This window comes from Drosophila subobscura, chromosome E (genome assembly GCF_008121235.1).
Source record: "Drosophila subobscura isolate 14011-0131.10 chromosome E, UCBerk_Dsub_1.0, whole genome shotgun sequence".
NCBI classification, from domain to species: Eukaryota; Metazoa; Arthropoda; class Insecta; order Diptera; family Drosophilidae; genus Drosophila; species Drosophila subobscura.
In genome coordinates, this window is record NC_048531.1 from 3,922,970 (window position 1) to 4,044,865 (window position 121,896).

At 45.0% G+C, this 121,896-nt stretch overlaps 12 protein-coding genes and 12 non-coding genes across 24 annotated transcripts; 13 read left to right on the top strand and 11 right to left on the bottom strand.

The window, feature by feature from the left end:
* Positions 1–23,383: 23,383 nt before the first annotated feature.
* Positions 23,384–28,707, bottom strand: LOC117890578 (toll-like receptor 7). Its single transcript, XM_034795515.1, has one exon. It carries the CDS (start codon positions 28,428–28,430, stop codon positions 24,084–24,086), a length of 4,347 nt encoding a protein of 1,448 aa, XP_034651406.1. The 5' UTR covers positions 28,431–28,707; the 3' UTR covers positions 23,384–24,083.
* A 10,438-nt stretch (positions 28,708–39,145) lies between these two features.
* Positions 39,146–39,678, bottom strand: LOC117890245 (general odorant-binding protein 56h). Its single transcript, XM_034794992.1, has 2 exons — positions 39,592–39,678; positions 39,146–39,527 (listed from the first exon to the last, which is right to left on the bottom strand). Exons 1-2 carry the CDS (start codon positions 39,643–39,645, stop codon positions 39,177–39,179), a joined length of 405 nt encoding a protein of 134 aa, XP_034650883.1. The 5' UTR covers positions 39,646–39,678; the 3' UTR covers positions 39,146–39,176.
* A 12,938-nt stretch (positions 39,679–52,616) lies between these two features.
* Trnak-cuu lies at positions 52,617–52,689 on the bottom strand. Its single transcript has one exon. It is a non-coding gene; the product is annotated as a tRNA-Lys (tRNA).
* An 18,927-nt stretch (positions 52,690–71,616) lies between these two features.
* On the top strand, positions 71,617–72,156 carry LOC117891464 (general odorant-binding protein 56h-like). The gene is made up of 2 exons (XM_034796947.1): positions 71,617–71,719; positions 71,778–72,156. The coding sequence occupies exons 1-2, from the start codon at positions 71,666–71,668 to the stop codon at positions 72,123–72,125; spliced, it is 402 nt and encodes a 133-aa protein (XP_034652838.1). The 5' UTR covers positions 71,617–71,665; the 3' UTR covers positions 72,126–72,156.
* A 337-nt stretch (positions 72,157–72,493) lies between these two features.
* On the top strand, positions 72,494–73,136 carry LOC117891462. Its single transcript, XM_034796945.1, has one exon. The coding sequence runs from the start codon at positions 72,529–72,531 to the stop codon at positions 72,940–72,942; it is 414 nt and encodes a 137-aa protein (XP_034652836.1). The 5' UTR covers positions 72,494–72,528; the 3' UTR covers positions 72,943–73,136.
* Positions 73,137–74,114: 978 nt separating this feature from the next.
* Positions 74,115–74,641, top strand: LOC117891463 (general odorant-binding protein 56h). The gene is made up of 2 exons (XM_034796946.1): positions 74,115–74,211; positions 74,271–74,641. The coding sequence occupies exons 1-2, from the start codon at positions 74,155–74,157 to the stop codon at positions 74,616–74,618; spliced, it is 405 nt and encodes a 134-aa protein (XP_034652837.1). The 5' UTR covers positions 74,115–74,154; the 3' UTR covers positions 74,619–74,641.
* An 8,732-nt stretch (positions 74,642–83,373) lies between these two features.
* LOC117890603 (odorant receptor 56a-like) lies at positions 83,374–84,993 on the top strand. The gene is made up of 6 exons (XM_034795542.1): positions 83,374–83,689; positions 83,744–84,174; positions 84,238–84,453; positions 84,517–84,618; positions 84,686–84,838; positions 84,901–84,993. Exons 1-6 carry the CDS (start codon positions 83,389–83,391, stop codon positions 84,949–84,951), a joined length of 1,254 nt encoding a protein of 417 aa, XP_034651433.1. The 5' UTR covers positions 83,374–83,388; the 3' UTR covers positions 84,952–84,993.
* Positions 84,994–85,538: 545 nt separating this feature from the next.
* Positions 85,539–86,036, top strand: LOC117892574 (odorant receptor 56a-like). The gene is made up of 2 exons (XM_034798902.1): positions 85,539–85,839; positions 85,900–86,036. Exons 1-2 carry the CDS (start codon positions 85,539–85,541, stop codon positions 86,034–86,036), a joined length of 438 nt encoding a protein of 145 aa, XP_034654793.1.
* A 5,511-nt stretch (positions 86,037–91,547) lies between these two features.
* On the bottom strand, positions 91,548–91,619 carry Trnae-uuc. The gene has a single exon. It is a non-coding gene; the product is annotated as a tRNA-Glu (tRNA).
* A 344-nt stretch (positions 91,620–91,963) lies between these two features.
* Positions 91,964–92,035, top strand: Trnae-cuc. The gene has a single exon. It is a non-coding gene; the product is annotated as a tRNA-Glu (tRNA).
* An 833-nt stretch (positions 92,036–92,868) lies between these two features.
* Positions 92,869–92,940, bottom strand: Trnae-uuc. Its single transcript has one exon. It is a non-coding gene; the product is annotated as a tRNA-Glu (tRNA).
* A 189-nt stretch (positions 92,941–93,129) lies between these two features.
* On the bottom strand, positions 93,130–93,201 carry Trnae-cuc. Its single transcript has one exon. It is a non-coding gene; the product is annotated as a tRNA-Glu (tRNA).
* Positions 93,202–93,516: 315 nt separating this feature from the next.
* Positions 93,517–93,588, top strand: Trnae-cuc. The gene has a single exon. It is a non-coding gene; the product is annotated as a tRNA-Glu (tRNA).
* A 623-nt stretch (positions 93,589–94,211) lies between these two features.
* Trnae-uuc lies at positions 94,212–94,283 on the top strand. Its single transcript has one exon. It is a non-coding gene; the product is annotated as a tRNA-Glu (tRNA).
* Positions 94,284–95,049: 766 nt separating this feature from the next.
* Positions 95,050–95,121, bottom strand: Trnae-cuc. The gene has a single exon. It is a non-coding gene; the product is annotated as a tRNA-Glu (tRNA).
* A 238-nt stretch (positions 95,122–95,359) lies between these two features.
* Trnae-uuc lies at positions 95,360–95,431 on the top strand. The gene has a single exon. It is a non-coding gene; the product is annotated as a tRNA-Glu (tRNA).
* A 277-nt stretch (positions 95,432–95,708) lies between these two features.
* Positions 95,709–95,780, bottom strand: Trnam-cau. Its single transcript has one exon. It is a non-coding gene; the product is annotated as a tRNA-Met (tRNA).
* A 232-nt stretch (positions 95,781–96,012) lies between these two features.
* On the top strand, positions 96,013–96,084 carry Trnam-cau. The gene has a single exon. It is a non-coding gene; the product is annotated as a tRNA-Met (tRNA).
* Positions 96,085–98,843: 2,759 nt separating this feature from the next.
* On the bottom strand, positions 98,844–98,917 carry Trnai-aau. Its single transcript has one exon. It is a non-coding gene; the product is annotated as a tRNA-Ile (tRNA).
* A 915-nt stretch (positions 98,918–99,832) lies between these two features.
* LOC117890150 (general odorant-binding protein 56d) lies at positions 99,833–100,409 on the bottom strand. Its single transcript, XM_034794840.1, has 2 exons — positions 100,302–100,409; positions 99,833–100,233 (listed from the first exon to the last, which is right to left on the bottom strand). The coding sequence occupies exons 1-2, from the start codon at positions 100,350–100,352 to the stop codon at positions 99,892–99,894; spliced, it is 393 nt and encodes a 130-aa protein (XP_034650731.1). The 5' UTR covers positions 100,353–100,409; the 3' UTR covers positions 99,833–99,891.
* An 8,788-nt stretch (positions 100,410–109,197) lies between these two features.
* LOC117890935 (general odorant-binding protein 56d-like) lies at positions 109,198–109,825 on the top strand. The gene is made up of 2 exons (XM_034796069.1): positions 109,198–109,297; positions 109,362–109,825. The coding sequence occupies exons 1-2, from the start codon at positions 109,250–109,252 to the stop codon at positions 109,707–109,709; spliced, it is 396 nt and encodes a 131-aa protein (XP_034651960.1). The 5' UTR covers positions 109,198–109,249; the 3' UTR covers positions 109,710–109,825.
* Positions 109,826–111,946: 2,121 nt separating this feature from the next.
* Positions 111,947–112,713, top strand: LOC117892597. The gene is made up of 2 exons (XM_034798935.1): positions 111,947–112,019; positions 112,075–112,713. Exons 1-2 carry the CDS (start codon positions 111,951–111,953, stop codon positions 112,711–112,713), a joined length of 708 nt encoding a protein of 235 aa, XP_034654826.1. The 5' UTR covers positions 111,947–111,950.
* Positions 112,714–113,641: 928 nt separating this feature from the next.
* LOC117890932 (general odorant-binding protein 56a) lies at positions 113,642–114,322 on the top strand. Its single transcript, XM_034796067.1, has 2 exons — positions 113,642–113,869; positions 113,932–114,322. Exons 1-2 carry the CDS (start codon positions 113,807–113,809, stop codon positions 114,283–114,285), a joined length of 417 nt encoding a protein of 138 aa, XP_034651958.1. The 5' UTR covers positions 113,642–113,806; the 3' UTR covers positions 114,286–114,322.
* A 552-nt stretch (positions 114,323–114,874) lies between these two features.
* LOC117890933 (general odorant-binding protein 56a) lies at positions 114,875–115,406 on the bottom strand. The gene is made up of 2 exons (XM_034796068.1): positions 115,299–115,406; positions 114,875–115,235 (listed from the first exon to the last, which is right to left on the bottom strand). The coding sequence occupies exons 1-2, from the start codon at positions 115,356–115,358 to the stop codon at positions 114,882–114,884; spliced, it is 414 nt and encodes a 137-aa protein (XP_034651959.1). The 5' UTR covers positions 115,359–115,406; the 3' UTR covers positions 114,875–114,881.
* Between the last annotated feature and the right edge of the window lie 6,490 nt (positions 115,407–121,896).

The window sequence follows — 121,896 nt, forward strand, 5'->3', positions numbered from 1 at the left end:
TTAACAGGTGCGCGGGTGCGTTTCCAATCGATCTCATTTCCAATACGCGCCGTACTCCAACGATATCGCAATTAAAATGTCATTAATTTTGGTGTTTTGACTGCCAGAACCACCAAACTGTTGCCCAATAACCAGGCGTGTGTTCCCATAGGTCTCTCCCTTTGGTGCTCTTTCATGGATACCTGTAGCTTACGGCTGTTACTTTTAACTGCCGCCCGTTAGGCCAAACAGTTATGGCGCTCTCGGTAGTCGGTAGTAGTAGTTGGCCATTAGAGTGACACACAACGCAGTGGGCAGTGGGGGAGCCACAACTTGTCATTAGACAAATTCAATTTTATGCTGGGATGGCAACGGCACCGGCAACAAAACCCACTGACGACCACAACATTTTTCGGCTGGGTGCTGTGCTGTGCCATACAAATTCTATTTAATTTGCCCTCGTCCACGTCCTGGCGTTGTCCCTGTCTATGTAACCCCATACCCATAATGGTGGAACTCCACCTAATGTGCACATTGGCACGTTCACTTTGTTGACACAACTGTACAACGCATGGTGTGGGTGTGGGTGTGGGTGCGGGGGCGGGACACGGCCACAGTGTATGGTGAAGTTTATTTCGAGTGGAATCGCCGCTTTTGCCATATCTCAGAGGACATTACAATGCAGATACACGCGGTGAAGTGAGTGAGTAGAAGGATGCTCGGCACTGGCAATGGCAATGGGCATGGAGTCGACTCGAGGTGGTTTTTGCATGGCGACGACTTTTGGCCAATTGGGAGAGGCATGCGAGTGTATGGAAAGTCACCGAACAGTGGGCCAAAAACAGTGGAAATTTAACCAACTGAGTTCACTATTAACAAAGCTTAATGCAAAGCAAAGACGAGTCTAAAAAACTTAACTCAAAACGTAATCAATTCTAGAATTGGCTGCCAAAGTTTCCATTATTATTTCCACTGTACCGCCTGTCATGTTTCGGAGTGTTGCTCCAGCTGATGGCTGTCTGAATGTCTGACTGCGGCCACGGGTGGGGCGCGCGCGTCTCCTTTTTGCTTCAGTTAGTGGCATTGTCACGACTTCTTAATGTCTTTTTATCAAAGGCGAGTCGCGGTCCCGAACCCAAGAACCCAGCAACCCGGTACCGAAGAACGAGCAGCACCCAGACCGTGTACAAGTCAGGCAGCGAGGCACTGCCAGCGTTGCGTATACGTGATGGGGTTATTATTGTTGCTGTTGCCTTTGACTTTGTCATTGTAGTTGTTCTTGTTGTTTGTCCTGCTGCTGTTGTGTGCGTGTGTGTGCCTCGGTTGTGTTCGATATGTTTATATTTGTTGCGCGGTTACGCATGTGACTGTCTCTCTGTCTGTCTCTCTGTCTGCCTGTGTGTACCTTGTACCCACACAATCGCATACACGAATACAAGCACATTATTACGACTTCATAATGTGTGTGTGTGTGCTGTGAGTGGGAGTGGAAACGGGGCGTATAAGTGTGTGGCCCGTGTGCCTCATGTGTGTGTGTGATAAGCGTGTTCGTATCAAACGACATTTGGCGAAAATTTTATGGCGCATACCCAAAAATTGTTGAAGCCCCTTTCGAAAGTTGGAAGCTCGAACCCACAACCCACTCTACCGATGCCCCGCCCTGTCACAGCCCTACCCTACCCCAGACCCTGTCCTACTCCATGTCATCTCGTCCCGTTTCGTGTATCTTCTTTTTATTATGCGATTTGTTCAACTTCATTTTATTGCAAAAGCACACACAGACACACACCCGTTGTGAATGTCTGTGTATTGGTGTATTTAAAATTTGATGGCAAACATTTTTATGCACAATCGATCGAAAGGTTTTCATTACATTTTAATGAAATGGCAGCAGCTAGCCAGCTCCTCACTGTGCAAGTCCTTTGCCAAATTGTCAGGTAGAAAGAAGCAAAGACCGACAGATAACACCAAAAAGTGCACACATAAAACAACCATATGGAGTTTTCAAAGTTGATTTCGGTAGCTCATTAGATATTTAAGCGTAGAAGACAAAATGAAACTTGGGACAGCATAATTAATGCACTGAGGCAGATTCCCCCAGGATGCAACTTGAATTCCAAAATCCCAGAAAAACAACGTGCCACACACTCGTATAGCTTACAAATTCAGGGACATCCCCAATCCATTTTGAGATACTTTGCCATTCCCCCAAAGCTGCACTTAAACATTGAGTAAATGCACCATAGAAAAATCATTTTGCAATGCACAAATTCTACATACATATGTACATATATGTATACGCATGTAATCAGCACACACATATGTACAATAAATATGCATGTAACACATAAAGCTGACACACATTTTATGTGCTCAAAATTCTATGTAGTATATGTGCCGGAGCTGCTTCCAAGGACTGCTGCTCTGCCAGTTTCTATAAATGTCACGTACGTCAGTTTGTCATTTGCGTAAAGGCAAAAATCTGCTCAGTGCTCTCTACTGACGCTGATGCAATTCCAGCGACTGCACTTGAGTACTTGGAAATAAAAAGCCGGGCAGAGAGAAAGCCGCACTGCCACATTTCATGCATTTTCCCTATGAGTATAATGCATTCACACAGCCAGCAACAACCTTTTAAACACATCAAATTGCGCTCAGACTAATTAACATTTTATATAACGCCTCTCCCGCTGTGTGTTGTGGCGAAAATTCATAACAATTTTGTCAGAAACTGCTGAAATATTAAATACATTTTCGTGGCAGCCTCAGACATTTAGCTGCATATCTAAATGGGGATATCTTTTCCTGTTCTCTGGCTGTAGTGATTTCCTTGCCATTCTGGCATCCTTGTTGCTCGTTTATCAAATTTCAAAGTTCATTACACACCTTTAGGCCTACGGCTTATGCGCTTGTTGATGCGAGGCATTAAACTGCCTATAAGCGGCGATGTCGCCGCTTCAATTGTCAATTATGTTAAACAAAGTTATTAAATTACGAAAAAATAAGGCAGCCAACCAGCCAGCCATTCAGGCGGCAGATTCAAGGCGAATGAGATTACACACACGCAGCGGGATCCAGGTTGCAAATCAATAAGCTGTGTACGGGGGGCAGGCTCAGGTGTCGGCGGAATAGGGAGCGGTTTTCACCGAAATTGCATGCTGAAAATTTCCATTTAGCATAAAAGTCGCGCTATTAACGGGGGGGAGGAATGGGCCCGAGACACAACACCAGAAATTGCGCCACTCGGCACACTACACACTTAAATATGCAGGAAGAGGAAGCGGAGACTGGGAACCCAGGACCCAGTAGACGCTTTTTAATGTACCTCGGCGGCGGCGACGTTCGTACAAAGAATGTCTGCCCATGCCATAGACATCATAAAAATTCGTTAAAAAATAAAACACAAAGCAGCAACACCATCAGGCGGCCAGGGAGACCCCGCCAACGACTTCCGTAAGCTTAAGCTGGGTCTACCCCGCACCATCTACATTTTCATCTACATTTGCGTCTGTACAGTGGCCACGTTTACCGGCGTTTCGCATTACGCATACGCCACCGTTTCGGTTCGGTTTCAACAGGAAGCTCACATTGTTTTCGCCATATTTACTCGAGCCTGGGGGCTGGGAACGGCACCAAGACCAAGGACGGAACCGGGCCTCGCTCTTGCCGGTGGCCCGGTGGCTGTTTTTGTGCCAGGCGCCATAAGTAACAAATTTTATAAATTATTTAAATTTTTATTCATGCAACGCTGTAAAGTTAAGCCCGCTGACAGTCAGCTAGTTGGGCGACGCGGGCAATGCCACAAAGCACAATTTTCTTTTACGCTTTATTTTCATAATTTTCCTGGCTGTTTCTGCAGCGCTATCTTTATGTTTTTCCACCCTGCATTCCTTTTGTTTGGGCCTTTTGTGACCTTGACTTTTTGGCTTTTAAATATTGATAACGACCTTTGATCTGAGCCAAAGTAGAAGCTTTGACAACCTGAAACTCACTCCCAACGCCTGCTCTTTGTCTCCTTGTTCCTGTGTATTTATGCAAATGCAGGAAAAAGTTATGCCTAATAAAATCCAGCGTCCGGGCAAATGTTTTTTTTGGTTTTTTTTGTATAACAATGCAATACTTTTGCTCTCATATTTTCGCATGATTTATAAGGAGAAGGACAGGGCGGAAACGGAGGCAGAGACAGAGTCGGAGGAAGAGACAGAGTCCCAGGCAGACCCAAAGTCAGAGGCAATAAAAAAGAATGTCGCAACTTTATGAGCCCCGGCAAATGGCCATAAAATGTCAGGGCACATATGAGAAAATATAAATAAATCGAACGATTATTGACAATTATAATGATAAATGGCTGCGTACTCAAAAGTCATAAAAAAAAGAATGCGAGCATCTCTGGCCAAGTGTATTAGCCAAGTGGGTAAGTGGAACTTTCAGTCGGGTCAGTGAAGTCGAGTGGGTGCAGGAAGCAATCCATAAAAGTGGCAAAGGAAACCGAGATATCTTCAAACCAAAGATTCATTTAGATTCGAGCAAATTCAGTGTTCTACTTACTCAGCCTCGTTTGAGCAAACATTTCCCATCTAATTATCAATTTAGTGCAATTTGTTTCGTTCTCGGAGGCATCTGCATATTTCTGAGGCGCTTTCTGCCTGCCTTAATTGGTTCTCATAATTCCCGGCTGCACTGCTCTTTTACTCGCTGTCTGTCTCTCGCTTTTGTCCGTCTGTTCTGAGTGTGTGTGCTTTTGCTTTTAAACTATTAAAAAGTTGAGTTGTCTGCCGCAGATAAAGACAGAGAGCAAAAGCCCCAGCAGAACGAGCTGCTGCTTAATGGTTAGGCAAAGAGACCAGAGATGATCTACTCTGGAAATGCTGTTCCTTCTGTTCGTCTCTCTGTCTGTCGTGGCTGCACATAGTCTGTCAATGAATTAAATGTTTAATTTACTAGTCATAATGGAGCTTGTTTCTGTGTATTGTGTGTGTCGTTAATGGTCCGCCAAGAAACTTAAACACAAGACAAATGGCTGGTTCAAAGTGTTGCTGGCATTATAAGCAGTGGGATAGTTGAAGTGCCGCTCTTTAATTAAGCTAAACTCAGTAATTACAGCTAGTTATTAGCATTAAGTTATTCCAATTTAGAGCATAACATTCGGCAGTATAGTAGGTGCCAGTTCGGCACCAAAGCTCTGCATAAAATCGCATTTATCAAACTTTTATGCCGACAGTTACAACTTTAAAAGTTCTCCCATATGCCACACGCAGACGTTTTAATAAACTTATTATTTTTCTGCCAACTTTTTTTCTAGGCTATTTTTTTATATTTTTGCTTGGTTTTTGTGCTGCTTCCTTTTTTTCTCCGCTAAATACATATGTATGTAGATATTTCTTGCTGGTTTTGGTTTATGGCCAGCTTAATTGCAATGTTTTTCAACACTGGTTAACCGTAAATATATGAAATATTTATGGCAAAAATAAATAAAAGAGAAACAGAACGCATGCTGCCCATTTTGGTAGATTGTACAATAATTTAAATCAATTGCTGAGAAGTGCAATTAGCAGCAAAAGATAAAAATAAATTAAAGGCCTCTGCGCGACAAACAAATGGGGCAGCAAAATCCAGCTTGATATATCTACCCCATATACTATGTACATATACATATAATATATGAATGTTTTTTTAATGGCTCTTTTCCCATAAATTATGGCGCATTTACTTTAGAGCTAGAGAGAAAAAAAAGCTGCACCGAGGCCAAAACGCTCGAACAGTCGATAAATGGATTGCGGTCGAGCCCTGCTCTGAAATCCTTTAATTTCAACCGAGCCCGTGCCCAGAGTCCGTGCAGCAGCCGCAAAGTCAAAGGCACATTTCAAATGTCGAAGGCAAATACGCCATCGGTTGGGAAAAAAGTGCAAAAAAAGAAGAACAGAAATGGGCCACAGAAGGCATTAAAATGCATGTGTGTAGTCTGGAAGAACTGGGCAAAAATATGGCCAAAGCAAATTGCTGACTGCGCCAGAGCTGAAAACTTAACAGGAATGGGTAGAGCGATACGGAGGGTAACGACCAGGGCATACCCAGCAATGCAAAGTGCATCTGGGAGGCAAATTTTGTTGGGTAAAAATTGTGCGGAAATTAGCAGAAAATCTGCACGAAAGTTCATTCCATCTAACTTGCAGGTTTGAGTATTTCTTTTGGGAAAATCTTCAGTTTAATTGATCTGATTTCAGCTGCCTATCGTTTCTGTGGCCTAGCATGCCCCTCTGTCCGCTGCAGCATCTCCTTTCAGTCTGGGCCCTTGGCCAACTTGGCTGCTTCTTTTTAAATAAAGAGCAGCACAGCGCAAATATTATCGAATGGAATATAATTTATGTGCTCCATTTGCAGTCGGCAGTCGGCAGTCGACAGTCCGCCACTCGCACACATATGCTGCCTAGCACTCCAGTCCATGCCACGCCACTCCACTCTAACCATACTTCGGCCTCCGCCAGTCCAATTTCCCCTCCGCTAGTCGCATTTAGGAGAACTTTTGCATATGCGAGATCCTATGGCTGGCCAGAGTTTGGGTTTAGGTTTGTTTGGCGATTCCCAAGTCGCATTTTTGGGGAATTTCTCTGCCGTTTCGTTTCATCTTTTTTGGCAAGGTTGCGCCTCCGATCCATAAATATCCGTAAACCCTTTGCTAGAGTTTGCCCTCCTCCCTGCCGCGTCTCTTGTGGCGGCTATGCTTTCCGTAGTATTTGCCAAATTAAATCGTTAAATGCTTGTTAAAAAGTTCGACTTGCCGCTGCCGAGTGTTTGGCTGTATCCCATGTCCGCAGCCATATCGGTATCTGTATCTGTATCTGTATCTGCATCAGCATTCGGATCTTTGAACCGTTTCTGGGTAACTCGCCGAAGCTTATGATTTATGCCAGCGAATGTTTTGTAGTTTTTTATTTGGGCACACAGGTTGCCTGGCTGACTGGCACGTAAATAAGGCAATGGCTAAATGGCCAAAACGACCAAAAGGGTTGCGTTCTGGCTCTTTGTTTCCTCTCCTTTTTTTAATGTTTATTCCCATACGTTGCCCGTTTGCCCGGAGGGCCATTAAACAATAAATTAAACGAAAGAGAAATTAAACTAAAGTCTCGGATTAGTCATCGATGATTGCGAGTTCGCATGGGAATGCAAAAAAGGAGAACCCAAAAGTTGCACAGAACTTTTCAGCAGATGGGAGCCTTCCTTTTGGCTTCAAAAAAGATAAATGAATGTGCAGATGTACAGTTTCCCATTTTTACTTTATAGTTAGCATAAATCTACTTTTACTTTCCCAGCATTTTCCATCTCATTATCGTAACAAGCGATCCGTTTATAATGGACTTTTACTAAAAACTCCAGAATTGCCCATAGATCAAGTGGGTACACGCCTCCGCCTGGTACCCGGCCGACTAACGATGAATGATCGGCCATAACTAATAATTGTTGAGTAGCTAATTGCTCCACCTGCATATTTAATTGTTAGTCGAACCAAACATGACATCTATCATCTGTTGCCCTGTCTATCCCTTGTCCCCTGTCTGCCGTTGCTCCTCGATTAATACATCAAGATGCATGCGCGGAGGAGGGGAACCTGCACATCTCCCTTTTTGGAAGGGAAACACGAAATGCTGTCACAATAAATTTAAATAAATTGTTGACAAACGCCAATAAACATAAATTTTTGGATGTGCAGCAAAGCAAAGCAAAACTACGTCCCGGAGGAGGAGTAGGGGAATGCAGACGCAGAGTGGAAGTGGGAGACGACTGACGACTGGCGACTGGAGTACCGGAAACCGCAATGTCAATCAAAATCGAGAAAACACAGATGCCCAAAAGGCGACTCTTGGGCGCTGGGGAGAGAGAGAGCGGCCTGCCTGATGGAGCACACGTGTGGCGCTAATTAGAAGAGTCGCGAGGCAGCTTTTTGTGTATGCAAATGTGATACGTAATAACTCAATTAGATGTTGCAATACCCCAGAGCCCCCGAGCACTTTTGATTGCTGCTCAATGCGGGCAACTGGCACATTGACCGAAGCCCGAACTGCGCTGCTCACATGGCTGGCTGGCTGGCTGGCTGGCTGGCTGGCTGGCTGGAGTGGCTCTCTCGTACCCTCTGTGGAGGGTTTTCAGTTTTATTGATGTCCCGTGGCTTTGTGGCGGACAATTGTCGTCATCGTCATCGACATCGTCGTCACTTAATTGTAAGTGAAACTACGCTTTCTATGGCGCACTCCACAGCGACGGGGCCACTCTACGCTCTTCATGTGCTCGCTGTGTGTTTCGCTGTGTGTTCTCTGGGTTCCCTGTGTGCTCCCTGTGCTCCATATGTGTTCTCTGGGTTCCATATGTGTTCCCTGTGATTCCCTGTGCCGCTCTGTGTGCTGTTCCATGTCTCTTTGAGAGGTCAACAACCAGAGCGACGACGACCACCACTCGACAAGCCAAGTGCCGTCTCTGCACATGACTCTGTGTCGCTGTCCGTCCCTCTCTGTGTTTGTATCTATGCATCCCCTTTGAGTGCCGTTGCTGCTGACAAAATAGAGCACAATTTAATTGATACATTTGCATTTCATTATATTGTAATGGTGAATGCATTGCGTTTGCATCTGCCACTCCACTCCAGCAATTGCTGATTGGAACACATTTATGGGCACTTCAGAATTGGCCAGCTTCTGTTGGAAGTAATCAATGCGCTGCTCGTAATTATCAATCAAAGGTGTGCAAGTGTGTGTGTATGCGTGCGTGTCGAATTTGTTCATTTAACTCAAGCCTTCGGCATAGGCACGGCCCAGCTTTAAAGTTGAAACGCAGCTGGAGTTGGTGCTGAAAGCGGTGTTCCACGAGGCTGTAAGCGGTGTGCTGTTCTGATCGGTCAGATCAGCTCTCTATAACCGAACCCAACTGCAGCCAACACTCACATGACTAAGCCATCGATCGCGGAGTGTCTCCCCTTGCCCGTCGTTAAGTTGGAGGTTTCCATTGCGGATCACCTTGCTGTACTCCATTTTTGCATGTGAATTCCAATAAGTTTGAGAGCCGAACTGCAAGCTGTTTAGCATAGATATGAGCTCAGACGCAGGCAGAACATGGTGCACGCTCCATGAACTGCAGCTCCATGGGCTGATGCATATCTGGATACGAGTACGAGTCTGTCCGTCTGTCAGTGTGTATCTCCTGTGTGTGTTCCACTAAATTGTTTGTTGGGTGTGGCGCAAAAATGAACGACAAAAGTGTTTCGTTCGTGTTGTGTTGTGCCCAATGCTGCTCTCGTTGTTGCTGGTATGTATTGTTGTTGTTGTTTGTCACTGTTGTAGTTCAATTTATGACGCTTGTAGCGCTTGTTCCGCTTGACTTTTGCGCAGGCGTTGAAAGCCCAAAACAACGGCGCAAACATTTCTGATTGAATGGATGGAGTTTGCCTGCTCTCCCATTTGTTGCTCCATTCTCTGCTGCTCTCTGCTGTTTGGCTTTTGATTCGATTTCGTGTTAATTTCTTTCCAACACAACACAATAGATACGTCACAGTCCAGGTCACCGTCACACGGTCCCAGTTATGTTTTTTGGTTTGTTTACAATTCCATTTAGTGTCTGACAAGTTGGGTCTATGCGATCTGTTTTGGGCATGGACAAGTTGTACGATCGATTTGATATGTTTGCATGGGGCTTTGAGGGGAAATTGATATGTCAAATACTCGTACACGGAACACTCCGTGATATGCCATGAGGAAGTTGTTTCACTCTCGAAATGTATTCCAATTCACACTGCCAGACAATTCAATTACGAGCCGATGGTGAGATACTTTTACTTTGAATTTTCCAAGACTCTTTCTCTCGATAGCTGATTGCATTAACAGAGATTCGTTGACCTGCTTTCCCGACACGTAGCTTTTATGCTTTTCCCACACTGCTTTAACCGAGTGTTTAGAGTCTTCTTAGATGAGTTTAACAATTCAAACTCGTACGTATGAGTGCCAAAATGCCTGGCCATTCCCACCAACCTTCTTCAATGGCACATCGATTACATTTTGATTGTTTTCCAATCCCATTTCACACATATTCGAGTGATGCAATTGAGCCAATTCCCAGGCAGCCGTCAATCGACTTCAATTGTCATAATCACACCCACAACGAGCAGCGTGCTCCATGCACTCGGAGCTCTCTATCTGTTGGATCGCTTGTTCGGATCACTTCGGCTAATCACAGACACCGCCGCCGCCGCAGCCGCCGCGTCCATTGTTCTGACAAGGCGCTAAGCAGCCGCGCGACAGCTCAGCGATTATCTTCAACAAATAATTACTTTGTGTTGTTTTCCGCCACGGTGTAACCTTGAAATTAAATATAATTATGAAGCAGCCAGCAGCAGTCACATTCCCATTGAATGATATTTCATATGCCCGTAGTTACTCCTCCCGCACCCCCTGCCGTTCTGCTAGCCAAGACGTGCTACAAATGAAAAATTATTTAAGACGCCGGCACACGCACACTTCAAAACCAAAATAAGAAGCATTCGAGCGCCGAATCAATAAAACCAAGCAGCCAGGGCCCTGCCCACGGATTTGAGTCTCTTTTCCTCCTTTTATTTTATTTCCCTCTTTTTGTTGTACTTTTTGCCCTGGCAATTATAATTAACTTTGCGGCAAGTTTTTGATTTTTCTTTAGTGTTCTTCTCCGCTCTTTTCTTTCGCTCTGCTTACGCCTCTTTCGGAGTCGCTCTCTGCTCTCTCTCTGCACCTTTTTTGGACCGCTCCAGGGGCTGATAACTTTGTTCGCACCTGATCGCGTTACTCCCAGATCGGGTTTTTGGTTTACACGAATATCTACATGTATTTGTGTGTATCTTTCAGCAGAGTCGCGTCGAGTCGTTGCCCGTGCGTGTGGATCATTAAGTGAAGCCACAGATTCCAGCTCAGACCGAGACTGAGACTCAGGCCTCAGATTCCGTTTTGACTGCGGTTGCGCACACGCGGCTAATTCATTAGGGCCTTGGTATCCACATCCATCCAGTCCGAGTTCTGACGGTTCTGAAGGCAAGGCCAACCATTTCTCATGTGTCCGCCAGACAATGGGAACTTTCATTTGTTTGCCGGGTTTTTACTTTTCATCCTACAACTGAAAGTACTTGCGAGCCGCCCAAATGAGTTCAACTTAAGTTAATAGGCCGGCTCTAATGGCTAAATGAATGTTCGGCAGAGTGAAGCCAAAGGCAGGGGAGAACAGTCAAAGTAATTGGATTTCCAGCTGCAGATCGATAACAAGTTTTCCGTTGAGGGATTAGCTTGGATGTTGTTCAGCAGACCTAGCTCTTAAATCTGGGCCTAATAAAAATTGTTTGGGGCCTCCAAAAGGATTTTACCTTTAAAATTCACAATGTCCAATGGTCGCTGTTTTTATGACAGTCCTGCCAAAAAAATAAAAGGGGAAAAAGCTACAAAATGACACAAAAGAGAACGGAAAACAGCGTCACAAAAACGAAACAAAAAGGAAGACAAAACCGGAGGCAAGCGGAAAAGCAGGGAGCAACCGGGCGATGGAGTGGAAGTGGAAATGGAAATGAAACTGTGAAGGAAAAATTCAAATCACAAACTCTGTATTTATTTGCGAAGCGTAAATGATTACCACTTAAAATGTGCTCGACTGCCACCTAAAAACCAATTGTTGGAAAAAGCACAACCCAAAATACAGATGAGGAGAGAGTGGGGCCGGGGAGAAGTATGCTGGGTGGCGCCACACAGTTGGTGAAGGAGTAAAGTAAAAGGACCAAAGGCAACATATGTTTTTTATGCCTGAGCTGTCTGAGTGGATACGGGCAGGAGCGGCACGTTGAAGGAGAGAGAGAGAGAAAACTGCGGGACAGCTGCCAGAGCTTGTTAGGAGTCACCCAACCACCCAGCCAAAAGGGGGAGGACAGACACTAAGGTATATGGGAATTTATAAACGATTGGTTTGATATATGTGTGTGTGTGTGCTGTAGAGGTTAGATGGGACACGGAAATTAGAGGAAATATAGAAACACAGCAGCGACAGGACAGTGGCAACAGCGAAAAAGAGTTCCCCCAAAGAGAATAAAGTCCAGTTGAATCTCAGCCTGAAAAGGGATGTCATATCTAAGTACACATCTCCCCGATATACTCTATTCCTGTACCCTCTATAGAGTAAGTACGCCGGCGACTAGGGAAATTTCAGCAGCTCGGAATTTTCATATTTCGCCATTGTCACCATAACTTCTTGTGCACTTTAAGTCGCCGCATAAGTGAAAGAGAGAGTGAGGGAGCAGCTAAAGAGAGAGATAGCTAGACGGAGAGTGAGGGAAAACTGAGAGATGAAGAGAGAGGCAGAGAAACACTGAGCCAGAGACACGCAGACACAATACAAATATGTTAATGTCTTTGCAAGACACAGAGCGACACGTATTGGTTTCACGCTGCCATCGTTAGATCGTACACACACAAACACACGCAGATACACATAAGCATTTCTATGAGTGAGTTATTCCATGGGGTGGTGCGCTGGCTGGCTGGTTGGGGGCTAACAACAAATGGGCGGCCTGTGCCGGCGTCGCCTTCTTCCTGCCTTTTTATGGTCGTCACGGACCGCCCGCTGCTGCTGCCTGGCAGAAAGGATTGGGTGAGGGGGGGTCGTTCCACCCACCCACATTGGTGCACGCCCCGCTCGCACATTATTTTGCCACTTCTTCAGCTGAATTTGAATTAGATTTGTGCAGCGTCTGGCAGCGCGCGCGTCTTTGGCAGCGTGTAAAATAATATATTTATTTTTATTTGCCCCTTACAAATACACCAACACAGGGGGGGGAAACCGCCCCCGTCCTCGGAAAGGGGCAACAGCGCGTCCGAGACCCAGGGCACACAAAAGTGTTTTGTTTTCCTTTCAATTTGTATTTTTATTCTTTTCATTTGTATTATTTTTGTGTGCTCATGAATAAAAAAGGAGTAGGAAGCGACGGCGTCGGCGTCGGCATCGTTGAGCGACAGCGATAGATGGCCCCAAAAATTGTATAGCTTAGCCCTTTTGTTGCCCCAAAGAAAAGTTAACAAATTTTCGCATGAATATTTCGCCCTCGATGTTGCTTCGGGGGGATGACCGGAGGAGCGACGACGACGACACTCAGGCCCAGGATCTTGCCCAACCCATGTTTCGGGCATGTTGACATTGTTTGCTGCTGACAGCAAAGTTTTTTTTGAGGAATTTGCTTTTAATGGACAGCCCCAGACATCGACTGGGACTGCGACTCCGACTCTGACGCTGACGACGGGCGTGAACTTGCCATTTAAATAAAGCGGCGGCAACGGAAGTCTATTGATTTTCTTACGCTTCGGTCTGACCGCGCACGGACTTGGCTTAAAGGCCAGTCAGACAGTCAGCCAGGCATCCCAGCTTTAATCAAAATATTTAGTTAAATGGCAGGCAGCAGAAATTACTTCATCAACGCTAACAACGCTCCAGCCGGCGGCTCTTCAAAGGCGGCTTTGAAGACAAATCCGGAGCAGTGCGGAGCGTCGGCGGTAGTTCAAAGTTCTTAGAGGCGGCAACTTTCCAATTTTCACTGTGTTACCTAATTTTAATTGTCATGCCACCTGATGGCCGGCCAATGATGAGGCATCAAATGCAGTATCAGCCTCAGCCTCATCCTCATCCTCAGTCAGAGTCTCAGTCGCAGTCTCCTCCGCTACCTGTACACAAATCTAAGCATAGATTCAGAGCAGAGCCAGAGCCTCTTCTTCGTCTTGGCCATTGTTTGTTTTGCTGTTTTTTGTGACCTTTGTGAATGCCCCTGCCTGCTGCCGAACTACTTACGACCCAACGATTTCCTCTCTAGACCGCCCTCCTTCCTTTCCTTTTCTTTCTGCTGCGCTTTTGTGGTTTGTCGCTTACAATTCCCGTCTAATTCCCGGAATTTAATTGCCTTTTTTCTTGTGTGTCGTGTTGGCTGAGCTACCAGAAAATTGCATTTGCCTGCCAGCGGAGAGCTCTTTGGCAAATGGCCCGCAGCGTTTTTGTTTGGTTTCGATTTGAATGGCGGGTTTTACGGCCGATCAGCCGAACAATGGACACGGAAATTGCAAAAGAAATTATGGGAAAATGTTACATCTTCTCAAGGATTTTCAGTTGCAGTTGCAGTTGCAGTTTGTGGTTTGGGCGGGATTTATGGAGCAAAAGAAAGACCAAAACGAATGCCATTTTGCTCATGTGGTAAATCTTTCGAGTAAACAAAATTCTCGGCCTGAATTGTAGGTGTATTGTTGGTGTAAACTAAAGCAAGTTTTTCTCCACAATTTAACTGCTTTAATTTGGTTGAAAGAACTATTATGCAGAGTATCCTTTGGCAGCAGTTCCTTGCCCTTGCTTTGCCCCCAAGTCAGCGGTGCATGCAACCAAAAGCGAGTCGTAAAACTCGGGTTCACCTTTTTTTTTAGTTGCTTGCAACCTGCCTGGGCCTATACATATCAACACCATCGAGTGAGAGAGAGGGGGGTGCCTAGAGCAGGGTAAAGGTTGCTATTAGCAGTACATTTCATACATTTTGTAGTGCACATAAAATGCTCCGTTTGGCTGGCGCTGCGGCTGTTTGTGTAAACTGTTGACAGGCAGCGCCACGGAGGAGTGGAGCGGAGACAGGCACGGGGGACTGTGACTGGGACTGCTAAGCAAATGAGCTGCAGTCGTAAAAAAGACAATTGAGCTCATATATTCTACACGTTTGGCTGCGTTGACAGATCGTAAAAACGCCGTCGATGCCAAAGACTCCCACATAAATATCAAGATCCAGAGCGAGAGCGTGAGGCGTCGTAAAAAAACGCCAACAGATAGCAGACACTAGACACCAGAGACAACCAGAAACGGAGACCAGGGACCCTGGAAAAGGGGCAAAATATCATAGAAAAGACCAAAAATTGATTAATCTCATTAATAAAATGCCAACCTGCATGGTCTCGTGCAATCAACGAGCTCGGGCCTGGGTCGGTTCCCCCAGCTAAGACAATAATAAAAAACGCAATCGTAAAATATTAGAACATTAGGACAGTGCAGCCACACACTTAATGCATTTTTATGGGCAAGCTTTGGCTTAATTTCCACCACGAAGGGGGTTCAACTGTCAACTGGGCATAAATTTCAATGAAAACCCAAAACCCAAACCCGAAACTCAGGCATAATTTTCATAATTTTTTTGTTTTCCTTTCCAGACCGTTTTTTATTGCGCAATCGTTAATTAAAAATTTCAATACTTACCAAAATGTTTACTCATTACGAGAGAGAGAGGTCTTATCAGTGCGTTGAAATCATTATCATCATCATAATAATATTCCAACTTTGACTCACAAATGAGGCAGCGGCAGAGAGACGACTCTGCTGGGGCAGGTGTAGCCCATCGATGGGTGAACAAAATTGTGTCTTGCAACTGAGATAAATAAGCGAATATACTGCAGAATTAGATATGTGCGTAGATAGTAGCTAAAACGACAACAAAAAGCGCGCTTCGTTTGCGGATCAAGGTGAAGCAGTGATTTAATTAATCGAAGCTGTCCGGCAAATCAAAATCAAATCATTTGGAATACCTTAACCATAGGTTATGCGGGCTGGAGAGATATACACTGCTGATATAAATATATTTGGGTTGGGGCATATTAATTGTGCCTCATTGTTAGAGGTCTGCCAGTCAAGGCCGCTGGGAAATGAACCAAACATTCCACAGAAAGGGAAAGGAGCGAGCGCAAAGAAGATAATTTGACAGTAACAAGGGACTGGGACGACCAAACCTTCTCAACAAAAGATGAAAATTACAGATTGGTTCTTCTCTAAACCATAAGAACTTTAGTCATTTCCCTTTTGGCCCACTCTTCAAAAGGCGATAAAACTTCACTAATAACTGCGTTCATATTTTTAGTATTTGAAACTTTCCCAGCAGCCGCAGCTGGGCCAATGGCTTGGCTTTCATTGGGGCTTAGTCAACCTCTATTATTAGCCACGACAAACAATGAACCAAAGCCGCAACTTTGTAGGCTCATCTCTCGCCCATTAAGAGCCCATAACCCATCGGCCTGCTGTATCATAGCCAGTGTCTGTGTGGCTATCTGCCATATCAATCAATGGTCAATGGTCGATTCTTTGACTTGGCCCCTAGATCGCTTATCGGCAGCTTAATAAATTTCTCCGTGGGGGAGTCTCACTCACAGATATTTTGATTCTGTGACTGGCATTTGATTTTAAACGGTTTTGGCTACGCGTTTTTCACATTTGACATATAATTTTTGTTGGTTGAAATCAAAACCCGAGAGGGACAGACAGACAGGCAGGCTGGCAGCGTTTTTTGGTAAAGTTAATTTGTTGTTTGAGTTATGCTGCGATTAAATCTCTCTCCAAGTCTGTCTCTCTCTTGGAAACATGTTTCACTGGCGGATCTGTCATATCGCTCAATCGATTTGATACTCCACGATGGTTGAAACTGACAGGCGAACAGGCAGGCACATTCAGCGAGTTCTTGGCCACCACCTCCCCCGAGTATGCCAAAGGCAAGTTCATGCTCCACTTTTTATGAGGCTCATAAAGTTAGTTCAGAGGGCCATATAAACATTTATGGGCTTTATTTAAATAAAAATAAGCATAGTTAAACGAATATTTCGGCTGTTGGATTTGTGGCAGGTTGCATGCAAAATTAGCTTCGGGCCCGGCCCCGGGCTCTCTCTCTCTCTCTCCGCTTATAAAAACTAATTATGTGGTTATGGGTTTATGCATTTTTAATACAAACAAAACACAATGTCTGCCCAGTGGGGGGTGTGGGCCGCTGGTACCCGCGAAGGTATCCAAAGTGGCACATAAAATGTTTTGATTAGAGGAGACACGTTTTGGCTTGCCTCATAAATGGTTTTATCGGTTCATAAAATGTATTAATAAATATCTAAGCGGCACATAACGGGGCAGGCACTACAGCTACTCGACCTTTGAGGGAACTCGGCAAACGGAAATCGAATCAAAGTTTTACACAAAATGAGGGTCCGTGCGGGAAGGGTTGTGCCCAGTCCCAGTTTTGGGCTCGGCAAATTAACACTTTATAAAGTGCAGCCCCAGGGCCAGGGACAAACAAAATCCGAAAAAAATAAGCAAGCAGTTGCTGGGGTAGGCTATGGGAAGGGTAAAAGTTCTGCTGCATGCAAATAGGCTGCCCCGAAATTTGAGTAAGCAAAAAGCAAATGAAGTGGAAACGAGCTGAGGAACAACGAGAAACTGAAGAACTGCCCCACACCCCAACACCCGAAAAATGTTAATTACTTCCTTGTTTATTTAAAATGAGCGCAGAGAGAGAGTGATCTGGGGAGAGGAGAGAGCTGGAGTGCACGTGTGTGTTTGCATGTTTGGGTACGCCCTAGGCAGTCCCAGAGATGGGTCTCATTATTCGGGCTAGAGATGTTTTTGTAGTTTTGACAGGGGTATGAAAATCCTCAGAGATGCCTCCTCCCGATTCCTACCATGTTATCCATGCTTAACCTCTTGCAGCTCGTATTGATTACACTCGATTACTTAAGCACTTGAGTAGTTACTCTCCAGAGTCTCGTCTCTCTCTCTCTCTCTCTCTCTGTTGGCTTCCTCCTTTCTGTTTTCTCACTTGCCTTTGCTTCCGCTCTCTGCTCTCTGCTCAGCTTTACCCTTTGTCAGAGGCGGCATGTAAGTCCATCATTAAACTTTAGCTAAAGTCAAACAAAATTAAGAAAGCTGTGCTGCAGCCAGACACAGTCCCTGCCCTGGCCCCTGCGCCAGCTTTCTTTCACTTCCTTTTGCACACAATGCTCGGGGCTCCTTGGAGAACAGAGCGAACCGAGTAAAAGCGAATTAAAAGAGCACACGCACATGCACATGGAAGAGGTAGAGGATTGGAGTGCCCGATAAACATGTAAATAGAAAAGGAAACAAGTTCAAATTCCGACCTGAAGATACCCAGTTAATGGCAATGGATCCATGACACAAATTTAATCGGCAGGCGCATGAAAAAACTCACAGGATAAGTTCTATTTTTTCTTAAAGGAAATATGCAAGTAGGGTAAATATAGGGTTTCCCTTTGCCTGTTACGAGTTGTAGCATGCAGCAGGATGAAAGAAACCTAAAGGAACTGGAGCACTGGCAGCTTAGTGTTGAAGTCTTTAAGGCAGCAGGCAGGAGTGTGGCTGGCTGGCTGGATGACGCTCTGACTCTGTGACTCCCTCCCTGCCTGCTAGCTGGTTGGCTTGTCCAACTGACTGCTGGCTGACTGGCACCCAAAGTCCACTTGGACTTGGCCGGAGCGTGTGTGTGCGGTCAGTGGTGAAGATTATCGATCGTTGATTTTTTCTCTTTTCAATTGAATTGTCTTCCATCTTATTGGTCGTGACCGAGTCGTAGCTTTTTATGCCCTGCCCTTCCCCTCTCCTCTGCCAGTGTCCTTAATATCCTGTGCTGCCTGTGCTCTTCCCAGTGTGCGTGTGTCGCTCTCCTTCTTGACTTTGCTTTGTCTGCGTTTTTGCCCGCCTCCTGTGTGTGCACTGCACATTCTCTCTTCTCTCTGCAGGGTCTTGGGGGGAGCAAATTCAACACTCGCTGAGGACATTTAATAAGCAAAAGGACATGTTTGGGTGCTCGTCCTCGTCGCCGTCTGGACATTGCGTGCAAGGTCTCCATCAACCGAAGCAGCCGGCTCATTAAACCTGTTTCTGGTGTTGTGTTTTTTCTGTCTTTTTTCGGTTTGTATGTGTCCCAGGCCCAATGACAGAGCACATCCATGTGGAGCTGCCCTGCAGCCCTGACTTTAAAGCTTTCCAAAGGAGTTTATTGATTTTTTGCCATCGCCTTCGGGTTGGGGTTGGGGTTCGAGCTGGGCTAAGGGTTCCTTTGGGGGCGCAGGACCCGAGATACTAAAGCAAGATAAATAGTAGTTTCGGCTATGTTTCATAATTAGGGATTCCCACATAAAACAGCGCCACAATCCAACTGAAAAACCCTTTGCAGGGGGGAAATCCAACACTGGAAAAACAATTAAAAAAGGTAACCCAAAACGGGCAACCAGAAACGGAACTGGGGCGCACAAGGACTGGGCCATAATTTGTAATTGCTTGAACCCCACTGCGAAGAGGGGTAGCACGAAGAGACGGAGGGGGCAGCGGGGAGTGCAGGCAGCAAGACCGTCGGACGGCGGTGACACGAGTGTAACAGTTTTTTATTGTTGCCGTTAAAAACAACAAACAGAAAATTAAAACACATGTGCACAAACAAAGGAGACACAAAAACCAGCGAAAACCAGGCAGAAACAACACACAGATGCAGACACAGACACAGACACAACAAGCCGCGACATACATATGCAAACTGTGTATCTGTGTGTCGCTTCTTTAGGGTATTTTCTTTTTTTGGTGGAGTACCTCATAAATGAACCCCGAAAGCCAAAGCAAATAATTACGACGAGGAGGGGCAAACCTCAACACAGCAGCAAGCAGCGACAAGGAGACGCACCAACCAGAAGGACACCGACCCTGCACAGTGCCCCCTGTCCTGAAATGTAGTCCTTCATTGCTGTTCATGCTGAATGCGACGCTGTACAAGCCCTGACAATGGACGTGAAATTATGACAAACACACACAGAGTTATACAGCCATAAATGTGTGTGGTGTGGAGTGGTTTTGAGAGGAGGAGCACTCGGAGCACATCCTTCCAGCTGCTGGAGTAATACGTGTGGCCACATTATAAAGCTCATTAGAAATACAGAGAGGCTAAGCAGGAGGATTTGGCAACTACTTGCACAACATAAAGTCGAATACATAGAGCCAACTACAGCGAATTAACTTGAGCAACTGGCTGGAATTTGTTGGCTCTTGCTCGAATTGTTTGCTAACATTTGAGGAATATTCTCCATTCAGCCCACGCAGCAGCCTCTCCGCCAATCATTGACTGTCCCCAAAAATTGATTTTCACAAAAAGTAAAAGTGAAAACAGAAAGACAAAAATAACAATAAAAACTCAAGGAGAAAGCAAAAGAGACACTTTGATTTGCAAGCTGTCAAAATGAACTTATCACCTTTGTGTCGTTGTTTATCGGCTACAGAATGAAAATTGTTATTTATATACACGGATACGTATACCTAAATGTGTATATATTGTAGCATGTACATTGGAAAAAACCTGACCAAGCGTTTCATCTCCATTTTTCCCGTTGCCCGCACAGATTTATTTGCCTATTTCTGTGCGCTCTGGCGAAGAAGAACGTGACGAAAAACGCTTTTCTTTCACTCTCCTATGTATGACACAATAATAGCAATAGCAATATACACATACATACAAACACATATATATTATTCCGTGTACATTTTGTTGTGTTCCATTCGACTGAAGTCTGACACAGAGCGTGGTCCACATTTGATGCGAGCCAACTTTTCGTCGAGTATTTTTTTGGTTCGCCCGGCAAAAGCAAATATTTTGCTGAACCTTTTTTATTACATTTAAATAATTTGATTGCAAGTGCTGACATCGAGGCCCAAGTAAGGGTCCGGCTACGGGTCGGGTACGGGTCCGACTAAAGCATTTAAACTTGCCCCTCAACAGGGGCCGCCTTTTATTGGGTAACAGTTTTCAATTCAATTTAATTCACTTTGAGCTTTCGGCTCTTCCCTCCTTCACCTATGTATCTACCCCCGAGCAGTGTGTGTGGGCGACTGATACTTTTTTATTTAATTTTTTTCCTGCACTCTCTTTTATTTCTTGCAGCATAAAAATTTATTATCATAATAAGCGAGCCGAGTCCAGCACACACAAACTCCCATACGCACACAGACGCGTTTTCTGCCATATATCCTATATTTATTTTTTTTGCGCCCCCGCCCCTATATTTATGTACATACGTGAAGGGCGGGCAGCCACCCTCGGAATGTTTTTATGTTTGTTTTTTGTTTTTGTTACGCTTTTGATGGAAATTCGATATTTGCAACACGTATTGAATTCTGATCAGTTTTTTGCGCCGAAAGTGTAATATGGAATATCTTCCCGTAGCTTTTTCTTGTTCCCTTACAATATTGATTTAAAGTGCTGGGCTAGCTAATTTTCCTTAATGTATTGATTTTGAGGCAAGCAGAAAAATCCACCCCAGTGTAGGCAGTGGCTCAACACCAGATGCGTATCTCTGCAAACAATTAAGCAATTGTTAAATGAAATTTCAAACAAAAATTCCTCAACTAGGGCTTGCTCCCCCAGATTGGTTACGATTTCACTCAGTCTTTGGTTCCCTCTGTTGCAGTGGCAGTGCCAGTCAGTAGCAGCGCTTGTCTGGAGCATTTTGTATCTGTGAGACGCTTTTTGGAGCACAGCTCCACGCCCTTCAATGGTTGAGGGCGAAGGGTTCCATGTGGGTCCATGTGCTGGCACTCTTTCTTTGTGGCGTTTGTAATTCTATTAGTTACAACTTGTACGAACAGTGTGAAGGAGGAGTGCGCTGTGGCAACCTCAATGAAAGTAAATTAAAAAACTTTGCCAGTTGTTGATCTGAATCGGGCTGGGAGCTTCGGAATAGAGTTTCGATGGCGCTGAAGGGGCAACCAACAAAACCGTTCAATCGTTTCCACTTTTTTTCCACTCTCTCTCACTCTGCGGATGTTAACCCAAAATCAATTGCAACTGATGTGAGAAACGCTTTTAAGACTGAGCCCGTTGCTCTGCTGTTTTGTACTTACATCTAGGCTCGGGCCAATGTGGCACTTGGCACTTGAGTTCCGACTTGACTTGGCATAAATATAAATGCCAAAAACCATCACTGGAAATCCACATTCACGCCGAGTCTAGGTAAATGTTGGAGTGTGTCTTGTGTGTGTTGCTGTTACCCTTCAATTGGATACCAGACATCATTTAACCAGACACAAAAAACACGACAGACGCGCACAGCCACCATAATGGAGTGGAGGCGCTCATAGACAGTTCAGCCGGAATGGATGGATGGATGGATGGATGGTTGCCCCTGCAACGCGATGCGCATTTGTATTTCAGTTTATATACACACAAACACACACATACACACACATACATGTATACATATGTGTATATGTTATTGTATAGAAACAAAAACAAAAATGATTTATCACTCCGTGTCGGCTTGTATCTGAGCTACGTTTGCTCGGTTGACTTTGACAGGCCGCCGCCGACCAACGACCGCCGTCTCTCCCCTCGCCCCCTCCGACAATGCGTGAGGATTACAAAACAGCAACTCATGTGCATGATGAATTAAATTAGCAAAAAGAGAACCCATTCCCCATATTCCAGCACACTCGTTGGTGCCATAGCAAAAGTCAAAGAGATTTGTTTTAAAAAAGTTGTTTCATTTCATTTTGCATTGTTCGCTGGCGAAACGGAAAAATATCTTTGTTTTGTTCGTACATAGATTTAGATTTATGTATGTATATATAGTATATATATAAATAGTTATTATTCACAAAAATTGAATTATCCAAAGGGTATTACATTATTCATAGAGCGCCCATCATCTTGGAGAACTAAAACTACAACTTAACGCGGTTTAGATGTTTATATATTACAAAATAATAAAAATAAATAACAGTTTTGGGGGCCTTTTCATACTGGTACAAGTGTTTGGTCCTGCCAAGGACTTTCCTCTCTCTCTCTCTCTCTCTCTCTTTCTTCTGGCGTTAGTTTTCAACTGATTTTTGTTGTTTGACTTAACTAATGACGAGTCGGCGAGTTTTGCAAATTGGAAATAAATGCTTCATAGATTCATACTTATGATTTAGGCAGTTTACTCGGTTAATATACATATATCGTATATGGTATATCGTATGTGTATATGTTATATGTATAAAGAGAGAGAGCGCAAACCTCATGCAGTTTTGCTAATATCAGTTTTACTTTACACAGTCACGCACATTTATATATTCACTGAATAATACATCGATACTATTTATGTATGCATCTCTATGTATTGTATGTATGTTTAGTCGTTAGTTTGCATTACAATTTATCGTTAGTTTTGGTAAGCGTAGTGTTTAAAATGAGCTTGTGTCTGTCTGCCTGTAGTTAACCCACTCGAGATTCATGTGTCCTTTTTTGCTTTGCTAGCTAAGTAATTATGAATGCTTTATACACATGTCGAACCGAACCGAACACCTCACAACGATCTCATCTGCTGGAGGCTCTGCATCCCTTCAGACTACTCCTCTGACTGTGTGCACTCGAATGTGGTTACTGAAATTATCGCTAGATACGTTTACGTTTACGTTTATGCATCGTGAGTGTTGTCTATGTATTTACGAGTATATTCTATTGGTATTTAAATAACTATGAATGCTGTTTATGGTATAGTGGAGAGATATATTTACAAAATGCATACGCCCAGATAGATACTCAATCATGCACTCTCTCTTTTTGGCAAAAGTTCAGGCTGAGTGCATGAATCTCTGTGTGCCACGGATGCCAAATAGTTCGGGGTCCACAACTGATTAAAACCATATTAAAAAGTTATCCCAGCAACTCTCCAGAGCCATTCTCAGCGCTAAGCAAATGAAAGACCAGTCGGGAGGAGGAGGAGTGTGTTTGGGGGGAAAACTTTCTTTTGCTGTGGCAAAACTTTGAAAACTTTGAAATGGCATTGTGCTAACATAGTTTTCCCCTCACACACACACCACACTCTGCACTCTGCACTGCCTCCACTTCGCTCCTCTTCTAAATGCATTTGTATCTTGTATCTGCGTCTTGTTGCTGTACGTATCTGTGCGCTTTGTGTGCCTGTCTGTATCTCGTATGTTTGTTTTAGTGCATCTAAAATGACTTTTACACTGGATAAACAAAGTATTTGTAGGCGCTTCCTGCTGCTTGTGTGTGTCTTTTGGGGGGTAGGGGAGGGGTTTGTGGCTGGGGTCCAACATTAAAATCTCTGCATAGTTTCTACTTCCTCAGCTCCTCCTTCATCTGCTGCTCATGCTCATGCTCCCCCTCGCTCTAATCTCTTAGCTTAACTCGCACATATTTTAGTAATTAAAATTATGCACAGGAACCAGTCCCTAAAGAAATCACTGTCACATTCTGTATGCTCTTACTGCAACCCCCAGCTGCCTCTCTAGACGAGATACGCCTGGACATGTGGACCTTGCTGCTGCCCAGATCCGACTGTCTGTTGTTGTTGTTGCTGCTGCTGGGCTGGGGCCTTGCCACTGGGTCCCAGCGTGGCCACATGACCCACTGAGTTGGGGCCAGACGACTGCAAGGCCTGCTGCTGCTGCTGCTGCTGCTGCTGCTGTTGCTTGGGGCGCCAGGTCTGTGCCCTGGGGGTGCCCTCCAACGAGACAACGGGGCCGGCGGGCATCATCAGCATGTGCTGCTCGTTGTCCAGCGTCGAGTAGTCCGAGTCGATGCTGGAGTAAATGTGCTCGGAGGGCGGACGCATGCCATGGTGCTGGTAGTACTGGGCATGCAAGTGGTGGCCATGTGGGGCGGCAGACGCCCCAGAGCCAGTGCCAGAGACAGCTCCATGATGATCTCCGCGTCGCTGTGGCCTCGGACTGGGTGTGGCTGTGGTGGCCGTGGAATAGTTCTGCTCGGCTGGAGCTGTGGCTGCACTGGGGGCGCCACCCTCGGCCGGGCCGCAGTAGGCGGGCGGCGGAGCCTGACGATACAGCAGACCTGGGCTGGCTGGTTGCTTCACCCGCTCGTGGTTGTGGTCCAGCGTGTAGTTGTTTCCGCGATAGGTGGGATAGTCGACGGGCAGGGCGTAGCGCAGCTTCTCCCAGAAGTGACGATCCGAACGCCGGATGCGATGCACGGCTGAAGTCTTCAGATACGGCAGCAGCTCGATGTCGCTCTCCGCCTCAAAGGCCACCTCCGGCTCCTCGATGATCACCAGCTTCTGTGGCCGTCCCCTCAGCGCGTCGTGCACCGAGCGGCGTAGTTCGCAGCGCGACCATTCCGTCTGCAGGAAGTTGCGGGTCAGCAGGATCACCACACGACGCGAGACACGAGTCGCCTCCAGCAGCTGGTAGTGGGTGGCATCGTGGGCGAGATCGCGATGCTGCAGGCACACACGCAACGGTGGACGTCCCGTCTCGAGCTCGGAGGCCAGATGCTGGCATACAAACTCCGAATCCTTGGCCGAGTGCAGGAGCACGGCATCGTAGAGCTTCTCGGACTCCTCGCAGCGTGGACCAAACACTCGAACGCCGTAGTGAGCGAACAGCCAGATGCGCAGCGACTCTCGAAAGATGAAGACAATGATGAAGACGACCAGGAGGAAGACCAGCGCCAAGGCAGCGGCCAGTAGGGGAATGTACGACTGGGGAATGCCGTGCTGCAGCATCGATCCACCGGAGTAGTAGTCCGTGCAGGCGGCACCCGTTGAATTAAAGTCCAGCTCTCGCTTCTGCAGCGATCCCTCGGACGAGGAGGAGCTGACATCGTTGGATCCAGCGTCGTAGCCAGGCGTGTTGGGCGTCGCCATGCAGTAAATGTCCTGCGCGTCCTGCACAATCAGCGCATTCTCCGCCACGTAGGAGGTGAGGGCCTGCAGGAACTGGCAGCGACAGCTCCACTGGTTGCGTCCCAGCGATATGGATCGGAGCCGCCTGCCAAAGTGTGTGGCATGCAGCTGCCAAATGGGCAGCGTGACCAGCCGATTGCCATCGATGCGGAGCAGCTCCAGCGAAATCAGCGGCGACAGTGTGGCATTCTCAATGGTGGCCAGGAGATTGTTCTGCAGGTAGAGCTCCCGCAGCGCGGAGAGCTGCTCGAACTCGTAGCCGTGGAGTGTCTGGAGTCGATTGTCCGCCAGCTGAAGGATCTGCAGCGAGGCGAGGCTGGCGAAAGTGCGATTCTGGATGGCTGCCACCTGGCTGCCGTTCACGTACAGCGCCTTGAGGTTCTTCCTGCCGATGAAGGCGTGATTCTTGAGCACAGGAAAGTTGTTGCCATCCAAATACACAATGCTCGAGTCCATGGGCACGCGGCGTGGCAGCTCCATGGTCTGCTGTCCGCCACAATCCACCACATTGGTGGACCAAATCTGATCGTGGTAGCAGGTGCAGTTGTGGGGGCAGGTCATCTCGCAGTCGCAGGCATCAAAGTCGCAGCAGTGGCACAGCGCAAAGCAGTGCGACTCGTAGCGGCAGAGGAAATCCTGCGGCTGCAGGGCAGTCAACGGACGAACTGCAGCTCCACGAGCATGCGGCATCACGCACTCAATGTTGGGCATGTCCATGACGCGTGGATGCTGCCGCGTGGTGAGATTATTGATACGCTGCAGCCAGTCCATGGTGCAGTCACACTCGAAGGGATTGCCACCCAAATAGAACTCGGGCAGTGGCTTGGGTGCCACCACGGGCGCCACTCGAAGCTGCTGCAGCTGCAGCTTAGTCAGCTGATTCGCATAGAGATCGACGCGAGCGAGATTGGCCTTGTCCACGAAGGCATTGGCCAGCACATTGCCAATCAGATTGTTGTTGATGAACAGCAGCTCGATGGTGTTCGGTATGGACATGGGACCAATCTCCGTGATGCGATTGTGCGAGGCGTCAAGGGTCTTCACCCGAATCTCCTCCTGCAGCTTGTAGTAGTTGCCCAGCGCCTCGATGTAGTTGCCATGAATGTCCAGCCACTTGAGGTTCGACGGGATGAAGGCGTAGTCGAACCACACCAAATGATTCTCCGACAGATTCAGCCACAGCAGCGACACCAGTGTGGCAAACACCCCGTTGATGTCCGATAGGAAATTCCTGTCCAGCCTTATGGCCTCCAGCTCAAAGTTCTTGTCAAAGGAGCCCCGCTCGATGCTCTGGATGCGATTCTTGGCGAGATTCAGCACACTTAGCCGTGGCAGATCCTGGAACATGCCCACGGTGATGTTGCCAATCTGATTGTCAATCAGTCGCAGTCCCGTCAGCTGGTGCAGGCTCTTGAAGCTCTGATTGTCGAACGTCCGGATCTGGTTCTCGCCCAGATCGAGGGTTCGCAGCATGGCCAAGTCCTGCAGGGCGCGCGGCACTTCGTTCAGCTGATTGGAGCTGAGGTCCAGCTCTTTGAGGTCCGAGCAGTTCTTGAACACCGCCTGATCCACCACGCTGATGAGATTGTTGTTCAGGGTGAGCTTTGAGAGCACATAGAGGCCATTGAAGAGCTTATCGTCCAGCGTGTGGAGCCGGTTCTCGGCCAGGTTCAATGTGTGCAGATTGTACAGCGGCAGGAAGGCGTTGTCCTCGATGTGTCCAATGGAATTGTTGCGCAGATTGAGGATCTGCAGAAAGTACAGCTCCTTGAAGGTGCGATAGTCGATACGGGTGAGTGCATTGTGCGCCAGATTGAGCACAATGAGGCGAATCAGACCCGCGAATGTCGTATTGTCCACGTGATTGGAGGTCAGCTGATTGCCCGACAGATCCACCACCAGCAGCTGCTCCAGCCGATGGAACAGCCCCTTGGGCAGCTCGTACAGTTCGTTGTGCTGCAGATGAATCTCGCGCAGCTCCTTGGAGCCGGCAAACAGACCCTCGGGCAGCGTTTCCAGATGATTGTTGCTCAGGTTTACGATACGCAGCGAGGCGAGCCCGGCCAGCGCCTCACCCGACAGCTCCGATATGTTGTTGTGCTGCAGATTGAGGTGCTGCAGCCGTCGCAGCCGCGAGATGCCCCAACTCTCTGTGATGGAGCGCAGCTCGTTGTGGCTGGCGTCCAGCAGCTGCAACTCGCTGCCACCGCTGCAGTTCATGTCCGCAAAGCCCAGCTGCTCGGCGGTGCGGATGCGATTGCGGGTCAGATTCAGGGACTGCAGATTGCCTACGGGGCAGAGGAAGCCGGCGGGCAGGGCCCTCAGGTTGTTGTCGCTCATGTCCAGCTCCGTGAGCTGCTTCAGGCCGTTGAGCGAGTCCGGATAGAGCTCCAGCGCCCTGGCCGGACCCCATTCGGCATTGTGGCTGCTCAGCCGCAGCGTCTTGAGCGTGCCCAAGCCCTCGAAGGCATTGTTGGGCAGCTGCAGCAGCTTGCACGCCTCCAGGCGCAGCGTCTCCAGTGTCTGCAGTCGGGCGAACACCGCCACCGGCAGTGTCGACTCGAAGAGGTAGACATCGCTGCACTGAATCGTCAGCTGGCTGCTGCCATCGGCTCCCTGCAGATCCAGTCCCGGCTGGCGCTCGATCATTCGCAGCGCACAGTGCACGGAGCTGGTGCCGTTGTATGTCCACGAGCACTGGTTGCCCGGTCCGCTGTGTGCGGGCGCGGCTGGCACGGATTCGGCAGCGGATGCGGGCGGCACGGCGGCCGACAGCAGCGTGGAGTAGTCGCCCGAGAGCGAGACGGCGGCAGAGCCAGTGCCTCCGCCCAGCATGGCGCTGGCAGAGTTGTCGCTCGCCTCCTTGGGCACCAGAGCTGCCAGGCTGACGCTCACCAGGAGCAGCAGCAGCAACAGCAGCGATGGGAACTCCATTCCGGCTGCTCTTCTGGCTCTTATTCTTTGGGAGACAGAACCTCTGAGATGTTCTCGGGATTAGTTTGCGTTTTTCTCTGGTTCTCACACGCGAATTGACATTTTAATGGGTGGTTTTGTGGGGGGGATTTGCTTGGTTTTCTCTGCTGTTTCACTTGTTTCACCTTTCCACTATTCGCACATTTCTCTGGTATGTATTTTTTGGGTATTTTCTATTCGTTTTCGTGTATTCTTATTGAATTTTTCAATTTCTCTCACTGGCACTGGCTCTTAAATGCTGTTTCTCATTTTTGTATGTATTTTTTTATTCGAATTAAATTGAATTGAATTTTGGGCGTTTGGCCTCACACACTACACCACGTCCCGTACGTTTTCGTTTGACGACGCGCGGCAGCAACCGCGCAGTTCTAAAGTTCAGGAAGCGCGTGTAACGACCTTGCCTCGGCGAGAATTTGGACATGAATGAACATGTTCATTTCTAGCATAGACTTTTCTACACTTGAAACCATTGCTTGAAAGACCTGAGTAAACCGAAAAAGAGCGACAGAGCGACAGAGAGCCGAGTGGCAAACGAAAAGAGTCCCAGCGCAGCCGAGAGAGGCTTCGAAACGAGTGGAATTTCGTACCAAAAACGAGTGGTGGTTGCAACGCATGTGCCTCGTGCTTGCTTCGGCTCTGCATTTCGCTCACTCTCTTGCGCTCTCTCGCTGTTTTTAGTTACATTTGCAGCCGCTGCGTGTCCAGCTGGCGCTAGTGTGCCATCGCAAAGAGAGCGATTGAGTGTAAAAAGTTTGAGCATGGTGAGTGGAAATTCTCTTTGATTTCTCATGAGAATGTAAACATTTGCCAAACGCAAATGGAAATTCCGTATTATAAATGAAAATAAAATGGATTTATAGCAGTAAATAATTATTGGACAAACAAATAATCAAATATTGAAAGAGTTGCAATCCCAAATGAAACTTCAAACGATTAAATAGAATTTTAAATGGTTTTTCTTTCTATTAATTCATGAAAAGCCCAGTTTTCTCCTAAAGGTGCATAATCATAAATCTGACGACATTTTATTTACATATATATTTTTCAACATTTTTTAATTAAAATACAACATTGAAATTATTTACCCATAAACGTAGTCGAGACGAACACCCACTTTTGAGCCGCAAAATGAACGGTAGTTCCTCTCTTCTCTGGCAATCTCACTCTCCCTCTCGCTCTCTCATTCATTCATTTCAACCCAACCATACATTCATCCATCCATCCATCCATTTGGGTCTGTTATTGTTACTATTAACTCACACACGCGCCACCATCACCATCACCCAACAGCCATCGGCAAACGCCGCTTGCATATCCGTCAGATACTTTCCCATCGCGCTGCATCTTCTAATTGCCGCGCAGCTGCAGCTGCAAATGGAACTGGAACTGGAGATACTCGCATAGCCGCCACGCCATGCGATTTTGTCAACGCCAAAAGATGTTTAACACATTGCCAGAGGCTCTTCCTACTCCGACTCCCCGACTGCCGACTCACCCTCGCAGTACGCACTTGGAGATACATTTTGAATGCAGTTGAAAGTGCACGAGTGCTGGCGCTATTTTTAGTGTGCGATTGTTTAGACAAGCGCAAAGCCGTGACTGTTTATACTTAGGATAGCCCCGTGGCGTTGTGTGTGTGTGGGGCCGGGGCCGGGGCAGGGCCAAGGCCGCCTGCCGAACTCATCGTGTGTCGAGTGTCGAATGAATCACTTGCCACCTTTCGGAGTTTTCTACGCAAAATGTAATATTTATAAATGTTTCCCTTTGCCATAAAACATTCCTCAAACAAAACTTTTGTTTTGTGCAAAGAACTTTCTTTAATGCATTTATTATTCATAAGAACTTTTTCATTACGAGTAGAACGGGCCCAAAGCAAGGGACACACACATGGCCGAAAGACGCAAGTCTGAGTCCTGCTGCTGCTGCTCCTGCTGCTGCCAACAAATCTTCAAAGACACAGTTAATAGTGTCCAAGGCAGCAGGAGCTCTACCCAGACCCAGTCTCTGTGCCCAGCTCTGGTCCCAGTTCCATGACCAACCTCCCATCCATGGCCAGGGAGCTGGGAGAGCTTGGCATTGTTTTATTTTGGCTGCTGCTGCTGCTGGTGCTGTTGAGGTGTCGGAAACTTGTTCAACTTGTTTTCCCACTCAGCGTAGTGTGTGTCTGTGTGGCAGATATTCAACCACAGTTGAATACACTCGTGGATACGTGAATGTGCGAACGGAGCAAGTGCAATCGTCAACGTGTGTGTGTTAAGTCACTTCTCTGAGTCTCTGCTGGAGGACACTTTTGTTTTCAGAATTTTCAGAATTTTATGCAGCACATTTCATGCAGGAAACTGCATATTTTCTTTTATTTATTAGAAAATTGGCTGAAACTTTACTTTAAAACTGATACCAGCAATATGTGAAATGAAATTTCAACAATTAAAACAAGAATAAAGATTATGGAATTGCTGTACAAAATTATATTTCAATACATTATTATGCCTCAACGATTGATTCACATACACAACTTCGATACAGATAAGAACAAGTTCTATAACGTATTGTGTGCTCAGCTCTTATCGGCCACCCGAAGAGCGCACCATTGAACGCGTATCTCTGGAGGATTAGTGTCTCCATGCAGGCCAGAGGTTATCCCTCAAATATCTCTCAATTTCTGACATCGCTGGGCTCTATCGTTTCTACGTCTAAAGTGCACATTTATGGCATTCAAATGTGCATTAAATTGCGCGATAAATTGTTGGATGATTGTTATGAGCGGAACCGATGATGTATGCATAAATAATTAGAGAGAGCGCAGCCAGAAAATGAGTTGGCAAAGTTTAATTACCAAAGTGCCCCACTGCCCCCGCCCCTGTGGCATTGCCATTGGCATTTGCAACAAATTTTTCGATTAGTGCTAGAACTTGGAGCAAGAGGACAGGGCACAAGGGACGGAGCTGGAGCCGATTCCCACCCATGCCATTGTTCAATAGTCCATTGCCGGCCCCATTTTTCGTTATCCGTCCGGGCTCCATTCACTCGAAAGGGGAATACGTCATGAGGGTCCAAAGAGATGGCGCCCGCCTCGGTGTGGACTGGGAGCTGTGGAACTGGCAAACAAATTGTGCAAATGGCAAAATGCTGGCAAAAGGCCGGCCACAGAGACGGCGGTATAAAATATTCGGGTTGGACACAGGATTTCTGACCAAAAATTGAACTAAAAACAAATTTTTAGTGCCAGTCAGGAGCAGGAGCAGCAGCAGCTGAAATTGACAGACGGGGCCGCCAGGAATGTGTCGGGGTAGGGTGTCGGGAATGGCAATGCCGATTCCCATTTCGATCCGAGCCTTTTCCGGACATTGGAGCTCCGCTCTGGAGCCGCTTTATTTCACAAGCTGCACGCCATTTTCGGCACCAAATTGATGGAGATGCGGACAAAAGGACTCTGCTCTTTTGACTACTTTTTGGACTATTCACGGTTTTCGTTTCAAAAACAAACTCATCCTGATTGATGAAATTTATCAAACAGCAAACTACGTATTCAAATATTGATCAGATTGCCATGACAAACGCAGCCGGTGGGGAAAAACAAACACACTTTGAGCAACAAAGTAATCGGATCAATGATGGGCACATGCTGGGTCGTGGATTCGGAATTGGAGTGCCTCACGAGTGCTCCTGTTGCTAGAATTTATAACTACAAACATAAAGGAACTTTCGATAAGTGTAGAATAAGTCCAAGTCCGAGCGGATTCAAGGATATCTTTGGTGTATCAATGGTGCAGCGATTTGTGCTCCTCCCAGTCTCTGCTCCCACTGCCACTGCCACTGCACTTGTTTTTTCTTCTGGTTGCTGCTGCTCCCATGTTGCACTTTGCACAGCCGAGCAGGCAGCATAATCGCATGCAATTATGCCCCGCACACAATCACAACAGCAGCCTCGGACTCGGCCAGAGAGGATGAGCAGCAACAGAGCAGCAGAAAGAAGTTGGCCAAACCCGCCGATCAACTCGGCTGGAAGTGACTGAGGATGCCGATGTGCATGTGGATGGGGCAGCCATGAGGCAAGACTCTGTTCATCCAATCGAGGGGCAAACAATGCAGGCGAGTTGCACTTTTTGCTGCCTTCGTTTTTGTTTGTTGCACAATCTTCTCTAACTGTGTTGAGCCTGCCACCGCCTGCCTGCCTGCCTGCCTGCCAGGGAAGTTCTTTGGCCATGGGAGTGGGTCCCTGCCTGAGCCATTTTCCTGTTGATTTTTGCCTCGTCCTTGCGTGATTTTTGAGGCGCACACGCTGGCCGTACAATATTTTGCTCCGGTTGTGTATCCTGGCGTCCCTTGCTCCCTCGACTGACTGAAATTGGATGCAAAGAAGCGCGCCTCGTGTGCAGTTTTGATCTATTGATTCTTGTTCCCACTGCCTTGCCTTGTGCCTGGGCTTTGCCTTTTGCCTTTTCCAATCCTCTGCCAGGCCTAGTACCAGAACCAGAACCAGTAGCTGCCGTAAACAAATATTGCATTTTGCATTTTCCAATTAAACTGGAACAAGCTGGACGCAAATCGAAGGCAGTCCTTGGAGTCTACGGAGAGACAATTCACCCCATTCCTGGACCGAATGTTGGACGTGTTTCAAAGTGTTTGAAAACACCTTCGATTGGAAGTGAATGCTGAAAATGCACAGATCGAATGCAGCTGACATAAACGAGCGACATAAAGTTAGCTGCATTAAATTGTGGCAGCTCGTTTATCGCACTCAATGATTAAGAGACCCCCCTACAAAGAAAAGTCATTCATGGAAAGCGAGGCTTTCCGGGAAAGCAGCCAACAGCAGCCGTCACAAAGTACGACCAAGAGTATAACTACGAGTAGTAATTCCGAGAAGGCCTTAGCTATGCCATTCACTGGGCAGTGAAAATAATAGCAATTACATACGAAAAGGCCAATAAAAACCCAGCAACTAGATGGAAGTACGAGCTGAGCGCAGGAACTGGAGCGGTAGCTCTGGCGCACCTGAAACGTATTTATGGCACTTTAAAAACCCTCCAAAAAATAATTCCTAGACTCTCGAGTGCGTGTGTGTTCCCCCTGTAATCAAGCAGAGTAGCTGGAGAGAGTGTGCCTTCAATTTGGACACGTGCAGGCCTCGAGATGGAACTTTTGGGACTTGGAAGTTTTCAGTCTAGTGGCTGGCCGCATTCCCAGGAACTGTTACAAGGCGTCACTAAACTGGTTTACGGTAAATACTCTTCCCCCCAACACCTTTGATTCCCGTGTACAATAAATAACACTACTCGGAATTGTACAGACAATTGTTCTCTCGTATAATTGGTAGGAGAAATGCCGGGCACGTAGCTGGCTCGTTAATTCGAAGAACTCAAAAATCATATTGCAAGAAGATTCCCTCCATTCCCCTCTCAAAACCCGAGACAATTAAAATATATATTTATTTTGTGTCTGTTATTTTTGTGTCAGTTGTTCGTTGGACGCCACACGTAACCTTGGCTGCATTTTAATCATCATCGGCCGAGTGTCTCCGTTGGTCAGGCTGAGTTCTTTGACGACTGCACGTGCTGCTCGGGCTCGGGCTTGGCCACATCAATCAAAAATAATTTATTTGAGAGCAAAGCCAGGGCCTCTAGCTAGAGCTTGGCCATCTAAGATATGGCCAAAGCGTCTCACGTATCTGACTGCAGGTAATACGAGAGAGAGAGAGAATACGATTTCCAGCTGCACTTTGTGGCTGGCTTCCCTTTATTCATATTCAAAGCTTGTGTTTTATAATTTACGAGCTCGATTTGAGCTGGAAAAGTGTCCGCAACTAATTGATTTATGGCTGGAGAGTGTGCGGTCATGCCCTGACTTCTGCTGAATCTTTTCTAAATGTAATTCGAATACAATTTCTGGAACTTCCAAATACCAAAATCAAAATCGTTGACCTGCACCCTTGGGGGAAATCTTTTGCTCTGTTGTGCTGGGGATTGTCACGACCACAAAGATAGGGCTTAGGGCTTGTCAGTCTTATCGCCAGAGTCATACCCATATGCCATGAATGTCACGAAAGGGTTCAGCTCAGTTCCAACTGAGCCGACAATCTCCTAAGTCCTTTATCTTGCGGTGAAATGATGCCAGCTGAATGCCATTCATTGTTCCAGTTTTTGGCGCAGTATTTACCAAATATTTATGCCAAATGTCGCGCATATAGTCCAGTAATTAGACAGTCAAATAGTTGAATAAAGTCGACCTAGAGAAAATCTATAGCTATAGGACCATCCAACCCCCGTGAGCTGACAAAAGATGTTCGGCCATTAAATTTGTCACCCGCGGCTAAGCTAAATGTCAAATAGTACTCACGGCCAGTGCTGGCACTTGGACAGCAATAGGGACAGGGATGTGCGTATGGGAGAGACACTAACTCACACACTCTGGGAGAACAATAACAGCATCAATTTGACACGTACAGGCGCTAATGATGGGAATGACCAGCCAACTGAACGATCGAATCCGCTGGGGTGGAGGCTTCGAGATGCCCTCCTGCCTGGCGAGGAGACCCACAGACCGCTCAACATGCCCACAAATTGAACCAGCCAGGCTTAGTCCCTTCAGGAACTTTGACATCCTGTCGAGCAGCAGCACCCCTGCCCAATTCCACGCCAGGCCACTTTCCAAAGCCAGAACTCTGGTCTCTGGTCTCTGGTTCAGTTCTGTTCTGTCAGTTCCTGCTGCTGCTGGTTTGAGTTGACATTCTGAGAGTCGACGACTGCCAATTTAATTCCCATTGACAAAATGCACAATTGCCGGACACCATGCCGTCGTTGCCCACACACCGATTCCCATTCCCATTCCCGAAGCCCATTCCCAATTTCCCTTTTGTTGCGAATGTAACCGTTCTTGTAATTGTGATTTCTGGCAGTGACAGGCAGCCCTCCTGCGCGGACACTTGCTATTAATTATTTTAGAAAATTGCTTGTAATAACAATAAATTTATGCAATCCAACCAGCGCTTCCTTGGGGTTTGTTTTGTGTCGCAAAACTGTTCCAACTGTTCGATTTTCATTCGAATTTCCCATTCAAATATTTGCTTGGCCATGGCCAAGGCCATCGGGGCACAAACGTTACTTGTCGAAATCAAATGCAATCAATGCAAATGTTTGCATTGGGCTCTTGGCTGTCTGACACGCAGGGGATTTCCCGTGACTCAACCCCGACCACTTTCCATTTTGACGCATATCGATTTAATAAATTTGCGTGCCGCCCCGGCGACAATTTGATTGACAAGTAGAGCTCGTCGACGTTCCAATTCCTCCACCCCAAAGGCCGTCAGTTAGTCAATTTAGCTGTTGGTTAGCCAGGTTTTTTCCCCATTTGTTTTGCTTATTTAACGTTTGTTCAGAGCCAACACGGAGCTGGTCGAGTGATACACATGACTGCGACTGAAATGGCATGGGAAATTGGTTGGGTTTTGGTTCTGGCTTTCTGTTTTTTAAGCCAATTTTGCTAGTTGAGCGATTACTAGAAAATTGCTAGAAATATACGGAAAATATTCCAGGGAGAATTTCACACTTTAAATTCTCAAGGCAATTTTCGGATTTATGCTGGGCTGATCATTGGGGGCATGTTTAGGTAATTCCTTCGATTCCCATGGCTACAACCGAAGACCGTTACATACGTTGGTCGCTGCCACAACCTTAAATTAAATTCATAAATCAAATGCCACCGCGATCGAAGACCCATGGACAGCAAATTGTTAACATCCGGGTAATTTGAATAAAAGTTCTACGTTTCAGCGTTGTTTCCCCGTGTTTTCTTGGTGTTCCATTCTGGTTGCTTGATAGGTGAGAGATGGAAATAGACAATTAAAATTAGAATTCAGCAGCACACACACTAAAATATATACCTATATTTAGGCGCGCTTAATTATGAGCATAATGAAGGTATTGAAAAGGCGTTGACATGCAACCGATAATTAAATTCGGAACAAAGGAGCGCGGGAGAGCCGGCAGATCGGTTCCCACATCATAAGGATTTAGCAATAAAAACACTTTGGATATGTAAATGCAGCGGGTATGAGGAAAATGCCCTCCCGGGACCCAGGGTTGCGCTCCGGGACCCTCGATCTGATCGTCATTGTGTCGTGTCGCGTCGTGTCTGTGCATCTTGAGCGGGGACTGCCACTGGCACTGGCACTCGCACTCGCACGGTGCCGTTAGATTTGCCGAGCGGGGAAACGTGTACCCGCACATAATGTGGAATAAAAACCCCGAAACTAAAGTGTCAAACGTTGCACCAACTACAGCCACTGTCGCTGCCACTGTCCCCTCCCCTGTCACTGCCAATAATTCCTCCTCCGACTGCCCATCCCCTCGGGCTCTGGCATTTGCTTTCTAATTTGGGCACACGCTCAGAGGAAACAACAAAAGGGCCACCAAGGGGGAAACGGCATTTCCGTTTTTCACACAAGCATTCGAAAGCAATTTTTCAAAATTGAAATTCATTTCATAGACTCGAGACTCGAGAGACCAGCAACCGCGACAGCCAGTTCCATTATTCCTCCATCTATTCCTGCTATCACACATTCTGGTATCTGTGACAACGGATCGGCGAATAAGATCGTTTGGTTAAGATAATACGGGGAGAGACGACAGGGGAACGAGGGCCAGGGAGCGTGGAACGGCAGCCCCGAGCAAGTGTTGATCAAAGCCATACCCCTGGGGTGACAATTGTGTGGCTGGAGGGCGGGTGGCTAGCATGAAACTTATCTTTGAATTAGTTCTAGTTCGGAGTCTGCCCAAAGTCCGATCTATCAAAGTTCTCGCATCAAATAAAGGACACGCAACCCTCCCAAGTCGAAACCATATTGATGGAAGCAGAAACAAGAACTGCGTTGCCAATATTTTTGTGTCCAGAGCAGGCCCATCCGTTAGCCATTGCCTGAGTCATTCAGCAGCCGTTTGTGAGTCACCGCCGCCCATCGACGTTCAACCCTTTGGCTTGGGCACACGGCTAACTATCAAAGACTCAGTCCAGTGTGGCAGCATCGGTGGATAAAGCGGCAGCATGGGTGGAAAGTGCGGCACAATATCCCCATTGAAAAGCAGCCTGCTCCACCCCACACTCCCAGGGCCCTTGGTCCCCTTGGCAACCTCAAACAATGAACTCATAACTCAAGTGACACTTTTTAACTTGACTGCATTTCATCATGTGGCACATGAGCGCTTCTTCGTCTTCGTCTTCGTCTTGGTTTTGGTCTGGGTTTGGGTCTTCGCTTGGTTTTGTTCTGCTTCTTTTTGTGCTTCTTGGGTCTCTTTTTGTTTTGTCCAACAATATTCAAATTGAGTTTTCCAGTGCAACTGCCTTGTCTGCCACTGGCTCTGCCTCTAGCTCCAACTCCCAGCTCCATTTCCGTCTGCGACTGTAGTCATCCATCGTTGAGAAAGTTTTTTTGTGTTGTTGCCCTGGGTATTTGTTAGTTGATAAAAGGCCAGGCCATTATATGCATGGCCGGGCTGCACAATTTGAAGTGGGTACAAAAATTTGTATGCATGCGGCTGCCATGACAACGGCACCGCCCCAGCCCCAGCCCCAGCCCAACTACGATCTAACTCTGTCTTCAGCTTCATCTCCTGCTCCATCTTCAGCCTCATCACCAACTCCTTCTGCAACTTCAGCCTCATCACCATCTCCACAGCCATCTCCGACTTCGACCTTTCAATTCAAACAAGCAGCAAAAGATTCTTTTTTCAAATTGTCATTGCCTTGACTTGGCCTGGGCTTGGGCTTGGGCTTGTCTCGAATTGGTTTGGTTTCGGTTTCGGCTTGGTCCTTCGACGAATTTCTTGGTTTACAACATTTTTTGTTGTCTCACTGTCGCTGGGGCTTGTCAACCTGCTGCCCTGTGTGGCAGTCTCACACCCAATCCAGCAGATCCAAGAACCTCCATCGTAGCCCCATCCTTTTGTCGTCGGGCAACCCCAAGTGCAAGTGCATTGAACCCCCGTTTTGCCTACATCCATTGCAGGCTGGCGGCGTTGATTTATGTAACATCTTCTATGGTTACATCGTCTCCCCATCCACCCTTCAGCCATCTCACCCGTCCGCCGCTTGTTGCCATTAAGCGCAGCTCATATGTTACCCAGGGAGAGCGCAAGAGTATCTCACACGTGAAATAATTTATTAGCGGTAATTGGTGTCACAGTGTTCCGAAGAAAATGAAAGGAAAGGAAAGGAAAGGATTGGCCCCGCTCGCATTTTTGGGTTCTCTGTGTTCTCCGTGTTCTCCGTTCTCTCTCTGCTCTGTCCTCTTCTTGCACTGCCTTTAATTATCTTGATTTTAAACTTATTAAAATTGACAAATGATTTTCGTAGACAAGCGCTGCGTTGTCTCTTAGGAAACAGCCTGTCAATGGCTGCTTCCCAGAAACCCAGCCCAGCCAAAGAGACTTGATAAATCGTGGAATGTGGCAACGAGAATTGAACCATTGTACCCCCCGCATTCTGTATTCCTCTTTGGAGTTGTGGGATTGTTTTGAGTAGGGTTTTGGGCTAGGTTCGGGACGGTCCCCGAGGTCATGTACCGATGGGGAGTGCCGATAGGCTGTCCATGTGTGATCTTTTGTTCTCCTGGAATTATTATTAAATCATGGATACGCTTTTTTCCTGCTTTACTGCAACTTCAAATTGAATTTTATTCTTTAAACGAATTTCTATTTCGCTGGACCAAGCTTAATGATGTCCTGGCATGGCCTTGTGCTCCTTCAGGCACATGGTGACCTTGAACGCCGTGTCACAGTCATTGGTGCCCTTGATGTCCTTGCAGGCATTCACACCCGAGGTGATCTCATCCATCTTGTCCTTGATCTGTGGCACATTCTTCAGTGTATCCAGCAGCGCCTGCGCATTGAACTGCCCATTGACGAGGTGGCCCTGCTTCTCCATCAGACACTTGGTGTAGCATTTGAGATTCTCCTTGGGCGTGCCCTGCATGCCGCTGGCCATAAAGTCCTTGAGGTCCGCCTCGGTAACCTGGGTCGTCTGCATGCACTGCTGCATGATCGCCCGAAAGTCCGCATCACACTACATCGGGAGGGAGAGGAAAGTTTTTCACAAGTTCTAGACGGGCAGGAGGACATTGTCATACCTGAACCACAGCCAAAAACATTGCCAGTGCAGCACAGAACAGAGTTGACTTCATATTTTCGATTTGGTTTTAGTGGATTTAGTTGAGCACCGAAACTGTTGGAGTTCTGTGGGGCAGTTGGTGGCTTTTATACCGGCTCCCCAAAGCACGTCCAGTGCTTTGCACAATTAAAGCAAATTAAACTTTTTGCGAGATAGCAGGGACGGAATTTGATTACGCACAATGTACACAATTATTGCACAATAGAATCTACCCCCTACCATTTTTGATTGTAATTATACTGCGATTATCAGTTCGCATTTGCCCACTGGGGACGGGGGCCCAACACAAAGTTAGTCACAATTAGTCACTGGCCAAAAAACAAATCAATTATACATTTACTGTTGGCCTTTGTTTGGGCCACAATTGATTCGCCTGCCAATTCGAGATGACCAATTTACAACACATTCGACGCAGGCCTTTTAATGTCGCATAATCGGGAAAATATTTTGTCAGCGTTGGCGGCTGTTTTGAATATTTTGTCAAATTATCAATTCGCTGGCAACTCAATTTGGGTCATACAAAAAAGAGTCAGAGTCTATTATTTGTGTGCTGTGTCTTTATTTTCAGTGTAAAGTGGAAAATAAAAGCTAAAATTAGTTCCAGCAGGCAACAAAAAATCGATGGAATCGCAGGCTGTTCATTTTGAGCCAGTCGCCGTTTCCGATTTGCGTGCAGATTCATCATGTGATAAAAACACTTACATAGCACTCCGGTTAGTATTCGAAACATCAATTGTATAATTCACATGAAGAATATAGAAGTTAGAATTACTTTTAGATTTTACAACTATTTTTTGAAGTATTATTTGTATTTAGAATTTGGAATCTTGGTATCTATTAATGTATTAATTAATTTACTTTGATCATTGTGTTTGTGCTTTTGTGATGTTTATTGATTTTTATTGATTTTTACTTCTATAAATTTGATTTATTCGTTATATTCACTTGCGGACATGTGCAAATCCACACAGAACAGATTGCACAAGTCCGCTGTGGACTATCCATAACAATTAAACATACGTCCATGATACCATACAACAGAGAGAGACACACACACACTTGGACTGGGTTTTACGAACAAATATAAAATATACTCCTCCTAGCTTGCATAATTCCTATCAATTCAAATTCAAATCAATAGACAAACAATAAGCTAGGGAGTTCGCAGGGCCAACTGCCATTTACAGGTCTGAGGCAGAAGCCCATGTTGACAGGAGAAATAATTTATGCCTTTGTTATAAAATGCGCACCTGCCTCAGTCCTAGAGCCAGCCACGCCCACATAGCCTATGGCACTGCCTCTGCCTGTAAGTTGGCCAAAGGAGATGCGAGAAAAGAGACTCCGCAATCAGAGTGGGGGCCAGGTCGAGGCGAAGTGGTTGACAAAAGGCTAAAGCCGAAACCGAGACCCCGGCTGGATGGCTGCTGCTACTACTTGTCATTAGTCAGGGGCGAAGGATAAGCAAAGGACATGGCCATAAAAAGGGCAATGCGAGAGAGGGACTAGAAGGGAAACGGACCTACAGACGGGCACAAGGTGTGTCCTGTGAATGAATTGCTGAGTAACCAATAATGAAGTAAAACTGTTGGATTCCTGAATGTGTCATTGTGGAGGCGGTAACAGAAAGAGATGGACAGACGGAGAGAGCAGAGCCACTGGCAGGACGACTGCCGGACACAATTCACTGTCAGTTGCATTGTTGTGACCTGATTTACATGCTCCAGCCAGCGCCGGGCTTCCCATCTATAGCCACAGCAACAGTCTCCAGCTACAACTACAGTCTTCAGCTACAGCTACAGCATCGTCTCCAGTTGAATTTATATTAGAAATGGCACAAGTCCCCCTCTGTGGACTTTTATAGATTACAATGGTCACCGCACAAAAGCGATAGATGCAGGAGAGACCCACACTCCCCGCTGCCGACTGCCGGCTGCCGGCTGCCGATGGCGCCAGACGACTCCCGATGACAGGACGAAACAAAGGCCAACGTTAATGAGCCAAAAGAATGGCGCGAGACCCGTAACAAACGTGGCCAACTAAAGAGCGGGCCAAATTGTAAGAAAGCAGAACTGTGTCACAATGTTTTGACACACACACAGGACAGGGCAGGGCAAGGCAGCGCCAGGATGCAGAGCAGGACAAAATGGGAAATAGCAGAGAGAAATGGAAATGGAAAAGCAAGCGGACAAAGGAACAGCGGCAGCAAGACACAGGACACAGAACACGGGACAACTGGCAGACGCTGTAGCTAGTTAAGCAGCCAAAGACAAAGTTGATAAAATTAGATTTGTATGGTAAATAGTTTGTGGGATGGCAGGCAGGATAGGGTAGGATGGGCAGGCAGGGCAGGCTCTTCCTGCTGCTAGGGGCAAAGTTTAATAAATGTATAAAATTAATTAGCCAGTTGAATGTTCATTAACAGCTGGCAGCAGCAACAGAAAACAACTGACAACTCTGTTCGGCAGTCTCCTGCTGTCTGTGCTGCTGGCTCTTAAGCTTTAAGGCCAAAACAGCTTTAAGCCCTGTCGGCGTACCTTTGATGGGCATGGGGATGGCTCTCGGCCAGCCAGGGCAGCTGTCAAGTTGCCTCAATTAATTCTCAGCAGTCAGTCAATGAAATTTTCTCGTTTCTCCCTCTGACCTGCCACTTTCACACCTCCCGCCATGCTGCGACTCCGACTCGACCGCCCGCTGAGCTCCTGCCCAGGGAAAAAGAGAAAAACGCACAAGAATGAAAAGTGAAAACCCCCCCCAAAAAATGGAATTTTAACCTATCCCAAATTGCAGGCCAAGCCACCACATGAGTTCTTTGTTTTTGGTTTGGCTGCAACTTGCGTTTTACGCTCTGTGGCAATTGACCACAAAAGGAGCGGCCGGGAGAGCCCAAGGGGAGAGATGGCATTGAGGCTACAAAATCTAAATTATATTTCGGACATTGTGGTAAAATAATTGGATTTCGAGGAACACAAGGAGGAGGGGGGTTACATGTTTGAATCACAGGAAACACGGCAACGGAATCAATTCTGAATTTTAATGTGTTGGCCAGTGGATGGATGTTGGAACCGCGAGCTGTTAGGATGTGGTTTTTGTGTAAAGCCATGTCCATTTTAAAGCTATTTTGATTGATTGCAATATTTGCTGATGTTTAGTAAACAAACATTGACTCATTTCTGGCTGAACTTTAAGGACTAAACAGATCCAAACAGACAATTTTACAAGGAATCTTTTGTGTCTGGCAGCAAGGAAACAGCATCCAAGTGTAATTTACACTCGTCTCGATTTTTGGACAGCTATAATTGGAATTGGGATTCAGGGCCATGTCAATGCCATGCACTCAAACCCAAAACCAAAGCCGATGAAGAGAAAAAATTCAAAATGCGAACGCACAGAGAGTTATTGAAATTAAACATCAAGTGTCACGGCCAGGCACTGGCACGGGCAGGGCGGAGGCCAATTCGCAGTCTTCACATGCAGAGGAGAGGAAGTTTTCGGCAGAGGCAAGGAAAGAATGGATGCCTGACAAGTGGCAAAAGAGCAAGGAATTTGAATTTGCGTGGCAGTTTTCGTCTTTTTTTTTCTTCTGGCAAAAATAAAGTCGAAGCAGACGCAGTCGAAGACAATTGCCCGAGCAAATGAAATCAGGCACAAGGCTGAGAGTGTTGGGGGGAACTCCAAATACGAGCATGCCTGCCACACACAAGTACAATTTACATGCGTACGTGTGGCAGAGACTGCAAATGGGATGGGACTGGGGCAGGGGCAGAGACTCTGTGACATGTCCTTAGGATATTTGTATGCGAACAGGGCAAAATGCTGAGCTCTGAAATCGATATGCGGGCGTTGCGCGCGCCTCACAAGGAAGTTGCAGCTGAAGGAGAGCGGGCGGGTCGTCCATCTCCAACTCTCCTTATCCATCTGCCTCTCTTGAGCCGCATCTCTTCGACTGGCAGTTGACAGCCATGTGCAGCGGCGCAATGAAATGAAAAATGGTGAGAAGGAGACCCAGACGAAGACCTTTGCCGGCAGCTACAAACTCCCATGCGGAGTGTAAGGACCCGCGGCGACAGCAATGGCCCGCTGACAGGGCCCCTTCCACGACTGCTTATGCATGTGGGAGATAGGGATGTGTGGGGGAGAACTGATATATGATATTAGTTTGATCTATTGTGATTTCTTTCAGGGCTGCCAAACGCTCTAAGGTTGTTGGATAATAATAATAAAACTAGCAGAGTAGCATTGGAATATTATCAGTTCTATTTAACTCTTCCCTGCATAAACTCAGAGCTATAGCGATGGACATACCTTCTAGAATACCAAGGGAATACGGCCGCAAGTAAGTTCATAATACAACCAAAATTGTTATGATATTGCACAGCATCGATAAATCATTTCTAAATGAGTTCATAGGCACACAAGTGAATTGTCCAGAAAGAGAGTGTCGTAACAGTTGTTTCATCTTGAACCACCTAATAATGGATTTTCACAGTGCATTTCCGATGCCGCCTTTGCATCAATTCCAATAAGAAAAACATGATTTTGCAATTTTCCACTGCAACACTTGGGAATTCCGTGGGGGTGGGGTGGGGGGTACAGGGGAGTGCTCTGTGCTGAAAGTTCTCGCGGAGTGGCCTGCCCTTGTGCTCATCCCTGGTACAGAGTCTGCATCGAGCTGATTATATCTGGCACTGTGTTGCTTGATTTGTTTTGCACACATTACCGATTGATTGTCTACGCCACGTAGTGCTCTGCAGCAGCAGCAGCAGCTCTCTGCGACTCTGCCTCCCGCATACGAGTATGACTTGCAACGGCAGGCGGCAGTACCCAGTCGCCATCTCGTTTCTCGTTTCCCGCTTCCCTTTGTTATGCTGGTGCGTCATTCGCTTCTTTTTGATTGTGCAACTTTGATAAGCAATTTTGAGCGTTGCCTTTGTCCTCCATCCCCAGGAACAGAGAGACACACAGGCCTTGTGCGTGTGTCACCAACACGCAGATGGGATGCCAATGCCAGTGCCGATGCCGCTGTCGTTGCTGGGGCGCATTGCGATGCCCATGCCAGGACATCCCCTCAGATAACCATCAAATTAAGGCCAGCCCGAGCCCGAGCCCGAAATCAATGCAGATACTAGTGCTGGTCCCTGGCCTCGGGATATCTTGGCCTAAAAGAATCTTCATCTGCACACACTAATCTCGATCTATTCTCTTCTGTTTTTGAGGAGCCTAATTGCCTGGCTGTTAGTCCGTTTGGGCCCGTAACAGGTGCAAAATGGTTATGAAGCACAGACCTGCATTCAACTCGAAGGAGAAATGCAAATGAAAAAACCTTAAAACATGCCCAGCATAACCCCCGTACTTGCAGCTCGAGTTACATGGCCTGTAAAAGATGTTGTCTTTCTTTATTGGAAGCGGGAACGAGACCCTTCCCTTGCCCATATTTTATTGTAATTTTGGTTGTACTCGGACGGTAGCAAATTGGTTACAAAACACAGCTGTCGACCCTTACGTGGGCTATAAAGTAGAAGACAAAAGGGTTTTCCCAGTCAAAAAACAAAAACCGAACAAAAAACACATTAGAAACGTGTGCCGGAGCCAACAGAGACGTGGGGAGGGATGGATACTCGTGTGGCCGTTCAATACTGCGGTCGGGAATACCCCAAAAACTCATTGGAATTCCATGGCTCAAATACCTTGGCATATGTGTGGTCAAATTAAAAAGGGTTCGCAGGATATCTACGGTAGAAAAGAGTTTACAAAAATACCAAATAATATTTACAAATTGAAGTTCCACAAAAGTTCCAATGAAGTTCCACAACTATTTCAGTTTTCCCTGGCTGTCTATCGTTGCAGCAACTATTCAGCATATATTCACATTTATATCAAAAACATTCCTTTGATTCCGTTTCACTTCAAGATATTTGTTGCATTCCATTCGGAATTATTTGAATCATTTCTTTGGAGTAAATTGCAGCTGATCCCCCCAGCCTCTCTCCCCTTTCCATATCGCTTTCAACTTCAAGTCTTCTTTGCAAAACAAAACCCAAATATAAATATGCACCATCAAGATGCTGAATACTGTTGTTAAAATTCAACGAACAACTCTATTGAGAGACCCTGTTGCTCTTGGATTTTATTTAAACATCTGTGAGTCTGTCATCGTCAGAGCGAAAACAAAACAAAAAACCGATCGAGCCGCAGAAAGAAATGTCTGTACTTGGATACATTTGTATATTCATCCAGCGGTTCGTTCCTCAGGCTCATGCGTGCCCCGTTTCCCTCCATGGGTCATCGTCTCCTGTTCCACAGTTTGCTCTGGAGCTGATTGCGAATTGCAAATCGATGTGGATGGAATAAAGGTAAAACGTAAAACGTAAAAACTGCACGGTAGGAAATTTGAATAAAATGCAATAAGACAAACACACATGCATGATAATTTCAACCGGGCCAAGCTAAACAACAATGCATCATCGTATCCCCTATCCCTTGGCACTCGACTGTCGGCTGTCGGCACTTTGGGTTACGTTACCCTTCCTGAATGTGGATACAACTCGTACAAATTTATACAGTTGTGTGTTGTGTTTATATGTTGAAAGTGTATGCAAAATATCCAGCAACGCAGCTCGTGCGTGTAAGCTCGTGATGATGATACACTAAAAACTACACTGCTAAAAGCTAAACAACCAAACCACAAAATACATCAAAATGATGCGGTTGCAAACTGATGCAGAAACAAGTTCTGAAGTCCCCAACGCGTCGGGCAGTCAGAGTCAGTGCCTGAGCACGGTACAATGAACCAATGTCGAAGTGGTTGACTGTTCAAGTGGTTGCCGAGCTTCGGTTCGGGTGCAAAAAGTTAGACAAATGCGTATGAGATTAGTGCAGAAGCGCAATGGGAATATACCCCAGGCGGAGTTTTCCGATTTGTTGGGGCGTAAAAAATATAAAGCGGGGAGTCCAGATAACTTTAAATTTAAAGCTGAGATCAATTATAATTAAATGTAGGATATTCCTAGAGATTTACACTGTTTCTGCCCTAATAAAACACCTCATCCAGCTGGAAACCCCAAGTCCACTCAGTCCAGCCACTTAAAGACCTTTTTGGGGGCCTGGCAATGAACTGGCGAATGCAACTGTCTGACCTTCCTGGTCTGTACATTGTGCATAGACGGATAATTTATAACTTATGCGTGGCAGTGCCAACCCCCGAAACATTTTGCATGCTACAATGACGGGAGACATAGACAGATGCACAGACAATGATTAGGGCCACACACAAACCTATTATTAACATGGAAATCGTTGCTCCCTGTGCCCTGTCCGTGTCCATTCGGTTGGACAATTGCAATTGCTTGGCAGTAATTCTCAATTTAATTATAGTAATACACACACACACACTCACACACAGAACGGGAGGACTGTGGGCTGGAGGAGAGCCACGTCTAAGTGCAGATTTGAGCGCATTTGCACTTGGGCCATGTTTTATGGATTTTGCTTTGAGAGCGCCGAGAGATCTGAGGGACTGCCACACAGACTGTGCGTAAATCAAATGCAAATGTCGAGTGTCCGTAGTGTCCCAGAGCCCCTGTCCCTGTCCCTGTGTTTGTCCGCTTGTCTGCAGCCATATTAATTATGCGAAAAGGCAGGAGAGTCCACTTGTGGTGCTTTTCCCTTGCTTCGGCTCCTGCTGGTTGGGATCTATATATATCTGACTTTGGCATTAGTTTCAGACTGGTCAACTTTTAGTTCTCATTTTCGCACGTAGCCCGTTTGCCGATGGCCGAACATATCGGGTTCAGCAATCAAGGTGTGGGCCCAGGCTGCCAGTGAAGGAAAATTATGCTCACGTAGGGAGTACGTGCTGTTGATTTGATGGTCAGTTAATTATTATATTTTTTGTGTTTATAGAGTTGCGGCAATGGCTATGGTGTTGTTTTGAGTCAGGCCAGAAACAGAAACAGCAACAGATAGAGAGAGAAAACATAAGCAAAGTGCTCTGGCCAAATGTCTGATCTTGTGGCTAGGCATGTAGAGATTGCGGCCGTGCATGCTGGGTTATGAAGTGTCTCAGTCTCAGCTACGTAAAGGTGACTGCGAATGACTAGCTGGTAAACTTGATATCTTGATAGGTGTGAGGAGCAGACAGGCTCTGGCATCTTTAAATACATGCACTTTAGAGATATTCCATTTTAATCATACCAAAAGCCGTTTAGTGAAGGTTTTTAGTGTGTGTGCAGCTAATGTACCCTTAACCTGCACATTTAAGTGCAGCAAAGCAATTTTTGTCTTATGATTAGAAAAGTTTTGGATCAGGTTTAATGTTAATTTTCGTTGGCAAAGTCCAAATCCCTTCGTCAATGTTATTCCCATTGAGCAGCAGATTGATGCCGCCAAATTTGTTTGATAAGACAGGAGCGGATCACACGGGGTTCAGCGGTGATGCTGTTGGGCCCGTTTGAACGGGTTTAAAGAAGGTTCTATTTCTGACATTAAATTAATGCTGTTTAAGCTTTACTCTAATTTTGTTCTACACATTTTCATACACATTTGTTTCCCTTTACTTTTAAAGTCCGCTACAGTGCCCGCATCGTGCTGTAATCAGCCGAAACGGGTGAGTGAGATGAAGTTGGTCTGGCCAATGCCAATATTAATCAATTCTATATGGAGCGCAGCGCAGCAGCTCGGGCGAATCTAGTGGGACCACAAGCCATCCGCGACTGGTTATCCTCTGCAGCAGCAGCAAGTCGAAACTCATTTCGTGTTGCGACTTTTGATTATGATGATTATTACGCGTAATCGCCGCTACATGTGCTACATGCAGCGCCAAGGTATCCCCGCACACACCGCACACATCTCCACCTCCACTATCGGATCCGCGCCCTGAAGCTTATTGATGAGGTACGAAGCTGGCATAGCCCCCTGGCCGAATCGAAAGAGCCTGGGACACCTGTGTGTATATTATTATTACACATCGGACATGGCCAAGAGAATAGGGCAAGAGCAAGGGCAAGGGCAGGGGCAATGGGAATTGGAATTCGAATGGACAGGGGCAGGGGCAATGGGCAATGGGCAGACGAATTTAAGCGAGTTACTCGTACACACGATGACGCTGTAAGTGAGCACTAATGTGGGTCCAGGGTATACAACAGACGCGGTCAAGTAATTAGAATCTTTACTGGTAGTAACTCTGGAAGATGGCTCTAAAAAAAAGACCATAAGGATAGGTCCATTGTTTCTGATATAGAAGTGTATAATTAGAGACAGTTCTCATATGAAGTGCTGGAACTACATTCGCATGATCGCGGCTGTTGCTGTTGCTGTTTCTGTTGCATCTTACATACAAGCTTGTAAGCAGACGACTCGCTCGCTGGCTGGGCTGACGTAACAACAAGTTAACAAGATAATGACAGTAGCGGCAGCGGCGGCGGCTCCTCACCGGACGAGCCAGACCCAGCCCCAGCCCAATCCCGACCCCGCCCCGTCCCAACATAGTCATCGTGGTCGTGGTCGTGGTCTTGTTCCTTCCCTCTCTATCGCGTCCCGCTCTGTTATTTAGTCGGAGGTAGGTGTGGATATCGTATCCGTATATACCTTTTTGTGTGTGTGTTTGTGTGCTGTGAGTGAGTGACGTGCCGTGCGCATAAGTGACTGATGGCCGGCGACGTCCAGGGTCCGGCCCCCGGTTTCTTTATGCTGAAGCTGCCTTTTCCTCTCGCCTCTTCCGCGACTGCTGTCGGCCAAAGACCATAATCAAGTATGCTAAAAAGACGCGCTAACCAAAAGGAAATTGAAATGAAATACAAAGAGTGTTGTCTGAGAGAGTGTTCGTGTGCAGTGACCACTCACACACACACACACACACACACACACACACACCCATGTGTGCGTGTCTGTATAACTTGCTCTTTTGTGGCATTTCGCACCTGGAGCGGCGGCTGCTCTACCTTGTTAAGCAGAGCGTCGCTAACACTTGAAGTATTCGCCTCTCTGCTGGTTCTTGTTCTCTTGCTTTTGCTCCTGGCACTTTTCATGCTTCAACCCGTTCCTCTCCTGCTCCTCCTCCTACTCCTCCTCCTTGCTGGTGCACTGGCCAACAAGCTCATTAGCCTCATAATTAGCTTTCGTTATGCTCTTCGTGTATTAATTAGAACTTATTGCTGTGTCCAGGCGCCAAGCACGAAACCCACTCAACACTCGCTCCAACAGCGGACTGAATGTGGGTTGTGCGAGAAAGCGCAGAGTGTGGCTGTGGGGACTGGGGACTGCAGAGCTTATTTGTAAGCAGGAGTGGGGTGCCTCTCTTCACTGCCTCATTGCATTTTAAACCGCTCATCAAGCTATGTAGTTTTTCCCCCCGTCAGCCTTTTTTCCCGACTCTTTTTCTCGTCTTTGTTCTGGCGTAATTTTTTGCTGCTGCTGCTGCGCTGGTACTTCTGGCCACGGCTAATGCAGAGATAATGATGCTGTGGCTTTGATCGATTTGATAACAATTTAATTTCGAGTGCACGCTCATGGTTTCCCCCCACATTATTGCATTTTCCACTAGAGTCTTGGGTCTTGCCGATGTGGTGTGCAGGGCACGTAGGCAGATTAGGCCATGGTTGGTGAGGGGGAGCGGCAATGGGGAGTGGTACGACGAAGAGTGATTGCGTTCCCAAGTGCAATACATATTTGGTTAGACTAATGGTTCATGGTGACACCACGCATAAGGAAGGGCAACCATATAAACCTAAGAAAATTCAGAATAAAGCTGTCCTGCACCCATCAGAGAACTACAAGGTGCGTGTGTGTGTGTGGCACGTGAGTGTGGATTAAATAAGGTAAGTATTCGCACCGCCAAATATGGAGTTTGACTATGCTTTGCTCCATTATGTACACATTCGTCGTTTGGCTTTGATTTATCTTTTTTTACGGTAATGGGAATAATAATGCATTGCATGAATGTTTCGCTCTTTAAAATATGTGATTTAAAAGCCATAAATATCACTCATCCATTGAGTTATTTGCCATGCACATAATCGCCCTTAGGCTGATTTAAATATTATTTTTCTGCATCGATGCCTGTTCCTGTTGGAGTTTCCTAGAACTTTTAATTTATTTCGCAAAGTTGGAACGCTGAAACTTTCCGCTTATTCGAATGTCGGGATAATAAACACAACAAATCTGCAGTCCATGAGGAGCTGGATGGGGGTGCAAACAAACAATGCGCCGCAGGCATAACCGACAAAAAATGCTGAGTAAACCTTATTAAAAAGGGATAACGGCGTACGAGCAGCGCTAATGACAATGCTCATGGGTGTGGACTTGGTTGGGGTGTAGATGGATTGCAAACACACACGTCACTCAGCCGCGACATCCTTCCGGGAGCAACAAAAGGTCGGGTCGGCTGGGATCGGTCCTGGCCCTGGTCCTTGTCCTGGGCTTAGCGCTGTTAATGACCAAGGGCAACAAGCGGCATCGCCCTCAACCTCTTCCCAGACATGCCCCATCCTCCCAGGCTTTATAATATTACGTGTGTGCTCACGAGCAATTGAGGATGCAATGTCATACGTCAGCAGAAGGTGAGCCGAATCACCGCCACGACCGTGGACGTGAATACACAGCTCAACAAAGTTTGGCTCTGATTGAAAATCATTTTGCAATGTCATAAAGTAGAGCTTAATATCCATGACACAGGACAGAGGCGCACCATGCTGGAGAGTTAAAAAAACTGCTGCATAATGTTTATTTGCCCGAGCAAAAGAAATTTATGTGTTCAGCAGGGCCCATTCGGGACGACGTCTGCTTGGGGGTGGGGGTATTAAAAAACTTTTGCTCAAGAAATCAGCGTCGAAAGGGTTGGCGGCAGGACATTGGTCCCGGGTTTCCACTTGGGCAGCTGGCTGGCTGGCACCCTGCTGTGGATAAATCTGCGTAGCAAATGCAACTTAATTAAATTTCCAAATACTTTCTCTCCGCTCATGAGCTGGGATGCAAAATGCTTGCTGTTAATTACGAAATTGTAAAGCTCAAAGTTCAAATTGCAATTTGTATTCATTTGTAAGCCGCCAGAGCCATTAAATTTGTAAACCGCTGCCAGTGACGCCGACAGGCCCGCTGGCAAAATTATATATTAATGCGGGCGGGTGTCTGTCTGTCAGGGCGGACACCTTTGCGGACGCAGCCTCCTGCTTCTCCATATCCCCACCCCACAGCAGTCACCCACATAATTTAAATGCATTTCCTTTTGCGCATTAATTTCCTAAGCTTTTTGCATACGAAAATCCCTCACAAAACTGCGTTCGATGTAATCCCATGAGCTTTAAAGTCACGTGTGTGTTTGCCCCGCCCGGAGGCATGTCTGCTTGTGTGCGGCGCTGTTGCCACAATCCGACCATCATTTTTTGGGCAGGGGACAGTGCTACAGGAGGCGAGGCACGCTCAACAAAAGCATTGCCCGTCGCTGGATTTGTTTTTGTATTCGCATGTAATAAATGTATTTGTTTATCCCCCCTCTAATTTTCACTGCAAGCGAAAATGTATCAAATAAAAAGTAAAAAGAGTGGCACATAGAGTTGGGGGAAATTGGTATCCTGGTCTGGTACTTTTGTACGGCTTTTGTAAAGTTTTTGCTACATTAATTGTCCTGCAACTCGCTTTAGGGGAGCCACGACTGCACAGAGCTCCTATTTTCAGTGGGAACGCTCTGAATTTTTCGCATATGTCTGATGCATTGTGTGTCGCGAACAATGACTTTCTCTTGCCGCTGGATCAACAAAAAGTCTGTGCAACCAATTGAAAGCTTTCACAAACATGTGGAAATATAAATTTCATTTAAATTTTAATTTAAATCAAATCAGGAATCACCAAAAACGTCAAAAATATCTTTAAAATTTTTGAAATTATATAATTAAAAGTCTTTAAATTGATCAACTAGCAAAAAATGTTTTGTCAATTAATTTGAAGAACAAAAAATATAAAAAACGATAGAAAAAAAAACAAAAAGTTTGTTTTCGCCCAACGTGGGGCTCGAACCCACGACCCTGAGATTAAGAGTCTCATGCTCTACCGACTGAGCTAGCCGGGCTGTTGCATGCCGAATGGCGAATGCCAATAAAGAGCTCAGCTACACATTTTGTATTTGTTGCTCTTTCTGTTCCAATTGTATATTTTAAGACCTTATTGAGGGATTTAAGAGTAAGTTGGTATTACATGTGGGGACTCGTAATTGCTTCTTATCACAGACATATTTTTGTTAATAAAACATTTTGATGTATTTATGTAAAAATGTATGTTTGTACATGTTTGGTTTTATTCTTTGATTTGCAAATATTCAGCTTATTGTCTTAGCTTCTTGCTTTGACCAATATCTAAACTTTTATTGTAAATCTAACTAGAATACAATTATGTATCTGTATTTCCAGATTCCTCTTTTGTATTTTGTATTTCCCCATTCCACCAATACTTGCAAACTCATTCACACAAAGCAATTCTATTCGAAATGAACTGGTTTCATTCATCAGCACATCACAAGCTGGACAGCCATGTCAGAAATATCATTACAATTCTGTTCCGTTTCTCAGGCTCCTCACACTCACACACAGAACCATGTATCATGGGGGGGAAACATCATGCGTGGAAAATAGTTATTCATAATCATTTGTTACGCTTAATTGTTGTCTTTGCGGTTTACCTCTCGGCTGCTTTGTGTGCTGACCGCAAATTGTTTTTAAATTCATTTCTCAGACCCGACCCAGACATTGGGGCGGCGGCAAACACAAAAGCCGAATGGGTAGTCAAAAGTCTGAGAATTTTTGATTATTGTCATTATTGGGGCAGCAGTAGAGCTAAAATCGTTTAGCGAGCTGTTTGCTGCCGAAATGTTTCCCACCAGGGCCGTGAAAAGTGCGCCCCAGCTCACATTCCGACTCGAGTCCCATTCCGCCTTGCATTCATTCTTTTATGATTATTTGCTGTTTATTTTTGTTGAAATTTAAATCCGCACGCGTTCGACTATGGATGGTCTCGGTCTTGGCCTGGGTCGCGCTCTGCTTTATTATCCTTTTGCCGACACTTTTTTATGAGTTAAGCCAGACGCGGCTTATCTATGTGACAATGCGGTAGGCACCACCAGCAAGAGCCATCGAAATGATTAAGGAGTGTGTGGCAGCAACAGCGGCAGCCTTTATTGCCAGGCCTAGCCGACCGACAGCCCACCAAACAACCGGCAGTCTGCTGCCTTCATTCATAAATAAATTAAATAAAAATATTTTTTCAAGCCGCAAGCCATGCAACAATAACAAATAAACGACGCGCGGAGCGAGAGGATAAAGAACGCAACCAACGGCAAGAAATCTGCATAATGAAGCGTAATACGCAAATGGTGTGGAGTTCTGATTGGGCTCGACTCGGGCTTCGCTTTCGGGCCTCTTATTGAGGAAGGCTGGGTTGCCGTGGCAGCGGAGTGAGTATGTAAACGTCCTGACTGAGGATATGAGTGCAGAGTTGAATGAGGCTGATGTGCGTTTTATTCATCCCAGAACCTCAATCAGGGCCTGAAAGGTAAAATCCATAATTGCTCGGGCCAAAAGGAACTGCGAACTCCAGAGATATGATTAATAATGAAGACAAAGAGGGAAAAGTAAGGCAGATTATGTACTCCCAAAATGTGGGAGGGGATTCCTGTCCCTTTTATTCTGTTTCGCTTTTTTATTAACTTTAAGATCGTTCCAATCAATTACGTGGCCCCATCGAATACAGTCGTTACAGTAAACAAACTGTATAATTCTTTTTATAGATCCGCAACAAGCGCATATTTCAGTAATGGGATGGAGATCCTCCCCCAAATTCGCTTCCTTAGACCCCATGAAGTTCCCCTTGAAGTTATTAAAAGATTTGTGGCACTCAGTTCAGCGGTCAATGGGCAGCATCCCCATATGAATGAATCGAAAAGTTCCCCACTTCCGAATCCATTTTCCCGATATTGGGGCGGGCATTGCCGGATTCGGCACGCCTCTTTGGCAGCATTTTGTTTGGGCGTGTTAAAAGTTAAAATAAATCAAACAGCCATAAATTTGCCGCTTTCGGCAGTATGTGTGGAGGGGAATTCGATACGTTCATCAAATGTAAAAGGGTTCAGGCGATGCGTTTGCTATCTATCAATAAATGTCTCTATATGCGGGCGCAAAGCCCGCTCCCCCCCACACAGACATATATTTTATCGTCGAGAGGACAGCAGCAGGACCCATAGCAGACGACGATACGCATCCCTTGCCCGTCTCCGTCTGGCTACCCCCCACATCCGATTGGCACACTTGTCGGGCATAGAAAATCACCCAAAGTGGAGCTTATGAAAAATATGGCGCAAAGGGGTTAAATGACGTATGCATTGCTGCCATTTCTCTTCTCTTGCCGAAGAGCTGCTGCCTGCTGGCTGCTGGTCGCTGCCTGCTGGCTCTTCATTTGCCTGCCGATGTCTTAGTTACCCAAACCGGAAGCTGCAAATTTATCATAGCCCCAACAGGCTGTCTGTGGGTAGTTGTGCTGTTTGCTGTTTGCTTTTTATGAGTGGCCAAAAGGACACACACAGAAAAAATGTGATCAATCGCGCCTGCAGCAGAGGTAGCAGATGATTGAGAATAAATGTACAGCCATTTGCAGTTTTAGGTATGGGAAATTGTGACCTGCCCCCAAAGTGGAATGAAATGATGACTGAGAAATGGAGAGGAAACTAAGCTGGAAAGCTGGAGCTTGTCTGCCCTATAACTATACATAGTTTGTTCTGATTAATGCCAGCAATTTCATTTAAATTATACATAAGCAAAGAGGCTGAGTAAATGGGAAAACGCCCTGTGCAAGGGGTGGTCGAGCATCCCCAGGAGAGGCCACTCCAATAAAATGTATTGTACGATTGTCTGATTAACAGAGGCCACCGCAAAACAATTTAATACTAAAACCCAAACCACATGCCCCGGCACGCGCTCCCAGCTCTACTCTTTTTCTCCGTTCCCAGACGTCCCCAGAAAGGGAGTTGGCGAGCGACGCACCAACCAGCCACATGCCCCTCAAAAATGCACAAAATCTGCAACAAACTGTTGAGAACACGCGCTATCCGACAGATCGCTCTGGGGTTAGGGGTAGATACAGTGTCAAGGGTATAGAATTACAATTTTTGGAACCAAAAACCCAGAGCCGTCTGCGTGATTCGCCCTTTTTGACAAATCGCCAGCTCGAGTCGAGTTACCACAATCAAAGATTTCGATTCGGGCTCCGATCCATAGATTAGCATTGTGCCAGGGCGCTGCCCTCAAATTTGTGCATTTCTATTGCCAGGTGAGAGCCCAGTCAAGCCAAAAACCTCAATAGCAATAAAGGAGCGGCATAAATCTAACCGGAAAACAATGCGGGGAGAAAGGATAATTTCGAAAAACCATTAATGTCCCCGCGCACATTAACATTCTGTTGTGACAGGCGGCAGGCAAATGAGCCACACAGGACACATGGCTGGAAGTGGTTGGGCTGCCAGAAAGTACAGGAAACGCAAGCTGCAGTCAAAGGACTGCACTCCACTCCATTCCACCCCACTCCCTGCACTTTCCGTGCCGCTTCGTCTTGTTGGGTGGCTGTCATTTCCATGGATTGAAAGTCATAGATCGATTTCGAATTCCGGGAAATCGCTGACGATGTCCTGCCTGCATAAATCATTCACTGACAACTGTGAGCCTCGAAAAGGGGTTTGTTATAGCTACATTCCAATGCAATGACTGCCGTATGCTGGAGTGTGTGCCAAGTGGTTGTCCGGAGCTTCTTAGTGCCTCCATTGCACCCTTGAAAATGCCACTAAAAACTCTGCGCATTTCTCTGTTCTGTAAGTTTTTCCATATTTAATTGGCTGACAAGAGCTTAGCAAACATAGACAAAACGTCTAATCAAATCAGAGCACCGGGACCAGCATCGGTTAGAACTTAATCGCTTGATAGGCTTACGCCTGCGGCTCCACGACATCAAAGACATTTCCGTTTCCCCAGTTAATAAATGGCCAGCGAGCAAACGGAATTGTTATTTATGGCATTATGCCAATAAGACGCAAGGCTAATTTAGTAGCCGCGTGCCCCAAAAAAAAACCCACGAAATGCTCTCTTCATAGAGACACAGATATGGGTTTGTGCAAATGCGTTTCATTTTTAATCCAATTTGCATATAAAACGACACAAAGCCCGCTAAATGCAACCCTTAATAAGTCACCAAGGGACTCTTTGCGAGCACTTGAAAATATTGTGTAAATCCCGTCGCAACCCACCACCGCACCGCACCGCCGCTGTTCCACCACTTTACAATTGTCAAGGTTGGGTTTTTATTTCATTTCTCTGCCTGCTCCCTGCGCCCTGCACCCTGCACCCTGCTCCTGCTGCCTCCGCCCCTTCATTGTCAACTATAAATATTTCAAAGTTTCTGGTTACCATGGCCCATTGGTTCGCCATCCACCCCATAAAAGCAGCCCAGAGCTCTCCGTGCTTCCAAAATTTTTAAGTATTGTCAATATTAGTAAATATTAAAAAGTGCACAGGGGTAAGGAAATTACTCCTGGGGGTTGTTGCTCCCCCCTTTCGTCCGCAACGGAATTGTAAATTTCTGTAAGCCGCAAGTATTACAGGCCCCGGACATTACCCTTCTTCGAGCACAGTGACTGCCAATTTTTCACTTTCCTATGCCATTTTTGTGTAATTTTTTATTAAAGACATTAGTCAAATAAGTGCGTACACCAGGAGGGGGGGAGGACGGTGATCTGGTTCTCACATGACGCCGCCAGGCATTAATCTGAAATGGCAAACGCCCTCGCCAGGGCAACCAGAGCTGCTGCCACACCGACCCAACCGACCGGCCGGCCGACCCACCCACCCACAGAGCGACCCACCGTGCCATTCATTTTGAGCGACCCACCGTGTGCGTCATTTGTTACATTTATTACATATTTTACTTTTTTTTCTTTCTTTATTCGACGCTGTTTTCGATCTAAACGGATTTGGTTACCCAGCGCCCACACCCACACCTCGCCCTTGGCCTCGGAGAAAATTAAACTTTTCGCTTCGCTTTTGTGCCGAGTGGAAAAACATTTGATGCACTTATGACGCCGCCCGTTCAGCCACCCTCCACGAAACCACCACTAACCTCCCCCAGCCCAGAGTTTGTGTTTGGCATTGACTTCCGCCAGCTCGGACCGAGCCCAGTTTTTATTGGCTTCATTTTTAGTTACTCAGCTGTTTCAGTTTTTTCCTTTTGTCAGGCTTGCTGCTGCTACTACTTTTATTTTCTGTTTTTGATGAGCAGAAGGGTGCTTTGTTGCAACAGCAAAAATGTTGCAGGGGTTAATGTTCAGGTTCCGCTGCCCTGCCACCCGCTTTGGGTGTATGTGGTGTATCTGGTTCTGTTATTGTTGTCACGATTTCCGCATATTTCATAAATTCGGGCAGATTGCTAATTTGTGCTCTAAATTTGTGCAAATGCGGAAATATTTGGTTAGGGCTTTTTGGCTTGGGGGACTCTCGCTCGCTGCCATTATTGAATTTATTGGTTTGCTATTTATCAAATTGGATTTCGCAAATGGGATTTTTGGCAATGGGTTGAGCTGCCGCCAGAGCTTGTGGTTTTAAAAGATTGAAAGTTGTGCAAACAGCAGCAGCAGCAGCAGAAATTGAAATTATTTGACAGCTGCGGATAGTCAGAGGAGTTTAATTCGATTTATGATGATACGCTGACACCAGCCATGGGAAGCTTCAATTCTGTTGACTATTGACCCAATTGACAGAAGCAATCAACTCACTCTTGATAGCTCTGTGTCAGACAGACAGACAGACAGTCGCCTAAGAGCTGCCTTCAAGTGTGACTTTATCCTCGATTGTGGGGCACTCGGGCACACAGCGTGTGATTAGCTCAATTTAACAGTTGCACGTATCATGTTTATTGGTTCTCTGCTTCGAGTATTCCGAAAAAATAATGACATAAACTATAGCTATAATGTATGTATACATAAATCAACAAATTCCCTGTCCCTTTTGTGTGTTTACCTTCGACTCTGGACTACCAGTTGGACTATTAAACTAATTTCCAGTTGTCATTGACGAGCACGCACACGGCAATTCCTGCTCTTCGACTACGAGTGCGTCTCGCAGCAGTCCACTTACAGTTCTCAGTTCCATTCAGAGAACTGCACGCACAGCCCAAGCCCAAGCTCTGGCGCTCTGTAAACTTCCATTTGCCCTGCAGCCACAAACTAAACCTGCAGTCGGATATGTCTCTCCCTCTCGCTAGCACTACAGAGCTCTGCATCCGGCTTCCTCCATGCAAATGAATCCCTGACTCTACTGCCTGCCTGCAGGATGTGTCAGGTAACTTTGACTGACTCACTGGCAGCAGTTGCTCTATGCCCCAGCCCTGCCCTGCCTCGTAGGCATTTTTGCCCAGATTCCATATTTACTGTCAATGTTAATTGCTCAGAATTGCACTAAAGTGTTGACTTTTGTGCCGCACAGGAAACTGCCATCGCATGCAAGTGCTGAATTCTGAATGCTGATTGCTAAATCCGAAAGTTCATGAACCCATGTGTTGGCTCTCTGCTCCCTGCTCTGTGCTGCTCTCCTTTCGAATTGTCTGACTATGCAGTTTGAGGGCAGCACACAGAGTTTTGTGTCTTGTTGCCATAGAGAGAATTTTAAAAATGAAATTAATTTTCCGAATGCCAGCCTAAGTGCCCTAATCCCTTTACTTAAACATTCTTCCATTTCCATTTTCCCACTTTTTGTAAGATCTTTTTGAGGAGCTGCCTTTGGGCAGGATGCTCTAGGCATTTGCTCGACAATTTCTCAGTTACTTTCCGGGAAATCATTTGCTACTTAAGGCGGCACACACATGTCGGCTTAAGCATCCTCTTGGAATACGCCCAACCAGGGACATGTGGCGCACATTTCATCCTCGAGTTCTCATTTTCATTGTCCTGTCAAATGTCGCCTTAGTCTCTCTCTCTCTCTCTCTCGTCTTACACGCTGTGTTAATTATACTAATTGCACTAAATCACTTGAAGAATTCAAAGAGTGGGTCGTAGTAAAAAATGGTTACAGAAATTAGGGCGTAGCACAAGGTTCCTTATGAGGCCAACAAATGTCAGCGCAGAGGCTGTGAGAAAATATTCTTGGAGCTGCTCTGCTGTAATTCTAGTCAGGCTCAGGCTCAGGCTCAGGTCTCCTCGCATGTGGTACATTGGAATAAATTACAGAATCTACATACGCATCTGGTTAATAATATGGAAAACAGAACCTGGCTATGGGCTCCAGGTTGGTTTCATATTCAGAGTAATGGAAAACTCATTATTATACCATATGAAGCATCATGCTTTATAAACCCATGTTTGTCCAAGACATAACTCGTTAGGGGGAGGACATTCAACAATGGATCGAGGAGCATTGAAGAGATTCCAAGCGTATTGCATCCCTTTTGGTGCATCATCGATGCCCGTTCTCAACCCTTTGATGCATTCTGTATGCATATGCATCAACCCCTGTTGGACGCTGCAGGAATAGTCGCTGCAACCTGTTCCCCGTTCCCTCACCAGTGCTGCACTTTCGCAGAATTTATACCAATTTGTGCGAGAGAGCTATAACAATAACCCACATCAATACGACGGCACGTAGATGGCACGCACGTGGTAAAGGACATGGCCGAGACAGGACCCCCTGCCAGCTGACTGCTGCCAGCGACAAACAAGGTGAGTAGTGGGCCTCGCAGCGGCAGCGGGGAGTGCAATCAGCAAAGATGTACAAATTCCCATCCCCAACTACAGTGGGTGCAACCCCAGCACCGCAGTGCCACCACCACCCCCACCCACACATTCTGTAAGCCGTTGCACGCGTGTCCACGCCACACGCGCGCGGCATCTTTGAGAGCTGTGTGTGCGAGTGGGTCTGTGTTCCCTTTCTAGCTCTGCCACCACGCCCCACCCCCCACAGTTCCACTCATTATATTTGTGCACTGACTTTGCCCATGCCCAAAAACTGGAGTCGTCTTTCCTATTTGCACAAGTGTTGCGTTCCGCTCCGATCCGGGCGCTTTGAACAACAATAAAAGAGATTAATAGGACATGCGGGGAGGCACTGCACAGCACTGCGGAAGGGGGAAGGGGGTAAGCTGCCAAGCCACATACAATAATTGGTGCCTAAAAGGCCTGCATGTTTGTCTGGCCAATGGGCGGAGTTGATGGCCAGAGCAGTAGCATACAAAGGACCTCAACGGCAGTCCGGGCACAATGATCGATCTGCAAAATATTTCAATTTAATGAATTGCCAGTGCCGGTAGACAAAGGGTTGAGAAGAGGATGGCCAGTCACAGTGGTTGAAAATGATGGGAAAAGGTAGCTCCAGTTTGGGTAGACTTTTCTTGAAATATTTTACAGCAAAAACCAATCCATAGACCCATCAGAAAAAATGTCTTCAGGTTTATGTTCTGTTTAGTAATGAATAAATATAGAATTTCGCATCACTGTCGTAGCTGGACTGTTCGCATTAACTGTAACTTTAACGCGCTTAACGCTATTAATGAGCAAATATGCAGCTCAAGTACATAAGAGCCTCAAGGATATGCCTGCCAGGATATCGAATGATGAGCAGAGATGATGAGAATGGCATGTGAAAGCCATGGATTCTGAGAATGATTCTGACGATGATGACTTTGGTGGTTGCTGCGGCATGTCAATCAAATCGTTTCGGGCAAAAGGGGTTACCGAAAGGGAAAGCCAAGACGACGCCCCAAGTGCCACTCGTCATTGGGCTGATAAGAAGCAGACACAGCGCCCCATGCCGAACTCCCACTACCCGAAACCTTCTCTTTCTTCGCGCGTTTCATACGCCCTTACTTGTCAGTTATGACAGTTAAATATAGACGCTCGAGTGGCTGCACGAAATTTTCCCTTTTTACCTTGGCAAACGCATTTTTAATTTCACTTTTTGCGCTCGTTTTCCACTTTCCACTTTCCACCACTTTGCACATAATTTAGTCATTTCATTTCGTCCCACTCCATTCACAACACCGCCCCGCCCTGCCCTGCCACATCTCCCCTCTCTATCCCACACTATGCACGATCTGTCAAATGTCAAATGCATGTCAAAGGCAACATGTCAGAGCCATTTCCAACGCTTTTCTCTCTTTTATATTTTGTTGAGCTGCGCTCTCCTTTCCTTTTTCCCATTTCCATAGTTGGGCCCAGGCGTTAAATGTATTGGACAGCAGCGTCTGTTCCGTCTGGGACTCCAGAGTCCCGTCGCTGCCACTTTGTCTGGGTTCCGCTGCTGTTGCTCTGTGCTCTGTGCCTGTGCCTGACTCTAGTTCCCGCTGCTCCCACTCCAGATTCGTATTCCCGATTCTGGTTTTTGGCCATCCCGGGGTGGTTGATTGTCATTTTTTGCGTTGCGGCAATTTGCGGCTTTTGATTAAAAAATACACACCAAAAATCCACCAAGGGAATAATGCGACTCTTGTTGCTGTTGTTCTCACAAATGGCTTTTGCATTTTTGGGTTTCTTTTTTGGTTGTCATTTTTGTCCTAGCCTCTATGCAGCCTGAATGTTGGCGTAGTTTAATTTGCTCAAAGTGCTGGCCAGATGGCTAGGGAATATTGCAGTCCACGATGGCAGACGTCGCTTGGCATTTCGAATTTTCAGAAGAGTCTAATAAATCGATGTGCTAAACCTGCCGTCATTTAAGAAGCCCAAAAGCGACCTGTGGATATCTATGTTCTGCCTCTGGTTTACCCTCTCCTCTTGTCCAATCTCTGCCTGTAGAACTCATAATCTATTCAATTTCCCCACTCATAAACTTGATGTTCTGTGAGCATGTGATCATATTTTACATGCCATTTGCTTTCATTGACACACCAAGGCCTGTGTGTCGGCACAGCTGTTACGATTTTCGAGATATTTTGAGGGCTTGTCAGTGCTCTAATTGCTCCTACCACAGAGCATCCACAACATTAATCACGGAGAACTCACTCGGCTCGACGCAAATGCTGCAGAAAAAATTGGAAATTGGAAATTGGAAATCACAGTCATTTGCTAAGCGACCAGCTCCAACTCCAGGTCCTTCTAGCAACCCCGTCCGGCAGGGCATTTGAGTTATTGTCATGGGCCTGGCCTGTGCCTGGGCAACTTGGATGCATTCGAGTGTGACGTGAACTTTTTGCGCCCCGGCCTTTTAGTGACGGCAGCGGGAAATGGATAGTGGGAGTGGATTGAGAATTGTGATTGGGGGAAAGGGACAGGGAAAGGAAGAGGGAAAGAAAAGTTGTCGCGTGCACGGCCGGAACTGACACAGGAAGCGCCGTACATCAGGCGAACGCGTTGACAATGCAATTGCGGCCGGAGCGAGGGGGAAGCGACTCCAGACTCGGGGCCAGGACATACGCAGCTGACTCTGGGGCAGGCACAGTCACTGCCGCATTATTAGCTGTCAGTAAGAGCGGCATTGTCGCGTCTCAACACTCGTTCTGCCTTTCCGAGGCCTCTCCTCCGCCTCTCTGCCTCTGCAACATTTTAACATAATTGGCATTTATGGCATAAAGTCCGCACTGGCAGTGCACCCTCCTCCAATCACTTTTTACTACTCGCTAACCAATTTTTGTATCTGCAACTTTGCGCTTGAATGCATGCAACAACTTCGCTTGGTACTCAATCTCAAAGCATACCCCAATGGCAGTCCCTTACCAATCCATTTCGACCAATTGCCCAGCCCTCCCACTAGTGGAGTTGGCTTTCCCTTTGCGTGGCTGCACTCTTCAAGTCAATTGCGACGCTGGAAAATTCATAATAAAAGCAACAGACGGATGGTCAGGACTTGCAGTTACCCTGTTGGATCGATTTATATACATGGAAAGTGCTGTAAAAATCTACAAATACTTATGCCAGGGTATCCATCGTGCACTCCGTTTGCCTCTTTCCTTTTGGCGCACAAAATGGCTTGGAAAATATTTTTCAATCACTTTAATTGTAGACAGATCCACGGGGGCCAGACATCAAATTGCATTGGTATATTCCACATATAAAATATACACACACACACACACACGCACACATATGCGCATGTTTTTTCGGGGTGTATTGGTTGGCTCTGCTCCCGCCTGCTCCGCGTACTTTTCTTTTTCCATAAACAAACTCTGGCAAGAGCAATGCAAATTTAATGTTGTCAAGCTGTCGTATCATACTGAAATATGCCCCACAACCACCACACCAGACAGCAGACAGCAGACAGTACAAAAGGCGGAGTCGCATGTAGTCACACATGTCCACCCAGACCCAAGACGAAACAAGAGCAGCGACTGTGCGCTTCCTCCACACGATATGCACACTTGTGTAGCTTACTTATAGCTTACTCCAAGATAATGCCGCCAGGCACCAAGAAAAAGGGTACAAATTTCCTGTACTTCCGTTGCCCGTCACTTTCTTCTGCAGCTGAGTGGTGTGGGGTTGTCACTTGAGCGATGGGGGGTTGGGTGTTGCATGTGGTACGTGGTTATTATCGCCTGCAATGTCGCCCCCATTGCAGTGCCCAGGCGCCGCTTGCATAACTGCCGGGCATTTGTAATAAAACTCGAGCGCATAATTGTTTGCCATATTTCTGAAACCCGAAATGGCGAAGGGGGGAAACCCTGAGAACACAAACCTGAACCCGAACCCAAATCCAACCCCGACCCCGACCCACAGCACAGACCCTTTCCCAGCCATTGCATACTTTTGGGGGTGTGCGGCAACGCCAATTTATGAGCAGGGGAATTTTTAAGTAGTATGTGTGTTGCTTTTGGGGGGCCTTGACTGGGGATGGAGCTGGAGCTGGCACGTGAGTGTAGGTAGGTGATTCCTGAGCTGATTGCTTTCGCATTTTTGATGAGACTGCGTTCCCGCTAGAGATATGGATATCACACCCAAACTATGCCAAGGGGAACGGCAGCCAGATCCCCCCAGAGTGCGTCCATTCGCTCTTATTGGATGGACCCGTGTGTATGTGTAAAAGTAAACCAATTTTGTAGCAATTTCATTATGGAAATGTTTGTGAGATTGAACACAAGATGGTTCGGAATCGTATCGAAAATATTAGTGATAAAAAAAGGTTTATGTAAAGAAGGACTGTGCAGTGTTAGCTCCAGTATTCCCTTGCTATTTCTGCATGCAACTAACAAATATGAGACCTGCACTTCCCTGCCAAAGCCTAAGCCAATCTATGACGTTACGCATACGCCATATAAGCCGCAAAATGTACGCCAACGCTCCCAGTGATAAGTGAGATGGCAACAAGTACAACAAGTGCCAAAGTACTCCAAGCTACCTTTGCTATTCATTACACTCCCATCGCCTTCGTCGTCGCGGTCTTTCTGCACAAAAGGCGTCGCCGGGTCTACGCCCAACCACATTTCGTGCCACACCCACACCCACGCCCACGCCCGCGACACTTTCGCGCGCCTTTGTCAGTCGGCAGCTGACAGACAGGCGGCGTCTCCTCTTGGTGCTGAAAGCTGCTTTATATGCACACGGCGTATTCATCAAAGTGGTTTTTATATTACGTGATATTTTTCTGGTGCCTTTTTCGCATCTTTTCTTTATTTTTTACTCTCGCCAAACAACAAGATTTGCCTGACATTATTTTATACTTTTTCCCCGCTATATACCCAGCTTTTTTGTATCTTTTATTTTGCGCAAACTTTTTTGTTTTCGTGGGCGTGGCTGGGCCAATGAATTCATAAATATTCAAAACACATTGAAAATTCCTTCTTTCAGCGCGGCATAATTAGGTTTTAATCATCATCAGTGGATCCCCTATAGCTAATGAGCTTCTCTTTATGGGAGCCCGGGAGCCCGGGAACCCGTCAATCAGGCAAATAAAATTGCGCCAAGACGGAGGCCGATCAATTGTGACAAATGAGGGTGTGCCAGAATGAAATCGTAAGCCTGACAAGAAAGCTGAAACTGCCACTTGGAGATTGGGTAATAAAATGTTCTGCAGCTGGATGCCTCGCAGCATCCACCAGCCATTTCATCGACTGTTCGCCAAGGCTTATCATCCGGGTCGTGTGTCAGCAGCCGCCAAAGGTTGGTTGCACACTCGCATCCGTTCTGGAACCGAATGGAGTTCCGTTCTGCAATGTATCAATCTTCATATTGACTTTCATTTCGGTAGCAGCTTTGAGGTCGTCGCATCCAACCCAAGCGCTGACACCTGCAGTGGCGTTTTTGATCCTGGGGACATCGGAGCCGCCATCCTGCGGTTCTTTGATTGAAATTTGAGATTGCAATTGCTCCGACGGTGACTGCCGTAGGTGCCTCACAGTGTTGCTCCTCTGGCTGCACCTCAGGCTGTCCGGGTATTTGCATCTCGACGGCGGAAATTTGACTTCACCACGAGATAGGACCAGACGATTTAATGCCCCCCCAAAACGCTCGACTCATGTGGTTGGCAGGCAGCCTTCCGCAATCGCTTTCGATGGAACATAGTGTGGTCCACGAACCGTTTGAATTGGGTCTGTCCAGAGGGCAGCCCTCTGCTGTAAGGTGCCAAAAAGCTTTGGGGTCCTCAAGAAATTAGTTTCTGATTGGAACATCAACACATCGCGAGGCTGCGTCCCGCAGGTACCCACCGAAAACCAAAACGAATGGCAGAGTCCACGGCATAAACTGCATCGAAATGGATTGAGATGTCGCACATCAATAAATTTATGCCATGTGGAATATTCCCCCCAGTCTGTAATGTGTGGCACTCTGCCAGACTGTGGCCACCCATGGCCAGCCCGTGCTCTGTCGCTGTTTGGTTCATTATCCCCGTGCCATGCACTTTGTAAATTAATAACTCACGCAAGTAAATTAATTTAAAATCATATTTATAGCATTTTAGTTAATTAAATGCGCAAAAATGTGCCCCTCCCGCCACCCATCCATATAGTTTTTCCCTCATCGTTTTGTTGGCTAGGTGAAAGTGTCAACTGCACGAGTGTGTGGTTACTCCTTCTGTGCTTCTTGTTGTTGCCATTGCTGTTGTGTCTGTGGCACACACACTCACACAGAGATACTCGCAGTGGCAGCCGCCTGCTTGCCGCGACATTTATGAACTTTATGAAGTCTGCTCCATAAATCATCTCTTCCATGCTAGCATTTTGCTTAGGCGAATTTAATGAAAAAATGGATATGACAAGGCCCCAAACGAAGCATTCTCGAAGCACGAATGCTCTATACAAGCAGAATATTAATACTCAAATGGGGGAAAAGCAAGTGACAAATGGATTGGAAGATAACTTAAAGCAAGAACCAATGCAAATAATTATTGTAAATGATCATCTACCGAGGTGTGCATTGGTTCGGGTTGTTCCCCATTTATTTGGCAGTGTGTTGGCACAGGGCCGGGGTCTGCTGTTGTCTGCACGCAAAGCGAAAGATGAAATCATGCGGTCTGCAGAGTGCTTCCAAAGGTGGAACAGGGATTTGGCCCTGAGTGGTAGGTAGATAGGTGGATGGCTGAGAGTGTGAGGTGTTGCAGCATGTGTGCCACATTGCCACATGGCGCATTGCCGTATCCACGACGACTGTTTGTTTATAGCTGCTGGTGTGTTTTGCCTTTTCGGCTATTTATATTATTTTTTGAGATTTTTCTCGCTGCTTGCTGGCAAGTTGGTTTATTATTTTGCGCTTATTTCTAATTTTTCGCCCATCAACCTGGTTCTCTCTCTCTTATTTATTCCTGCTGAGATTTATGCCCAATATCAGTGCTGCAAGTTAATGTGGCGCGTTATGGCGCCACAAAGTTACAGTTTCGTTTCGCCCCGGAGATTATGCAAAGTTATGCGTACCCCCCAGCCAATCTCCCACCCCGCCGCACCACGGTCACGTCAATAAACTGCAGAGAGAGGAGCCGGCACATGCATATAAAACAATTTGCCTACAAAGGAGCCAACACCGCTCCAGCGCTGCCTCATTTCGGAGCCAGCAATTTAAAATTGTTTATAAAACAGGGCCCACATACACATGAGCATAAAACTTGCATGAAAAGATGCTGGGACTGGGGCTGATGCGAGGCTGAGAGTGGTGGCCACAATAGCTCCCAGAGGTCGGCATTAAATTCTGCTGCTGGCCTATATAAGCCCGGCCAGGGTTGGGCCCGGGCCCTAACTACACCATGGGGACAGCAATTGATGATAGTCTGAGGCCAAAGATATGTAGCCGAAGCCAAAGCCGAGCCGGAAGCGGCTGCTGCTGAGGCTGAAACTGAAGCTAAAGCCAAAGCGAATGCTGCAGGATATAAAAGGACTTAGTCGCATGTTAACGCAACGCCTACGCAAATCCATAACAGCAACAGGAGCTAGACCTGGACCAGGACAAGGAACAGGACCAGCAGCAGGACCAGGACACGGAGGAGCAGGAGGAACAGCCACCCCCCAGGCAATGCACTGCATCTGCTGAATGGCCCGGGGAGGTCTGGTAATGCGGCTGATGCCTCCCCAAAGTCAGCATCCCGGACTACCATTATGAAGTCATAAACGCACATGCAGCCAGGCCCAAAATTGGAAGAGCCCGAAGGGGGATGAGCCACGGGCCTTAGCTTCATCTTCATCTCCATCTTCCTGCGCCTGCGACTTGGACTTGTGCCCCCCAGTTCTGGTTTTTTTAGCACATGTAAAAATGCTTGTTATCAAGAACGAAACAAAAACATAAAGAAGGGCAGGGGCAGCATAGAGCAGGGGAAAAAAATTAAACAACGAGAGATGTGGACAATATTCGGGCACAGCCCGGGGCTTAAACTGTTATTACCAGAAGGAGGAGGCGGGACACATCGTCGACCAATGAGAACAGTGGAAAGAGCGGGAAGTGGGTGCCGTCTGCTGTTTATGAGTTGTAAAGCCGTAGTCAGACAATAGCCAAGTCCAGCAACATACGAGAGCTAAGCCGGAGGCCATATTACGAGCCTGGTCTAGTTTTGTCATTTTTGAACAGAAAGATAAATTGGAGGGAAACCCCAGCTTCGGTTGGATGTCAATGTTCTGTGGTGGCTTCTTATGCCTGGCTGCATTTTATAATTCATCCTCTGGTGCGTCCCAGCAATTGTGCTCCAGGACTCAGAGAAGTAAAGCGTGTGGAAAGGCAGTTGTTCACGTGAGTTGTGGATTCTCAATTGAAAGAATTTTAGGCAAAGGAAATTTCAAGTCTCCTAATCTTTTCAGTGATGAATTATCATTGGAGTTGCCAAAATGTGCACTCCAGTAATGTTAATTTAAGCTTTTAAATGCAGTGTTTATTGATACGTTGGCTTAGACTGTTTCCCATCTTCTGGCGACTTATGTTCTGTTCTTCTAATGTCTCGCATGCTGCAGCTATCGTAGTCACAGTTTGGTCTGTTCTGTACCCCCAGCCCCATTTGATTCGTTGATAAATGCCGTGGGGTGTTCAACTAATTGAATGGCTTGCTCTCCCCTTGGTTGTTGGCCATCTTTCGATCTCAAATTTCGCTGCCTTCGAGTATTACAAAAGAGCCACGCGTCAATTAGACTGAAGTGCATCTTAAAAATGTGTTTTAAAAGCTGGGCCAATATTATCTTACTCTGCACTCTGAATTGTATCGGGGAGCAGTCGCCGCGCCTAGGGTGGCAGCACGTGCCCGGGACTTTTTCGCTGGAGTTTAAAGCGAAACTTAAAGATGGAACTCTGGGACTGGGATTGGGACTGGGGCTGGGGCTGGGGCTGCCAACTACTCGCTCGAAAGGAGGCAAAGGTTCGGTTCGTTTTGGGCTTTGGCAGAACATTTCTGGCATACTTCACACAATCTACTGATGAAGTCAACTGGAAGACTCGCATTTCTTTGATGTTTCGCAAGCAATTGCAAACGTACTTACATACATACTCGAACATACGTATGTATGTACATACCCTGATACATCAAAATACACCCGCAAAGCACAAAAACACACACACAAAGAGCAACGCAACGCACAGAAAGGTTGCCGTTTGTATAGAGATGTCTTTGGCGCATTTCAAAGCCCACAGCTTCAAAGCATCACCCCCCAAAAATGACCTTTGTGTGCGGCAGAAGCTGTGGCCAGCCATGAAATGGGCCACTAAATAGTAATTTACTAAATTAGTTTGTTCTTCTAATTAACGGCATGCCGGAGCAAACCCAAGGCTGCGAATCAGAGCTCTTTCCATCCATTCGACCTCAGCCCCGCTGCTGCTGCTGCTGCTGCTCCTGCTCCTGCTGTAGCGGGCCATTAAAAATTTCGTAATTACTCTAAAAGGATTTCAATTAGGGTTTTGCAATCGCATTAGACTAAATGAAAATAAGCGCGCCCCATCATAGCATACAATAATAATAATATACAAATAATAATTGTCATAATAATGTTCATGTTGTTGATGAAAATCATAAATGAAAAAAAAACACCCACATTCCCCCACAGTGTCATCTAAATGCAATTACTAAATATTCGAACTAAGTAATCTGACGGCCAGACTGACATCATAGTCGACTTTTTTCCAATTAAAGTATGCACAGTGTGAGCGAACTAATTAATCATGATATATGTATGCATTATAAGTGCATTAGAAGAACTAAATTAATTTTGTGTGGCGTTTAACGCCGATTGAAATACTTATATGCATTTCAACTGCTCCAGTAATTACCATCTGAAGCCATGCCAAAAATCAAATGGTCTAATAAATATCGTAGATAGATTAGGTATCAATTTTCTTGTTTCTTGTATTAAGAATTGTACACACATATGTACATGTATTCACAATCAATAACATTTTTATACATAAAACTATTACTAAGACAGATTTGTGTACAGCAATATTTAAGATAGAAACTCCAGAATAATTTTAAATAATTATTCAGCTGCATTTCCCCAGTCAAGCTTTTGCAGCTTTACAATTTCAATACGATGTGTAAAATAGATAATTATATTGATTATTTAAAAAAATTATTTAAAAACTTAAAGCGAATGATCGATGCATCGATTCGTGCTGAATAATGTGGAACAAATTCAGATTGTAACGTGAAAGGGCGAACGAGATATTATTACAAGACTGAAGAACCAACCAGAATGCAAACGATCCCGCTGTACTTTACCGTGCTGTGGCTATACCCGGCATTGGATGGGGAGATAACTATTATGAAGAGTCACTCGAGAGTGTTCTGCACTCGGGGTGACGCACCAGGATTCCGAAGACCAGTTTACCCTATATTGAGGAATGGAGTTACTTTTCACACAATCGGTCAAGTGTGCCGCCAAGTGCTTTTACATGGTAAACGGAATATGCGATTCGAAGGTGTTAAATGGTGGGAAAAGATATTTTCAAGGTAGTTCACGAGAACCATTTCCAGAAGAAATATCTTGATAGTAATTTGGTTGCGTGCGCTGTGAGGCAAGATACAGATTGAATATGAAATTCTTGAGTAATCGAGTTTAATTCTCTGCATGTACCAGCAATACAGATGCTGGACAACCGAACGAACTGGAAACCAGAGTGACCAATAAAAAAGGCATTAACTACAGCAATCAACAGAGATATTATTGAGGAGCTCTAGGGTTGTAGCAGACTTTAATTATGACTTGCATTTGTAATATGCACAAGTATGATTGGACCAAACCAAAAATTAAGGTATAACATTTCATCTCATAAAAATAAAGATTTATGCATATCATGAATAACTATTGGCATTTGTAGTTTGTAGTTTTCTCTTACATTATATTCCATAACAGTATTACTAATATAGAATTGTGTAAAGCAACATTTAGCTAGAGTCCGAGCATATTTTTGAATAAATATTCAACAGCTAAACGTAGAACAGTGAAGCAGACAAATGGAAAGCTTTACAATTTGCATAAAGTGTTTAAAATAAATAATTAGATTGATCCCGCCAATCTGAACTTTGTGTTGACTCCGACCAATGACAAATTTGGAGAGTCACTCGAAGTGACAATAAAAATCTACCTATAAATATGGGATGCTCGGCCGGAGCGGTAGCCATTAGCAAAGTAAAGAACCTACGAGAATGAGGACTACGCTGGCATTGACCCTGCTGCTCGGCTGCCTAACAGCGAACGTGGTGAGTGGAACTGTGGCCGAAAGTAGAAGCATACGGTGACTAAGATTCTCTTCTTCAGAGGGCGACTGATGTGAAGAATACCGCGGAAGTTGTGAAGAAATGTGTTACCGATTTGGGGGTTACTGAGCAGGACATCTTCGACCTTAGATCAGGCAAGGTGAAGCCTGCAGACGTGAAGGAAAACGTGAAGTGTACTGCCAAGTGCGTTATGGTGGCAAGTGGATATATGGATGCTGGTGGAAACCTGCTTACAGACAAGATCAAGAAACAAAACGCCAACCATCCCCAACGGCATGCGATTTACAAGGCCCTGGAGGTCTGTGGAGTCGTAAAAGGAGCCAATGCCTGTGACACCGCATTCCAGATCGTCTCCTGCGTCCAGACCAATGGCCACTCATTCCAATAAGACACGATCTCGATTATCACGGAAAGTAAAACAAAATAACATAAAATACCGATACAAATTCTAACCCGAAGAGTCGAAAAAGATGGGTGATATTCAGAAATATATATAATTTTTCTAAGAAGAGGAATAAAAAATACTTTAAAATTACTACAGCTCGCTGGAAGATGTGGTCACCTACACGTTTTTTATAAATTATTGAACAACTTAAGCGCAAAGAATTTGCGAGATTTTTCATGCTTAAGAAGGATTATGGAAATTAGAACTTAGCGCATCGATTCTTGTCGGATAAAGTGGAGCAAATTGCTTGACAAATTCAAATTGTCACGTGAAGTGCCTGCGCTTGCTATAAAGTCGAATGCAAGGCCGGGAGCGATATTAATATAGAACTGAAAAACCAAAAAAAATGAGAATCACGCTAGCATTGGCTCTGCTGCTCGGCAGCCTAACTGTACCCGGGAATGGATCGGAAGAGGATCTGCGTCAACAAAAATTCGTAAAGGATCTGGAAGCCTGCATGACTGCGAACGGGGTGCAGAATAACGATTTTCTAGACCTTGTTCCCAACAAAAATTTGACTATAGCAAATGTCAGAAAACCGGTCAAGTGTGCCGCCCACTGCTATTACATGGCAAGCGAATTAGGCAATTCGAAGGGAAATATTGTGGACAAAGCTGCCATGAAGGGATTACACAAGGGCCGTTCTAACAAGGATGAACTTGATACGGCTGTCGATAAATGTGCAAAGGATCGAAATTCAGATCCCTGTGACAATGCCTACCAGTTCTTTGACTGCATATGGCCTCATTTCAGGAATTAAACCGGATAACTCCAATAATTGCTAGTTGAAGCCTGACCAAAAATCATAAATCACTTCATTTGTAGAATTTTAATTAATTACGAATGGTTTTTGGTAGCTTTTTCCTTATTGTTAAAATAAAGATTTTAAGCTCTGTATTTGGTTTTCTCCAGGCAAATGCATTAAATCAGAGCGGAAAGCGATTACTGAGTCAATCTCGGCATACAATTTTGGTTTTGATTTTAAGCGTACAAACCCGACAGTTTTTAAGTGAGAAATAAAATTAAAATAAAAAAATTGGTTGAGGAATCTGGTTCAAACAAGCTGTAAGATGTTATAATTGTGAAAACTTTTTTAAAATTTTCATTTGGTATATATTTTAATTTCAGTGGTGAGTTTTACGGTTCAAAAGATATACCACTTTTAAGCCTGACAAATTTTTAGTTCATTTAAGGTGACTCGGCTAGTGATACTGATCAAGAATATATGTATATACTTTATGGGATCGAAAACCTTTCCTTCTGTGCATAACATACATATGTACATCTCATTTCGACCACAAATACAATATACCCTAATTATTCTTCCGGTACCGGGTATAATAATAATATATAATAATATATGTATACTAATAAATGTGTTCATTTTAATTTAAATAGAATACCCTCATTCCAATCAATTTTGTCAAAATGCAATTACTAAATATTAAGTAATCTGTCCGCACAGACTGACATTGCAGCTCCCTTTTTTCCAATTTAAATATGCGTAACCAATTAATCAGGTTAGTTTATTTAGAAGAGGTAAATAAATTTTATGTGGCGTTGAATTATTTGCATTTGAAATTTAAGAATTAATATTCATCAGATAACTCCAATAATTACCAGCCGAACCCAGGCCAAAAATTAAATACTACAACAAATATTGTTGATTGATCAGATATATCTTAAATTACAATCCATTAAAGTATTACTAATACAGATTTTGGTTCAGCAATAGATATTTTTTAATAATGATTCAACAGCTAAAACGAAGAGCAGAATAAAGGAAAGCTGTACAATTTGCACACGGTGTTTAAAATAGATAATTAGACTGATTCCTAGATTCAGAACTTTGTATTGACTCCGTCCAATTAAAAATTCGGAGAGTCACGCGAAATGACAATAAAAATCTACCTATAAATATGGGATGCTCGGCCGGAGTGGTTGCCATTAGCAAAATAAAGAACCTACGAGAATGAGGACTACACTGGCATTGACCCTGCTGCTCGGCTGCCTAACAGCGAACTTCGTGGTGAGAAGAACTTTGGGCAAAAGTAGAAGTTGAGGGCTACTGAAATTCTTTTTCTCCAGAGAGCAACTGATGACAAGAATACCGCTGAAATTGTGAAGAAGTGCTTGGCCGAATTTGGGGTTACAGAGCAGGACATCTTGGACCTTAAGGAAGACAAGGTGAAGCCTGAAGACGTGAAGGATAACATGAAGTGTACCGCTCAGTGCGTGATGGTGGCAAGCGGATATATGGACGCGAATGGAAACCTGCTCAGCGACAAAATCAAGGAACAATACGCCAACCATCCCAAAAAGGATACGGTTTACAAGGCCTTGGAGGTCTGTGGAGGTGAAAAGGGAGAAAATGCCTGCGACACCGCATTCCAGATCGTCTCCTGCGTCAAGACCAATGGCCACTCATTCGAATAAAACACGATCTCGATTATCACGGATAGCCAAGTAGAATCGCAAAAGAACCGAAGAAAAATTGCGGATATTAATCATAAATTAACAACAATTTTGTTAAAAGAAAAATAATAAATACATATAAATAAAAACGAGGAGGAACGTAAGACTCAGTCAGTACATATGTCACCTTGACGTGATCCATACATATTTACAAATCTAACCCTGTCTTGGATCTGTCATCTACATCTACATCACTTCTCACACCAACACGACCCAATATGGTCCCAGTGAACACTTTTGTTTTTCTCAAAATGTTAAAAGCAAAACAATTATGGAAATATGTTTAGATTCGATAAAAAAGTCGTGACACCGATTAAAACAACTTAAAATTCCAAGATAGGCGGATTTTTTCTACCACAAAGCATTTTCTGTAGTTTCATTATAAAACAATATTATACTGGATATCAAACTCTAGCCCTCCGAAATAGCTAGTCACTAATCTGTGGCTTAAATGAAATGCAAAATGGCACCCTACCTTACCCTAATTTTCTTCTTTATTGTGTTCCAAACGGCAACAAAACATTGAAATTGCTAATATGATGCTGATCAAGAATGTATCCTCTTTAAGGGGTCGGAAACGTTACGCACATTGCTCTTACCATAAATACAATACACCCTATTTACTCTATGAGCACCGAGTATAAAAAATAAATACGAAAATTTTAGTAGTACTCTAAACAGATATTACGTCAGTCGGATCGCGGAAATAGGATCGTATCACGTGATTGATGCAGCGATTCGTGCTGGGTAATGTGGAACAAAATGCTTGACAAATTGCAAAGGTTGCGTGAAGTGCTATAAAATTGGATGCAGGCAGATAAATGAGACTGCAGACGAACGTGGCATCAAACAGAGTGACCAATTAATTAATGGAACAATATACTAAATAATAATTGTCATTGTGATGTTTATGGAAATCGTGTACGGTGAAAAAACTGATGCCACGTAGTGCATTAAAAATGAAATTACCAAATCTGATTCCTAAATAATATTTTTTTCAAATAAAAATGTTATCACAATTACAATGAAGGAGGTAAATTTATTTTGTGCGGCAAATTCATTTATTTGATATAAAACTAAGCAAATGAATGAAACATTAATTTTAAGCTGATAACTCCAATAATTAGCAGCTTGGGTCTGACCAAAAATCAATTGCCATAACTTGGTTTTTCGATGTCTGTGACTTCATTTTCCCTCTTTACAATTTCCCGGAATCTCTGGTCGCTTTTTTTAGCATCAAATATGCCGGGTAATATCTACAAAATGCCAGCAATTTAATTACTTCGCCGCGCCTTGGAAAGAAAAGGCAGTGGAAAGAGCACTCATAAAATCATAGCCGCTGGCAACAATTTCAATCGAATTGTCGGGGCTCGGGACACTCTTTGCTTTTCTCCTCAGCTGCTCCAGCTAAAGGTCCAGCTCCGGATCTTAGCTGCTGGCAGCTGCTGCCGCTGATTTTTCATTGCCCCATTGTTGGTTTTTGTTATCGAAGAGCAAACCAAGTTTTCATATAAATAGATGGCATATTTGGGGGCAATGTTATATGTATTGTTATTTCGAGGAATTTTTAATTTCTTCATTGTGAAAATATTTATTGAAACCGAGAAACGCCAAGAGGCACAGCAGTTGACGGACTACGAGCCTGGAAAAAAGGGCAAAGAAAAACAGAAACCCCACCCGAAATCTGGGGAAACTTGTGGAATATTGGAGCCCAGTATAAAATTGGAAGGAGGAGCAGAGACGACTTTAAGTTGCAATGGAAGAGGCAGGACTTCGACTTCGACTTCAACTCCAACTCCATTTCCTCGTTACTCCATGCTTTTGGCATCTCCGGTAATAGCCACTGAAACCTGGGCAAACAAATTGAATGAAATCAACTCGTTAAAAAGTAAATAACTCTGATGAATGGCCTGAAATACTCGTACACAAAAAGCAAACTGAACTTGCTCCAGGTGGTCCGGGGACCCTAGGGTTGCCCAGGTGAGGCGTTCCTTCTTCCTTCTCGTCGTCCTTCTTCCATTCAATTGAAAATGAAATACAAATAAAAAAGCAAACAGCGGCCCCCAAACGCATTGGCCACATACAAATGTTGGAGTCGGCTCCATGGTTGGCTTCTGTCGGCGTCTGGACAGTCCTGGGCTGGGCCGGGTCTGGCCAGGCCAGGCCGAGGAAATTAGTAGACAGCCATTTCCCTGTACCCGCAGCACGCCTGAGGTCAAGTCGGGCTGCTGCACAAAAAGGAAGGCTGCTGAAATGTAGAAAAAGCCAGCAAGGCAGGACGGCAGCGGCTGCAGCAAAAGAAGTTTTCCCGGGAATAACTTTTTTTCCTTTTGCATTCATCGATGAACTTTCAATAAGAGAACTTTACTCTGCCGCCCGAGGCTTTTCCTTTTCAAGGATATGACATTGAATTGCTCTGGCTGAGAGCTCCAAGTGCAAAGAGCTAGGATTGGGTCCTGGGCCTGGGTCTGACTGTTACTTTTGACAGGGAAAGAGGAGCGTTCGAGAAACGCAGCTGAGATTGAACTGCAACTCCCTTCGACTGCCTTAACTACATGAAACTTATCTTATGTAGTTTTCCATAGTCATAAACTTAATTACATTTCCATAGCTTTTGGCACACACATATTCGCTGTCAAGCACGTAGCCTCCCAACAAGATTTTCGCTGCTATTGAGTGCACCTGCCTCCTGCAAAACAAACCGCAGTTTATGAAAATCAAAAGCCAAGTCACTGATGCCACTGCCAATGGCAAAAGCCAGGAAATATGTATAAGCCATAGCCAAAACACCAGCCATGGCAGCAGCGACTATAAGGAAATGCAACACCCCAAACCGGAACCCGAACCCAAACCCAAACTCAATCCATGGCCCGGATCAGCATCAGACCAACACCAAGCCATGGCAAACTCCACTCCAAGCCCAAACAAAGTCAAAACCCATTCAACAACAGTTTCGCATAATTGTAAATTCAAGTGGAAATGAATGAATTTATGCTGAACTCGACAGAAAATACCAACAGAAAGCAGCAGCAGCAGGTGAATGTAGCTCTGGCTGTTGTCCCAGGTAACAGCGAAGAAGGTAACGGGCGGGCCGCTGCTGGCAATGACGATGATGATGATGATGATGGTGGCAATGCCAACGGGAACGGTTACGGTTCCCGAATGATGCACAAACAATATGGCGCCCAGAGTCAGGGTCGGAGCTGCCACAGAATCACGTTGCTTGCATATTTTCATTCATTTCATTTCAACGTCAAAGTCTGCCGGGTACGGGGGACAATGCGCGTGGAGGAGTTATGGAATGCATAACGGGCTCGTTTTACTCCTTCCCCCCCTGCCTCCCTGCCTCACTGCCTCTATCTGCTCCTCTAACTGTGTATCTGTGAGAACTCCAAACAGCATTTGAATGGTGCAGGGTAAGTAAGGCCCTTCAAGTATTTACGCCTTTATTTATTTAACATTTCAATTGCATATTTTTCGCACAAAAGCGCGTGCCAAAGCGAAAGGGTGAGCCAATGGCAGAGCAAGCCGCAAAGGGTTGCATGTGGATGGCTTATGGACTCAAAGCATTCACAAATTGCTGGCAGTGCCTGCACGTGACCCCATGCTAAATGTCCACAGCCCCAAAAAGACATTGCAACCCGTTCCAAAATGCAGCCAAACGACTTTCAAATTTCAAACAGAACTTATGAAGGAATTCTACAAGCGATTACCACTTGATTTGGATAAATATGGTTAGGAAGTGTGGAAAAGCCTTTAGCTAGTTCATAAAAATCTATCGATTTGTCTTTTTTGTATTTTCTTAACAAGAATTTCGTCGATGGAAGTGACAGATTGATGGGCATGCCAAACAACATATTCTTGGGAAGAACACTTTCATTTTTCTTGGAGACAACAACATATCCCCCTAGTTGTACCTCTTCGAGTCCATCAGCATCGTCGTCATCATTGTTGGCTGCCCGAAAGTATGCAGCGCGGCAGTGGGATTCCCCTTGGACTTTTGTTCCCTGCCTGCCTGTCGATGACATCGATTGTTATTGTGCAGGCGGGCGGGGAGGCCAAACAATGGCAAACATGGGCCAAATACATTTGCCTACGGGAGATGTATGCTTGTCACTGAGGAGTCTGAGATGCAGAAAAGATTGATGGTTGCTCCTAAATGATACCTGATTGAGTGTGTGTGTGAGTGGCGAGTGTTTACCCAAAAAACCCATACCCTGGCCATACACATACTCGTGTATACACATACACATACCTCTTAAGTGTCATTTTGTGTTCTCGACACGCATTTTATGGAACTTTTTGATGCGCCACAGACAAAGTACGAGACTGGATCTCTGGACGAGCTGCTTTTGACACTGAGTGAGATAAATGGTGACAAGTTTGTAGGCCAATTTCTAAGCAAAGCGACTAAGAGACCGAGGCGCCACACACGAACTAAGACGAGGCTGCAATTCCCCAGCGCCAGTGTTCGCTGCCGCAGCTCGTTTGCGCCACGATCGGTAGCAATTAGCTCCTTGGGGCGCCCAAACTGGGAAGAGCGACCATCAACGGGTAGCCCATTTCACAGTTGACTGGAGCTAGAGCTGCTAACTGTTGTTGTTGGCTCTGCTTTTCGTTCTTGACTTTGGCTTGAAGCGTATGTCGTAATTTGTGCGCCATCAATGGGGGAATTACTTGGCGAATTACATGCTTCAAATCGAGCGGCAGTCGGCGCTCTGCAGCTGCCGATGGAGCTGCGAGATGAGAGAGTCTTGAACCAGGTGCTGCTGCAGCCACTGAGAGCATTTTTGCATAAGTAGCGCAAATGCTAGGCATTTGATTTTGCGTTGAGGAGCATCACAGCTGGCTGCATCGCCCCGCCAATCGCAGTAACTGACTCAATTATCGATTAATGCCGAAGTTGGCCTGGCTGCAAGGCCTCAACGCTTGTTAGAGAAGCTATTCAAAAGTGTTGATTAGATGCCTTTATCCATTCGCCATAATCATTTTATTCCGCATTCCTTGGTTCTAGCAAATTGTAAGATTTCGGAACAGGCCTTACTTATGTATATAACTCACCCTTGAGCAGGCAGGAAAACTTCAAGTCACGTTGCCAAGCGGCTTCCTTAACCTCAAGTAATCCAGCTGCTGGGCAGAAGCCAGTTGTTGGCCCTCATGCCCAGTTTTAGCCACAATTTATGCCACACAGCTCTGCAAGCAGGACACGCAAGCCAGCCCTGACTGCCTGACTGCCTGCCTGCCTGCCACTCGCCTGCTGCGAACCCCTTTGGCGCACTGGAATAACCAGGAAGAAAAGAACCTGAAGTGGAAAACTGCATTCATCTCGGGTCGGAATACTCGCTACAAACAAACAGACGTTGGCGTGCCCCACGGGACTCGGAATGGTAAATAGAATGGGATTCAAAGTGGGGCAGGGAACGGGCAGGGGCAGGGGCTCGCTATAGGGACAGGGATACTTGGTGAACACTTTGCACCACGACTACTTTTTACTTTTCTTTAACATTATTTTGCACTTTTCAATTAAAAAAGTGTGCACCCCACGCAGGGCAGCCGCCACACGGCAAAGGGCAAAAGTAACCCCAAAAGCGTTGAAAAAATATGAAAACCCACGCGGGGGAGTGGACATGAGGAGAAGGAGAAGGAGAAAGAGAATGAGCAAAAGGGATGGGTGCGCAGGGGAGCTGCCATAATTATAATTTCTTAATGCAAATAAAAGCTCGCTGTGCTGATTTTCCCCAAGCTGTAGAATGAACCACAATTTAAGCAGTGTGGAGTGTTACTTGGTCGCCTCGCCTCTGCTCGCCTCGTCTCGTTTCTTCTCTACACATTGAGTGGGGCTTAAGGACTTCTTAGGATTACATGCAACGCTCAGAGCATCTTGAAATGTGTAAATTCTTTAAAACCTGCAAAATAAAGTTTAATACATTTATTTGTTCATTTGAACTTTTGAAGTGTAAAAATGTTGCCTGCTTAACTGTAAAGTGCCCACTGTTGTTCCGGCGCATTGGTAAGGAATACGCGAAAAATGGTTAAAAAATGGCAATCTGCTACGGCTCTTGTTCCTGTTCTGCTTTCGCTGCTGTTGACCATTGTGGCCATTGCTGGGCCAACAAGCATTCATAGTTCATGAGTGAAATGAAAAGCCGTAGCACCCCACACACACACACCACACACCGCCACCACGCCCTTTCATACTTGAGAATGCCATTCATACATACATATTTAAGGGCTTGGCTTTTCAGCGCTATGCGCAATGAGCTTACATGGCGTATAATTAATATTAAATGTAATACTTATAAATTAAATAAAATTCTGACGCTGTAGCCTGGCGCTGACGCTGGCGTTGGGGCTCTCGTGCCTTAGTGGCTGCTTTTCCAGCCGCACGATTGATGACTTTGGCCGTCAAGCTTATTGCCAGCGACACGTTCAAGCAGCACTCCCACATACATACATACATGTATGTACAAATGTATGTACATACATATATGTACATATGTATATATGTACATATGTATATATATGCTATGTACTATGTGGAGCTTATACCTACAGGCCATCGAGTATACGCTTCCCCTTAGTTATAAATGTATGTTTTACCAAGTTTGACTTGAACCCAAGCACGACTGCCACTTGCGCCACTTCCGCTGTGCGGAAAAATGCTTTTGATTTGATTTTCACCAAATGTCAACTTGACGTCGAGTCGGAGACGGGCGATGGTGGTGGTCGTAGACATTGTCGCCGCCTTTGTTGTGCCGATTCTACAGCATGATTTATTGTTTTCATGAAATTGCGTGTAAACAATTTAGTGGCTGGTTTGGCGCCCAACATCCAAGACGCTCCACTCCACCACATGCCTTCATCCATGACCGTCTTTAAGTTTATGAAGAAACTTTTGAAACACTTGATTTAAAGTTAAATGTGGTGATATATCGTCTGTAACGAGACACACAGACAGACACTCGCAGAAAAATAATTATGAGATTTGATTTGAGCAAAACGATTTCTGCTATGATTTCTACTTGTCCTCCTGCTATGTTACCCCATATACAGTGTTAAGCTAATGAGCTTTTTCGCCAGCTGCTCCATAAAAAGGTTCAGCTACCTGCGGGGCCGACGCGTACCCGCCGAGCTTTTCAGAAGCAACCGAGAGAAAGAGAGAGCTTCGGAGCAGATCACGGCTGCTGCTTAGTTGAGCTTCGTGCTCCGTTAGCTAGAGCGCGAGCAAAGTGCAGACACGAATTAGGTGAGGCGGGATAGAGCGGGATGCAGAGCTTCGCAGAAGTGACCAAAAAAAAGCAAGCGTATCTACATTGTAGATTCTACAGTGAGTAGTGCAAATAGCGAACAGTGGTGATAATGTACGTTAGGCTTTAATTGAAGATTTGATGACTAAACAACGGGCTGAGGTCTTAGAATTACAAATTCAAAATAATAAATAAACAAATAAGTATGAGTATCCCCACCAAACTTACAGCACTGTTTAAACTAAGAATGTCTACCACAAAGATAGTCGCCGCAATGCCAATAAAGCTGCCATAACAATAAGTAAAGCGAGCTAATATCCGTTTACTGTGGTGTGTCCTCAGGGGAAGCACTGCAAACTGCAAATGTATCGTAAGAGGAGACTCTTCCCGATACAGTGTACAGTGTCGTATGAAACAAATGCATAAGTAAATACCAGAAACGAGTGACTTTCAATATCCTTACAGGCTTATTGCCCACAGCGAATTTCACGCCATGCCAACAGATAGACAGATGAGATGGAAAGAGAGAGAGAGAGAGAAAGGACACAAATGGGAATGCGAATGCATTTACACATTTGCAAACACAAATACGAGCACAAACAGAAACTGAACAGAACAGGACAGACAGTTGCAAACATGAACCAAACAAATATGCGTATGCACCCGGCCCTCCTCACTGCCGGCGGCAGTCGAGTCATGGCGCAGAGAGCATCTGAAGCATTTTCATGTCGTTTCGGTGGCTGGAACTAGGATTGTACCACCCAGCCAAGCCAGCCAGCCATGTCTGAGTGCGTTTCCTGCAACGCATTTACGTTTATTGCATTTGTAAATTATTCACACTAGGATATTAAATGCAAATTGTGAAATAGACGGCAATCGAGCGTGCGAGATAACCTCACAGATACAATACAGCCATGCATCTATTGAGGAATTACTCAACTCAACTCCTGCATTCCAGTTCCTTCAATTCGATTCTTTCCATGACTTTTGACACAAGAGAAAACGACTTGCAAATGCGAGTCCGGAAAACGTTGATCCAACTCAACTCGTAATAAGCTGAGAACAAATTAAAAATTCCTTCTATTAGGTACAGACGCCCCCCAACTTGTTATAGATATGTAAAGAGACAAACTGCCCCGAACATGTGCTGAAAAGTTGTCCATACAACAGCAGTAACTTGGCTAAACGCATTTGACATCGGTGTTCTGGGCAAAGTTTTTGTTGCCAAAGGTTGGTAGGTGCCTGGGAGCGTAACATTTGAATCAACTTAAAAGTTTAGAACAACATTGGTGGGGTGGGGGTATAAAGAACAGTCCAAATGGAAGGACCGACTAGGCCACATCGTCTATGCAGAACCACGGCACCTGTCTGACAATTATTTGACAATTATTTGCACATCGAGTGTAGATGGCAGAAAAGGGTCTCCTCCATCCCGACCGTATAAAAGCAAAAATTTTGCCGTTTGTCAATTCAGTTTAGTTACAATGCCCAGAGTTAAGGAGCTTAATCTGTCGCACGACATCTTCGAAAATATTATCTTTCATCTGCATCTGCGTTGCTTTCGCTTATATGGCTATGTGGCGTCCAAGGATCAGTGCAGACCCTGGCTGTCGCTGGCGCGCTGCATCTTTTTCACGGCCTGCATCTGGCTGACCTGTGTCCTGATGCTGGCACGCGTCTTTCAAGGCTACGAAAGTCTCATCGATGGCGCCATAACCTGCGCCACGACCGTCCAGTACCTTGCCGTGTCCATTTCCACCCTAAACGCCATCGTGCAGAGGAAACGTGAGTGATGTAATCCTTTTTGGGGCATTTTCTTGCAATTTATATTTTCTTCAGGAGTTATTTCTTTGTTGCGTGAGATTAATGTGGATATGCAACAGCTGATGATCTCGGCGGATGGTGATGAATGGGATTTGCTGTTGTCCACACAGAAATACACTCGAAAAATCACTTTAATTCTGTGGGTTCCATCGATGGTGGCGGGGCTTATGGCCTGGTCGGACTGCATCTATCGGACACTCTTTATGCCCGAGACAGTTTTTAACATGCCCGCCGTGAGAGCTGGGAAGGAGCAGCCCATCCTTCTTTTTAAGCTGTATCCCTTTGGCGAGCTCTGCGACAACTTTGTGATCGGCTATCTGAGCCCGTGGTATGCCCTGTGCTTGGGCATCACAACTATTCCACTGTGGCATACCTTCATCACTTGCCTCATGAAGTACATGCATCTCAAGCTGATGATACTCAAAAAGAAGGCAGCGGAAATGGATGTTAGTACTGTACTGTCTTGCACCTTTAGCCCCTGACAGCTTTTTTCCAATTCACAATTGCAGATCACGCGCCTCAATCCATTCTTAGACCTGGATCGCCTGACGCCCGCTCAGCTGAACCGCTGGCAAATGGAACTCATCAAAACGTTTGTCAAGGATCATCTGAAGATCCGTAGATTTGTGTACGAGCTAGAGCAGCTTATTCGCGTGCCTGTCATGGCCGACTTCATCATTTTCTCCGTTCTCATATGCTTTTTATTTTTTGCCTTAAGTGTGGGTGTAAGTATGGATAAGTGTTGTGGATGCTTCAGATATCATCCATTATTTTTTATGGTCTTTCAGTCTCCTAGCAAAATTGACAACCTTTTCATGTTCCTTTATATATTTGTCATGGCTTCAATTTTGTGGATGTATCATTGGCATGCTACGCTTATTGCTGAATGCGTAAGTTACGCTTTAAAGCAGTTTAGACAACTCATTCTCGCTCACTGATTATAATTATTTACTCCAGCACGAGGAATTGTCCTTTGCCTATTACTCAGCACCCTGGTATGCATACGATCAAACCATGAAACGGACAATTCTCCTTATGATTGTACACGCCCAGAGGCCAATGAAAATGCGAGCCGTGATGGTCCAACTGAGTGTAGAGACCTTCATAGACGTAAGGCACCGTATTGGTCTTTAGAGTGGGTAATATTTACATTATTTATCTCTCCTTTGAAGATTGTACGCGGAGCCTACACCTACTTTAATATTCTGAGCCAGCTTTATTAGACCAAATGCGATTCTCACGGACATGGACATTCTGGACACACGATAATATATTTATATTTAAATCGTACATAAATACATATATTTCCGCACTGTTACCTATTAGTATTGTTAAATGACACATAAATAAATATTTCAAGCTTGAATTGATCGTGCACTTTATTTTATTTCTCAGCGGCTTTCAGTCTCTTGGCTAAAGTAAATTGCCGTGAATTCTTATCAAAATAAACAAAATACAAAACAAACAAAAATATATTCAATTATAAATTCGAAAGCCTCATATTTCCCTGACGCTACACAGCATTGGAATCTTCCTTACAAATGCACTTATCGCTTTTCAGAACTGAAAAGTTTAAAACAATCAAACAAGTACAAGAAATACATTTTTTCGATTTTGTTGCCTGGTGTCATTTGTTGCAAGGTCCCAGTTAGCGTCAAGGACACGTCAACTGTTACACAGACAATGCAGAACCGCAGCACCTGTTTTGGGGTGTTGGGATGTTCTCCGACTCTAGGGCGCCCAATTAGCTCTTCCATTCAGTTTGTATTAAAGCGGATAGTGTGCGAATTTTCCATTCAGTTCAGTCATAATGTTCAAATACAAGGAGCTGCTACTGTCGCGAAGGATATTCGAAAATCCCATCCTTCATCTGCATCTGCGTTGCTTTCGCTTATACGGCTATGTGGCGTCCAAGGATCAGTCCAGGCCCTGGCTATCGCTGGGGCGCTGCATCTTCTTCACGGGCTCTGTTTGGTTGAGCTGTGTTCTGATGCTGACACGCGTCTTTCAAGGCTACGATTCACTCAAGGATGGAGTCTTGTGCTTGGCCGCGGCCGTGCTCTACTTTTCCATGTCAGCTATTACCCTGAATGCACTCGTCCAGAGAAAGCGTGAGTGACAAGGTTGTGAAAGTGAAATGTGAAGGAGAAGTGCTGATGAAATTTCTGTAGGCGTCATGGGCATGTTACGTTTGATCGATGAGGGGATGCAGAAGCTGATGAACGAGGCGGATGATCAGGAGTTGGAAGTTGTGCTTTCCAATGAGAAATACGTTTGGGCAATGACTTGGAGTCTATGGCTGCCATAATCGCCGTGTTTGAAATCATATTCTGCAAAGTTCTAGCAATCGCACTCTGTGCGCATAAGCAGCCCATTCTGCTTAGTGTCTATTCTTATGGTGAAGTCACTGACAACTTTGTTGTCGCCCTGCTGTTGTCGCGACCTTGTATTCTCTAGTATTGGGTAGCAACATTTTTCCACTGTGGCACAGCTTCGTCACTTGTCTCATGAAGTACGTGCACCTGAAGCTGATGATACTCAACAAGCGGGCATCGAAGATCGAGGTGAGTGCTGTACGCCTTCACCTTCAGTCCCTGTCCTCTCACGATGCTCCATTGCAGATCCTACGAATCAATCCATTCTTAGACCTAGATCTCCTGACACCCGATCAGCTGAACCTCTGGCGAATGCGGCTCATCGCGTATTTTGTCAAGGAGCATCTGGAGATCCGTAGTTTTGTGAAGGAATTAGAGCAGCTGTTCCGCTTGCCTGTGCTGATTGATTTCATTATCTTCTCAGTTTCGATATGGATTCAGCTCTATGCCTTCACATCAGGCGTAAGTAAAATGGAATAAACTGATTATTTGATAATTCTATTTTGTGACGGTGCAGACGCCCACCAAAATGAAATACTTCTTTACTCTCTGTTACATAATCATCACAACGTTGGCTCTATTTATCACTTATTGGCTTGCATCGTTAATTGAGGAATGCGTAAGTGAAAAACATCTCTGACTCTTACTCTGGCATAACTCTGCTTGCTCTCTGCCTGTTTATTTCAGCACCACGAATTGTCCTTTTCGTATTACTCAACCCCTTGGTATGAATACGACAACTCCATGAAAAGAATAATTCTTCTTATGATGATACACGCCCAGCGGCCATTGCGAATACGCGCCCTGATGGTCGATCTGAATCTGACGACCTTTTTAGACGTAGGCAGCCAGCCACATGCAGCCTTTAGTACGAGGTGCCTACAGCTACGTCAACATACTGCGTGGGTTGTAATAGATCACTAAGCAAACAACACCAATCACCCCTAAAAGCGTCAAATTGATGCTGCAAATGGCTGCTTAAAATTTCAGTGCGCCTTCGGCTCTTGTTGTTGCTCTCTTCGGTTGAGAGTTTGGCTCTTTTCGCATTGCACGGCGTATCAATGTGTGGGTGTGGGTGTGTTTTAGCTTTGCTAGAGCTTTGTTAGAGCTTCGTTTGCTTAGTGATTGATGCCTTTTCGGTTGAAACAAAAACTCAATATAAATATATATACATTTAATTTTTGTCCATGAATTAAATAGAATGCTACGAATTTGTACGTTCAATTATTTAATATTTTGTTCAAATTATTATTATTATTATTTTATTATTATTTATTATTATTTATTATTATTTATTATTATTTATTATTATTTATTATGTATTAAATGTGGTTTTGCATTTTAATTAAGCTACTTTAATGTGTTTTTTCACCACAGCAACAAAGTGGATTTAATCCTTTGCCTGGTGTCTAATCAAATGCCGTTGCGGTTTTCAACTCCTTTGGCTAACATGACAGAAAACATGACACGGCAATTCACACACAAAAAACCAACTCAAGACAGACAGGAAGCGGCACACTGACAGGAATACTGGCAGGAGTTGAGGCTATGCTAAACGATTTTACAGCGCATGTATTCAGTGCAAGGCAAAGGCGACATCATTTATCACTTTTAGAAAACGTCGCACTGTCAGTCGCACTGAATGTGTTTTGTTATATTGTCTTATTCAATGGATATAAACGATTTTTGCTATACCACCCACACTCTGCACGACGGCTACCCGCTTGCCACGGCTGCCCCCCAGCCATGGCTTCTAATTGTCTTGGGGGTTCTAGATGCCAGAAATTTATGCGTCTGGCATGGCAAACGGTCAGATACGTGAATCCACCACCGGCACGGCACACTTCCCGCCCCCCTCCAAAAACAAACTAGCCACACAAACCGAATTGTTGTCCCCATGGGTCTATTTTTTAATATTATTAAGAGTATAGACACAAAATAAAATAGTGGAAACACTCGGAGCACAACAAAAAACACGCATATTGCTGCGGTTGCTGCCTGTCTTGTGTGTTGTTGCATTCCCTGGGATTACATAAAGTGCCTAAATGGCTGATAAAGGCGCGCGACGGGCCTCGAACCAAATACTAATGAGTATTAATGGCAAGGTTACTGCCAGAAAACTCGGAGAGAAGGGAAGCAAGGGGTGACAGATAGTTGGGTGAAACAGCGTGAAAAGGGTTGTTTACTCACCCCGTTGATAAGAAACCCTTATAGATCATTGCTTTATCTACATATGTAGTTTGCAAGGGCTGACTGGACTCTTCACTCGATCATAATCTTTCGTCAGGGAACATAGAAAAATTGTCTAAAACTCTTTTGAAATCATTTCAGGCATCCGCAGATCGTATATCGAAAATTTGGTTGACAACACAAAGCTATTTGTGTACCATGAGAGATATTTTTAAACCACAATCCAAAATAGAAGCTCGTTGAAAATAGCAAAACCGCACAGGGCCATGGCCTGGCGAATTTGCTAGCATCTGTTGCCCGGTATTTTTAGCAATATTGGCAAATTTTTTATGGTTTTCGGTTTGCGCTCACGTTTGTTGTTGTTGATTATTTACGACATTACATACATAATGCAAGCGTAATGGATGGCGAATGTTCATTAAACACAATGAATGTCGTGCACTCAGTGCCGGCCAGCCCAACCCTGGCAGAACCCTTGAGGGAATGCATTGTACGGTATGGCATGTTAAGTGTGTAAGGAGCCAGCCAGCATGCCACCCTCTTTGGGGTCTTGCAGTTTTGCGAAAAAATTAAAATTTGCCGCACACATGTAATGAATATTTACAATCCATTTCTGCTCAAGCGACACAAAAGGAAATGAATTCAAAGGGAAAGTGATTCCCGGAACGGAGGGGGCTACAATATTTCTTTCTTTCCCTTTAAGGAAATGAACTCCTCAAGGGGTAGGTCCTGCTGCCCTGGTGAAGCCACAAAATTCTCGTATATTTCGATTATGTGTAGTCGTATCTGTAAAATATAAATTGACTTCTTGTAAGTGGTGAAGGGAACAAAGGTTTGGTGGTGTGGTGTGCTAACATAATCCAATCAAAGCTGATTAAAATATTTTTCAGTATATAATATTAAAGATATTTTTGGAGAATATTGCTTCGGGCTGAATTTGAATTATTATTTTGCAATTCCCAACATGAGGTTTAGCTTTAAAGAAAGTTGTATTTCTACTCTTCTTTAATATGTTTATTAAAGAGTTTGCCTTTATTCTTCAAAGCCCAAATATTGCCAATCTGGCTGTACGAAAAACAAAGGCCAGCAATTGCACCACTGGAGCTCTCCTTTTTTAGCTACTTAAGTGGTTGGCCGTTAAGCATTTATGGCATAGTAAACGCGACACACGCTCCGCTTGGGCCAGCTGCTTTGTCCGGAAGGGGGGCTCTGCCAAAGGATGGTTATTAAAATTAATTAACGCACGGCGATTTGTTGCCCGGCTCCATTAAGTGAAATGAAGTTGTAGTTAAATTTTGAATGAATTGAATTAATCATAAGCAATGGACGCAACGGACCCTCTCGCCCATCTGCTGCTTGGGCCTGGCCAAAAGGACAAACAGCAGCAGAGTCCACAAACGGACTGCAGTTGTCACCCAGCGAGTGGGATAGGAGGGCAGCGAGTCGGGCAGTCACGGCCCCGCCCTGGCCATAATACATATTTAAATGCAACTGATTAATCATGAATAAAGTTGTTGTGTGTTCACAGTTGTTGTTGCTGCTGTTTTGCTCCGGTCACGTGACTGAAAACAATTTGACTTCAAACACATTAACAGTTACGGTCGGGCCAGAACAGCACAGAACAGGGGTAGAGCCAAATACGGGCCCTGCACGCAGAGGGTTTGTCAACTTAACTTGGCTAAGCTAAAACTTTTCATGCATTGCCGTTGACAGTGCAATAAACATGCCAAAACAAATGCAACAAAGCGTCAACTGACCCCACGCCCATCCTGTACTGTTGCCAGTCCCACACCCTGCACCCCACATGCCATCTTTAGGATAGGATCGGCGTTTTAGCTTTACAAAGATACACGTAACCAGTCAGATATGTAGTCGAAGGGGGCCAAAAGGAGTTCTCAAATAGTTGCCAGAATAACTTCCAAGAATTTGGATTAGAAACGCGACGAGACTCGACTGATTTATGAAGTTTTGCGCTGACATCGGAATTTCTACGAGTACAAAAGTTTATTTCAGCTTAATTGAAATGGTAAAATAAAGAAAAGAATTCCCCATGGCACCCCCATTATGGTAATTATTAAGTATTGTTAATAAACCGCAAATTGCAAACCTTTTCCTATTAATTAACTCCCTTAAGTCGCTCTGCTAGCGGCCATTCCTGCCACTTTATATGCATATGCACTTCAGTCTTCATAGATAGGTTTCTGGCGGGCAATAGATCGTACCGCCCTTTTGTAATTTCATTTTTGCACAAAAAAATACAAACTGTTTTTTCCTTGGTCCCTTTTTGGATGCGCTTTTAATTTAATTTTCGTAGGCCGCAGTGCACTTCAAACCGCTTACACAAGCACGAGAATATCGGGCTCCCAGCACCCAACCACCCACACACGCACATGCACATCCATGTATACACCACCACACCACACACACTGCTGCTTCGGCTTACAAAAGCACAGTCGAGTGTAGTCGTCGAGGGCAAGCCGGAAAAGCGAACACGGCACCACCACCCAAACCACGATGAGGCGCCCGCTTTCATGCGCTTCGTTTAGCAAAGTGGATGTTAAGTGTAATGCGATTTTTATGTAAATTTTTGCCAAAAAAAGAAATGCCCCGAAATACACAGACTGAATGGAGAGCCAACAGTTTGATGATTTCGTTGCCACGGTCACGGCCAGCTTCCAGCCAGACAGCACAGCGCAACAAACAACTGACTGGATGGTTGATGGGCGGTGGTGTGGTCATTACAAGAACACGCACCACACTCCTCAGAGACCATGCATAGCATCAGCACTCAGCACAGATAAGTGGCTATATTCATATGGAGACGGGAAAAGGTACGATTTTTAGTTGCTTGTGTTCCCAAATTCTCCGTCCATATCACAGATTTCAGCGTGCTTTTGTTTTTCAAATTTATCAATAGGGTGTCATTAGTTTAAAGACCATCAGTTCAACCGACAATTCTAGGCAGGAGCAACCCCGTCAGAATCGTGGTAATAAAAAATAATCACTCAGGAGTCATAATTTTTTAACATCAACTGGCCTTTTAGTATTTGGGTAGAACGTCAGTCTACCACTACTAATGACAATCGTTTCGTCGCAAACAGCACTCTGTTGGAGCGTTCCACGACAGAACTGATTGGGAATTACTGGCACAATAAATGTGGAAAAATGAGGAGCCTCCCAAGCACTGATAATGGCAAGACATAGACCAGTTCTGGGTAGAAAACTAATTTGTTTGAAAAACTCAAAAAAGATATTTCCCATACCGGGAATCGAACCCGGGCCTTCTGGGTGAAAGCCAGATATCCTAGCCACTAGACCATATGGGATACGAGAACATTCGGTTCAAAAGTACATTTTGGTAGAAAAGGTTGTGCATTTGGTATTTTTTACCATATTGACAATTTTATGGAAAATTGAATCGTTTTAGGCTTCTAATATTAGAACAAAATCTGAATGGAAGTCTTTGATGGTATCATAAACAATATTTTTGTTGTAATAAAGACTGTGGTGCTCAAGAAAAATTAGAGGTCAGTGTAATTTGGACATTTTTGTGAACAAGAGTATTTACTTGTTTGATATTTCACGTACCACACCAAGCCTATATGGAATTTAAATGTGTTGTCTTTGGACTTGCGATTCACTTTTCAGACTTGGCAGAACGCTTCGCATCTCCCATATTGTCTAGTGGTTAGGATATCCGGCTCTCACCCGGAAGGCCCGGGTTCAATTCCCGGTATGGGAAAGCTAAGCGCCGATTTCTTTTGTGTGTATACTTGTTTGGAATAATTGAAACATCTCAAAATGCTTAGTGTTTTTGGATCAAGTAGTGCCTGGCTTTAGTTGTCAGTGTGTGTTCGTTAAATAATCTTATATTTCCCAGTTTATTAAATTTTTGAATTTCGTAAATTTTTGTGTGAGAATAATTCAAGCGCAACGCAAGGGGATGCAAATGCTCGTTTGGTAACATATCCAAAATATAAACGTATTAAACAATCAAAAATAAAACTTATTTTCAGTGGAAGTGCCGCACTTTGTTCATCATCCTGATGGTAGATGCCACCAAGAGCCGGGAGGGAGCCGAGCCAGTCACCAGCACATCAATTTCAAGCTTCATGTCATATGGCTTCTGTCCGTATTTGCTTTGAACAAAGTAAAAGAATGCATAGACGAGACTGAGATGGAGATGTGCGAAGAATCCTTTTTGCCTGCCTCCTCGCACAGGTCGCGCCAGGTGCGGGCATTGCGCTTGGCGCGCTACAACTCCTCCATTTCACGCCACTGCTCCTCCGGCTATATGTGGCCCTCAAAGAAGTTGATGAAAAGGCCTTGTCAAACTTTACGTTGAAGCGCAGTATTGCATGCTAGTCCTTAGCGTAAACGTCGCTGATCTTGTTGTACAGCACAATCTTGGTGGCTCGATGCGAGCGGTGAGGTTGTAGAAGCTGTCTGACTCTAGAATTTATTCTGGTCGGAAAAATTATATAACTAATTTTAGCATTTCACTTGGAAGAATGATAAGGAACTGATGTGTCGGATATTATTTAAAATAAAGTTTGAAAAACTCAAAAAAGATATTTCCCATACCGGGAATCGAACCCGGGCCTTCTGGGTGAAAGCCAGATATCCTAGCCACTAGACCATATGGGATATTAAAATATGATGTCCAAAAGCGCATTTTGTTAGAAAGCGTCTTGAATTTCAAATTTTTAACCAAACCGTTTTTAAATCCCAAATACAAATCAGATGTTTTAGTAAAATTGAAACGTTGAAAACAAAGTATAAAAATTTTTAAATTACTCGAAAAAAAAAATAAAAGAGTAATTGACATCACATAGCTTCCCATACCGGGAATTGAACCCGGGCCTTCCGGGTGAGAGCCGGATATCCTAACCACTAGACAATATGGGAGGTGCCATGTAGTCCATAGACTCTGTACTTGAATTGCAAATACATTTCAACTCCTGGCACGCGGGGGTGAAAGAAATCTCAAGATTTTGCAAGATGAAAACGCTCACCAATATGAATGCATTGGCTGACTTTAATCATTTTCTCTGCAACAACAAAATGTCCAGAAGTTAGAATCACCTCAGAAACGAATTGGGTAATTATTTTAGATTCTGCTGTACTTGTTTGCTATTTCCTTGCGGGTAGGAAATACAAATTTAGAGTTCAAGGCAACAGGACTTACAATTCATGTACATATTCTACCAACAGCATGACATCTCCCATATTGTCTAGTGGTTAGGATATCCGGCTCTCACCCGGAAGGCCCGGGTTCAATTCCCGGTATGGGAAGCGCTATGTGCTGTTAAATCCTTATTTTATACCCGGTACTCGAAAAGTAGATAAGGTATATTGTATTTGTGCACGCACATAAAGTATCCATATATACAATGTATGTACATACATACATACATATTCTTGAACAGCATCAATAGCCGAGTCGATAAGGGCATGTCTGTCTGTCCGTCTTGTTGAGCGACTGGATCTCAGAGAGAGAAATCTTCTGTTCCCACCATTTTTTAGATAAAAGAAAGCTAAAAACGCCATTCCGTAGGGAAGGACTATATCAATCAGAGCACCGAATTGGAATCAGATTGGATCATTACTATAGCCAGAATGAAGAAATTCATTGGCAGTGTCTGCGCCCACCCCGTCCAACAGCTTTTTTTGTTTTTTGCACATTCTATGCTCTAGGGGAGGGGGGCGAGCTTAAATAGCGGCATGAGAAGTTTTGTAGATTTAGATGACGTGTGTACAAAACAATTTAACATTTGAAAAAATCACTAAGGTACACATGTACTAAGTACTGAGTACCGGGTATAAAAGTATTGTTCTGATTTTGCAAACATTTGGCTAAAATATCAAATTCAATACGCTTTCTAACAAAATGCGCTTTTGGACATCATATTATTATATCCCATATGGTCTAGTGGCTAGGATATCTGGCTTTCACCCAGAAGGCCCGGGTTCGATTCCCGGTATGGGAAATATCTTTTTTGAGTTTTTCAAACTTATATTTAAAAAATATACGACACATCAGTTCCTTATCATTCTTCCAAGAGAAATGTTAAAATTATTTTGTGATTTTTCCGACCAGAATAAATTCTAGAGTCAGACAGCTTCTACAACCTCACCGCTCGCATCGAGCCACCAAGATTGTGCTGTACAACAAGATCAGCGACGTTTACGCTAAGGACTAGCATGCAATACTGCGCTTCAACGTAAAGTTTGACAAGGCCTTTTCATCAACTTCTTTGAGGGCCACATATAGCCGGAGGAGCAGTGGCGTGAAATGGAGGAGTTGTAGCGCGCCAAGCGCAATGCCCGCACCTGGCGCGACCTGTGCGAGGAGGCAGGCAAAAAGGATTCTTCGCACATCTCCATCTCAGTCTCGTCTATGCATTCTTTTACTTTGTTCAAAGCAAATACGGACAGAAGCCATATGACATGAAGCTTGAAATTGATGTGCTGGTGACTGGCTCGGCTCCCTCCCGGCTCTTGGTGGCATCTACCATCACGATGATGAACAAAGTGCGGCACTTCCACTGAAAATAAGTTTTATTTTTGATTGTTTAATACGTTTATATTTTGGATATGTTACCTAACGAGCATTTGCATCCCCTTGCGTTGCGCTGGAATTGTTCACACATAAAAAGCAAAGCACTACTTGATCCACGAGACAATAAAATAAAATAATTAAGTTTCCTTAAAAAAGAGAAACGAAACAAAAACACAGAAATTAGCATTTTGCTTTTCCCATACCGGGAATTGAACCCGGGCCTTCCGGGTGAGAGCCGGATATCCTAACCACTAGACAATATGGGAGATTCAGCACATTTTGCCAAGTCTGAAATCTGAGCCTCATGTGCAGTACGTGAAATCTCAAGCAGGTAACGTAACATACTTTTTTTCATAAAAACGACTAGCTATAAATGCAGTATTAGGAAAATTTAATTTCAATTTCCAACAGATTTATTGTGTTTGGGATTTGTCGCATATGATCAAAAATAACAAACTGCACAGGTTCCTACCAAAATGGTTTTTTGAACCGCTTCTTGCTATATCCCATATGGTCTAGTGGCTAGGATATCTGGCTTTCACCCAGAAGGCCCGGGTTCGATTCCCGGTATGGGAAATATCTTTTTTGAGTTTTTCAAACAAATTAGTTTTCTTTTTTGTAATTTTCCATTCAAAACGAACTTAATTTTCCTAGCGAGTTTCCTTAATCTCATGTTGGTAGTATAATTTGAGTTTGCACAAAGAGAATTCTTTAAACTGATATTTTGATTGTACTGTATTCCATGGATTGAAAATTATATAATGAGCTTGAAGAAATACGTGTACATATTCCACTACTCTCATGATATGCATACAAAAAAAAAGCGTCGAACCAGATTTTCGACCAGATTTAATAGCAGAGCAAGGTTTCGATCCTCGGACCTCTGGGTTATGGGCCCAGCACGCTTCCACTGCGCCACTCTGCTAGTTATTCTGGATTTTCCGAAAGGGCTTCATGTAGATAAGGGTGGAAAAAATACAAATAAAACCGAATTTTTGAATAACGTTTACTGGTTTCAATTTCAACAGATTATCTTAGACCAGTATTCTATATTTGGTTATTTTTGTTTTCTTTTTGAATTTTCTGAATAATTTTCGGGTCGTTTCCCCTGAAAGTTTTAAAAATAACAGGTCCTTTTTCGCACCGGGCACTTAACCAGCAGAGTGGCGCAGTGGAAGCGTGCTGGGCCCATAACCCAGAGGTCCGAGGATCGAAACCTTGCTCTGCTATGTGAACTGATTGCGTTGATGTATCTTTTTTTTTTTTTTTTTTTTTGCATATTACGAATATCAGGAGAGAATAACACAAACCTTGGGTATAGTCCCCCGAATTATTTTTAAACAAAGCGCTGGAAAGGTCTCGGAGACTGTCTAGTAAAACAGTGCAGTAAAAAATCTTAAATCGCCTGGTAGTTACATACCATTAAGTCTCTCTCTTGCACACAATGTGTGTGGCGTCGCATTCCGTCGACCACCGACTCACGTGGATTATGTATTTACATTCAGCCATGGCGACGCCCTTATCGCGCTGTTGCATGCAGCCACGGACTTCGCGGACTTGCAGCTCGCGCGGGCTTTACGCTTTGCCCACTGGCACAGATACCTATGACTGGGGAGACCAAGCGCCCAGGGACCAGTGCCTTCTCATGTTGATTTTTCTCGATTCTGTTTGCATTTCAAAGAGAGTGGCGACAGGCAGCCACCGGAGCTGCTAGATTTTAGCACAGCTAAAGAGAAGGCTTTAAAGTTGGTAGTTATGCCAGCAGACGCCTAATATTTACTAATTAGGAACCAACATAACTGCCAGCGAAATACTGAAATTATAAATAAAACAAAATATTGTATGTTCAGCCACGCCAGCGAGTTGCCAATCAAAATGACATATTTGTCAATCAATTTCAAAAATTTTAATTAATTTTCGCGCCACTTAAAAGAGAGCTTCGAATGTGCACCGAACCATACGGTGCCACGCCCACCCCTCTGGCTCTTTTGGCGTGCACCAACCGCAAACACTAAATTGCAAATAAATTTGTTTAAATATGCAATGGCAGCGCAGAGTGCGCTGAGAGCGCATCAAGTGTACCAAAAACCGAATAGACGACGAATGGCCACAATTGCGCCAGACTACCCTCGCACATGGGGCAGGGGTTTGCATGGGTCCATGGGATCACTCCTGTGGCACGTGCACCTGCGACAACGAGACAACAACATGCGCATCAAATTTTAATAGCGAAACCCCACAAAAAAGTTTCAAGCCACAAAGTCCATTTCCATGGAGCCCGACGGCAGGGATCCCTCACTCACTGATGGTTCCTTTTGGTTTCTGCTGGGCTAGTGGTTTTCGTGTGACATGCCTGATGTACGCTTTTGGGTTTGGCCCACGAAGATGTTGCAATGACATTGAATATTGATGAAAATAAATCGAATTTCCGTCAGCCCAGCATCCATTCGATGAATGTGCCAGGCAAAAAATAAACTGGACACTTTGCCTCCACTCCATCCGCTCTCCATATGGCCGGACGTGTTTCTATTGATTGCCAAATGGTTGGGGCAGGCAGCAAAGAGTTCCTGACCGGATTGGGCTTTGACGCAGTCACTCGCCGGCAGCTGCCGAGTGTTAAAATCCCACGTGGGGGCAGGACGGACATTTGTGGTTTCTTGTTTTGGATTTTGTTGGAAATGCTATTAGCCGATTGAAACGTTCTTCCTTCCCTTGATAAACGTCAAACTGAATGATTTAATTGCAGTGAATTTTCATGTAAAAATGTATTCTATTAACGGTAAGTTAGAGGCACTAAAAAGTTGGATAAATAATACGATTTTTATTTACCAATAAAACTATACAGCAAGCAATCGAATTCGTATTTTAATTATCCATTCAGCTGCTGGTAATAACCTTGATCCAAAAAAATATCCTGAAATTCACCCTCGTTTTCATACTTTTCCCGACTTTAACTCTTTTTTTGTTGCCTGTTTGTGGATGTCGCTCCGCCCCACAATTAAGCCCCCAGTTAACACTTGATTTGTGTTTAAAAATTATTGACCAATCCATGGATTCTGATGAAGTTTCTGTTTGTGCTTGTCAAACATGCAGAGCGAATGGCACCGTCCGATTTTCAGCACCACAAGGCACAGACACCAGAACGGCAGCAGCCCGGGTGCACATATGAAAATCCAATTTTCCAGTGATTGATCAGAGTGACGGGGCATGCTGTGGCTGTGAATGCAAGAGAAGAGCTTGCCACACAGACACACACACACGTCAAGGGGGTGGCGCAGGTTTGTTCGGCAGCCATACGCAAAAATAATGTAATTAATGCAATGTTTGAATAATAAAAATTAATATTTGTGGCAGTTTTTGTCGCCAAATTGGTAGGGTACAAGGGATGGAGTAATGCATTTAGCTGTCCTTTTCAACGAGTGTTTACCTAGTCATCGTGTCATCACGAGGGGGTCCCATGTTGTCGTCTGCGTCCTTTGGTCGCTTTATGCGGGTTGTCAAAATCAGACAGTCGGCACACACATGCACACCCACCCACACCCAGAGCTAGACAGATTTGGCCACTGGTCTCGGGTTGTCTTCCTGCTCCGACTCTCCGCACTCTCTCTCCCTCTCCAGTTGTTTGTTTAAGTTTCGTTTCACCAAATTATGCCCGAGCATATGAGGGATTTATACACGCTTGAGGACTGGACTCGCCACTGCACTTCACTCCCACTCGACTGTTTTCGATTTGGCTCTGACTCTCAGTGTGTGTTGTCTGGCGCAGCAGCATTTATGCAAATATTGAAATAAGTCTTAATTGAATACAAATACTCAATTACATTGCGGCAAATCTATTTTGTGGGTCTAGCACAAACAAACTCCACGCTGGGAGCTTCGCAATTTCAATTTCGTTTATGGCCAGAAAGTGGAAGGTGAGTAATACCAAAAGAGCTTAAATACCAGCAAACAGCTAAAAAAAAAGAAGAGTAGAAAAAAAATTAATTTCTGGCCCATGAGGGGATCGAACCCGCGACCTTCGCGTTATTAGCACGACGCTCTAACCAACTGAGCTAATGGGCCTCGGTGCCGCTGGTGTGTTCAGAGGGCTTTTTGGGTTTAAGGGTGGTTCTCGTTGCCACTCTGTTATCCCAGTGCTAATTTTAGTTATTCAGGGATAAGTATTAATAGATAATGTAGAGAATTATTCTTTGCTACATATATTTTCTTTCATTCAATTCTCTGCCAACTACAATTAAACTTTCATCGAAATCTGTTATGTTACTGCACATTAAGAGCACTCTCTGATGTGGCCCCCTGAGAGCTGAGTCCTGCTGCCATCACAAGAAGCACATTTGACACTTCATTAAAAAGCAACATTACCAAAATCAATTAGACACTTTGTCCCCCAAGAATAGCCAGCCCTCGACTAGACAGACACACACACACGGACACACACAACCGACCAGGATGCACAGCCAGCCAGCTTATTGTTCTTGTCAAACAAATACGCAAACAATTGTGATACACATACATCTAGTATTTGTTGCTACTGAATGGAACAGTTCCAGCACCAGCACCAGCACCAGCACCAGCTCCTGCTCCTGCTCTGTTTGTCAAATTGTTTGTGGATGAGACGAGACTTTGTTTGCATTTTGAATTGCGGTAACATGGAGCTGTAGACGGAGCCATAGATATTTGTTCAAAGCTACAGAAGGGCTCGAACGCCGTGTGGGTAATGGCGAGGTAACGCACTGCAAATTGTACAATGGAAAATTAATTAAAAACGTGTTGCCGAACAGAGCTAAATAGATTTAATAAAAAAACTTGCAGTGGGCCTAAGGAAAAGTACCAGTGCAAGTGCGGCTACCCATGAGTGGTTTCTGTGGACTACAGACCCAACAATGCGATCAATCGATAACCTTGCCATAAACCTCTTTGTAGTACAGAGAAAGCCACAGAAACCCTAACCGGATCGACTGGTAAGTAGACTTCTTGTTTATGTTTTAGAGAGATAGATACGTATGTTTATTTGCAAAAGTTAGGAGATTTTTGACTTATATCTGAGCCTGATTGTTGTGGTAGCACTTGTACAGCTCATAGCTGGTATCGCACTTGTTGGCGCCCTTGAGCGAGTCGCACTTGGCCTGCACCGCCTTCACCTTGTCGACGCCGGCAATGGGACCCAGCTTGGCCAGCACCACATCGGGCTTGATCTGGCCATCGACGACGAAGCCAGACTTCTCCAGGAAGCAATTGGCAAAGCACTTGACCTTGTCATCGGCATCCGCGAAGTTGCCGGAGCGCAGTGCCTGGGCCTGCTCCTTGGTGACGCCCTCCTGCTGAGCGCAAGCCTTTGCCCGCTCCTTAACCGCGGCCCTCTGTTCGTCTGTTAGCTCCTGCGAGGAGTCAAAGTTGAAGAACAGGTAGAGTCATTTAAGGGATAAAATGAGAGCTCTCGACTTACAACAGCAGCGGCCAATGCGGCGAAGGCAGCCAAGATGATAAATACTTTCATGATGATGCTGAAGCTGAAGCTGAAGCTGATCGAGAAGTTGATTAGAACTTTGGGCAAGCGAAACTGTTGACTTGATTCCGTGGCCAGCGTGCTTTTATACGATCTCAGAAATCGGACTTTAACCCTAACATTGATTAGCATTTATTTTGTTTAGTCGTTGAGTTCCCTTTTCTCTCAATCCAAAACCACTTTACCACAATGACTTTCGGTTTGTGTGTAAGATCGGGTACACAAAAAAACTATCACTCATTTATTTAACATTTGCACAAGACTTGTCAGCTTATAAATAGTTGCTCTCATCCTTGCTTTAAAATTTCTTGTCCTTACGTAGCTTATTTGGGTCACATAGATCCCCGAGAACTGATATCATTTGGGGGCTGCCTTTCACTTTGCCTAGCCCAGGCCATGTTTGCTTGGGCCCCACAGGCACAACCACATGAATGATGAGCACCCGCTCTCTCGCACTCTCTCCTTCTCTCTCTGTCGTTTTGTGTGTAGTCTAAACATTTTTGCGATTCAGGGTTAGAGATAGTGGAAACGTAGGCTGTGCATATCCACTGCTTGCACAGCCAGAGAGCTGCTTTAGTAATTAGTTTCTGCTGCGATTTAGAGATAAGCCTTGCCACACAGTCCAGCAGCTCTGAGGAGGCAAAGACTAGCCAGCAGCTCTGCTGGGACAAAGACTTGCCACAGCCCACTCTGGGGTGGACTCTCCTTCTTGTGGGCCAATGATGGATGGATTGACAAGCGAGTGACAAGGAGCCGAATCGGTCATTGAGGCTGTGCGGCATTGGATGCTAATGCATAGGCAAATTTAACCCAAATTTTAATGGGGTTAATGTCAGTTTTCGGCCAACACATTTCAGCCTGTCATCGGTTAATGATTATTTTGTAAAGAGAGCATTATGATATCTAGAAAAGGGCTAGCTGCTAACGAGCAGACTAATCCACATAAATGTAATTAAAATATCCAACAGAATATTCAACTAAATAATGACAGAAATCAAGCCAAGAAAAATGCAACTCGCACCTTTTAGGGCTAACAAATACACACATTTTCCATTGTGGTCTACACTTCAGACTCCATCAGTGTCAAAAATGGAGAGCTCCGCAGACTTATCTATCGCCTGGAAAACAGCCAACGCATCCATTCCACCTACAACTCACTTTTGTGTATTATCGTTTCTAATTTGTTTCAAATTAAATGAGTTTGGAAACATTTTCACAGCCCAAACATACAATCATAAAGAGTAAAATATATTCCGAATGACGCACAAACACTCGTATCCTGGCCAAAAGGTATCCTGGCTGCTTTTTCTGGTTTTTGGGATGTTGCTGTGTGTTCGTGTTCGGGGGTCTCCTGCAAATGTAATTAAAAAACTTTTTAAACCGCATCAACATAAATGTATGGCGCATAAAATTCTGTGCATTTGACAATTTTTGGCTGGCAAAAAGTTGACATTTTCCGCTCGCTCCGTTGTGGAGTGTAGGCTCAAAAAAAATAAAAACGACCGCTAAAAACATGTGCAACTGGCGGACCGGTGCTGGCGTTGCAGGTGCTGTGGATGATCGGCAACAATTTCAATTTTACTGAAATTAAATGCTTTAAAAATTATTAGAGCTCATAAATAAATTGGCAGTGGGAAAAAGACATTTATTGGTGTCCGTTTAATGTGCTTATCATTTTTATGAGCACAGTTTTTGGGACCATTTCATTCATTTTAATTGAACTTCAGTCGCCCCCAGCCAGCCCCGTCCACTGTTTGTGTGCTGGCCATAAAGTATGCCCATTCAGACACTTTCATTTAATTGCATTTAAATCGCAGGCCAAACACGACTCCGGCCAACACCTTAATAGCCCATTAGGTGTCTGAAAAGGGTTTAGTTCTGTGCAGTATGTGAAGGTGATAAATATTTTGAACACTGCACACGGAATGCCAAATTGCTGGCCCATCAATTCAATACGTTGGAATTTAATCAATTTCAAATTGAGCAATGGAAAATGGAAGACCACAAAGTTATCATAATGGCAGAGCCCCATCAATTGTAAAGCATCTTAAGTTGATATTTCTGTATCTATGATGTCACTCCGAATGTGGCAACAGCCACAGCCACCCTCTGGCTCCATAATTTTCCATTAGCTTTATTATATACTCATTTGGGGCAATGTCTTATATCATTGTTATTAGTAAATCTTATGCCCTGGTTTATGGTTGCCCCCGGGCTATGTCTGGCTCAGGACTGGAGGCTTACGGAAGTAGCTTCTGGACAATTCCTTTGGGGTCGGTGCCATCTCGTTCCCCTTGCGGCTTGGATTTTGGAGCAGGGTTGTTGAACTCTGGCCACTGTTTTCGGGGATAGCCGCGTTCGTAATATGTGGAAAACTATGAAAGCACTAAGGGTTGTTCTAGCCACCAGATCTGCTTAGAAAAGCAAGTGGAACGAGTCCTAAGTTGCTCATGCATCAAATGAATTTTATATTGAGAATTATAATTACTTTTTGCGGTCTCAGAAGTAACAATGAATATCTGATAAGTCTGCCAAGTATTGGCCAATCGAATGGAGAAGATTTGGTAAATCATTGCAGCCCATCTGCCATCTACTTGTTTTCTAACAAAAAAGACACATAACGCACCTATTTTAATGACAGACTTCCGCCCGACAAACACTCCAGAGATAGCTGCTGGTAATTGCAGTGCAGCAGCCTCTACTTGCTACAAAACTTCGTTGCCCATATGGAAATTTAAATGGAGTGAGAGCTGGGAGCTGGATCGGGGAGCTGTGAGCTGGAGCTGGGAAGCTGTGGAAAGTTTTCGGCACAGTCATTTTGTCGACAAGAGCTCTCTTTTTAATTAATTTAATGACTGGCTGATGTATTTGCATATTGAAGTGCACGTGGGACGAACTTGACGCACGTGGGCCAGATAATCAACACTTTTGTTGCAATTTCAAATTAAACAGAGTTCCTCTCGGGGGCAGGCTTGGGCGGAAGTCTGCGTGTGTGGCATCGTGTGTACACTGCCTCATTGCCACTAATTATTTTAACAGCAGGCAGCACCCTGCCACAAGGTGATTAAAATGTGACAAAGAATCCCAAAACCTAGTTGCCTGCTTTTCTCTACATAATTCTGTGCAATTTATGGGAGAAATAAAGCACGAAATAAAGCACTTGCCCGGTAGCAATCCCTGATGCGGAGTACGGGATGGCTTATCAGAAATTCCGGGCATAACTCACAACAAAAATGTTGCAAGGCAAGGAAGCCTAAGAAGCCTAGACCCAGAGCCCTCGGGCGTTGCAACACTTTCTGATTGCATTAGTAGCTGCTTACAATCATATTTTGTGGGGCCAGAACGTAAATGGAATATTTTATGCAATTTATTTTGATCAATTTGCACGTCGCAGTGGCACAGCCCGCCTAAATATTCTCCGGATGCACTCGTGCGTGCCCCCAGAATGGTAATTTACAAATGAGACTCCCAAAATAAAAGATAAATTCTGGCAACAATAATTGCATGAAAAATTGCCGCGAATATTCAGACTTTTGTGGTTAAAAAAGAGTTCTGAAAAATGGAAAGAACATCCACAAGATGCTGCTGCAAAAGGGTTTCCCTAGAAGTACAAATAATTTTCTTTACCTACAATCGTTGACGCTTATTTTATACAGAGATTAAAACATTTTTATGTATTTTCATGCCAGCATTATCCTTGGCTGCTCTAATGGCAAGCGCCATCAACCATGCGTGGGATAAGTAGTCTCAACTTTGACCTCTTGGAGGGTTCTAGTGTTATGTAGATATCTAAGAAACCCATTGCCAGCGCATCCCCTTCTCATTACACACTAAAAAAAGCAATCGACCATCAAATTACAAAGCAAATAAAATGCAAATAGGTTTTTTTTTTCTTTTCTTTTTTTTTTCTCGGCAGCTGGAGTCGGGGCTTTCAGGCATACAACGGTTGGCGCTGCTTCCAATTTCATGCAGCTGACCACGAACCCTGTCCGGCTGCTGTAATTGTAATTGCTGAGGCGGCTCTTCGAGTGGATTAAACAATTTCGAACATTTAACATGGCGCGGTGGCATCTTTAACCTTTGCCACACAATATACTCGTATATTTTCGGGGTTTCCGCTTGCTGTTGTGTGGGGGCTTAATTTTGGGTGCCGGCGATAAGAATTTTTAGCGACGTTGTCATTTGGGGGGCTTTGGCTTTGGCTTTTACGAGGCGGCACAAAGGACACAACGCATATCCCTCGTTTTGGCCCCCTTGGTGTGCGTCTAATTAGACGCTTTGCCTAATTAGTTGGTTTTATGTGAGACTCTTTATGCCCTCTTGGCTTACCTTTCACTTGTCTTTGGCTGGGTCCTCGGCATATCTTTTAGCGCTGGATATACCGTCCCGCGCTGTCGATATGTGCCAAGCGGAGAAGGGGTTGGGGCGGACTGGGGTAGAGTGGAGCTGAGAATGTTATAAACTTTAACGCTTATTAAAAATTCCGAGCGCCACAGGAAAAATATCCACACGGGCCATGACAATAATGTGAACTAAAGCAGCGCATTTTCTGCTGATTTTCGCAGCTTGAGATTTTCAGTTTTTTCCCCAGCAGCGAGGCAGTGGGAGCTCGTTGAGCTTGCTCCATGCTGTTGGGATTTTCAATTTCTTACAGAGCGAAGGACTGCATTCCTTCACCTGACTGTCTTTGATGCGTTATATGACAGCGCCCACAATCTGCTCCCATATGAACTCCCATTCGGACTCCGCTGGATCTTTGATGGGATTGAAGTTGGTTACGGGACTGGGAAAAGGACAGGGACTGAGGCTGGCATAGCGACTAGGACTGTGGCTGGAACTGGCGCTGGCGCTGGCGCTGGTAGTGGGACACCGAATTGAACTTGTCACAAAAGAATTCATTTTGCTGCGTTTGGAATTTTCCCCTGCTGTTGTAGCGTTGGGGGAGAAAATGTGCGTGGAAATGCTTTGTGAGCTTTGCTTGCTTGCCCTCTGACTTGGGGGCGGACTTCGTTTCAGATTCTTACTCTGCTCCTGGCTGTACCTCCATCGGTTCATCGCTTCCGGCCTGGCTTCGTTAACTGGAATTCAATAAATATTACTAAAACACTCGCATAGCGCCTGCGGCCTTTTCTTTATTTTTCCTTTTGTGCTTTTTATATGGAAGTAGCAGATGCCGCGGCAAGGGCTAACATTTTCACATAATTTCTGCCCTTTGTGATCCATTTTTAGTGTCACCCCTGGCTCCACCATACCGAGTGCCATTAATTTCTCAGAGGGTGGAGTACATTTTGGGTTTATTTTATTACGCGTTTTGTTACCAAAACGAAAATTTTTGGTAATACCAAAGACATTTAATTGCCTAATTGTTTTGTTTTTGGCATTTTATTGCAGCATGGAATGGGTTTTATGGATGAACAGAGCCAGGAGCCGGAGCACGCCATTCTTTTTATGGCTTAATTACTTAAATGCGTTTTATTTTGCATGCGGGCCATAATCATAAACAAATTATACAGAGTTGAAGTGGAAATTATGATATCTACGCATATCCAAGGCATCTCCTCAACTGGCACTTTGAGTGGGAGATTGTAGCAAACAGATTTTAGTTATCCTTTCATGTGCCCAAAAAAAAACAAACAACATTTTGCTTTATTTAAACAAGTTTTCATCGCTTTCACTCTATGTTTTCTTTGCTGATGAAAGAGCTCGCTTTGTATTGCCTTAATTATAATATAAATTAACTAAATCCGCTATGTATTTCATTTTACTTTTGCTGGGGCTATTTCGGTCAAGCACACTGGACCCTTACTCATTCATTGCTGGCCCAGCCCAACCAATCCCAATCCTTTCCTATCCCATCTGTGGCTTGGCTTTGCTTGCCTTTCTCATCTTTTATTTTATACATTTTTTGTGTGAAATTAATGCCGCAAACACTAATTAATTGCGCAGGTGTTGCAGCTGTTTTTGCTGCTGCTGTGCTGCTGTTGTTTTTTGTGGGTGTCGGTTGCTGTGTGTTGTTATTGCATGAGGGGGGATAAGCCTAATTGAATTTCTGTAGCTTTATGCTGGGATTGCGGAATGGCCACAGGGTTAGAGGCTCGACTATCTACCGTAGATTTTGTATATAATTAATTACGAAATTGTTGCCAAAAGTGCGGCTGGACGCATGTGCTATCCTTAAATTATTGATTTTTAACAGCAAATAGTTTTCTGAAATTGCTGCTGATAGATCAAGCTAATTCTGATACATTTAAGTCAAGATATGTATGCCGATCAGCCAGATCCTTTTACTTTTTGTTACTTTCTTTGCTTAACAATTCCCAAAACGTTGCCCATAATCAAATTCACGCTTTTTTTTGTTTTATTTAATTGTTTTTTCTTTTGAATTGCTCATAGTTAATAAGTTGACTTTTATGACTGGCCCTGAGAAGCTCGTAAAAATTTGCATATGACTGGGGGACAGCGCTTTTAGCTTCAGGTCGTCGGGTCGTGGATGCGAAAGGATCGGGTTGGGGTCGGTCGGGAGCTCCTTCGACGCTCCTCGGGTATTATTATAATGTCAACGTAATGTTGTCGTCAAATAGTTTTTCGCGTGACATTCGTGGCCCCCGGGGGCCGATGACATTTCATTAGCCTGCCAGAGTTTTCTTTGTTCGGGACACATAATAACGTGTGCCATTGTTTTTTTTTCCTTTGTTTTTTCATTGTCGTTTTATGTGCTGTTTATATTTTTATGGCATGCCATATAGTATTTAATATTTATATTATATATGAGCCGCATGCGATGCGACTCCTACCTGTGTGCTATCCTTCCAGCTCTATCATGTCTGCGATAAAACAGTTTTATTTCCATACACAAAATCAAACTACTTGAGGAATGGACTCGTTTCGTGTTTGCTGTTAGTATTGTCAATAAATCCATGAAGGAGTCGCAGTCGCAGTCGCAACAACAAACACGTTGACATTATGAATTTATTACTATTTAAATATTTTATTTTTGCCATGGCAGGCGACGATGGGTCCCCAATAATCGGTCGGGTAGGGTCTGGTCTGTCATTTTGTTTCGCCTGGCGTGCGTAACTAAGTATTTACGAGTTTTGTCTCCAAAGTTGCTCCCCCCGCCCAACCAGCCATGACACAGGTACACTCGCAGAGTTTGAGTAGGTCATGAATTATCGATGCTGTCAGCAGTAAATATTGGTGATATAAACGATCCAAAGTTCTGCGTTGCACGTAAGCTCCCAGCAAAAGTTCCGACAAACTTTAACCAAACCGTTTAGGGCAGAGTTGTGCTCTGACTATTACTTATAATTCATTATATGTACATATATTTACTTATTATGCATGTAAATATCATATTAGCTAGTCATCCGACTATCACTTTAATTACTAATCAGGCTGCTGCTTCATTTGTATACAAAACTGCAAAAGCAAAACCAGTTCAATGTTTGGACTTGAGACTCGAAAACCCTGTTGGACTTTGGCACCGATTTTTGGCTACGTCAACAGCAAAGCAGAGACGAGAGAGAGAAGCAGACACTCATGCAAGACTATACGGAAACCGGTATGTTAGAGCCAGACGACAAACATTTATGGAACTCTCACAGCTTAAGTGCAGATATTCTGGGAAACCCAATTCGAGTGCAAGTCATTGGAGCACGAGCAAATGTGTAATGTAATATTTGCAATTAAAGATTTATTTCTAAATGAATATAGTTAGAGTAACAAATATACAATGTATAGATCTACAATTAATGTCCGATGCTAGGCCCAGTCTAGTCAAGTATGTACATACATATGTATGTAAAACATTGTACATACAGTATACCTATGTATGTAAGTATAAGTATAACATGGCTATCACAGTTATAAATTCGTTTTATTTTGTTCCATCAGCAGCGCGGCTGTTCTCGCACCTCTCTCTGCCCCCAAAATACTGATCAGCACGCAGTCACCCCCATGCACACCCAACAGAGATGAAGTCAAAAACGTTTCTTGCTTCTCTGCCGCTGCGCGCAGTCGAGCAATTGTGAATAGGCCAAACGGAGACGAAGTTCTTTCTCTTCCGCTGCATTCGTTCTCTGTGCATGGGCCGATGGTGCTCGTAATGTGTGCCGAAGCCAAACAAAGTTTTGCGCTATGCGTGCGTCGACTGCGCTGCCCGAGATCGTTTCCTATGCACAAAGCAAGTACATGCATACACACAGACTATGTAACATTCTGCACTAAGATAAATTACAAGCGCTGCGAATGTTATTCAAGTTGAAGGTTTATTTTGTATGTATTACGAAAACAAATTGGTTTTGACGCTTCGCTGAGCGCTGGCTCGCCGAAAAAAGTCGATTTATTTAATTGGTAGCCAAATCTGAAATCACTATTAGCACTTACATTATGCAAACTGAATTATACCCCAACCCTATAATGAGCACGAGTGTCGATCATTAAAGCCAATTAGCAGTACAATGGCAATCGGAACAATCTACTTGACTGCACTGGAAGCGCGTTAAATAATTACGTGGTGTTTGGGGCAGCGGGAAGAGGACAGCGGGATACACCTCGTGTATCGAGTGGACTTTAAGCCAGACTTGCACAGAGGTGACTCATTGCAAGTAAACCAGCGATCAGCGAATTCAGTGGGACCAGTCGCGGGGGGACCTAAAACAAAGCGAACAAATCGAGGGAGAGAATCATTAAGCCACGATTAAAATAAACTAACAGACACATAAGAGACATACAACGGGCGCGGGTACAATGTGGTCAGCGGAGTAGAGCGAGCACAAAAAGCGGTAATAAAAGCACAAATCAGACGAGCCGGCATGCAAAAATCATATAAAAGCTAGTGGCCGGTGTAGTGCGGTCAACAGTTCCAACAGCATCTCTCGACCAGCAAAATGAAGTTCCTGATTGTCCTCTTCGCCCTGGTGGCTCTCGCCGTTGCTGTGAGTATCCGCACTGTACCGAAATCGCAGCTAGAACTCATCCTTAACACCCTTACCCTTGCAGGAGCTGCAGCTTTCCGATGAGCAGAAGGCCACGGCCCATGCCAATGGCGCTCTGTGCGTCCAGCAGGAGGGCATCACCAAGGAGCAAGCCATGGCGCTGCGCTCCGGCAACTTCGAGGATGCCGATCCCAAGGTCAAGTGTTTCGCCAACTGCTTCCTGGAGAAGTCTGGCTTCGTCGTCGATGGCCAGATCAAGCCCGACGTGGTGCTGGCCAAGCTGGGTCCCATTGCCGGTGTCGACAACGTGAAGGCGGTGCAGGCCAAGTGCGATTCGCTCAAGGGCGCGGACAACTGTGACACCGCCTACCAGCTGTACCAGTGCTATCAAAAGCATCACTCCCAGATCTAGGTCCATCTCAGTGCGCTCAAATGTATAGTATTATGTGCAAAAGGATTTTGTTTTTAGCACTTGTTTGTCCAAGCCCAAAAAGTAAATGTAAAACGGCAAAAGGTAAAGCGATGAAACTTTGAACTTGATTGAAACTTTGGCATAACCTTAGACCAGACAGCAAGCCTCCCTCCCCCATCTCAAAGAAAATTAAAAATCTAAATTTCTATATACATACATATAATTACTTATGCATATTTGATGCTGCCACTGTGCGCGTATGAGTCTGAGACATTTGCATAACACTGGGCCATCATTAGAGCCCACTGTCAGACCGTCGTCAGGGGGCTTAAGTCCTTGGGACGGGGCTGCCCAGATCCCCAAGGCATTTGCACGCACATGTACGAGCGAGCGTATTGCATAAATATTGATGAGCGGCGCCGCTCTCTGAAACTTTATGCCACAAAAGACCTTGAAGACGGGGCGGGATGAGGGCGGCATAATATTCGGACACAGGAGCAAGGGGGATGGGTGGCACGACTTTTTAAAGGCCCAAATCCAATTAACAAATCATTAAACATTCATTGAACACGTGTCGCAATTGCAGTCACCAGTTAAGCTCTCGGGTTCTGTTCGGTTTGGGTTTAGGTTGGGTCTGGGCTCGGGTCAGGTGATACGCACGTTAGGGACAATTGCTTTGGGGAATTTGGAGCAGTGCTCCATTAGCTCGTGGGTTCAACTGACGCCGTACTGGCTGTGCTTGGCGTCTATAATTCATTTTGTCACTTCCTGCTCCACGTCTGGCCTGGAACACTCGACAGCTGGAATGGGCTGGCAGGGGATGTCAGGGACGGACTGGACTGGCTGTCATGTCACTTCCATTTAGCATCCGTTTCAGTTGCAGTTGTCCGCACAAGAGCTTGGGCATAATCAGTGATGCGTTTACTAATGTCTATTAAAAAGGCAGCAGCCAGCAGTATCCACCCACCCACCACCTAACAATCTCCTGCCACTCTGCTGGCTAATGCATTTAAGTAGACAGCTCCCTGTCCCTGTCCCTGTCGCCGTCGCCGTCGATGTTCCTGTCGCTGTCTCAGTCCCTTTCCTTGTCTCCGTCCCGGCGGCTTTTCAAAGAAACCAACATGCGTGATATCCTTCGTGGTTGCTGGTCCGGAGTCCACAGTCTTTGCTCTGCTCTGCTCTGCGTTGTGGTGTGGTGTGGGGTTCTGCTCCTGTGGTCCGTGATCCGTGGACGCTGCCAAAGGGACAAACACATTGATGGCTTGACTTGGCCTTTGTCTTGAGCGACAGACAGTCTTTCCTCTTGCCTTGGCCTGTCTCTGCCTCGTCCTGTTCCTGCCACTTTGCTTTCAATGGAAGAGCAAAGAAATGATTCGCTTCAATGGGGTTGCGGTGGGTGGAGCTCTTAGCCCTGCGCTTCTCGCATTAATGTAATTTAATTTTATAATAAAAACTACGCCACATACACGCGTGAGTATTGGCTCTGTTCATCTGCTTCTCCTTTGATCTTAAAGTCCAATATGTTTCAGTGTTTCGAGGGTAAAGTCGTGCTGTTCCTAACTTTTGATTACCAGCACCAGTCTATTATTAAGTTCATCAATTAGATGCGGTCTTTGAAGACGCCGTGCATGGGCATTGGCAGGTAAGGGTAAGGGCAGCAGTCATCAGGAAAAATTCTCCACACTCTCCAGTTATTATATAGAGTATAAAATGACTGACAATTAAAATGGCGAAACAGTGTAGAAAAAACCAATTTCCATCGGCGCATATATATTTTAACAGCTTTTCTGGCGGGTTTTCCGAATACTTTTATGGATGGGGTGGCTTGTTGATTCATCTGGCAAATTGAGCTTGAACTTTTTTGCACATAGTGGTTCGGTTTGTTCGCCTGCCATTAGACACATCGATTATAGAGTCCATTACGCGGGGTTAAACAAATATGTTTTCGGGCCAATGCCTAATGGGAGTTCTCACATGCAAATGGCTGCGCACTGAGGCATGGCCCGATTTGGTTTTGGATCTGCAAAACGTATAATTACTGCCAAACGGCCACCATTTGCGGGCGCGTTCCATTAAAGATCTTCCCGATCGGCCAGTGAGGCGTTAAAATGGTTTCCCGATCGCTTCGATCGACGCCGATTAAATTGCAATTAAAATGTTGCAATTACCGGCAGATGATCCCTATAAAAGCAGTCGACTCCATCGGCAGAGTGAAGTCTCCAGTGGGTCCAGTCCAATTCAATGTTTTTTCGCGACCAAATTCTGTTCCTGCTGTGCCTGGGCCTTAGCGATCTGCTGCCACTGACATGGGTAATTCGAGAGAGAACAACCTGAGAACCGGACTCATATTCCCTACACTTTGCAGAGCCGATCGCTGACCGTCTCGCTGAACATGTCCATGACGCGATCCGTAGACGAGGAGGAGCAGAATGCAACGAAGAGATCGCTCAGCGAGGACATGATGCAGTCGTGCATTCGCCGGACAGAGATTTCTATGTCGCAGTTGAAGCTCTTCCACATGAGCCTCCTGAACAACGATTACACCAGCGATAATGATGTGGCGGCGCCCATAGGACCGGGAGAGAACAACCTGGCCGACGGGGACTATGGCATCAATTCCCAGATGCCATACCTCGACCTCAAGGGCAACGAGCCGCTGCAATGCTTCGTGAGCTGCTTGTATGAGAGCCTGGACGTGTACCGCTACAACATCCTGCTGGAGCAGGCCTTCCGGCAACAGGTGCAGAACATGCTGCAGAAGGAGAAGCCAGCGGTGAAGGAATGCGGGGACCTCCAGGGACGCACACGCTGCGAGGCGGCCTACAAGCTGCATCTCTGCTACAATCATCTCAAGACCATGGAGACGGAGCAGCGAATCAGGGACATTATCGAGCGCAGCGAAATGGCTGAGGGTAATGAGGGCCTAGACAGCGAGAAGGAGCCCGACGGCGATGTCATCGATGGCACTCAGCACTCCAATGAAGTCAACTCGAAGGAGGAATAAATAATTCCGAAACAATAATACAAGTATTCCTACTTATTTTTCCTGTAATAATCCCTTATTATTTGAGCTTGTAAATTCCGTGTATAAATATTGTAAATGCATAAGAATGAAATAAAGTGAAATAGATTCGCTTCGAATTTGTCACTTGAAGATTTGTATGGAAAGTTACAGTTATGTAGATACTATCTACATACATACACGTGACGTGGTTCAAATGTGCATAAAATACTTTGGGGCTGGAATATTCAGATATTTGAAGTATATTTTTGGGGGTTTGGCTAGACTTTATTTTGGTGTAGAATATTTATAAAATTAATGTAGAATTGGCCAGAATTTGGGCTGTTATATCTAGAATATCATTATATCTTGAATTATCTAGAATTTGTGTTCATTTTACGGGCATTTATTATTCACTGCATTGGCGGTGAGTACACTACTGAACAAAATTGAACTTTTGATATACGCTTAAGACCATAACGACTTTTGATAATTTTTTGGGAAAAATATGAAACTCTTAAATGAAAAATTGCTATTTTTTGGGAATTTGATTCGAAATGTAAAGGAAAAGTAAAAAACAAATGGTTTTTATGTCCTCTTACTTTGTGTGTACAGGTTGCACAATTAGTCGTCGCTTAACGTTTTGCTCATTAAAATCTATCAATATAAAAAGCTGAAAAACGATGTTAAGTAGTATAAAAGGTGAGTGCCCGCAGGAGAAGGGACATGATTGCTAATCAATAAAGGATGCAAGTCTGTGAGCAAACAACATTTTAATTTATTAAAAACAAACTAGCGCACACAAAAAGTAAACAAATAATAATCGAGAATTTAAGCTGGAATAATTTGAAAATAAATAAAGTGAAAATTATGCCCACTGACCCGAGAGATTAATTCAAGCGGCGGGTGATTACTCCCCGAGCATTAAATTGCCAAGGAATGAAAACATTGTATAAATATTCTTTTAAATTGCATAATCGTGTGTTAACAACTAAATTGGTTCAATTAAGTGTTAAAAAATGCCACTGTCACCTGTCTATTTAAGCCGCTTTTGGTCTACAACATTTGGTTAGACAGCAGAGAAAATTCCAACGAGATGAACGTGAATATTTTGGCAGTAGTACTGTGTCTGGGACTAGCCCTTTATGAGCCTGTGGCAGTGAGTATTCAATTCAAATTATCCAGGCATTATTTTTTCCATCTGAAAGCGTACTTTGACAGTCCCAGAGCGCGGCAGACTTGGCTGCCTATAAGCAGAAGCAGGATTCATGCATCAAGGAGCTGAACATTGGAGCTGCCGAGGCTGCGCTGCTTGCCACGGACAAAGAGGTGGCCAATCCCTCGGAGGCCGTCAAGTGCTACCACAGCTGCCTGTACAAAAAGTTGGGCCTGCTCACCGCCGACTCGAAGCCCATCAATGATATGATCGTGAAGTTTGCACAGCAACGCTTCAGCAGTGTACCCGCCGACAAGTTGAAGTCTCTGCTGACCAGCTGTGGCGCCACTAAAGCGGCCACCACCTGCGATTACGTGTACACCTTTGAGATGTGCATGGTGAAGGGAGTCAAGGCATAAAGAGAGCAGCAAAGGAATTTCTATGTGTGCACTTGCCTCCCCCTCTCCATGAAGCATGGCACGCAAATAACTGTCAACACAAGCCACTAGTTTACTCTCTTTGCCCTTTTCGCTCTTCGCTTAAGCAAATACCTATTTGGTGCACTTCTCTTTTGTAACTGCATTTCGTCGCGAGCCAACAAAAAAAAGTGTCTTTTGCAATAATATGCATGTTTAATAGATACAGTGAGGATTGGTTGCACGAAAATATAACATTATAATGCAAAAGCTGCAAAACAAAATGAAACGTAATCATAAGCACAAACAAAACTAAAAGAACTTTGCGCAGAGGCCCACGATCGGCTCAACCAAAACCCGAAGCACGTAACACAAGCGAAGAGAGCGTGAGCGTCTGTGCGAGTTCGTTTGCCTCTTTTGTCAGTGTCCGCCGGGATCGCAAGAGCAAAAAGGGTTGACAGTCAGTTGTAAATTAGTAAATCAAACAGAAAACTTTCTCTGACAAATTGTGTATTCAAATAGTTAGATAACTTAATCACTGCGCTCACAAATCAATCACATTTAGCCAGACTTCATCTGCTTTTTTTCTATCATCTAGTTTAAGCCTTGACTTGGGGCTTGAATTCCTCGAAGCACTCGTGCAGCTTGACAGCCGTCTCACATTTGTTGTCGCCCTTGATGGAGCGGCACTTTTCCAGGGCAGCCTTGGTCTTCTCCTCGCCGATGAAGGAGCCCAACTTCTTGAGGACAACCTCTTCCTGCAGCTCACCGTCCTTCAGGGTGCCGACCTTCTCGAAGAAGCAGTTGGCAAAGCACTTGATGTTCTCTGTCGGGTTCTTGAAGTCCTTGGCCTTCACTTTGGCCACCTCCTCCTCGGTCAAATTGAGTTCCTTGGAGCACTGCTCGCCATGCTGCTTGGCCAGTGCCTTCTGATCTTCATTCAGTTCGACGGGCTGCAAATAGGAAATTCAAGTTGAATTCTCCACCTCGACTCAGAGGACTTCTGTAAGACTTACCGAGGCCAGGGCCAGGGCCACGAGCACAGCACTCAAAGCGATCACAAAGTAGGAGTTCATATTTCGTTTGACTTGCTAGAACGTTGGATGGGTTCTGATGTCAGTCTGGGCCGCTCCGGCGTCTTTTATAGCCGAAGAGCCGGTAATGAGAGCCGGTTTTCTGTGCTTATAGCCCCCGGCAGTGATCCATCTACGCCAGCTGATGGTGGTCTCTGTTTTGGTTTAGGTTTTTGTTTTGGTTTTTGTTTTGTTTTGTTTGGGTTTTGCCTCGTCTCGTTCTTTTTTTTTGCGATTCGCTAGGCTTTGTATGCCATCTTGGTAAGTACTTTCATCGGTCTTTGGCCCGAGGCTACGCAGACTCCAACGCGGCACAAGTCCAAGTCGAAGTCCAGGCCTGTTCTCTATGAAAGCATTTGTTCATGAAACCACAGACACTCGACGTTTGCCGGTGCGCAATGGGGCATCGAATCAATTATATAAATAGAACATAGACATGGCACAGACATGAAAGATCATAGGTCTTGGCTGGGAGTTGGAGAGGTGGAGTTGGGTCCATGCTCCGGCGCTGTTCACTCATTATCGCGGCACTCTATCAACAGTCGCAATGGAAACTTTCCACTGAGCGCCCCATGCCAGCAGCTGCCAAATCCCAATACCCGACCCACCAGCAACGCCTCGCCCCGTTATCCCAAAGAGTCGCAGAAGCAGAGAGTCTGAGAGTGGAGGAGTAAGAGCGTCAGAGGCGAAGAGTCAGCGAGTCAGATCCACATCCAGATATCGCAGCGGAGGTGTAGCTGCGCTCTCGCACTGAAAGTTGAGACGAGCAAAAGGAGAGAGACAGACAGACAGACACGACGACGGCAAAGTTTTTTCATTTGAATCCTATTATTTCAACGTAGTTGTAATCTTATTATCCACGAGATGACAGCAAAATGACATTTAGAAAATTTCACGCTGTGTGAAATGTACAAAAAAACAAAAAAGAGAAACGTAAAACACAACGGAAAAGCAAACCAAACCACACCAAGGAGCAGCAGAAGCAGAAGGAGCAGTTGAGGGTGGAGGAACAGGAGCAGGAGCACAAGTCGAACCAGATCCAACACGGGAATGCAAGAAAGTCAGCCAAGCAATGCGTATGGGGGCGGGGCGTTGATGGACTGAAGGGATGGCTCTGGTCTGAGGTTCCTGATTGGGATTGCGTACTGCGGTCCGCGACTCCCTCTCCCCCTCAAACTTGGTGTTATTCTTTGGGTTGGGCGTGTTTTTCACAAGTTTTCCTGGCTGCTGCTGCTGCTGCCGCCTGTCGCTGCTTTCCTTTTAATTTCAATTCTGACATTTGTTTGTCTGCTGTCAAAATAAAGTAGCTTTCGCCGCAAAAAGAAATAAACCTTAAGATTGCGATTGAAAAATGTTTCAGCTCCCTCTCCAACCCCACCCAGTTGCGGTCGAAACTTTTCCCTTACGCAATAATAATAATAATAATAATAAACTAAAGCTTGGCTTGACTTTTCCTGCAAATACTTTGAAATCCTCGTGTGGTAATCTTAGTTCAATTTGCCTGCTACCAAGAATGACAAAAACTCTGACACATGTGCCTGGATTGCCGGTTTGTGTTTGTCTAAAGAAAAAAGTTTTCAAAAACCACAAGAGCCTGCCGAAAACCTCAAAACTTTATCATAATAATGGTTCATAAAAGGAGAGAGTATTCCATGTATACATTTGTCTGATCATTGTTTATTTTTTCTAGAACTAAATCTTTGCGAATCTTTCGAGGAAGTGTAATGGATTTGACTTACGACTGACCTTTGATGCTTTACCCAGGATATTTTTGCTGGGAAAACTTGCAAAACATAATCAGTCTAGAAAGTTGCGTGTAAGACTCCCCCGCCACATGCCCTGGCATGCTCCCTCCGCCAACTCTAGCTCTGGAAATTAAGTACAATTTTCATTTTAAATTAAGCTGCCAGGGCATCCCCCCGACACACACAGCAGGCTCCCACTCAGCGAGCAGCCAACAGCCACGAAACATGCTCGATGCTCCCGCTCAGCTTTCGACGTCATTAATCACCGCAGAGGCAACAACAAGAGCCAGAAATATCCTAGCCAAAGAGCATTTGTCAGAGTCTTTGGGTTACTTTTGCTCGGCGAAAAGCATTTTCTAATCGCTATCCCCCCGAAAAAAAGAGAAAACCCGAGTTGAAAAAGTTTCGCCCCAGAAATCGGTCTGGGCGAAACACATGTCAGTCGGGGGACTCGGCATCCCAGGTCTATGGGGAGCTGCGCTGTCCAACTATGGTGGAGGCCCACCTGTCTGGGGCCTTTTTTTGTGTGAGCTGTTAGAAAAATGGTCGCTAAATTTGCGTGAAAAGGCAAATAATTTCGAATTCCCGGGGGGTTCTAAATAAGTAAATTTAAATTGCATTTGTATGCGTTCCAAATTTGTGCTCCCCGCTTACTGGGGAAATGCAGGGGTGGAGGGGATGTTTTGTTTGGTTGTGTGTTTTGGCCAGAAGTTTTTGTTGCTGCTGCTGTTATAAATTTGCGTGTCAAAAGCGACGAGGTGAAGGTTTTTTCGGTTTTTTTTTGTGTTGGTTTGATGTTTCGCATACGGAAGGAAGCCTCTGCCTGTGCCACTCCCCACCTCTGTTTTGGGTGGTGGTTGGCAAATGTTAATGTCCTTATCAGCGCTTCAGCATTTTTACATGTGTCCGCATTTGAAATATGCGGCAGTGGCAACTGTTTTTCTGCCACTTTGCATGCAACTGCAACCCAGAGACGGAGTCGGTTCTTGGGCTGGTAAGCTCCTCTTTTTGTTGCTTCTCCTGTTGCTGTTTGCCGTTTGCCGTTTGTCGCTTCCGTTGCAGTTGATGTCAAGTGTCAAGCGTAGCCGACAGTTGAAGTTATTTATTATAACGACAATTACACCGAAATGTTGGCCAACAGTTCACGTGTTGGTCCTGTCCTGTCAGCGCTCTCGCCAATAATTACATTTTCTGCGCTTCCCTCAAATGGAAATTAGAAAATGCCAAAAAAGCGGACACAAAGGACACGAAACGAAGAGCTCTTTTCGTTGCTATAATGTGTGGATTGTTATTGCCCCAGCCACACCCATTGCACACACATACACAAGCCACACACACACACACACATGGAAATCTCTTTGAACGGCAAAGAGAAAAAGATTTCCCTTCGTCTCAATCGAATCCCGCACCGAAATCGTTGAAATTTGCTAATGTAATGATGCTTAAAAGTGTTTCAAAGTATTTCCTTTTCCCTGTTTATTTTTATTTAAATGCCGGCATGTGTGGGACCCCCCGATGGGTCGATGGGATTGTCTGTGTGTGGGCGTTTGATTGAATTGAAAATGCTTTTGCCGAAAATATTTCCAATCGCCTCCTCCCTTGTCTGTTTTCCACATTCAAAGCTGCTGGAAAGTTGCAAATAATTTGCTTAATGTATTTAGCTGGCAGCCGCAAGAACATTGATAGAAAATAGTGGACTCTGGAGCTGGCTTCGGTGCTCGTATCTATGGATCGTCTCATCTGCCCAAGTGCTGAGCCCGCACACATAACGAGTTATATAGAAGTTTTTATCGTGTCTGGCTTTATACGAGTCAATTACTGCCGCTGTCTTGCCCCACGCTTATCGTTGCCCATAAATCTGCCCCAAAACTACGTGACTGTGGGGGGGAAAGAGGAAGTAAACATTGTTGGCAGGGGATTTACTTCCCGAATGGCATAAATGAGAGAAGCAAATCATGGCAAATAAACATTCGAATAACGCACCAATTAACCAATTTCTACTAAACATTCCCGGAACTCCCAACAGAGTTGACATTTTTTATATATTTTTTATATATATTTAGCCTATTGGTCGTGACGCTTGTAGCTGTTTGTGCAGCCAGATTTTGTAGATAATAAGATTCTAGCTAAATATTTATTGTTTCTAATTAAATGTCTCAGATATAACCACATTTATCCAAACAGAAATGTTTACTGATTGCGGAAAATATCTTAGACTGAAGAAAAGGTCAGGCATAGTGTTGGTTTTTAAACTAAAATATAAAAGAAGTTTTAGAGAGAAAATGCTCAAATTTTCAGATAACTATTTCTGTTTATTTTAATTTTTTACACTGGCAAAACCTGCCATGGTGCACACTGTAACATATCTTTAAATTAACTTTAGATAGGGAAAACTTTAGAGAAAAATTATTTAAAATTGTAAGACATGGATCGAAAACAAATAGATTTAAATTGATTAAAATAGATTTCAATTGATTAAAACACATTTTTTATTTAAATACAAGTGAATTCAATGTAATTTAAATCTAAGAAACGAATACTTAATTGAAAAACGGTTATAAGTAATGCAAAAAATTAAGATTTGTTTATGTTTCTCCCCTAAGTTATCTCTCAATCCTCTTATTTCAACTCTTGTTATATAGACTTTATTTCTTGTCGCTATCTATAATCCTTTAAGCACCACTATTCCCTCAATTATGACCATATTACTGCCATTAAAATGTGACTTAAAAAGCTGCAACATATCCATCCATCTGGCTGCGGCTGCAGCTACACTTCAGCTATTCATTTAGAGCCACTCGAGCGTGGCGATACACCCACTTGCAGTGAAAAGACCCAGCCGATCCGACGCGCTACTCCCCCTAAGTTCAATGCCATAAGTCTCCAGACTCTGTTGAGGTTTCTCTTGGCTCGTCCTTTTTGTATTTATTATTTTAGAGAGCCTCTGTGCAGGGGCCATGTGTTTCTGTGGGTGCATATTTAACGAGCACCTGCTGTGTGCCACTTCAGCCACTATAATATCCCAAATTAAAACTTTAACTAGCGCGCCGAGAGTCCTTCAGCAAGTGCAGCAAAGCCAGCGACAGACTGTCATCATTATCATTAACAGACACTGCCGTTCCGTGGCACATGCAACGCCCCCCTCCCCCCGCCGCATGCACACACAAACATTCCACTATCTTTCGCACCTTCTATGAGCGGGCCTCCACTTTGCCCAGTTGATGGTGCTACAACAGCTGCTGGCCCTGCTCCTGCTCCAGCTGCAGCGCTTCGTACTTCTCCCCTCCTCCACCAGTTGTTGTGGCGCTTATGAGTATTATTGTCACTGTACTCAGCAGTGTAGTGGCCGCCATGTGCGCCCAAAAAAGTGGCAGAGACAGCGGAGGAGCATGAAGCATGCAACTGGCTCTGAGCTTCTGACGATGAGGTGCAGCTTCCGTTTGCAGTTTTGCAGTTTTCATGCTCCTTCGCCAGCAGACGGCTTAGTGTCATAAGTACGAGTGTGTGTGTGGATGTGCTGCTATGTTATGTGGCATAAAAAACAAAATGAAGGCGTTAATCTCTTCAACAAACTAGAGTCCGTCTGTTGTGTCCGCTTAGTGGTGGGTTGTGGGTGCAAGGTTTATGTTGCACATAGCGCTGCTTGCACTTTGGCCTAACATAATTTATGCACTGGAACTAACTTGGCCCAGCCACCCACCCAGACAACGGCAAGTCGGTAGTTGCATATGTAATTAGGTGCTCTCGGATAATGCCAGTGCCATTAGTGGCAGACACTTTTGCCTGCAATGATTCAGGAAGCGCGAAGAATAAGGTTTACACCGGAAAAGGGGTAAACATGGACTTGCCAGAAGCTCTTCTAATGTCTGTCTACCACAAGGTGTTCCACAGTCCAAATTCACTTATCAAAACAAAATTTGAGTATGGAACAATAAAGTGTTGAGTTCGATAAGACGTGTTTCTGTGGTGCTCTTGGAGCAACGCACTCCCATTTATTGGCATCCACGCTGAACATGCTTTGAAGGACTAAACAGAGGCTCTGTGATATTTTTCATTTCACTCAATATTGCGCACATGCGTGAATTTTAGTACACAAACTGAACGCCAGGCAGCACAATGGCGCCACTAAAGAGAGAGAGAGTTACAGAGACAGAGAAAAAGTCACAGAGAGAGAGAGAGAATTTCTTCTCGGAGCGCGTCGTCGCCTGCCAGCTGTTCTCCACGAAGCACACGGCAGGACTTCGTTTAATTTCCTTGCCTCAGCGCCTAAAAGCGTGCTTCGTGCCGTTTCCTTGCTTTCAGGTTTTCCCTTGACTGTTTTCTCTGCGCTGTTTTTTCCACCGTATGCCTTGGGGTGCTCTGTGTGTGTGTGTGTGTGGGCGTTGGGGTGCTGCTTGGGTGGCTGTTGTTGTTTCTGTTGCTGCTTTCAATTCAATTTTTCGCCAGCTGTTGTGCTTAATTTGAACTTTAAGCATTTTCCTCTTTGCCAGCGTACGCGTTGGTGGATTTTCTGCCTTCTAGTGGCTGCCTTCCAGCCCCTTCAGCTGCTGTTGGCTGTTACTGGGCTTGGGCATTTCCGGGTTTAACGCTGCGACGAAGGCGACAGCTCAATATAAAGAGAGTAGAAAAGTAGTCGATTACCAGGAGCATTGCCACAGCCACAGGCCCATCAGAGTGGGTTCCAGAAGCGACTTGAAGCCTTTGTGGGTCAGTCTAGCTAACCGCTAATGAAGACTTATATCAGGGCCAACGACTCGCTTGGCCAATGCACTTATTTACGGTTAGGGGCTCTGCGC

Coding starts and splice junctions, on each gene's coding strand:
- LOC117890578 (XM_034795515.1), bottom strand. CDS start 28,430: ATGGAGTTCCCATCGCTGCTGTTGCTGCTGCTGCTCCTGGTGAGCGTC.
- LOC117890932 (XM_034796067.1), top strand. CDS start 113,807: ATGAACGTGAATATTTTGGCAGTAGTACTGTGTCTGGGACTAGCCCTT. Junction 113,870..113,931: donor CCCTTTATGAGCCTGTGGCA/GTGAGTATTCAA, acceptor GTACTTTGACAG/TCCCAGAGCGCGGCAGACTT.
- LOC117891464 (XM_034796947.1), top strand. CDS start 71,666: ATGAGGACTACGCTGGCATTGACCCTGCTGCTCGGCTGCCTAACAGCG. Junction 71,720..71,777: donor GCTGCCTAACAGCGAACGTG/GTGAGTGGAACT, acceptor TCTCTTCTTCAG/AGGGCGACTGATGTGAAGAA.
- LOC117892574 (XM_034798902.1), top strand. CDS start 85,539: ATGTTCAAATACAAGGAGCTGCTACTGTCGCGAAGGATATTCGAAAAT. Junction 85,840..85,899: donor TGCACTCGTCCAGAGAAAGC/GTGAGTGACAAG, acceptor AAATTTCTGTAG/GCGTCATGGGCATGTTACGT.
- LOC117890150 (XM_034794840.1), bottom strand. CDS start 100,352: ATGAAAGTATTTATCATCTTGGCTGCCTTCGCCGCATTGGCCGCTGCT. Junction 100,234..100,301: donor CCGCATTGGCCGCTGCTGTT/GTAAGTCGAGAG, acceptor GACTCCTCGCAG/GAGCTAACAGACGAACAGAG.
- LOC117892597 (XM_034798935.1), top strand. CDS start 111,951: ATGTTTTTTCGCGACCAAATTCTGTTCCTGCTGTGCCTGGGCCTTAGC. Junction 112,020..112,074: donor ATCTGCTGCCACTGACATGG/GTAATTCGAGAG, acceptor TACACTTTGCAG/AGCCGATCGCTGACCGTCTC.
- LOC117890245 (XM_034794992.1), bottom strand. CDS start 39,645: ATGAAGTCAACTCTGTTCTGTGCTGCACTGGCAATGTTTTTGGCTGTG. Junction 39,528..39,591: donor TGTTTTTGGCTGTGGTTCAG/GTATGACAATGT, acceptor CTCCCGATGTAG/TGTGATGCGGACTTTCGGGC.
- LOC117891463 (XM_034796946.1), top strand. CDS start 74,155: ATGAGGACTACACTGGCATTGACCCTGCTGCTCGGCTGCCTAACAGCG. Junction 74,212..74,270: donor GCCTAACAGCGAACTTCGTG/GTGAGAAGAACT, acceptor CTTTTTCTCCAG/AGAGCAACTGATGACAAGAA.
- LOC117890933 (XM_034796068.1), bottom strand. CDS start 115,358: ATGAACTCCTACTTTGTGATCGCTTTGAGTGCTGTGCTCGTGGCCCTG. Junction 115,236..115,298: donor TGGCCCTGGCCCTGGCCTCG/GTAAGTCTTACA, acceptor TCCTATTTGCAG/CCCGTCGAACTGAATGAAGA.
- LOC117890603 (XM_034795542.1), top strand. CDS start 83,389: ATGCCCAGAGTTAAGGAGCTTAATCTGTCGCACGACATCTTCGAAAAT. Junction 83,690..83,743: donor CGCCATCGTGCAGAGGAAAC/GTGAGTGATGTA, acceptor TATTTTCTTCAG/GAGTTATTTCTTTGTTGCGT. Junction 84,839..84,900: donor GTGTAGAGACCTTCATAGAC/GTAAGGCACCGT, acceptor TCTCCTTTGAAG/ATTGTACGCGGAGCCTACAC.
- LOC117891462 (XM_034796945.1), top strand. CDS start 72,529: ATGAGAATCACGCTAGCATTGGCTCTGCTGCTCGGCAGCCTAACTGTA.
- LOC117890935 (XM_034796069.1), top strand. CDS start 109,250: ATGAAGTTCCTGATTGTCCTCTTCGCCCTGGTGGCTCTCGCCGTTGCT. Junction 109,298..109,361: donor TGGTGGCTCTCGCCGTTGCT/GTGAGTATCCGC, acceptor TTACCCTTGCAG/GAGCTGCAGCTTTCCGATGA.